A 102,317-nucleotide genomic window follows, 5' to 3' on the forward strand; every position below is an offset into this window, starting at 1 on the left:
ATAACTCTACAGTAGAGAATTTGTTCTAATAGATGGTTGTACCTTGCCTGTGGAGGTGGGAATCTGGCCTCAGCAGCTAGATCATAACCTCTTTTATCTTCAGCGTGAGTAACACTTCAACTCGCTGTCTTCCCCACTGGCGTCGTGTTTTATTTAGCAAGGGTTAGGCTCCTTGTACTGTAGATTCCCACATGAATAGATATGGAAATCTTCAGACACATGTTGGGCAAGTGAAAATTCAAAAAAGCCACTGAGATCAGAGGTCAAATGGCCCTCTAATCAAAGGGATGTGACATCCTTTTTGGGAATTAAGTAAACCTTTCTTCCTGTATTTTTTTTTTTTTTTAAGAACACCTCACCAGTCAAACCCAATCGGTGCTTTATATTAATTATATTAATTGATGGCTCAAAGGTGTTCCATCGGATTCAGATCTGGTGACTGGGGAGGCCTTTGAAGTAAACTGAACTCATAGTCATGTTCATGAAACCAGTCTGAGACGACTTTCTGCTCTATGACATGATGCATTATCTTGCTGGTAGTAGCCATTAGAAGATGGGTGAGTTGTGGCCATCAAGGGAAGCACATGGTCAGCAACAATACTCATATAGACTGCTGCAGTCAAATGACGATTCATTGGTATTAAGGGGCCAAGAGTGTGGCTGGAAAACATTCCTCACATCAGTACACCACTTCAGCCTGGACTGTTGACACAAGGCAGGTTGAGTCCTTGGATTCATCCTCTAGATGCCAAATTAGGAGCCCACCATTTGCATGCTTCAGTACAAATCCAGATTTATCAGACCAGGCTATGATTTTGTTCAACTGTCCAGTTTTGGTGAGCCGGTTCCGACTGCAGCCTCAGATTTCTGCTCTTGGCTGACAGGAGGAACCTGACGTGGTCTTCTGCTGTTGTAGCCCATCTGCCTCAAGGTTGGACCTGTTGTGCACCCAGAGATGTTTTTCTGCTCACCACAGTTATAAAGAGTGTTTATCTGAGTTACCATAGCCTTTCTGTAGCCTGGCCATTCTACTCTGACCTCTCTCATCAACAAGGCGCTTCTGTCTGAATGATCGGCTGATTGGATAAATGCACAAACATACAGAAGTCAAGGTGTTCCTAATAAAGTGCTCGGTGAGTGTAGACATGTCCGCAAAATGGTCAGGGTTTAAAAGAAAAATTAAGGTTTTCAGTCCTAATTCAAATCGGTGTACATTACAGTTGATGTAATTCTTTAACACACATCAAATGAGCAATTAATGATTGAACATAGGTACAATCAAACATTTACAAAATAAAGTTAGCACCGCGGGAAAGCATTCAAATTTGATTTCACTTTTAATTTTCTTTATTCTCCTTTTTTTTACTTTCACATTAAAAAACTACCAGAATAAAATCACTCAAGCCTTTCGGGCGTTTAAACACCAGAAGTCTGAGTCAGCACACAGCCATATATTGCAGGTTAGAATATGATCTGTGGACAATACAGAAATATGAGTTTTTGAGTAAATAAAAACATTAGAACCTTAGACCTTTCTTCAGTGACAAATGCCTCAAAATGTAAACTGCAGAAAACTATCTCAAAACCACTTCAGGGCCTAGTCACATCGACATTTACGAGAGTAAAAGTCAACACCAAATTTCATACAGTGGAACAGAACTGTCACAAACAGAGGATTCAGTTACGGCAGCAAAGAAAGCCCATGCAGAGGTGTCATGCTGACACAGTCTATAAGAGATGAAACCCATGTAACCTCCAAAAGAACGGGTATGTTGCACACAGAAAGGCCACAGAAAGCAGAATCGCACCGTGCATTTGCACCTGTGTTGTGAGGCCACGGTACATATCACTGAACCAAATGATTATGATTATGATTATCATTAAATTTCAATTGTTGTAAAATGTACAGCGGAGAGACCACAGCAGTAGATGGTAGATAGAAGTTAGAGGGTCAAATCAATTAATGATAGAGCAACTCAAGGGTCCAACAGGTCCATTTCTCTTGGGTGAGATGATTAATCTAATGTCCCAACGTCCTGACTGCCCTTTTGTGTGCATGAACAATGTCCTTGTTCCCAAAGGCCTGATGTGACCACTTCATTTCCACACTGTTTCAATTAGTATTTTTTCTTCTGGGACATATACGAAAAGAAAAATGAAAAAAGAAAAGGCTGAACAGTACAATTTAATATGTTAAACAGCTTCATTTATGGAGGTATTTCACATATTCATTAAAACTAGGAAAATCTTTTTATAAAACAATGTAGAAGAACGCAGGAAAAACGCTCACTTTCAGCAAAGACTGTCTTGTGTTACTTCAACTCAAACTGTGAACTTGATCTATCAATTTTTATTTTTTTTTACATAATAACACAATTGACTGAAGTTGAGGCATCAAATGTTTACAAGTTGTCACATGTCACATGCATCCTCACGGGTCACAGCCTCCCATGGGTGTTATTAAGCGACATTCTTCATAAACAAATAACAAGGAATCTCATTATCAACCAGAGATTTACTAATTGTCCAGGGATTAATTACATGGTGAGACAGTTACTAACACATCATTTAATCATGTCTCAATGGGGCTCATTAATAAATGACTTTCGACAAAGTATTTCCGCATCTAGCTGACGTAATTCTGCCAACTTGTAGTGTATCCATTGATACTGTTGCAGTAGAACCTTTAGCTGAAAAAAGTTCCCGGAAAAGACCATTTCCAATGTTCCTGCTATTGTGTAATATCGTTACAGCCTTAATGTAACGGAAACTAATGAAAAGTAGAGAAGTTTGGAGCCAGATCTCTAAATCCAGCCAGGTCTCAGCGGTACTCTAGGCCAGTGTGTGACAATATAAAAAGCCCCACTCCTTTGAATCAATGGAGGTCACGGAAATAGCTGAGGAACTGTTGTGATTGACAGTACTGGTTATCATAAAGTCTCAAATACACTGTGTGTATAATAACACGCATGTTGCAACAGAAAACTTGTTTCTCTTTTTCGTCTGGATTGAAGATATTTTTTTTTTCTTTAACAAGGCCTACCACTTGTCTACTGATTCTTTGACTCTCTTTGAATACAATAGGTCATCAAGTCGGCTACAGCTCTGAGGTCAGTCATTAACTAAGTCAGTCTCACATCAGATCCTGCTGGTGTACGTACAATAATACACTCTTTGGTGTCTTAACTGACCCACTGGCAGTCCAGTCCCTCTTTTTTCTCTTTTATCTATTTAATTTCTAAATTGTTCTTTATCAGTTTCTTCCGTCCTCAGCCTGTTCCTTGTGTTGCTGTCACTTGCAAACTGAGGGAATTTAATAAAAACAATGTACTTTCAATACCTGCCGAGCTCCATAGATTTGTTTTTCTTTGTAAAGGGATCTCAGCACTTTTTACTGGCAGTAATCCTGACATTATTCATCCTTTGCAAAGCCAGTTGACAATCCCAGAGGCAAAAGGTGACGTAAACAAGTTACGGTTATGGTTGTGGTGACATTAAATAAAGCCAGGTGGGCAGGGCGGTTCTCAGCACTTCACGTATCACTACTTTGAAAGTAACATATTGTCTAAACTGTGACTCTTTTAGGTCTTGACTCAGTTTCCAGCAATTGATTTTTGTGACTGTGTTTCTCCTTACTAGTCCAAGCGAAAATGGAAAACAAATCGTTTGGGCTCTTCTCTGAGTTAACCCTGGATCCCTTTGTTATTCCACCTGGAGGAAAGTACCCCATATTTTTCCTTGGCATTGCGCTTTATTTTTTCGCCATTTTTTGCAACCTGACCTTGTTGACTTTGATCATTCTAAAGAGGCACCTTCACAAACCCATGTATTTCATCCTGTTCAGTCTTCCTCTCAACGATCTGATAGGCATATCTTCCATGCTACCGAAAGTACTTTCAGACATTGTTACAGAGACAAATAAGGTATACTACCCTCTCTGTGTTTTACAAGCTTTCTTGCTCCACACGTATGGTGGTGGAATTTTGTTTATTCTTGCAGCCATGTCCTTCGATCGTTATGTTGCCATCTGCATGCCGTTACGCTACAGCTCTGTCATGACCCCCAGGGTAGTCATTTGTATCATCTCTCTAGTTTGGGGTCTTGACTTTGTTCTGATTGTATCACTGTTCTCATTGCAGACAAGGCTTCCACGGTGCAAATCTGTTATTATGAATGTGTTCTGTGATAACCCATCTCTCCTGAAGCTCGCATGCGGAAACACGACAGTCAATAATATCATAGGACTGTTTAACACAGCTATGATCCAAGCTGTAAGTGTGTCTGTTCAGGCATTTTCCTATGTGAAGATTCTCATCACATGTGTGTTTACAAGGAGGTCGGAAGCAAAGACGAAAGCTGTCAACACATGTGTTGCGCAGTTGGTTATATTAATCATATTTGAGATTGCGGGAACTTTCACAATTTTATCTCACAGATTCAAGAATGTCTCAGCTGACTTGCAAAAGATAATGGGCATGCTTATATTTCTTGTACCCCCACTTCTGAATCCAATTGTATACGGGCTGTACACAAGTGAAATAAGAAGCACGTACCTCAGACTCTTAAAAAGTAGGGTATCAGTCTAAAGCTTTACACAAGGCGGTTGTCAGCAATGGATTCGGTCTTTTTGAACTGTGATCGCCGTCATAACACTGTGCTGTTTCAGGAACACTCCGCTATGCATGCAACCCTCCCAACTGCATGAACTTGAGCATGAACTGAAATCACTTTCAACAGTTTTGTCTGTTGTAGAAATCCTAAATATGGAAATGATGTTTTTATCGTGTAGGACAGGAATTTTGACTCTGGATTTTTAGTGTTTCGACTGACATTTTTGTTGATATGGTTTTTCCTCAATACAACTTGTTGGAGAGTAAAATTTAGAAATGTTTTGTAAAATGAGTAGAACATATTTAGCCCAACGATACAGAGTTTTTAAGACTGTTGTGGTGCATCTCACTGCAGTCATAAAGATATGTCACTTAATTATGTCTGCTTGTTACTACTTAGGAAAAAAAAATCATTTTTATTGGGATGTCTTCATTTGTGTGTCTGTTGGTGTGTAAAATTATTTGTGTCGTTTAAGTACAATGGTGAATAATAATGAATTATATTAGATATTATTCTCAGACTGTATATAGTCTAATATGTAATCCTTCAAGTTATATCTTCATTTAAAGTCTTTTGAAAACTGTCTGACTTTAGCCTCTTTACTTGTTCTTATCCTCTTCACAGATGACTGCATGTTTAAATATTGTTTTCTATAAAGGAGAGTGAACCTTGTAGCCCGTCTTCCTTTATTGCTCACATCTGTATTTATTTTTCATGGACTCAATGCACCGTACTGCAGCTGCCTGGTGTGTGTAATGCAAATAACTGGCAATTTCAGAGCAACTATCGCTGAATCCAAAGCAAACAAAAGTAGGTACAATATACTCAAGATGTGGTCCACTGATAAAAGCTGAACTTCTGTAACATATTTCAAGTCGTTCAGTCATTTAATGAAAACAAATCAAAAAAAAGAAAACCCGCGCATTTAACATTTACATTTTCCTAGTAAATCACATATTACATTAAATTAAATTCAGTCACATGAAAATTGGATGCTCATAGCCACGTATAATTTTTAAATACAGATGAAGAAGCTGAGGGAAAAAGACAGGTAGCGCTGTGCAGCTTGCTGCTAATTTTGACATTAAATTGTGCTTTGCGGAGCACAGACTTAAAGATACTATATTAATGAATCATTATGCAATGATTTGTTCATAAATATCTGTGAATCGACATGATAAGCATCTTCTTCATGAGTCCCTCCTGATTAGCTCTGAATCAGCAGGACTAAACTAATGACATTTTATTAATTATCAATGACTTAACCGATAATTACTATTTTTCACCCCCATCAAGTAAAGTGGTGCATCACACTGAGTTGTTAGTGAGCAGTCCCTCAGTATTTCATGATTACCTTACCACTATGTTCTCTCTTTGTGCCCCAGCAAGAAAAGTATAACAAAACTAACATGTAGCTGTTGAGGTTTTACCGGGAAATTCACAATTGATTCCTTAGCAACAAAACCAAACACAGCAGGAATCACAAAAAAAAATCTTTCAATCATCACATTCAGAGCACACGTACATAAACATTCCCGTACGTATCTCATATTATGTAGCATTAGCAACGCTGTCGCCTTAAAATAAATAAAAATATGAAAAGAGTTTGTACCCAGTGTAACTGAAGTTTATGAATCTCACTATGTAGCCATGTGGAAAGGCAATAGCACCAAAGACAAACCACAGTACCACAGTATTTACATATTTATAAAACATTTTCAACATTCAGCATAAATAATAATAATAATAATTAGGACTCCAGTGATAGTGCACTTGTTAGGAATTGTTTTTGATACCAACCCCTTCAAATGAAAAATGCTCAGCCCTGGCAAAACATAAATGTAATTCAGGGAACGGCCTCTCAACCCCCATCACCAGACAGCCAGTTGATGGATAAGCCGGGGAAATCATAGATTAAGCTCAGCTGTGATCCCATGTTACAGAAATCTGTTTGTGATTTAATGTTACAAATCAACCCCCCCCCCCTCCCAATTCATTTGGCCTATGATACTCTAAACAAAAGGCGGCTATTTTCTGAGTCTGGATTACATCATACGTGGATTACCTACTGCCGTATGTCAGTCTCGGAACAAAAATCTGTCTGCACTGTACTCTTGGGTAACATTACCTTTTACCCTTGTGTTTAAATGCTAATAACAGGCTGAGTCATTCACAACACAGATCAGCTGCAGGTGAGGACGAGATAACATATTGCCAGAGGTAAGGTTTCAGAGGCGCAGCTGAATTACTCTATGGCACTTAATCTAAGATTGTTTGTTAACAGGGATATTATTAATAATGTTATACTCTTTTTTCTCGTTTTTTTTTCAGCTGAAAATTGTTCATGCATCAGTTGGCAAATATTTTCGACGGAAGAAGCAACAGTAAGAACATTATAGTGTGCAGTGGGATACAGCTATGTACACAAATGTGTCTTCTGCTGTTTTACTAAGGCTGGAAACACTGGGCTTGTCTGAAGCAAATATTTACCCAGCATTTTTGTTTGGGACCTTAACGTATCTGGTTATTATGTTTTGCAATCTGTTGGTATTAACAGCCATTGCGGTGAGTAAAAAGCTACACAAGCCCATGTTCATCCTGCTCTTCAACTTGCCCGTTAGCGACATGGTGGGCGCGACGGCTTTTTTCCCCCAGCTCGTTTCCAGCATCGTGACACAGAACAGACTGATTTCCTATCCTGCCTGTGTAACTCAGGCTTTTTGGATTCATGTTTATGGTACAGGAAACCTGCTGATCTTGAGTGCCATGGCATATGACAGATACATTGCTATATGTTGTCCTTTGCGGTATAATGCCATCATGAGTCCGCGCAATCTAAATAGAATTATTGTTTCAATATGGCTCCTAAATTTCTCAATTATTGTCACGTTGATTTTGTTGCTTGCGCGGTTTAAAAGGTGCAGGACGAATATAGTGGATTTGTACTGTAACAACCCATCATTACTGAAGCTGGTCTGCGAGGACACCAGTGTTAACAACTACTATGGACTAGCTACTATTTTCCTGGTTCAAGGCGGACCGCTGTTAATAATAATATACACATATGCACAGATTTTGCGTACATGCGTCATGACCAATCAGCCGGACGCCCGGAGGAAAGCCATCCAGACATGTGGTACACATCTAGTTGTTTTCTTAATCTTGCAAGTCAATACTGTGGTTTCACTCATTTCTCACCGCTTTGAGAGTGCATCCCCGTACGTGAGGAGGGTTCTTGGCGTGACAGTTGTCATATTTCCCCCTTTTCTGGACCCGATTATATATGGACTGAAAACCACAGAACTGAAGCGGAGCATTATCATGTTCCTAAAAAGAAATGTAAGCTCAACAAAGATGTGTCCAGCTTGATGTTTTAACTTTCCCATGAAATATTTTACATTCGAGTGGTGAATTAAACCTTTATTTTTTAAATCTATATATCAGTTCAGCCTAAACTACTGACAACTTCCGAATCAAGTGTAATTTAATCCTTTGAGCAAAAATAGTGTCCATACAAAAATACATGTCATGCATTTTTTCACACAGCAAATATTCCTTTGTCTGATGATTACATTGTTTTGGGAATCTGTAAATTATCTCATGTTCACATTTATCTTAAAATATGTTTATGGGCATTATCAACCTTTCAACAAAATGCTACTGATCACTTGAAACAGCTGAGGCCCTTTCTCGTCCAGAGGTTCCAACCGAAAGTCATTTTAATAAATGATAAGGAACATGATGACAGGAGCTAATGTGAGAGGAAAACTGTGGAAATTAATCACGATAGCGACAGATCCTCGCAGAACCTAAAGATTTCTGAAAGCTACGAACAAAAAATCGTTACCTAAATAAAAGAAAGTTACAACAGTTGAACATGCATCCATATTTGTACATTCTGTTTGGTGTGAAACTTCATAATAGAACATCATTGTGTCTGCAGATATTCAAAATTTTCCAATATGTGGACTACAATATGAGCTACGGACGTGGAAATGAAAAACAAAATATTTCTACATTTTTCTATATTTCTATACAAATTTCAATACACACACACACACACACACACACACACACACACACACACACACACACACACACACACACACACACTGGGATAAAATATGTACTGTAAATACAATAAAATAAAAGATTAAATCAAATCTTGTGAGTATGTACCTATGCTCTGTGTGAAACTCCTGTAATTTCCTTATGAATAAAATTAAATATGGTAAATGTGGAAAATGTTTGAAAGGACATGTGATATGTGCATCCCTTTTTCCATGTCCTTGACACTGATTTAAAGAGTGTACAAACATATTTACTAAACGTTGTACTCTACAATTATACAAACTATTCTTTATTCTAAATGTTCCTCTAATTCCTTTTGCAAAACCAAACCACGTTGTCAACAGCAAATACTTTAAGTGGATTTGTGAGGTGGAGTGCACAAATCAGAAATGTGAAGGGGTGGAAAAGGTATTCAACAGAGGAATAAAATTGTAAAGTGAGTAAACTTATATGCACTCAGACTTTTGTAAGCGCTCAGGCTCTCTTTAGCTGTGCACCGGGCTTCCCAAATAGGTGTGTAGCCTTATCTGGACGCAAAAACCAACTGTGAAAAGAGCACGAAAAACTCTCTCGGATCCCACTCGCTCTGTTGGAACTGCTACCGTGAGGGGAGTGCTATAAATCACAGGCTGCTGACTTTTGGGGGATTTTTACTTTTTTTTTTTTTTTTTGCCCTTTTAGTTGTCGTGTTTAAAAGCTCCTCTTAGTTTTGTGACCTGCCCACAACACCAGCTGCAGAGCTTTCTGTACAGTGGACCAACCTCTAGCCTAAGCTACACCTTCCAAAAGGCATGGAATAATTCCCCGTTAACTTTCCCGTCATAACTGGGAATTTTCACTGTGGAGGGAAGAAAGTTTCCCTGCGGCCTGACATGCTTGGTTATTTTGATATCCCTAGTTGCCTGGTGTGTCTGGCATGCTGACCACAAGCACTGGCAGTAGCAGACGGAACGGACTGCGGCACCCTTGCTTAACTGCCCTCTAGCTTTCTGCTGGTCTCTAAGGTTTGGCCACAGAGTAAGGCCCTCGCTTGTCAGTCCCCAGGCTTACCTGCCCCCCCCCCCCCACAGCATCTTTCACACCAAATGTGAGGGAAGAAGATCCCTGCTTATCCCTGCTGTCACACCGGAACTTAGTCTCGCCCTTAGACCCACCAATACAGAGTAAAGCCAATTTCACACAAAAACGCACAAGCGCACATACTTTGACTTACATTACAGCTAACAAGGATGATGTGGACTACCTCGAAATGCAAACCGTGATCATTTCATTTTCTGATCACGTATTCCTGTGTTAAGTAAGGTTACATGAGTCCTGGAACCCAGCGATGCAGATGTTTTGCCTCCATTCTTCTGGCCAGTGAAGCTGGTGCGGTCATTCTCGAACGTCGCTGGATGTGTGTCATGCAACTCGGCAGATATGCGGTCAAAATTCGCTTTGGTTGAATTTGGGAGGAAATGGAAAATGAAGGCAGTGTCGGCCACAATGGTTTTTTATATCAAGTTCCAAGAGAGAAGCTGTGGAACAAGGTTAAAAGGAGTGTTTAATCTTTTATAAAATGTTTTGGTAAATTATCCTTGTTGAATTAGTGGTAATTTTCGCACGGCATTCTTTGAAAGTTTACTATCCAGGTCTTAGTATATTTCTAAATTAATCTTTGAATTTTGCATGTGACTCAGTGGTAACAGTCAATAAACTTGACAGCGAACCTCTCTCTCTAGATCTGGTTAGAAGCGGTGCTTATCACTCACTGCTTTTTGAAATTGAGCTTTTTGCTTAAACATTTAAAGACGTTCTGATCATTCAGAGACAAATCTTCAAGATTCTTTCGGAGGTTTTAAAGAACTTCTGAAGAAGCAACAATGAAGTGGTACAGGACATGATGCCGGCTGGTTGAATACGCATAAAACACACATTTGAGCACATTCATATGAGCCTGTTGTCACAGTTTAATCCCTTGTTGTCACAGAGACAGCAGCTGTTCTTTTTAAACATCCCTCTGTCTCTCTTTCTCTCTATTTGGAACTTTTTTTTTTTTTTAAATTGTTGTTTATTTAATTTATTTATTTTGGCATTGGACAAACCTAAAAATAAAGAGCTGACATTCGATATAATGTAAAAACCTTTACTACTCAGTTTTCAAACTCTAATTCAAGTGTGGATTCAAAGTATGCATTAAATTTATTCATATTCTTACATATATAAATCCGGGGGATAGGCAGTTAAAATAGTGCTAAAATAAATTATGTTGCAGAGATATGTGTATTTTAACTTTTCATAACATTGTTAATATTCTGCACATGGGGCTAGAATATTTTTTGAAACCAAACTGCATCATAGATGTCAGTCTTGTTACTGACAAAGTTTCTGCACCAGAGAATGTGATGTGCTTTCTAATCTCACTGGTTGTTTTTGTGTTTAGGAAAGCGAACAGTTTTCTGGAACACATTTCTCACTTCATATAAAACTGTTAATATATCCTCACACTGTGCGGAAAGATCTATAGCCTCATCAGGATGCCTTTTCATTTGTGATTTGGTCCTCGGCATGCATCGCTGTCTGAAGGGCTGTCGTCTCTAACGCTACTACCGTTATTTTATTTCTAAAACCCGCAGTGAGACTGTGTTCAGCACCATATACCCAGACTGGTTTTGAAGACACTGAAAATATTTTAATTATTATTTTTTTCATACTCGACCACCACTCCTGGCCGCTAGACCCACGGCACTGCTTCAAAAAGCCACAGCCTCCTCATTCTTTTCAATGAGATCACTACTTCGACTCAGCGGGGGCAGATCCAGTGAGTTCTGAAAATTAATAATCGCGTACTGTGGTCCAAGTTAACCTGATCAAAGACTAGAAAGCATACGGAGAGTTAAAGCCGCCGCCAATTATGCACACTCTTCTAAATGTGTTATTTTAGTGACTGAAAAGGTGTAGAAATGCTTAATCGATATCTGGGTACCTATGGGGGCTGGGAGCAACCCTGTCTCCTTGAAATTACATTTATGTATTACCAAATTGTTTGTATTGCCAACACATTTGCACTGTAAAATGTAGTTGTTGCCTGGATTATGTCCGCAGACGAGGTATGTTTGAGTGACTGAAGCGCTGCATTTATCTACCACACCAGGCTGGAGGTGGATGGTAGGCTTCCAAAGAGCTGGACCTTCACTCTCCTCCGGGACCGGGGTTTTGAAAACAGGGCGGTCATTTTAGTCTTATGTTCAACCCACTTGTTACGATGTAGAAAAACAAAGAGCAGTTTAGAAATGTTTCATCATATTTTCAAGCTTTTTTGTTCATCCAGCTGTCTGGACACCCACAAGGGGCAACACTGGATGGAAACCAAGGCCACCGCTTGATGCCTCTACAATCCTAGGTTGGAAACCTGGAGATCAAACATATGACCTCCATAACTTCAACATAATCACACAGCGTATGTTCCACAATCCACCTAAAATTTGTTATTTTGACAACAGAAAGGATTTCTATTAATTTTTAAATCAATGTATTAATCTGTCTTCAAACATTTTGGCTATGTTTACGTTAATGGTGGCGAGGCAACTAAGTTTCCAATTCTTCCAAGGCCCCTTGTGAGCCACTGACTGCCATAACAATCTAAAGATATACTTTACGATAAGCCAGGAGACACCAGGGATCTGCCCGGTGTTCAGCGAAAATCATGTCTATATAATAGCGAGTCCTTCTGAAGATCTTACCAGTTGGTCATTGCCAGCATTGCCGGTACTGGGTAGCGATGATCCACTACATGTTTTCTTATTACAGTATTTATTTAGTTTAGACATGGATGAATGTACTGTTTTCTGATTGTCCTCTATAGTGTATTGGATTTTCCTCTATAGTTTATTGGATTTAAACCTCCAGGAACAGAATATACAGAAAGTGCTATTTATGTATATTATATATGATGTGTGATGTTTAACTGAAATGTATGTGGACTCAAGGTGAAGCGGTCTGGATGTAATCAGGCTTAATTTGGCTAGTTCTGTCCTTAGCAGGAACCATTTGCAATTTGCTTTTTTAACTTAAAACTAACTGTAATTTTATATCATTATCTCTCTACGTATTTCTTATCTTATCCTGTCCTCCTACGTTCTTGCTGGGGTGACAGTTATACAACTAATGAATAGTTATGCAGTTTAACGATGAAAATATTAATGATTTTTTCGATGTTCTAGGGAGGAAGAGCTTGAAGATGGAAAACCTGCACAACGCATCCTCTTCTCTAGTGCTGACTGGCTTTAATCTCTCTTCGGAAAGTGTCGCTCCTGCTTTTCTTTTTGCGTCTTTGACCTACATGGTCATACTTTTCTGCAACCTCATCCTAATCCTCACCATTCTCCTGAACCAATCCCTGCATCAGCCCATGTATCTAATTCTGCTCAACCTGCCTATCAACGACCTCATAGGCTCCTCCGCGCTCTTTCCACAGGTCATCAGAGAAATACTCACTGACAGCAGGACGATGCAATACTCAGCTTGCATTGCCCAAGCTTTTTTCATCCACATCTACGCAGGAGGCACAGTGTTTATTCTGACTGCCATGGCGTATGACAGATACATTGCCATATGTTGCCCTTTGAAATACAACACAGTTATGACAAACGCTCACATTATGAGAATAATCACAACCGTGTGGCTGAGTTGTTTAGTTTTAATAGGCGTGCTTTTTCTTCTGCTCTTGCGCTTACCCCGCTGTCGATCTGAAATGACGCACCCCTACTGCGATAATCCATCTTTGCTGTCTCTGGTCTGTGCCAACACAACCATCAACAACATTTATGGGCTTTTTACAGTCGCTCTTTCACAAGTGATAGCTAATGGGATGATTTTGTATACATATCTCCAGATCCTCGTTGCATGCTTCAGGTCCAGACGATCGGACACAAAAGCCAAAGCCCTGCAGACCTGTGCTACACATCTGTTAGTTTTTCTCCTCTTGGAGTGCCTGGGGCTTTTCACCATCATATCATACAGAGTGAAGAACATTTCACCACATTTGAGGAGATTCATGGGGGTGTCGACGTTAATTTTCCCCCCAACACTGAATCCAATCATCTACGGACTGAAAACAAAAGAAATTCGTGAAAAAGTAGTGCACTTTTTTAGGAATAAGATCCTTCCATGTTAGGGCACTGTCAGTGAGCTCGAACGTTTCACAATTGCGGCATGATTTTCTTCTCCCACTGACAACGTTTTGTTTGTCTTGCTACCTTATAAATACATTCTTGGCAACAAAATGCCCTTCTTTTCGCTAAAAATATAAGCTCAAAAATGTTTCTGACACAAGTTAATTTTCAAACAATGCATATGAAAACTACAGTACAGTATGTGTTTACCAGTAATTAACTTTCGGGTAAGGCTAAATAATTACTGCCACATTTTAAGCATAGAACTCATTATTGCTTTACCATTATACCACTATACTTGAAAAGCTATTGCAGAATTACCTCTGTGATGCTGATCAATTTTTCTCCTCCGGCAGCTGCACACAATACAAACATTTTTGCAAATAAATCACCAGTGTTTGTCACTGATGTACTTGGGGACTTGTATTCAGGGCTTTGTCATCTACTATTGCTTCAAAAACGAGGTATTTCTCCTATCAACTCTTGTGTATATTGCTACACACCACAACGTTTTTTGACTACATACAGTTTATATGCATTCACTGTATCTTTTTGCACACGCAAAACAGCTGCACAGCTGAACTGTTATATGTTTGCGGGTAAACCTGTGGATCCAGTGGCTCATCAAGTTTGCTGTGTCCATGTTAATATACATGAATAATTACTATTGTTTGCTTTAATGTGACTCTCTCAAAAGTTTGTCTAACTGAGGGCTGCCAGTCGTCCAGGTCACTGGCAGCTAGATGTGCTGTGCAGCGAGCATCTTCCGTCCACATATAAACAACAGGTAACAGTTAGCTCTTAAAGAATCTTCCTTAAAACACACGACAATCACCCCTTCAAATTACCCTGCGTATTCACAGTATAAATACAGCAGAGGGCGCCATCAGTACAAACTCCTTCCCGTCAACAAATTTACAGAAAGCACATGAATTTGCTCTCTGTTGGTTCAACACTCTATGGATCCATTGCATTTTGTGTGATTTGCTGCCCTCTCGTGTCTTCTGAGCTCGGTAGAAGACGGGGGGGAGGGGGGCGGTCTCGGGCCCATAGGTTGTAACGTGCCGGTTATTTGTTCAAAGCACATCGTAGTTACAGTGAACTAAAACCAGCAATCAAAGTCAATCATCACATTTGAGAAAGTTCTAAGAAAGCCAAAAAATTGGGTAAAAAAAATACTCCTCATAATATGTGGCTCCAAATCTAACCAGAACCACAGAGAACTAAACTGGCTTTACATTTCACTACTTTGACCCTCACCTTAGCCCTTACCTTTATGTTTTGTTATGAATAAGTCCAGATTATCTACCGGTCACCTCATCTAAATGTACACATCTATAGAAACTGATTACTTAATAATTATTAAGATTTATTACAAAATAACTGTACACAACAGCTATATGTCGATGTTTGCTTGTTCAGCCTCCTTGCCCTGGTTTTGGCTGTGTGTCTCTGTGTGATTTCCTCTCCAGGACATGTGTTCTGTATATGTTCTGTGTAAGTACAGTGAGAAACACTGGGAATCCAGTTCTTTGTATTTCAAACTTACTTGGCCAATACAGCTGATCCTGATTCTGATTAAGATTAAGATTACTAATATTTTCCATTAAACCGGTGCTCAGAGGCTGCTGAATCTTGTACAGTTAAGGTTATCAAATACAGTAAGTCTGTATAATTAAATGTTTTATATTACAACTCGACTGTTGGGCAATGTTCTCGTTCTTGGTGTTATATTAGACTTCAACATACAGCCTTAATTTCAGTGTTTAAAACTGTGACTAACTCCACTCAGGCACCACTGAAAACCTATCTTCGCATATCAACCCTTCAGCCATCGGTATGCTACACTATGTCCCAGCTGCATATCCGCTGACTGTCATTTGGAATTTCTGATTACTGTGGTGCCCTGAGACTAAAGGGTGACCACCGATAATAAAGCAAACTGCACCCACGCTGCAACGATTCCTGATGTGCAAAAATTGGCAAAATTAACGGACACTTACAGTGGCTTCAGAGAGTATTCAAACCCGTTCGCTTCTTGCACACTTTGGTTCGTTGCAGATTTAGAAAAATCATTTTTGGACATTTTTGCCCATCGATCTACATTCAGGAACCCAGGATGACAGAGTGAGTCTGTGTGTGTGTATGTGTGTGTGTGTTTGTGTGTGTGTGTGTGTGTGTGTGTGTGTGTGTGTGTGTGTAGCGGGAACTACCACAGAAGTTTTGAATACTCTGGCAGGTGTTTAAACGTCTGCCATGTCTGTGGACAGATTTTGTCACCACGATGGCGTCACAACCGTGCGACATGTACACACAAAACCTCACGGGTGTGTACCTGAGATCAGAATGAAGGCTGACTTCGAAGATGGGCGCGCTCTGACCCATGGGTACTGAGTGTTCATGTAGGAATGTAGTACTGACGACATGGGCCAGAACGTCAACATGTTGGCGGGCGACGTTGCTGGCGTGATCCCATCGCAAGATGGTCTCTATTTTCAGATAGAGACCATCCTATTTCCTTTTTGATAGGGCTTGCAGTCAGGGCCGGCTCAGGCTTGTCTTGAACCACCCCCTAGTTATGCTGCCATAGGCCTAGACTGCCGGGTGACTTCCCATGATGCACCGAGCTCCCCTCTCCTCTCCTCCCTCTCCATCTGTAGGCATGCATATCCCATCAGTGCATGGTACTAGCTCAGCTTCTTCTCTCTCCCGTGGTTTTGTGCTTGTTTCTCGTCTCCCTCCTCTCTCCTCCTGTCGCTTCCTGCAGGTACTTCTGACCCTGGTGCTGCAGAGTCTGGATCTGTGACTGCAAACCACCTGCTGCCCCCACGGTCCTGCTCAACCCCAATTGCTTCAATTATAATGATTGTCATTACTATCATTATGTTTCGTTTTATTAGTGTTATTATTCACCCTATTATTATGATTATTAGTTTTATTATTAGTCTCATTATTGTGACACATTTTTATGTTATACGGCAGACGGCCGCCCACCATGAGCCGGGTTCTGTTCAAGGTTTCTACCTGTTAAAAGGGATTTTTTTTTCCTCACCGCTGTCGCCAAGTGCTTGCTCATGGGGGAGCGTTGGGTCTCTCTAAATATAACTATAAAGAGTGCGGTCTAGACCTGCTCTACATGAAAAGTGCCCTGAGATAACCTGTGTTATGATTTTTCGCTATATAAATAAAATTGAATTGAATTGAATTATGGGTTATTGATGGAGAAAAATGGCAAACTTATCCATTTAAAATTAAATTTACAGCACAATAAAGTGAGCAAAAAGCGAGGGGGTCTGAAGACTTTCGGACGCCACTGTATATGAAGTCATGCAGGGGGACTTTATGCATGATGGCTTTATTATTTATGTATTTAGAGGACAAGTGAATGATGAAGCACACGATGATGATGATGAAGCTAAAGGGTAAACTGCCAGATAAGAGAGGTGAGAGCTTTTCAAATCACAAGTTCAAGAGTGGGAACATTCCTCCCACCAGCAGTTTAATACCATTGCATTAACAACATCGTTCGACTCACTACTGCTCATGTCTGTGTAGACAGGCGAAGTTTTTCATGGAAGGCACTGGGCCGGGTGGAGGGCGATCGGACCATCATCGGACAGGAGCAGACGCAGGAGAGAAGAGCCCTCGCAGGGCAGAGTGCTGGCTATGTTGCTGCCAGAGAGGGCGGCGTTGAAAGGAGGCAGTGCCGTACCGGGCCTTATGTTACATCGCCGAAGTTGACTGGAATCAAGCGGAAATTTGTTGACGTTGCATCAAACATTCACACTCTCTGGGAGAGCGTTTACGTGCCCCAAGAGAGTAGCGCACCTGCCCATCCCCTGCCAATGGAAGACATGATTGGAAATATGATGTATTGTATTCTTTAAGAACAATATAGGTTTGCAATTCACCACCTGAAAAACATCGGATCCCTCTTTTTATCATCATTCTAACAGAGCTATTTTTGAAAAAACGATCCTTTGTCTCCAATCTGTGGTGAAATTTGTGATTGCACACCTCGATTTTACGACCTCACAAGTTATCCACATAGCTCCTTTCCAGCTCGTGATAACATTTCATTGTCTCCATAAGGCTTTTACTGGCACAATACTGATATTTATCAATACAGGAGAAGATAATAATACAATCTGACCATTCATCACTAAATGTGGCTGATTTGAAAACACTAAGACACTTTGCAGTGACTATACAATGCAAAGTATAGGGTAACTGCAAATCATGTATTAATTATTTTATCAAAACATTTTTTTTTATTGCAAAACTTCAATAATAATAACTTATTATCATGATTTTACAGTTTTAATAATAACTTTCTTTTACTGTACATTCCTACACAGTGTTTTGTAATGCATCACAATCATGCAAAATTAGACAACAAACTACTAGAGTCAAGAAGGAGGAAGGACAAGGACTTCAAAAACATTATTAAAAATAAAAATAAAGATAAGAGCGGGTAGTGAGAAGCCTAAACTAAACTTCTGATGCTGTAATTCTCTGCAATTAAACATCAGGGGGGGAAAAAATGATATTTCTCATTTGCTGCTCATCACAGCTGAAGCTAACTTTACTAAACGTGCACCAAAAGGCCAACACAATACACACTTACCCTCACACACACACACACTGACAGTGTTTTTAACTTGTGCGATGGATACATATGAGTTTATATCACATCGTGAAATATCAATGTTGTCCAAATTTGTTGGACAAATCTGTCCAAGTTCACGTGAAGGGAAACACGAGACCCAAGAATAACTCAAAAGGTGGGTTTGAAGATGCTCTGTCTTGGCCCATTCTTTAACCGACAATACTTAGTTATAATAAAACTTTGCCCTTCGCTTTTACGTCTTGTTTGTATTGTTTCTTATGTCTAATTGTTATGTCTTATGCACTATGTTCTCCACATTGCATGTTGTTTCGTAGGATACGTTCGGAGACATTTCCTCGGTGGCATAATATCCTTTGGTGGTTTTTTGTGGGTCGTGTTTACCAGCGTCTGGTGGCACAGCTGTGGCCGTTGCGTTGTGGTTACCGGCACTTGGTTACTGTGTCTCTCCTCCTCGGCTTTCTTCCTCGTCAGGTTAATGAGGTCGGGAGGACGTGTCACGCGCGGCCCTCCAGAGTGATGTGATGTGTCCCCGGTGCTCAGCTCGGCTAATGAAGCCAACAGGTCCCGTTCGGGGGTTTCCTGCTTGGAGCAGTGAGCATCTTTTTTTTTTTTTCTCTTTAAGAAAAGCTTTCTCAAAGTTCGACATACAAAAGTGAAAACAGATTCAAAGCTCGCTTAACCGGAATGTCCTCACTGCGCCACAACACAAGAAAGAAAGTAAAATACACAGTCACCGATCACCTTAGAACAAAAGCACAGTTTGTGAAATCAAATTAAACTTGTAGAATATAAACTATACTACGAACTAACTTACTATAACTACAGTACTTTTACTTACTTTCTAGCTGTGCCTTTTATTAACACCTCAGTCTTGAATGCAGTTGCACAGTAGGATGATTTGTGCTGTGACACGATACCGTTTTAGCTACAGTTTGCTATTTGTTAACACTCATGTCAAGTAGTTATCCCTTTTAATGTCTCCGGCTGTGTCAGGGCACTGTTTGTGGATGTTTGTCGGTACTCTGATTTGTCAGATTTAAAGTATAACATTAGGCAAAACAAGCATGCAAAAATATCACGATATATATCGCTATGGCAAAGATAATACATAAATGTCTTGATAAAGATTTTGTCAACACCTCCCACACCTTGGTTGTAGTCTGGCCAGTGTAGGTTTAGGTGTGATGCCCATGCGATACTGCGCCTGAGGGGAAACTCGCAAAACTCCTCAAACTGTTCACGTAGTGGCTTTAATCATAGCCACAATAACGGAAATCTGTAATTCTGTTGCGTGTACGTCAACCCAAATGGAGGTAAAATTATAAACCCGAGCTCCAAACGAAGGTGTTGGACGTGTTGGAAAAGGGCCGTGCAGAATTTAACCTAAGGCTGCGTAGCAGGGTTGTCACTTTTTATTCCGAATTTGAACTTCCATTCAAACATGGGACACAGTTTAAATGAAATGAAACCGTAATTTACAGTAGATGAACACACCGGACCGTTTGAAGTGTTTTTGACCTTTGGCCCAGCAGAGGGGGATTTTTTTTTTTTAAAGTCACTATCTACTAAGCGAATAAATAAAAAGTGGAGGAGAAAAAAAGAAAAAATAAATAAACATGGTAACTGGATAATCACAGCACCGGATCATCTGAGAAGCAGTTTTGATTGAAGAACCTCGGGTTCCGATCGCCTGCCTTTTCTTTCTTTCCACGCTCATTCCCGGGACCCTCGCCAGAAGGCTGTGAGAACACGCAGCCCGGTTGCACGGGAATATATTTATATATCATATGCTTCTTGTTTTGATGCATACGAATGTGAGGATGGTATAAAGCTCGTCACTGATAGGACTGGCTCTATGGCGGACAGACCGGTACAGTCAGCCAGAGCCCGAACGATAAGTCGGTGGGTTGTTTGCAGCCAATGGCAGTCATATCGTTATCTGATTTTTTTTGTTTGTTTGTTTGTTTTTTAAAACCTCAAATGTCAAAATTGGCACCGGCCTTCCAAAGCCTGTGTTGGTTGGGCTCTACCTTCAAGTTCTGACTGGAAGGTGGAGATCAACTTTTTCTAGAGAACGGAGTACGGAGAGCATTTCAGCTCTGCCCGGTGGAGTAGGCGATGGCCTCCTGTAAAAAAAAAATAATAATTCACTGCATCTGTGTAAGTTCGCGTTTCCACCTTGTCCCTGTCCTGCCCGCACGCATGTGCTCCTCCCACGGCGTCTCGTCCCTGTCCTCCTCATCCCGTGGCTGTTTAATCAGCGCTGACTCGCTTCTGTCTCCCCTGCTTGCTCCCATATCAATATCAAGCTGTTAGTGTGTACTACACACAGCAGGCATGTTTACGATGAAGTGCGTATTAAATCATTTTGGAGTTTTGGGGCAGGAATGAGTCACGAAGAAGGACGTTGACGCCAACAAATTCAATGAAATTAGTTAAATCTATTGTGCCACAACTGCAAGAGTGAAAATTACTTTGGGATTTTGTCATTTTTGCTCATCACCCGAGCATTATTTTATTACCAGTCTAGTAACATCTGAGCATCAGGGTTTGCCTAATGTGTACTTTAATGCACACACCGTAAAAAAAAAAAACCAGGAAAACAAATTACGGTGACACTTGTAATGTTGTCACAGCAGCTGTGTCCCCCAGCATCTGTACCATTTTGCCCTCTGTTGGGTTTAACTGGCAGTGGTTTCCCAGTGATGTCGTTTTACTTAACATCGTCTGCACATGCCCGCCCAGTACAAACCGGCACAGCACACACACGTCTTGCGTACTAGCTGCACAAGTGAATACCGTTCAAGTTGGAATACATTTCTGTAGTTATGTAAGCTGGGATCAGCATTCCATGCAGTTTGACATTAAAGAAGTGTGTATTATGGAAGTGAGGCACGGTTCAGATTTTTATTATTTTGACACAAAACAGATGTGCTTTACAATACATCGTTATTATTAACATTAGTAGTAGTAGTATCAGTGGCGGTGGTGGTGGTGGTGGTGGTGGTATTAGTAGTACTGATAATAACAATGAACTTCTCTCCTCTCCCGTTAAAGGTCGGTAACGTGCACAGAAATGACCAACCGAGAGTTTCCCCCTTTCACCAGCCGGGGGCAGCACTGACATTTCTTAAAAAACATTTTATACAATGGGCCTTATTCACAAACAAAATCTTATCTTGCCACAAATAGTTGAATATCCTCACACTTGAGAAGCTGATGCCAGAAACTGATTGGAATTTTGTTTTAAAAACGACTAAAACAATTATTTGATTATCAAAATAGTTGCCGAATCGTTTTCTTTTGACTGACTAATCAATTAATCGACTACTTGTTGCAGCTCCAGTATGTTGAGATGTTTCTGAGACGTGCGTCTGTTGTACATATGAATATTCTGTCTAACACATCAGGATTAGGATCAGGATCATGTTTGTTGCTTTTAGTCCTATTTAGACTGGGTTAATGGTGAAATTCAGCATCTTGTGGCCGAAATGAGTACCACAAAAAAAGAAAAAAGGAAAAAAAATCAAGTTGTCTCTCAGGGCTTCCGTAAGAGTCTACTGAGATGTCACAACTTTTTTGAATACCCTAAAGATCTTACTTTTAATTTCTTTTGTCCTTAAACAGTACACAAAAGGATTGACAAGAGATGGGCCGAGGGCGGACCCGATCATTAAGCCATGGCGGGCCTCAAGAGTTAATACCACACCTAACCTGGTGAAGACAACGGCGATAAATAATTGTGAGTAATAACATGTTACCACAATCAAGTGGGTCAAACAAGTGCTGCCCATTTTCTTTTTATCATTAGTTGAGGAAAATTTTATAAAATATACGATTACAATATAGGTCAGGCAAATAAAAATGAAAGTGAAAAATAAAAGAAAAAATGATATGACGGTAGCCAGATTGAAATAGTAATTTGGGTCAACACAAGTGGTTCGTACTATGGCAGCATAGTCACAGAAAGTGTACTTCACTGTTGAGTAACAGTGAGGGAGAGGACTCACCGCTGCAAGAAAAACAGACATAACACTAAAGGCCACAATCCACAGGATAAATGTAAGGAAAAGAGTACGTGCATTTGTTAAGTAACTGTGGTACCGAAAAGGACAACTGATGGCAACCAGTCGATCAAACGCCATAATCGATAAAGAAAACATCTCCATCACCCCTCCCAGGTGGAAAGCAAGCATTTGAATAAAGCACGGCACATAGGATATGGTATTAACACCAGCAACTAGGATACCGATCATTGTTGGACTGACACTGGAGGTGTGCAGTATATCAACAGCAGCAAGGTTGCAAATCAGAAGATACATTGGTTTGTGTAATCTCTTGTCATAAATAATGAAGAGGATGTTTGTCATGTTGGCTAGAATAGTTAGAACATAGGTAATCAAAATAACCACGCCAACGACCATAGGCCTTTTGGTTTTGTCAAAACCAACTATGGTAAATTCTGTTACTGTGATTGAAGCATTCTGTAAATGCATATTCAACAAAATATCAAGATGTTAAAAAATGCGGGGAAAAACTCCGGAGAATGATGAAAAGCTGCTCTCAAAGCAAAAGATCATTCAACATGTTGTAAAATCATAACCAGTTGTTGTCATATTTTACAAAAAATATCTCTAACTGAGCTGGATAAAACAGATTTCTCTACAACCGACAGACTTTGCCAGACAGCTTCTAGGATTTAGGGTTTTAAGGCTCTGCCAGAGCAGTAACTTTTCATTGGACAGGCCCTTCATCCAATCACATTGGATGTCGACCTCAGCTAATTTGAGCTAGCACATAATTTGTTTACTCCAGTTAGCAAAATACTAAATCAGAAATCCCCGTATTTGCTGGACAGGTTGGTTATCGGCTGGGAATGTCAACAACAAATGATCCCATGAGTGCCAAAGTGGGAGAGACTTGAAATCTCCCCGTTAAAGTTTCATTGCTCAGGATTGATGAGTTCTCAGGTGGATATGGGCACACAGTGGCTGCCATCGGGTGAACGAGGGGGAAATTTAACTTTTCATTTAAGTGTAGTCCATTTACCATTTACTACTTTAGTACTGATACTTTGTCATTAGACACACTAGTTATCAATTAATGCAAAGAGATAAACAGTCATTCATCTGCAAAATGTTTTGAAATCCATCATCTCAATACCGTGTCATTAGTTCCAAACTCACTACTGTTCTCCAACAGTGCTGTAAGTAGGAAAAGGAGGCCTTGCGCTCCCTACCAATTATTATTGTGCCAATAATCGCACAAGCGTTGCAGCTCTATCCGTAATGGTCCTGTCATGTTTGAACAGACAGGCATCACAGAACATAATGACCTGTGGTATGTTTGAATGCCAGATTGTCAGATATGTTATATCACAAGATAAAACGTGTTACTGTAACTACTCAACATTAAGGGTGTTGGTAGGCAGTTGTTTTTTTTTTCCGCTTTGGAGAGAGACAAGCCAAAGTCCTTATGGGCAAGTCTTGCCGCTCGGCAGCCATCTTGACAACACCGCCGTGCAGCTATTGCGAGCTAACAAGGCCAGACCCCTATCTAAATGAATGGGGAGAGAGCCATAACTTCACTTTCAATGGTCACCGGGACATAAGAACTGCATGTATAGAATCCCCCGTCAAATCTGATAAATACCGCTTAAAAGGTTTGGTGACTTTGCTGCAAATTAAGGATTAAAATGCTTTTTTTTCCCCACAGGTTATACTTCTGCTATGCACGCGAAAGGTTTCGCTTGCGTCAGTGCAACAACACGATTGGCTTGATATCTTTTCCATTCGGCTGATACAAAGCAGATGATTGGCTTTTTGGGGGGAACGGGCAGGATATGTGTCATACAACCTCCATCTTTGGTATTATTGACTTTTCTATTAAAAATGTTTTAAGTGGTTTGTCTCTTCTCTCATAACTTCTCTGGGCTAGCTACTTCCCCCTCCTCATCTTTATGCTAAGCTAGGCTAAGCATGCCACAAGCCATAGTCTATCACAGGGATAACACAGACAACCACATTCACATCAATGGGAAATGTATGCAGTTGACCTAAACTGAATGTCTTTGGAAGCATCCAGAGCACTCGGAGGAACCCAAGCAGACACTGGGAGAAGGAGCAAACTACACAAAGAAAGGTCCGAGTGCTGACCACAGTGTCATCCAGTTTTTTATGGGAACACTGATCCGACATGTAGTTTAACTGCTTCAAAACTTGTAAACATCTTGTAAACCCCAATTTAATATCAGCAAAATTGTAAAAAAAAAAGTACAAAAAAAAAAATAAAAAAGGAAAAAAAATCAAGTTGTCTCTCAGGGCTTCCGTAAGAGTCTACTGAGATGTCACAACTTTTTTGAATACCCTAAAGATCTTACTTTTAATTTCTTTTGTCCTTAAACAGTACACAAAAGGATTGACAAGAGATGGGCCGAGGGCGGACCCGATCATTAAGCCATGGCGGGCCTCAAGAGTTAATACCACACCTAACCTGGTGAAGACAACGGCGATAAATAATTGTGAGTAATAACATGTTACCACAATCAAGTGGGTCAAACAAGTGCTGGCCATTTTCTTTTTATCATTAGTTGAGGAAAATTTTATAAAATATACGATTACAATATAGGTCAGGCAAATAAAAATGAAAGTGAAAAATAAAAGAAAAAATGATATGACGGTAGCCAGATTGAAATAGTAATTTGGGTCAACACAAGTGGTTCGTACTATGGCAGCATAGTCACAGAAAGTGTACTTCACTGTTGAGTAACAGTGAGGGAGAGGACTCACCGCTGCAAGAAAAACAGCCATAACACCACAGGCAACAATCCACAGGATAAATGTAAGGAAAAGAGTACGTGCATTTGTTAAGTAACTGTGGTACCGAAAAGGACAACTGATGGCAACCAGTCGATCAAACGCCATAATCGATAAAGAAAACATCTCCATCACCCCTCCCAGGTGGAAAGCAAACATTTGAATAAAGCACGGCACATTGACAGGGTATTAACACCAGCAACTAGGATAATGATTATTGTTGGACTGACACTGGAGGTGTGTGCAGTGTGTATCAACAGGCAAGGCTGCAAATCAGAAGATACATTGGTTTGTGTAATCTCTTGTCATAAATACGAAGAGGATGTTTGTCATGTTGCTTTTAGAATAGTTAGAACATATAGGTAATCAAAATAACTAATACGCCAACAATTATAGATAGCCTTTTGGCTTTTGTCAAAACCAATCTATGGTAAATTTGTTACTGTGATTGAAGCATTCTGTAAATGCATATTCAACAAAATATCAAGATGTTAAAAATGCGTAAAAACTCCGGAGAATGATGAAAGCTGCTCTCAAAGCAAAAAGATCATTCAACATGTTGTAAAATCATAACCAGTTGTTGTCATATTTACAAAAAATATCTCTAACTGAGTTGGATAAAACAGATTTACAACCGACAGACTTTGCCATGACATTGTAGCTTTAGTGAGATTTAGGGTTTTAAGGCTCTGCCAGAGCAGTAACTTTCATTGACAGGCCCTTCATCCAATCACATTGATGTCGACCTTTAGCTAATTTGAGCTAGCACATAATTTGTTTACATCCAGTTAGCAAAATACTTCAAATCAGAAATCCTCCTGCATAATGAATGGACAGGTTGGTTATCGGGGTTGGGAATGTCAACAACAAATGATCCCATGAGTGCCAAAAGTGGCAGGAGAGGACTATCTGGAAATCTCCTCAAGTAAAGTCGTCATTGCTCAGGATTGATGAGTTCCTCAGGTGTGATTATGGGCACACAGTGGCTGCCATCGGGTGAACGAGGGGAAATTTGAACTTTTCATTTAAGGTAGTCCATTTACCATTTAATACTTTAGTACTAGATACTTTTGTCATTAGAATATCAGCCATCTAGTTATCAATTAATGCAAAGGAAAGATAAAACAGTCATTCATCTGCAAAATGTTTTGAAATCCATCATCTCAATGTCGTGTCTATTAGTTCCCAAACTCACTACTGTTCTCCAACAGTGCGGTAAGTAGGAAAAAGGAGGCCTTGGCGCCCTTACCAATTATTATTGTGCCAATAATCGCACAAGCTGCAGCTCTATCCTGGTAATGGTCCTGGTTACATGTTTGAACAGTACAGGCATCACAGTGAAACATAATGGACCTGTGGTGCATGTTTGAATGCCAGATTGGTCAGATATGTTATATCTGCCAAGATAAAACGGTTAAGGACAAAGTAACTACTCAACATTAAGGGTGTTGCAGGCAGTTGTTTTTTTTTTTCCGCTTTGGAGAGACAAGCCAAAAGTCCTGGCAAGTCTTTGCCGCCGGGCAGCCATCTTTTGACAACACCGCCGCGCAGCTATTAAGTAGCTAACAAGGCCAGACCCCTTTTCTAAATGAATGGGGAGAGAGCCATAACTTCACTCTTTCAATGGTCAATGATAAGAACGTATGTATAGAATCCTCACAAATCTGATAACGCTTAAAAGGTTTGGTGACTTTTGCTGGTAAATTAAGGATTAAAAATGCTTTTTTTTTCCCCACAGGTTATATTTCGTTATGCATCACAGTCGCCATACAGTGCAACAACACCTATTGGTTTTGAGATTCTTCTATTCGCTGATACAAAGCAGATGATTGGCTTTTTGGGGAACGTAAGGTGATATAAAAATACATAACCCATCTTTGCATACGATTCTTCTATTAAAAATGTTTTTAAGTGGTTTGTCTTTCTCTCATAATCCTCTCTGGCCAGCTTACTTCCCCCTCCTCATCTTTACGCTAAGCTAGGCTAAGCATGCCACAAGCCATAGTCTATCACAGGGATAACACAGACAACCACATTCACATCAATGGGAAATGTATGCAGTTGACCTAAACTGAATGTCTTTGGAAGCATCCAGAGCACTCGGAGGAACCCAAGCAGACACTGGGAGAAGGAGCAAACTACACAAAGAAAGGTCCGAGTGCTGACCACAGTGTCATCCAGTTTTTTATGGGAACACTGATCCGACATGTAGTTTAACTGCTTCAAAACTTGTAAACATCTTGTAAACCCCAATTTAATATCAGCAAAATTGTTAAAAAAAAAAAAAAAAGGGAAAAAAAATCAACTTGTCTCTCAGGGCTTCCGTAAGAGTCTACTGAGATGTCACAACTTTTTTGAATACCCTAAAGATCTTACTTTTAATTTCTTTTGTCCTTAAACAGTACACAAAAGGATTGACAAGTGATGGGCCGAGGGCAGACCCGATCATTAAGCCATGGCGGGCCTCAAGAGTTAATACCACACCTAACCTGGTGAGGACAACGGCGATAAATAATTGTGAGTAATAACATGTTACCACAATCAAGTGGGTCAAACAAGTGCTGGCCATTTTCTTTTTATCATTAGTTGAGGAAAATTTTATAAAATATATGATTACAATATAGGTCAGGCAAATAAAAATGAAAGTGAAAAATAAAAGAAAAAATGATATGACGGTAGCCAGATTGAAATAGTAATTTGGGTCAACACAAGTGGTTCGTACTATGGCAGCATAGTCACAGAAAGTGTACTTCACTGTTGAGTAACAGTGAGGGAGAGGACTCACCGCTGCAAGAAAAACAGCCATAACACTAAAGGCCACAATCCACAGGATAAATGTAAGGAAAAGAGTACGTGCATTTGTTAAGTAACTGTGGTACCGAAAAGGACAACTGATGGCAACCAGTCGATCAAACGCCATAATCGATAAAGAAAAGCTCTCCATCGCCTCTCCCAGGTGGAAAGCAAACATTTGAATAAAGCACGGCACATAGGATATGGTATTAACACCAGCAACTAGGATACCGATCATTGTTGGACTGACACTGGAGGTGTGCAGTGTATCAACAGCAGCAAGGTTGCAAATCAGAAGATACATTGGTTTGTGTAATCTCTTGTCATAAATAATGAAGAGGATGTTTGTCATGTTGGCTAGAATAGTTAGAACATAGGTAATCAAAATAACCACGCCAACGACCATAGGCCTTTTGGTTTTGTCAAAACCAACTATGGTAAATTCTGTTACTGTGATTGAAGCATTCTGTAAATGCATATTCAACAAAATATCAAGATGTTAAAAAATGCGGGGAAAAACTCCGGAGAATGATGAAAAGCTGCTCTCAAAGCAAAAGATCATTCAACGTGTTGTAAAATCATAACCAGTTGTCATATTTTACAAAAAATATCTCTAACTGAGCTGGATAAAACAGATTTCTCTACAACCGACAGACTTTGCCAGACAGCTTCTAGGATTTAGGGTTTTAAGGCTCTGCCAGAGCAGTAACTTTTCATTGGACAGGCCCTTCATCCAATCACATTGGATGTTGACCTCAGCTAATTTGAGCTAGCACATAATTGGTTTACTCCAGTTAGCAAAATACTAAATCAGAAATCCCCGTATTTGCTGGAAGGGTTGGTCATCGGCTGGGAATGTCAACAACAAATGATCCCATGAGTGCCAAAGTGGGAGAGACTTGAAGTCCCCGTTAAAGTTTCATTGCTCAGGATTGATGAGTTCTCAGGTGGATATGGGCACACAGTGGCTGCCATCGGGTGAACGAGGGGGAAATTTAACTTTTCATTCAGGTGTAGTCCATTTACCATTTACTACTTTAGTACTGATACTTTGTCATTAGACACACTAGTTATCAATTAATGCAAAGAGATAAACAGTCATTCATCTGCAAAATGTTTTTGAAATCCATCATCTCAATACCGTGTCATTAGTTCCAAACTCACTACTGTTCTCCAACAGTGCTGTAAGTAGGAAAAGGAGGCCTTGCGCTCCCTACCAATTATTATTGTGCCAATAATCGCACAAGCGTTGCAGCTCTATCCGTAATGGTCCTGTCATGTTTGAACAGACAGGCATCACAGAACATAATGACCTGTGGTATGTTTGAATGCCAGATTGTCAGATATGTTATATCACAAGATAAAACGTGTTACTGTAACTACTCAACATTAAGGGTGTTGGTAGGCAGTTGTTTTTTTTTTCCGCTTTGGAGAGAGACAAGCCAAAGTCCTTATGGGCAAGTCTTGCCGCTCGGCAGCCATCTTGACAACACCGCCGTGCAGCTATTGCGAGCTAACAAGGCCAGACCCCTATCTAAATGAATGGGGAGAGAGCCATAACTTCACTTTCAATGGTCACCGGGACATAAAAACTGCATGTATAGAATCCCTCGTCAAATCTGATAAATACCGCTTAAAAGGTTTGGTGACTTTGCTGCAAATTAAGGTTTAAAATGCTTTTTTTTCCCCACAGGTTATACTTCTGCTATGCACGCGAAAGGTTTCGCTTGCGTCAGTGCAACAACACGATTGGCTTGATATCTTTTCCATTCGGCTGATAACAAAGCAGATGATTGGCTTTTTGGGGGGAACGGGCAGGATATGTGTCATACAACCTCCATCTTTGGTATTATGGACTTTTCTATTAAAAATGTTTTAAATGGTTTGTCTCTTCTCTCATAACTTCTCTGGGCTAGCTACTTCCCCCTCCTCATCTTTATGCTAAGCTAAACATGCCACAAGTCATAGTCTATCACAGGGATAACACAGACAACCACATTCACATCAATGGGAAATGTATCCAGTGGACCTAAACTGAATGTCTTTGGAAGCATCCAGAGCACTCGGAGGAACCCAAGCAGACACTGGGAGAAGGAGCAAACTACACAAGGAAAGGTCCGAGTGCTGACCACAGTGTCATCCAGTTTTTTATGGGAACACTGATCCGACATGTAGTTTAACTGCTTCAAAACTTGTAAACATCTTGTAAACCCCAATTTAATATCAGCAAAATTGTAAAAAAAAAAAAAAAAAAAAGCTGCGCTATGTGCAAGTAAACTACAGTCTTTCTACTGACATTGTCTTCCGCACAACAATTGAACCTCAAAAAATGTTTTCACGCAGGCAGAGTGACGTGTTTGTTTTAGACTGATTGTACTCAGTAGCAACAACACAAATGAATTCCAAGAGGACGCTAGTTAGTGTGTCATGTCAATAACGGTCTCAAGTGTGTGATTAAGTGTGCATGCGTGACTATAGGCCTCTGTGTCTTTCTACCCTAGTGAATTCTCATCTCAACAGAATAACTACTTGTGTTAAAATCAACTCTTAAACATGTTGACATGTTCAGCTGACATAGTTAAGTTCCACAGATTTGGAAAAGACTTGGAAAATACAAAAGCTTTGAAATCCCAGGAAGTCACTTTGGCCTGTAAGGCAGCGATTCAAGATGCCTAAATCCTAAATTACCACATTGTATATTTTGTCATTGAGACGAGCACTTGTATGTTTCTGAGCTGCCTGAGATAGTATCCTCCGTGTTAAAAAAATGGAGGACATAGGTCTACAGCCATTACTCTGATTATTAATTATTCTATAAAATATTTTTGTTCCATTAAACGAGTGCATATATGAAAAAGTCATGAAAAATGCCCATCACAAAGTCCATAACTCAAATTCATGTAGCTTATTTAAAAAAAAAAAAAAATCCAAAGCTAAGTTTTCAATGTTATGAAAAGTAGAAAAGCAACCAGTCCGCACACTTAAAAAGCTGTAACCATCAAATATCCGATATTTTTAACTGATATCTGACTGTTGTTACGGACTAATTGCATGCAATGAATCAATCCACCCTCCAAGTTTTTGGCTGGACTGCAACAGCGGGGCCAGCCCTATGAACGCAAATATCCGTACTGACTGACTGAGAGATAAAGTTACACCACTGGTCAGCCAAATGCCACATGACTGAGTGCTGACGTCACACTTTTGGTCGATGCTCTTTCAAAGTGAATTGGCGCAAACAGTCTCTGTTGTGCCATCAGGGGGGCGTTTGAGAGCCGAGTTGCCAGTTTAGGCCCTTTTCCGCTAGATTTACCGACTTTTATTCCAAAAGCACCTCGCAAGAAATCTAATCGGACTTTTTGAGAAAAACCCACAAGTGCAAAGTCAGGCTTTCCCTCCGCAGGCACACCTCTCTATGCGTCTCATTCAATTAACCGCACATCAGCTCCAAAGACGTGAAGTCAACTTCTAACCTTCTCTCTGAGTGATCTTTTTACAAGTAAATATAGTCGAAATCCCAGCACAGAGCTTGTCTTTAACATATTTGTATGGTGATTTTGTCAGACGACGTTGGGGTTATAGAATCAGGATTTTAGCAGTTGCAGAGCTGCAGCTTGGAAATGGCTTGGTAGTGACTGCTGGTTAACATGTAGTCTTAATGGGCCGCGTTTCAGTCTCTTTCATGTTTGTTCCGTTGTCTGACAACAGAAACAGAAAAACGTGTAAAAGAAAACAGCTTTATTAGAAATTCGACAGACATTGGAGAGAAGCAAACAGATAAAGGGCGGTCCGGCCACATACTAGGTTCTGACCTAGTCTTGTTTTCTCTTTTCTCTTTTGAAAGAAACAAATGGTCGTGAAGACGTTCGAGGTGACTTTCTATTGCGTCTCAAATTCGTCTAGCTTCAATCTCCACAGATCCTTGTTACAAAACAGACTACAAAAAGTGTAATCAAGTTCTTTCGGAGTAGGATTAACTTAATTTGGGTATATGAAGCTTCTCTTAATCACAATTTACACAAATCGATCTGCTAATACAATTATTTTTAGCACTACATCACCCATGCTAACAATACAATTACTACAAATAACTATAGTAATAATAGCAACCACAGGCAGTCATTGTCCAGCAACTTAAAACATTAAACTGAAAACCGAAACAAGCCTCACATTTCATGTTCATTGGCTTGTAACCTGGACCGTTACGCTACAAAGACATCCACTCAGATGAAAAACACATGCTATGTGCTGAGAGACCACTATTAAACACTGGGGATATAACTCCCCTCCCTCGGTATCAATTTAGGTACACATTGGGGTTTTGTTAAAGTGAAGTTGTTTACCCCTGTGGGATTTATAATCCATTAGCATTATTAAATTAATGTTTCTTCCAATTAGCCATCGTGAGGTGAGTGTTCCTTGTTATGTATAGGATATACAGTATTTCCCCACTGACTAATTTAATGTTAATTACCACATTGAATACAGTCCGAGTAGTAGGACATTAACACCCACTGAGAATATGTATCATCGTCATCGTCATCATATTTCATCACAAGGCGTGCTTTAACAAGTCTTCTTAAGAGGTGATTCAGCAGGTGAGTAAGTAGAGTGTGCTGCCATACTGTTTGAGAAAGGTAGGCATTGTCTGATCTACTGTAGCTGACTAAGGCCTTACTCACGTTTGCATTTTATTTTGATGTATATCCTTCAGGATTTAAGAATTCAAAGTTTTATTCTGTCACACACACCAAGTGTACATGTAGCGAAACGCAACGTAGTATCAAGGCTGTGCTAAATGACTAGCGTGAAAAATCTGAATTAGACTGAATTAGACAAAAGGAAATATAAAGCATATAATAGTTGACAGTGCATTGTTTAAATGTTTGTTGTTAAAGTGTTTAATGTGTTGTTAATGTGCTCCCGTATTTCCTTTTCAGTGGGTTTGGGAAATTTCTGCTCCATCATGCCAGAGGGAAATCACAGCAGCGTGACTGAATTTATCCTCACTGGATTCCCCGGACTTCATCTAAAGTACCACGGTCTCGCCTCAGCTGTATTGTTCTTGGTTTATTCCTTAACTTTGATAGGCAATGGTACAGTTCTTTTTTTATTTGCAACTGACCGCAGCCTTCACAAGCCCATGTATTATATCATTCTGAATCTGAGCGTATGTGACCTTCTCTTTAGCACAGCCACGTTACCTAAGATCATCAGTAATTACTGGTTTCAATCAGGGACCATCTCATTCACTGCTTGTTTTGTCCAAATGTACTTTGTTCACTACCTGGGCACAGTGAATTCTTATATTCTCTTTCTAATGGCTTTTGATAGGTATTTGGCTATCTGCCATCCTCTCAGATATTCACTTGTTCTTAAAAACTCTACTATCTGTATTCTCAGTGTTACTGCTTGGGTTGTTGCCAAGGCAGGACCTCTAATGATCGTTATAAGGGCGTACCCGCTCCCTTACTGTGCCTCCAACATAATCAATCACTGTTACTGTGATCATATTGGTATAACAATGCTGGCCTGCACTGACAGAGCTCCTTATGGCTTTTCTGCTTTTGTGTTTGCAATGGTAGCGCTAGTAGGTCCTCTGGCATTTATAATTTTCTCATACTGCTGCATAATTATAGCAGTACTTAAGATAGCAAATGTACAGGGTCGCCTAAAGTCTCTGTCCACTTGCAGCACTCAACTGATTATAATCTCACTCTATTATTTACCCAGATGTTTTGTATATTTAGCCAGCAATGTCGGCATTAGATTTAACACTGATATGCGAATAGTTATTATCGTGCTTTATAGCCTTTGCCCCCCCATGATAAATCCACTTATATATTGCTTAAGAGGTAAAGACATGAGAAAAAGCTTGCTGAAGCAGTTCAACAAAAGGACTGTTCCACAGAAAGCACAAGTTTCAGCTGTTTGTAACTAACAAACCAATGTATTGATCAATGTTTATCCTTTCTTCTAATTAGCCATCTCATTCTGTGAGGACTGAAAAGTTTCTTCAAAGATATTGATTGGGGACATATTGAAAGCCAAAGCTGTCACAATGTTGACTATGTCATTTTAAGACATACTTTGAGGCAGGGAAAAGATTTCTTCTATCTGGTATATCAAAATGTATTGACTGAAACAGCCCTGTGGTTTCTTTATGTAAAACAAATAATCCCAAGTAAGTCACTACAGCACTGTTCGATGATTTCTGTTGCAGGGTAAAGAGGAAAACGGTTCTCAAACGCTTTCTGGCCTGCGACACTATTGTCAATTTTATTGCTCTAACAGACCTCAGCAATTACTGTAGAGACCTGTCATGTTAACTGGAGCAATTCATGTATTTTACTTTCAAAATACAAAGGGAGTTCAAAATGGATTACATAGAATTAAAGTATATTTCAAGCCTGTATTTTTATAACAAAATGAACTGAATAAAATATAAACCTATTATTAATATATTGTATCAGTCTTGTTTATCAATCACCTTACTGCTTTTATTTTTTGAGGGGTTTTTGGAAATGTGCCTATGTTATAAGTTCAGTTCAGAAAAGAATTGACCGTAATCAAAGGATGAATTCATTGTAAAGGCTGTTCAAACTCTATGTCGTACTAAGTTATTGATGAGAACAGAAGTGGGACGGAGCAGACACTTGCTCCGGAACCAGTCCATCCGCAGACCTTGGGACCATAATGTTCACTCTAAATGCTGCATTTCAGCCATGGCACCATGACACCGCCCAGCTATTTACAAGTTAATGCTATTTTCCAGGGCACAATATTATTGATAAAATCATGTTGTTACACCACAACAACTAACATATAGTAACCAACAATGTGTTCTAACTGACCAACATAATGTACCAAACATATCAACTATTTAAGTACAGAAAGACAGACATAGTATTACATTGTTGGATAAATACTGACTTTTATGACAAAACATTAAGATATATTTCTCACGTCTAAAGCAGTGCAATTCAACAGCACCAAAAACTACAGTCTGCAAAATTACCATAACAAAAACTGAACATTATGACCTGCATGAAGGTAGGAGTAATTTCATTAGACTGAATTACTTAAGGTGCACCTAATAAACCGGCAACTGAGTGTACTTGGCTGGTAAAACTAAATCTCAATCTCACCCCCATTCCATTGCAAATCTAAGACAGCAGCATCAAAAAACTCCTGTTGGACTTCATGCTGCACAAAAAAATATTTTCTTTAATAGCGCGAGAACTCAAGACGACCTCAAGGTATTAAAAAAAACCAAAAAACAGCGTAAGTAAACCTGGCTGATAAAATGCTTCATGTTTCCTTAAGTCACCACATGTCACCTCTGTGCCTCATTGAAGAGAATTCAATCAAAAATTTTTGGAAACCATCGCAGAACCAGAAAGTGAACAAAGTGGCCCACCATTTTGTCATCACAGTGAATATGTTAAACAAGTCTCTTTACATGCTTAGACTACAAATTGAGAATCTGGTGTATAGAAAGAGGCAACCAGCAATGTTAAGTACTGATTCACACTAAAGTCAGCAGCCAAATGGGTTTTCCTACTTGAAGATGTAAATGGAAGGTGAAAAATAAACAAAAACCACATTTATTAGGGAAAATAAACTCTGTCTCTCTCACTGACTGTTTCTACAGCCAGTTCAACTTATCACCCGACCAGTGGCAACTGTTCCGGACATGGCGCAAAACCTGTGAGGGCGATAGAAAGCCAGTTACCAATGGAAAACTGTTGGCATCGTCTATCAGGGTCGTAATGCCAGGCTCGGTTTAGAAACTATTCCTCTACGAGGAGGAAAAGAGCAGATTTTTGGATCTGATTTTTGAAATGGACGCCACAAAGCAAACGTGGTCTATGGGTTTGGAAGAGAGCTGTATGGGCTGGTGGGAAAGTGTCCAACACTGCTAAGCCTAACCCGTGTCCAACTGTACAGACAAATGAGGGACAGCGAGAACTCCCAGGTGAGAGACAAGGCTGCAGGAGTGTCACTACAACAGTAGTCCACGATAAAGCTTGTATGCCTTAACCTTGTAGTTTGAATGTGATCAGGATTTGGGAGCAGATCATTCCTGAAAAATCTGGTTATATGTGGGAAAACTCATGTGTTAGTGTCCGGCTTAAGAGTCGCAAACAGAAACATTGTTTTGCTCGTTAAATTGAGCTGTTTTACAATTTGTTCATTGCAAGGTGTTACTAGATATCCCAAAACTATATTTAGTGTAATTAAGGCCGATTTAATCAACACAGTATCCATGAGGTAGCTTCCATTCATGTTTTGATCCTTTGAGGATATGTCAGCTGAACTTGATAAAAGGCTGGTATTACCTGGCATCCAGACATTGTATTGAGTTTTTGGATACTGAACTCCACTCTCGAAAGTAAGAGCGTTATTCAGACTGTGTCGAGCATCTGAGTCATTAGATATACTTTTCTGCATAAGTGATTTTCAGATATAGAGCATCATTTTGAATAGTTGGGTTTTGGTTATCTGACTTAAATTATATGGTGCATTGGTACTATATTCTCCAATTAATATTTCAAAGGTCTAAACAATGCTTTTACCTTGCAGGTCTTTATTTCACGTCCTGGTTCTGATAGATTCTTATTGAAAACTCAAATTATGATCGCCAATTTTACAAGGATGAGAAGTTTCTTCATCCTTGGATTCCCTGGACTTTCACCACAGTATTATGGACCTGCATCAGCTCTGCTTTCTTTCATCTACCTAGCTATTGCAATAGGGAATATTTTCATTTTAGCATTTGTTGTCTATGAGAAGTCCCTGCAAAAACCAACATATCTGGTCTTTTGTCACCTGGCACTGAATGACTTAACATTTGGCACTGTGACTCTCCCAAAGATCATATCAAAATACTGGTTTGGTGATAGCATTGTTTCATTTTATGGCTGTTTTACACAGATGTTCTTTGTTCACTATTTAGGCTCAGTAACGTCTTTCATCTTGTTGGTAATGTCTCTTGATCGGTTTATTGCAATTTGTATTCCGCTGCGTTACCCTGTCCTAATCACAAACAACATCATATCTGTGCTCTGTGGGTTTGCTTGGTTCATACCACTGCCCTTGATGGTAGCTGTTGTACTCCATGCCCTCACTTTAAAGTTCTGTAAATCAAATGTCATTGCTCAATGCTACTGTGACCACATCTCTATTACCAGTCAGGCATGTGGGGAGGATGTTGAAATTGTACAAATCACTACTCTCTGTATGGCCATGTTTTGTCTTTTGCTCCCTCTTGCTTTCATCTTGTGTTCTTATTCTACCATTATTGTGATCATTATGAAAATGTCCAATGGTGCCGGCCGCAAGAAAACCTTATCAACTTGTACCCCACAAATATTTATCACATGTCTTTTTTACCTTCCCAGATGTTTTGTTTATGTAGCTAATACTGTTGGATTTTCTTTCAGTTTAGATGTTCGCATTTTATTGATTTTGCTGTACAGTCTTTTTCCTGCTGCTGTTAATCCAATCGTATACTGTTTCAAGACTCAGGATATCAAGCAGACATTGATAAGGAAGCTGAAAAGGACTAAGATCGGAATAGAGATAAAACTTTCAGTGTAATAACAGGCCGATGAGATTGCCATCATACCTCAGCCATCTAATCTATCAGGTTGGCTTGATTTGCAAAAACTGTGACTGTACTTCAGAGAAAGATTTTCAAAAGAGGTTAGCACAATGTGTAAATTCTATTTTTATGCTTTTTTATGTCTTTGTTTTACCTTCCCAGATGTTTTGTTTATGTAGCTAATACTGTTGGATTTTCTTTAAGTTTTAGATGTTTGCATTTTATTGATATTGTTGTACAGTCTTTTCCCTGCTGCTGTTAATCCAATGATGCACTGTTTCAAGACTCAAGATATCATTCAGATGTTAATGAAGAGGCTGAGCCAAACCAGCATTGGAATAGGTATAAAACTTTCATATAAATGTAAAGCTGACAGGTGAGGCAGATTGCAAATGATAAACCAACTGGAGGATTTATTTGTTTGTGAAATTAAAGACAAGCTCCACCTTCAAAATTTGGGCTTTACACTTAACTATCAACTGTAATTGGTGCTTACCCTCGGGTAATTGGTTTTTTCCAAATTTAGTCTAGGTCTTCTTTTTCTTCTTATTCTATGTAGTGCACTGAAAAGCCTCACCTCTCAGGCGAGGCTTGATGGACAAAATGTGTGATTTAAAAATATAATCTTTAACCATTTCTGCAAAGTTATTGGTACACTACCTTAAAGTTGATACATGAAATAAATAAATTGAATTCATCACTGAAAACACAGTTTCCATGTGTGTACACATTTTAAAATTTGAACATGGTTTAGTCTGTTTTTTTTATATTATTACAACTTTAGTAATTAATGTCCAGTTCAATGTAAACCCTGTTTGGGACAATGACTACAATTACATGTACACCTTGTTGTAAACTTTAAACAACAAACTTTTTTTTATCACTTGACTTTTTGTCTTGACTTTTTTTTTGACATTATTATTGCAGTCTTCTAATGTTTAAAATATATTCTAAACCATTGTTTCAACCTTCCCTGACGGTAATAAAAGCATTTAAACTGATGTAATTTGCATTCTTTGTTCATTAAGAGTAGTTTAAATACTGTTTAATTAAAATTACACTGTTTTATCATATCAGATTGCCAGATGAGCTCATTGGTGTGCACTAGCAATGTTGTGATCAAACTAACCTTGTGGATTCATATGTTTGTGTATTTCTGTGTATGTAAATATGAGAAAGGGGGGAACAGACAAAGGGAATTATTAGTGTTTATGAGTTGGAAATCGGTGATATTCTATACAGCCTCTCTGTTCTTACTTTAAACATTCTACAGTAAACAAGTACAAGGCTTATCTGTTTAACTTATTATCTTTATGTGACTTATAGTCACTCACTATGATCACTGACTTAACCAGGCAGAGGATGCGGCTGCCCCCGGCAAACAGTCCTCAAGGGGCTACACCTTGGGTCCAATCTGCCTGACTGAACATGCGCTTTTGTTGTTTAGTGGGATATTTGGAATAAAGTTTGGTTGTCTGTCTTGATTGCAACAAAAAACATACTCAGACCATATCTGTGTCTTCTGCAGAGCACAGACGAGCCCCCACCACTGCTGAGGCAAGGGGTTCTCGTCCTATGCAGCGAACAGCACAAGAGGGGGGCCCTTCGGCCTTCTTGTGTTGTCACTGATCCCACCAGTAACCTCTTAATAGAGCCTCTCTGAGTCAGTTTGGCTGGTGGTGCCGTATTTCTTTTTTGCTCGCTGTTTTTCATAACAATGAAAGTGTAAAGAAAACCAAAAAAAAGTCCAGTTCAGAGCGTTTCTGAAATCAGTTTAAAATCAAGCGGTGATGTGACATCAACACTACCGATGTCAATCTCTCTCTCTCTCTCTGTCTCTGCATATATGCCATAGTTGGACAGGCCATCTGGACTACTTGGACAAATCCTGGTGGGCCACGGGATCGGTGATCGTCAAGTGGGCCGCTGCATCAGTGGACTTACCAGCCAGTCTTTACCAGCCCTCTCTGTGTTCCTGTCTTTGGGGGAACGCATGAAATTGTGCTGCATGTATGTAACTTAATTTGGGCATATAAAGCTTCTCTTAATCACGACTTACACTAATCGATCTGCTAATACAGTTATTTTTAGCACTACATCACCCATGCTAACAATTCAATTACTACAAATAACTGTAGTAATAATAGCAACCACAGGCAGTCATTGTCCAGCAACTTAAAACATTAAACTGAAAACCGAAACAAGCCTCACATTTCATGTTCATTGGCTTGTAACCTGGACCGTTACGCTACAAAGACATCCACTCAGATGAAAAACACATGCTATGTGCTGAGAGACCACTATTAAACACTGGGGATATAACTCCCCTCCCTCGGTATCAATTTAGGTACACATTGGGGTTTTGTTAAAGTGAAGTTGTTTACCCCTGTGGGATTTATAATCCATTAGCATTATTAAATTAATGTTTCTTCCAATTAGCCATCGTGAGGTGAGTGTTCCTTGCTATGTATAGCATATACAGTATTTCCCCACTGACTAATTTAATGTTAATTACCACATTAATTACAGTCCGAGTAGTAGGTCATTAACACCCACTGAGAATATGTATCATCGTCATCGTCATCATATTTCATCACAAGGCGTGCTTTAACAAGTCTTCTTAAGAGGTGATTCAGCAGGTGAGTAAGTAGAGTGTGCTGCCATACTGTTTGAGAAAGGTAGGCATTGTCTGATCTACTGTAGCTGACTAAGGCCTTACTCACGTTTGCATTTTATTTTGATGTATATCCTTCAGGATTTAGGAATTCAAAGTTTTATTCTGTCACACACACCAAGTGTACATGTAGCGAAACGCAACGTAGTATCAAGGCTGTGCTAAATGACTAGCGTGAAAAATCTGAATTAGACTGAATTAGACAAAAGGAAATATAAAGGATATAATAGTTGACAGTGCATTGTTTAATGTTTGTTGTTAAAGTGTTTAATGTGTTGTTAATGTGCTCCCGTATTTCCTTTTCAGTGGGTTTGGGAAATTTCTGCTCCATCATGCCAGAGGGAAATCACAGCAGCGTGACTGAATTTATCCTCACTGGATTCCCCGGACTTCATCTAAAGTACCACGGTCTCGCCTCAGCTGTATTGTTCTTGGTTTATTCCTTAACTTTGATAGGCAATGGTACAGTTCTTTTTTTATTTGCAAGTGACCGCAGCCTTCACAAGCCCATGTATTATATCATTCTGAATCTGAGCGCATGTGACCTTCTCTTTAGCACAGCCACGTTACCTAAGATCATCAGTAAGTACTGGTTTCAATCAGGGACCATCTCATTCACTGCTTGTTTTGTCCAAATGTACTTTGTTCACTACCTGGGCACAGTGAATTCTTATATTCTCTTTCTAATGGCTTTTGATAGGTATTTGGCTATCTGCCATCCTCTCAGATATTCACTTGTTCTTAAAAACTCCACTATCTGTATTCTCAGTGTTACTGCTTGGGTTGTTGCCAAGGCAGGACCTCTAATGATCGTTATAAGGGCGTACCCGCTCCCTTACTGTGCCTCCAACATAATCAATCACTGTTACTGTGATCATATTGGTATAACAATGCTGGCCTGCACTGACAGAGCTCCTTATGGCTTTCCTGCTTTTGTGTTTGCAATGGTCATGCTACTGGGTCCTCTGGCATTTATAACTTTCTCATACTGCTGCATAATTATAGCAGTACTTAAGATAGCAAATGTACAGGGACGCCTAAAGTCTCTGTCCACTTGCAGCACTCAGCTGATTATAATCTCACTCTATTATTTTCCCAGATGTTTTGTATATTTAGCCAGCAATGTCGGCATTACATTTAGCGCTGATATGCGCATAGTTATTATCATGTTTTATAGCCTTTGCCCCCCCATGATAAATCCACTTATATATTGCTTAAGAGGTAAAGACATGAGAAAAAGCTTGCTGAAGCAGTTCAACAAAAGGACTGTTCCACAGAAAGCACAAGTTTCAGCTGTTTGTAACTAACAAACCAATGTATTGATCAATGTTTATCCTTTCTTCTAATTAGCCATCTCATTCTGTGAGGACTGAAAAGTTTCTTCAAAGATATTGATTGGGGACATATTGAAAGCCAAAGCTGTCACAATGTCGACTATGTCATTTTAAAACATACTTTGAGGCAGGGAAAAGATTTCTTCTATCTGGTATATCAGAATTTATTGACTGAAACAGCCCTGTGGTTTCTTTATGTAAAACAAATAATCCCAAGTAAGTCACTACAGCACTGTTCGATGATTTCTGTTGCAGGGTAAAGAGGAAAACGGTTTTCGAACGCTTTCTGGACTGCAACACTATTGTCAATTTTATTGCTCTAACCGACCTCAGCAATTACTGTAGAGACCTGTCATGTTAACTGGAGCAATTCATGTATTTTACTTTCAAAATACAAAGGGAGTTCAAAATGGATTACATAGAATTAAAGCATATTTCAAGCCTGTATTTTTATAACAAAATGAACTGAATAAAATATACATCAATTATTCATATATTGTATCAGTTTTGTTTATCAATCATCTCCGAACATTGTTAAATTCTGACCTACATTTTATCTTAGATCTGACAACGTCTACACACAGGTGTCTAGTTTAGGTAGTTGTGACCAGACCAAAAACACAAAACCCACTAGGTACAAGAAATGTATACTTTCCCTCTGGTCAAATAAACACTGCTTATCAAGTGCCGATGAGGTAAGTTTCTGTTTCATTTACTGCTTTGATTTTTTGGAAATGTGCCTATGTTATAAGTTCAGTTCAGAAAAGAATGGACCGTAATCAGAGGATGAATTCATTGTACAGGCTGTTCAAACTCTATGTCGTACTAAGTTATTGATGAGAACAGAAGTGGGACGGAGCAGACACTTGCCTTGGAACCAGTCCATCCGCAGACTTTGGGACATTTTAAATGAACAGTACCCCAGAATGTTTTACTAAGACTGAACTCCCACTTGCCCAACAAACATGATATTTTTAAAATATTTTTTTATATTTTTACACATATAGAGATAGCTACTATTCAAGAATTTTATACAGACACACCAGTTAAGGAAATTATGTACATAAATTAATATAAGTTTACCACGTTTGATAGCTTTGATAACAAAAATCTAAATAGTCTCTACTGCCCAGACACCACAGATATTAAAAGAAAAAATAGAAAATACATACTTTTAAAACTGTTAAACTGATGAAAAGTGAAATTAAATAAGCCTAAAATGAAAGAAGTGAAAACCTTAAAGGGAAAACTTTCATGTCATTCTCTTCTAAGCTGATGTTTAAGCAATGTTAAATGATGCCTGGTTAGAGAATAAAAACTTTAAAAAATGTATTCAATACTGGCTGAAAAAATGCCATTTTTTTATTTACAGGCAGAGAGTTTTTCTCAAAGTACCATAATCTTCACTCCAAATGCTGCATGGCACAATAACACCGCCCGGCTTTTTACAAGTTAATGCTGTTTTCCAGAGCACAATATGCTTATTGATAAAATCGTATTGTTACACCACAACAACTAACATATAGTAACCAACAATTTGGTCCAAATAGCCGGTTGCATGTAACATCACAACATCTAATAAAACCTCTGGTCATACAGGGGCCGGAAGGAATCACTGTCTTCTATCTATTCTACCAGTACAAGTCAAGTCCATCAAATGACATCAGCTAATACACGCACATGCAATTTTGGATCCTGGCAGTTCAGCCACCTTCTGTTCAGAGCATCTCATGCAAAGGCATAATCAAAGAGCATTATCTCCGAAGAGGAAGCTGCGCTCATGGCCAAAAATCTAACTGCTCTCTGTCAGGACAGGTTGCAAACTCTTCCTGTGGAACACAGAGCTCAATATTTGAAACAAATGAATTTTGATAGAGACAACTTCCTGTAGAGAGAGCTCTTGGCTTGCAGTGGTGTGCTGAGACTGATTCATTTAAGTTCAAGATGGCCGGTCCACCAAAAGTCTTGCACCGGACGTCGAATGTTGTCAGCGTCTAGTTCTGTGTATGAACCTCTGGGTTTTCTTGCACCGGTTGCGCTGCCTGCCAAAATCATGCTGCAAGAGCTTTGCAAAAGAAACTTTGAATTGGATGAAACCATACCCCAGGACATCTTGCATGAGTGAACAAGGTGGGTGAAGGACCTGGATATGCTGTCTGAGATTAAGGTCAAAAGGTGCATTAAACATAAAGGCTTTGGACACCTTATATATGCTCAGCTTCATCACTGTTTGGATGCTAGAGAAGATGTACAGGGAGCGGTCCTTTTTCACAGAAATGACATCCATGTTGCGTTCCTGATGGGTAAGGCCAGAGTTACACCTTTAAAGACTGTAACTATTTCTTGCTTGGAGCTGACTGCTGCTGTCCTTGCTGTTCGTGTTAACCTGATGCTGAAGGCAGAGCTGAAGATCCAGCTGCAAGAGTCCGTCTTCTGTGCTGAAAAATATAAAGAACGAGAACAAGCATTTCCATACGTTTGTGGTCAACAGTGTCTAATCAGGGCTATTAGAGGAGCCACCAGAGCTTCACAATGGCGTTACGTCAGCTCCAGGGAAAACCCAGTGGATGCATCCGGAGAAGTGAGGGTTGGCGACTTTATGCATGACAACAGATGGATTGAAGGTCCAAAGTTTTTGTTTAATCAAGAAGGGGACTGGCCAGCAAATGTGGTAGAGACTGCGACAGAAGCAGAGGGCCTAGAGGTCAAGAAGGAAGCCATGGTGAATGTCATTAATGTGGAGGTCTCCCTTGATGCCACTAGTTGGCTAATGGCCTACTTCTCAAGTTGGATGAGGCTCGAGGTAAGCTGAAAAACATTCTTTTGGAAAGGAGTTGCAGAAGGAGTGAGTTGGAGGCTCCTGATGCCAGCAAGCAGAGACTTGACAATAGTGTCATGTGCCAAGAGAAGCAAGGGGTTAAAGGACAAGCTTTGTCGACAAATGATCTTGAGCCACTTACTCCCAACCATATCCTTCTTATGAAAGGAAGACCATCCTTGACAACCTGGATTGTTTGAGCCACATGACCTGTACATAAAATGAAGATGGTAACAAATTAAGTATATCTCTGACCTTTTCTAGAAACAATGGGTACGGGGATACCTACCTTTCCTGCAGGAGAAGAAAAAATTGAACCGGTAATGGAGAAATCTAAAGCCTGGATATGTTGTTGTCATAATGGATCCTACTGCCCGACAAGGCTCTTGATCACTCTGAAGAATTTTGGAGGCTTTCCATGATAAGAAAAGACTTCTGCATTCAGTGCATCTGCAGACAAAGTCGAATGTCATTGCACGTCCTGTGACTGAACATTTCCTGTTATATGAGACTGCAGGTTAGCAGGTCATCCCAATGTTTCTATGTATTTGGAGCATGTGAGACCAAAATGTGAGGGAAATTGTACTCATCAATGTATTATTTTGATTGTGGCTCCTTAAATTGTAATTGCTAGAATTGTTTTGTCTGTTAGTCATTACAAATAGGGACTGGACACAAAATTGGTCCAATAAGTGTCACCATTGTGTTTTGGATAATTTGTCACAGGTATTAGTAGAGGGAGGTACGCAAACAGTTTTTGACCACCACGCCACGCCATTTTAACACTGTGCTGGAATTGATGAAATGTTTGGCTGTATGGAGATTTTTTTTTTTTTTTTTTTTTTTACAGTGAGAAATAAATTTTGAATCGGAAGCTAGAAGCAGAAGTTGGAGGGTCAAACATAACATCTGTGGATTCTAGGCAAAACATTTGGGTTAGGCAGCCAACCACTAAATTTGATTGTGATATGTGTTCATGCCTAATGAAAATCTCAGTAATGAGTTCAGTGGTAGCAGAGAGTCAATGCCGTCAACTTTCTGAAATCACTTATATACTAGTAGGTGAGAGATAAACCTAAAGGAAAGTAATTATAAAGACTCACATTTGTCAAGGGACCTTATTTATGTCAGTTGGTTTAATCTTTTTGCAGGTTTTCAATGAATTTTTGATAATTATAAAGAAGAAGACACCATGATGCTATTTGGACAACGCCTACATTCATTTGAGAATAGGATCCTTTGTGGATATGCATGATCACATGTTGCGATGAGCAGATATTAGCCATCACCCTGGTATGGTTCTAGGCTTTTAGTTGCTAGCCTCCAATCTGAAAGGTAAGACTCTTACTTGCATTCTAAAGGGAAAACACTAAAACCTACAACTGTCTTTGTTACCTTTCATACGTTATATATTTGTAAGACATTCTACAGGTTGAAAGGTTTGACAAAAGGAATTCACATTCTTTTGTCAAAACTTGTGAGGAAAATTGCTAATGATTATTTTTGGAGTAATTACTTAAATCATTTAGATAATGGAAAATGCCAGTCACAATTTGTCAGAGGCCAAAGCAACGTCAAAAGTGCTAATTATGTCTGACCAAAAAACTAAACGGTTTTCAAAGTTATAATCCTATGAAAAAAGAGCAAAGCAGCCAAATCTTCACGTTAGAGAATCTTGAATCTTGACAATCTTGTTTTTTGCTTTGTGAGGCTAATCATTTTCATGCATGTTGGATCATGTTAAATATTAATTTTGATTTATACTCTACAGGGATTTTTTTGTCTTGGTGCTGATTGTGAAATAGTCATTAATGATCTACACCAATGCCACAAGGATGAGAAGTTTCTTCATCCTTGGATTCCCTGGACTTTCACCACAGTATTATGGACCTGCGTCAGCTCTGCTTTCTTTCATCTACCTAGCTATTGCAATAGGGAATATTTTCATTTTAGCATTTGTTGTCTATGAGAAGTCCCTGCAAAAACCAACATATCTGGTCTTTTGTCACCTGGCACTGAATGACTTAACATTTGGCACTGTGACTCTCCCAAAGATCATATCAAAATACTGGTTCGATGATAGCTTTGTTTCATTTTATGGTTGTTTTACACAGATGTTCTTTGTTCACTATTTAGGCTCAGTAACGTCTTTCATCTTGTTGGTAATGTCTCTTGATCGGTTTATTGCAATTTGTATTCCGCTGCGTTACCCTGTCCTAATCACAAACAACATCATATCTGTGCTCTGTGGGTTTGCTTGGTTCATACCACTGCCCTTGATGGTAGCTGTTGTACTCCATGCCCTCACTTTAAAGTTCTGTAAATCAAATGTCATTGCTCAATGCTACTGTGACCACATCTCTATTACCAGTCAGGCATGTGGGGAGGATGTTGAAATTGTACAAATCACTACTCTCTGTATGGCCATGTTTTGTCTTTTGCTCCCTCTTGCTTTCATCTTGTGTTCTTATTCTACCATTATTGTGATCATTATGAAAATGTCCAATGCTGCCGGCCGCAAGAAAACCTTATCAACTTGTACCCCACAAATATTTATCACATGTCTTTTTTACCTTCCCAGATGTTTTGTTTATGTAGCTAATACTGTTGGATTTTCTTTCAGTTTAGATGTTCGCATTTTATTGATTTTGCTGTACAGTCTTTTTCCCGCAGCCGTTAATCCAATCATATACTGTTTCAAGACTCAGGATATCAAGCAGACATTGATAAGGAAGCTGAAAAGGACTAAAATTGGAATAGAGATAAAACTTTCAGTGTAATAACAGGCCGATGAGATTGCCATCATACCTCAGCCATCTAATCTATCAGGTTGGCTTGATTTGCAAAAAATGTGACTGTACTTCAGAGAAAGATTTTCAAAATAGGTTAGCACAATGTGTAAATTCTATTTTTATGCTTTTTTATGTCTTTGTTTTACCTTCCCAGATGTTTTGTTTATGTAGCTAATACTGTTGGATTTTCTTTCAGTTTTAGATGTTTGCATTTTATTGATATTACTGTACATGCATCTCGCAGGAATTCAGATAACGCACTGTATGCCATACAATGGAAGTGATTAGCCAATAGTAAGAAATAATACTGGACATCTTTTGCATTATGATTGGACTACAGACACCACAACTAAAGTCTTGTTGTTACTCACACACGAGGATTTGATTTTCATTCATTTTGGGGGATTACATTTACTGGGCACTACACAAGCCACTACGATTATAGGTGTCACTAACAACAGCGTGTTTGTAATTGGATCACATCTTTACGCGTGCATCACCTAAAATTACACCCTGACTTGACATAGAAAGGGGCAAGAAATCCAATAAAAGAGTAAAGCAACTATTCTCCAGAACAAACTGCAGCAGCCAATGAGCTAAATTACCAAGCAACTTGCATTTTAGCATTGTCAAAAGCATGAGTAGTGTAGAAAAACACCCGTTCTTGTATCCATCAGAAATGGGCTGTTCAGCACCTGGTATGGATTTACTGTGCACAGGCGTGTGGTTACAGTAAGTGGAGATCCACACGTGGTGCTATTTAGCTAATTATTACCTCTTAGGCTTTTCACAAAGATGTCAGTGATAACAGCACATCCGCAACAATCTGCTTGCTCCTCTGCCTCAAAGTCCACTTATCTTTTCACGAGTCATGAGACGCACCACGAAAACAGCGCAACATTAAGTATCTCTCGAAAATCCAAACAGAGAAATTCTTAGTAGCGAAAAGTACTGCTTCACATTTGGATAATTGTTTTTCTTAGAAAAAAAACCTGCCAGAACAAAACACAATAAAACGGCCCAGGGTGGCATTACATTTCTCTTAGGATATATTTTCTATTATACAATAGTTATATATGATCTCAACTTCTAGGAGACAGCGTTGCACAGCCAGTATGGTAAGGAGGAATGATAAAGCGACCAATGACTGCTTGCTTGACAGTACATTGAAAAGAGACATATTTACATTAAAATAATCATAAAACTGAAATTGTAAAATTTAAACGAGTCAAATTAATAAGAAAGACCGTAGTAAAGGAAATAACAACAGTTAAAGTGTTGAAGCTTTTTCAGAAGGAATTTTACGATTCCATCATAAATTTTATGATTCCATCATAAAATTATGAATTTGTCATTTAAACACAGAAAAAGAAAACATAATTTTTAAGTGGCAAGTTGAATGATCTTTTATCTTTTTTTCCTTTTATGTTTTTTAATGCAACAGGTTTCTACTTTCGCCATCAGAGATTTTGTGTTGACTGCTGGAAAAAAACCTTAATGTAATCAAACCTTAATTTTAATTTTGTGTTGCAATCCTTAAAATGAAGTGATCTTGATGGACCTGTGTCAGCCCTGCTTTTTGTACTCTTCTTGGCTATAGCTGTGGGAAATATTTTGTTTTAGTGTTTGTCAAGTGTGAAAAGTCTCTTCACAAACCCACATATTTGATCTTTTGCCACCTTGCATTAACTGACTTATCGTTTGGGACTCTTCCAAATATTATAGTAAAATATTGGTTTGATGACAGCATTATTTCACTTTACGGTTGCTTTGCACAAATGTATTTTGTTCATTTTTTAGGGGCAACTCATTCTTTCATCCTGGCTCTTGATCGTTTTGTTGCAGTCTGCTCCGCTGCGATACACAGCTCTTTTCACAAACAACACAGTTTCTGTGCTTTGTGGAATATCATGGTTTATGCCAATATCATGGATGGTGGGTATAGTTTTAGATGCTCTCACATTGCCTTTTTGTAATTCAAACCTAATTTTACAGAGTTATTGTGACCATATGGCAATAACAAAACTCGGATGTGAGAATGTACGCGAAGTTCAGGTAGTTGCATTTGGTCTGGCCATGTTCAGTTTGTTGCTGCCTCTGGGTTTTATTATATTCTCTTATTTTGCCATCATTGTTGCTATTCTCCGTATGTCCACCTCTGAGGGCCGCATTAAAACTCCGCCTACCTGCACACCACAGCTCCTGATCACGTTTCTGTATTATATGCCAAGATGCTTCGCGTACCTGGCGAACAACGTAGGATTCACTTTCAGCGTTCCAGTCCGCGTTGTTATTGTAATGCTGTAGTCTTTCACCTGCTGCTGTCAACCCAATAATATACTGATTCAACACCAAGGATATCAAAGAAAACTTGAAAAATAAAAATTTTAATTCGAAAAATTAATATTAGCACAAAAACTTGATAAATATGATAATATTTTGCTGCTTCCCCATGAGTTTTAGAATCAGTTTTAAGATTTTTGCAGTTAACTTTTAAGATGCTACATGGTCAAGCTTCTAATTACAGTTTATAAAACCTGAACCACAAAGCACCCTGAGGCCCTCAAGCAGGGGTCTCCTGACACACACTATGCTGGCAGGGGTGACTGAGCCTTTTGTTTTTGGGTCTCTCAGCTCTGGATGGCCTCAGTGAGGAACCAAATCGGAGTAACTTAATGTCAGATTTTAAAACAAACTTGTACTTTCAGTACAATTGTGTTCAGGCCTTCGTTTTACAAGCCTATTGGAACAAAATTGTTCTTAATGTTTCTATTTCATTCTTTTATTCTATTTTATACTTTATTTCTTAAGTACATTTTTATCCTTTCTTGTGGAGTTGCTTTGATGTTTTACTGTAAAGTAGCCTACTCAGCAACATTGTGTAAAAAGTGCATAAGCAAAATTTATTAAAAAGTGGATAAATAAAATGTATTACTATTTATTATTATAAATACATGTTCTATTAGCATCCTGGCATCACAATTATCACATTCCAACTTTAAAGTAATTTTACAGGTCAAAAGAAGGGACTTTGTTCCCGTTGGACTGGGCCAGGCCAGCTGTTTCCCACTGCTTCCAGTCATAGTGCCAAGCTAAGATAACAGGCTGTGGCCTCATATTTACCAGACAGATGAGAGACTGGTATTAATCTTCTCATCTAACTCCTGGCTAAGCAAATAAGTGCATTTCCCAAAATGTCAAACTAAACTATTCCTTTAAGTTACATGCTCATTTCAATGGTTAGTGGGGGCCTGGCAAAGATATATCTTGTCTCTTGTCTGGCTTTTGACCAAAAAGGAGTGGTCCTTTTTGCTACATCTCATACCAAGGTGCAGTATAATCTGTGACTTTGTTAATGTGGCAATTTTAGACTAAGTTAGAAGATTTCAGACAATTTTCTCCTCATAGACCCGTCGCAAAGTAACTTCCAGTGATTATGCCTCTTAACTGCAGAAAATGTGCCAGAATATTTAAGTTATTCAAGTGAATCATCTCAGTTAAAGTCAATAGAAACTCATCGGGAGGTAAGATAAAAGAAAAAAAAAAAAGATAATACTTCAAAGCCAGTAGGACGGGAGGTACGTGTGTACAAATTCTGTACATTAAAGGCAAATGCAGCTCATTCTCTTTGCACATAAAATGTTTGATAACACTGAGAACAGCAGGCAACATACGACAGACATTCAGTAACAGAAGGCCAAATAAACTGGGCAGATGGGCTGTTTTGCACAAAGGAAATCCCTTTCTCACATTTCAAACAACCAGCTCTTCTTTACAGATCTCTACAGGTATGCATGAATGCATGTAGGCTTCTGTTGGATGCATTAAATGTGAAGATTTTCCCAAATATTTTCCCACACAGAGAAACCTGCACCCAGTCACTTCATATACCAGAGATCTTTCATCATGTTTTTCATAATACATAGCACATGGGAATTGGCTCCTCTGACAATACCTATGCACATCATAAGACCGCACTCTGTTGGAAGAATTTACGATACAGAAGCGCCTCGGATGTCAAGCGTGGTAGCGGAGCCATATGGGCCATAGCCTTTCAGAGCGAGAGTCTAGCAGGTAGATGCTAACGATGTGTGGCAAGCAGGGCAAGGTAATCAATGTAATAGATTGTGGAATATCCTTTGATTAACTACAAGTTCGTATCCTTTCTTTGATTTTGCTGTTTACAAAGTTTTTCCTCAGTCGCTCTTGTTTGTGTGTTTGTATGTAAAAAGCTGATTATTATAATAATGTTGTGATTATGAAATACACTAATATTACAAATATAAAAGACTTCATTATCACAGGATTCCCCGGACTTCTGCCTGAGTATTATGGACCCGTGTCTGTTCTTCTCCTGCTGCTTTTCCTAGCTATTGTGGTTGGAAATGTTTTCATTTTAATCGTTATTATGTATGAGCGGACTCTTCACAAACCAACATACTTGATCTTTTTTCACCTTGCAATGACAGACATTGCGTTCGGCGTTGTGACGCTTCCAAAAGTCATTGCCAGATATTGGTGGAATGACACGATGTCTTCATTTGGAGCCTGCTTCGCACAAATGTACTTTGTCCATTCTTTGGGAGCTATTCATTCTTTACTTTTGCTTATGATGTCTTTGGATCGTTTCGTTGCCATATGGCTTCCTTTCAGATACCCTGTTTTGATTACAAACAAAACAGTTAGTATTGCTTGTAGCCTGTGTTGGGTTCTAACATTCATACGTATATTGGGGATTGTGCTCCATGCCTTGACGCTGCCTTACTGCGACCTAAATATCATCATGCAGTGCTACTGTGATCATATATCGATAACTAGGCTGGGGTGTGGTGAAAATGTTGCATATGTTAAAAAAGTTGCACTTGCAAATGCCTTGTTCACTCTCTTGGTTCCTTTAACATTTATCATTTCTTCCTACTTTTCTATTATCATAGCTGCTCTGAAAATGTCTCAGACTGGGGGTTGCCAAAAAGTCCTGTCCACCTGTACTCCTCAGATCTTTATTACCTGTCTCTATTATGTGCCAAGGTGTTTCGTTTATCTCTCTCACAACTTGGGATTCAGTTTTAGTACTGATGCTCGTATTATTATTACAATGATCTACAGCCTTTTACCCGCTGCAGTTAATCCATTGATATACTGTTTCAAGACTAAGGACATTAAAAAGGCTTTGATGCAGAGATTTAAAAATAAAAAAATAAGGATTGCGCTCAAAAGTGACCATAAACACAATATTAAGTAATTCTGTATGTGTTGGTTGTCATAAAGGTGCAATTTAAGACAGTTGCTTCAATTTTTTAATTCACTTCATTACTTGATTACCCTGCTAATAGTTTCCACATTTTTTTCATCTATTTATTCATATTTTTATTAAACAGTGAGTTTGTTTAACCTGGGTGATCTGCCACTGACATATACAGTATCTCGGGACTGTAAGGACTGCAAGAATATTTGCAAAAATTTAAGAGAACATAATTGATTAAATTTAAAAAAGAACTAGATAACATTTTGCAAACTGACATTCCCACAGATCTGTGTAAATTGTTACAATCTATACTCATATGAATGTTTGATTAAGCTTGTTGCATTTACATGAGACAGAAAAACAGAAAAAGTGCTGAGTAAAATCCTCTTGCTTAATAATGATTGTATACTGAATCAGCTGAAGATCAAATCAACTCTTTTTCAGATATAAATCCATCTTGTATCTGTCTAAAACCCCACAGACTGAGGATGACCGTCCTCACATCATTACAACTACACCACAATTCCTCAAAAATCTCTCCCTGTGTTTTCGCAAGTATGCATCTGTTAGATATTCAGCATTTTCAGAATGTTATTATATGTTTTATTATTATTTTTATTCCACAGCCTTATATCTTGGACACTGCAAAATGTATAGTACCTGTTTGCTTAGGTTTCATGTACTGTATCTCCCCTAATTAAAAAAAAACAGCTCTTTAGACTATATCGATTTTTGAGAGCGCTTGTGAAACCTCCTAACTCTGCTTGCAAAACGCTGAACTCCACTACTGAACATGTGCTAAATACATCCTCTTTCCATAATCTGCACAGTTTCTCAGAGCACCTCCGAATGTAACCTCGACTTTGTCCACTAGACGGAACCAAACCATCAGCGCATGTTAAAATAAAGTGAAGCCTGAGATGCATGTCGTCTTGTACTTTTAATTTTAAATCAAGAGACAGAGACATCTGGGGATGTAGGATGTGGTGGTGATGGTTGCTGAAAGTGCTTTTGGATGTTATTGAGTCAGCCACGTCTCCTGTAGACATAAAAAAAAAAAAAAAAAAGAGTACAGATAGTCTTTTAAGGTATATGTCCCCTGCACAAGTCTTTTGTCCATGTTTGGTTTTAAATTGAATGTCCTTTATCATCATTTGAAGCACTTAGGAGCACAATGATCCAAGATAGGTGCCATACAGACTTCAAACCACTGTATTCAATAATCTGACGTTGTGAGTCTCTGGGAACCATTACAGTAGTTCATCCTCTCTCTTTACAACAAGTTCAACATGCTGTTTCATCACAGTAAACTCAGTTTCAACCACAGCTGGCATTGCATCTCACGGGTTGAAATCTGGGCCACACGTAATTCTCTACTCATACTCCACAAGGACACATCACCCTGAAACAGAACCTGAATTTTCACAGTTCTGCAATCCTGTAAATGTGAGCTGACAAAGATTGCAGTCCCTCTGTCGGTCTTGAAGAAAAAGTACCTTTTGACAATACTAAATTAACATGCACTGACAAGAACCATTTTGTAATGTGCAAGAAACTGATCTGAAAACAGCATCCCGGATTTTCATGTATCAAACAACGCACAGGTCGCAGATACAGATGAAGCAGGCAAAACAGGAAATATAGAGCAGTTAGGGACAAATGAGTAATTAGTGAGATATTTACATCAAACATTGTAATCTTTACATTGGATTTATACATTCGAGCACCATCACCAAATACATCCTCTGTGTTGCTCTGAAGATGATAAAATAAACTTTAATCGGATAGATCTTTAGAGAAGACCAGCAAAAAAGATCCAGACTTTGCGGTATATAATATAACATATATATTTAGTCACTAAAACCTAGGATTTCCTTGTCATTTATTTACATTATTAATGAGTTTTAATATATCATAGCTAGAAAGTTTTCTAATGACCGTCAAATAATTTCCTCTATGTCACTTTGCATATCGGAGCTATGACTGGGTTCCATGGGTAGACATGCAAAATCCTCAAATACGGGAACATAGCTGCTGTAAGGTAGATGCATATTTAAATTACTTTCCCATTGCTCAAACATGCTGGAGGGAGCACTTTCACCTTTATGCTGACCCGCAGCAGAGTGACAGTTGTGTTTGAATAACGTGCTCACGGGCAAAACGTCTTGTCCGAAGCGGCGCGCTGAGAGGCTTGACTGGTGGCGTCCATATTTCCTGGCGCTGGCGACCGAAACATGTCCGTGCTCTGACCCAGAGCAGGTTTCTGTTCCACTGTCAGATGAGACATTGATCATCGCGGTGGACTTGACGGGCCCAGACCTCAGGAATGCCCGACGTGATATTGCTTGCTCCGGAGGTTCATTTAGTTTACTGATTTCTTCAAACGTGAGGCATTGCACAGGTCCCAGGAGCTCTGGTTGTGGGATCCTCGGCGTGTAACAAGGCTGTGTATGCTGTGACTGCTCTGCATCAATCCTAGTCAACGACTGCCTGTTTAGGGAGGGCACATTTTGAGGACTTTTGGCCCTATCTTCGCTGGAGCGTTCCTTCTTAAATCCTGCTAGAAGCATCTTCAAATCTCCCCACCGTTTAAGATCAGCTTTCACACACTTGTTGCTGTACAAATGCTTGTGCCAGCTGAGCTTGAGTGAGGCAGCGTCTGAATGAAATGCACTAGAGATGCTGCCGACTTCATGATGCTCCAGCTCATTGTTTGGCTCTGGCTGAACACTCGACAGACTGGCGGGACAGTAAAGCTCCACACTTGACCTCCGCCGATCAGCACTGATTGGGTCATTTTGTTTCTCTTTTTCTGCTAGCGCAGCATCTTCGAGCGTTCTGTCTTCATCAAAACAAAAAGCTACGTTGTGTGTTCCTTGCTCCGTTTTCTGTGGCGAGCTATCACTCTGAAACTTTGCATTCTGCCGCCTCAGTCTATAAAAGGCAACAAACGTTCCTATAATAACCAGGATGGGGATTAGAGGAAGAAGCACAGCTATGAGCCACAGAGGCAGTCCGCCCTGTAGCTCAGAGCACTGATCACGTCTTCCTGCTTCAGAGACGCAGACATCACAGGCGTGCTCAGAGACATTATGTAAACAGATGCAGGACCCGTTCTGCACAGCACGTCCACAGCTCCACCGGTTTTGACACCGCCCAGAGAGACAACCTCTCCTGGCGGTGTTCTCCTCAGAGCAGGGCGAGGGGAGGCAGACACCTGGGGAGACGCAGCCGGACCGGATGAGAGTCAAGCTCGGCCAGGTGTCCACCGTCACACTGTGTCCGCTGACAGGCAGAGTGTAACCAGTTACATTGAAATACTGCACACATCCATTGAACCCTGTCAAAAAAGGCATTGAAGATTGTCAAGTGCTAAAAAAAAAAAATGCAAGTTGACCATTTACATTTTAATGTAAAAAAAAAGAAGATTGTATTTAGAGTGATCTACTTAAACAGTGAGGAACTTAAGTGTTTCCTCCTCATTTAAGCAATTTTGCTACAAGTTTATTATAGCTGTAAAAGCAAAGGATTGAATATAGCACAAACTCAATGATCTACTCCCACACCACAGCAGGCAAGACGCAACATGAAACTTAAGTATTTTGCCTCTCTAATGCCTCTTGCTAAGAATATTTAAAGCCCAAAAAACAATTATTGATGGAAATTTGGTTTTTATACACTCTCTTCATTCAGATTTTCTTTATCTTAACACATGCTCTGTAAGATGATGATTAACACTGCTTGTACAGGGGTTATGTGTCCAAGATTGATTCATTGTCAGTAGAAAAAGAATTTATTGTAATGATCATTATGACTTGGTAACTTAAAAAAAAAAAAAAATCAGTACGTATTCTGGACTTCTGGAAAATTCCAAAACAGATATAATTTGTCAGCAATAATTACTGTAAATCTCACCTGACTGTTGGATTTCTGAATCACCTGCTGCACCGAGGATGATCTCTTCCACACTAACAGGGGTGAGATCCATACTTGGGTCAGTGATGTTCAAGACCGGTTTCCCATCCAGAGCGAGAGAAGCGGTCTGTCCGTTGCTGAACAAGGAGAGGACATGCCAGACCCCATCGGCCACTGGAGAGTCCACAGTGAACTCTGACACGTGTCCCGACAGTGTGTCTTTAGATTGGTACACAGGCTTTCTGTCTGTTATCTGAATTAGGCAGAAAAAAAAACTGTTTTACGCTTCAAATATAAATACAAGATGGGTAAATATCAAAATGCACTTCATACCTACCTTCAGCATAATATATCCTGTTCGTCCAGTAACAAACATTAACACGCCATTGTCTTTCGTCTTAAACTTGATGTTAATCACTGTTTGGTATTTGCCGTTTCCCTCTTTTTCACCATCCCGCAAGTCTTTTAGCAGGTAATCTCTCTTGAATCTCTCCTTGATGACATACTCAATGTAGTCATTCCCATTAAATCGCAATACAACTTCTTCTGACATTTCTGTTCATAAACGGAAAAAACCTTAATCTTTAACTCATAATTAATAACAAAACTCAATTCTGTTAAGTAAATATATACAGTATACATTAATGTGCAAAAGTTTTAGATTAGACAATTTAGATTTTAGATTTTCATCCATCATGCAATGCTGTCAGGGAGGCTTATTGGTCCCAAACTCATTGTGCAAATGACAACGAACCAAAACATACAGCCAGAGTCATAAAAAACTATCTTTAGCAACAAGAAGAACGAGGAGTCTTGCAACAGATGGTGTGTCCTCATAAAGAGCCCTGATCTCAACACCACGGAGTCAGTCTGGGATCACATGAAGGGAGAGAAGACACCGAGACAGCCTCAATCCTCAGAAGAACTGAGGCAAGTTCTCCAATGCTTGAAACAACCTACCTGCCAAAAACCTGGAAAAACTGTGTGCAAGTGTACCAAAGAGAATTTGTACCGTTTTAAAGGCAAAGTGTGGTCAAACCAAATACTGATTTCATTTAGGTTTTTCTATTTACGGCACTTTGTATGAAGTTAACTGACAATTAAAACTGTTATAAACTGACATTATATTTGAAAAGATCCTCACTTTACAGCATTTTTTTTACAATTACACACACACACACACGCACACACACACACACACACACACACACACACACACACACACACACACACACACACACACACACACACTTTTTTTTTACCTTTGGCACATTTGCTTCCAATAAAAGGGCTTTTGCACTCACAAAGATAGTCAGACCAGATGTCATGGCACACACCACCATTCTTACATGGGTCGCTGTGACATGGTGACACTGTTGCTCGAGGACATCTTTATAAAACAAATAGAACATACAAGACATGAAATCTGCACATATACAAAAATAAGAGAGAGATATATTTTCTGTGTTAAATATGTATGCTGAGCTATTTATTTACCTAGAGCATCTACACGTCTTAAATTTTATAAGCTTACCTATCAAGGATGTTATATGTTGCAAGGGCCACTGAAGGTGTCAGCAGAATGCCATTAATATGAATGTTTCGAATACATCCAACAAAGTCATGGGTTTTTATATGAGCAGGATGCAGTAAAATAAATTCAATACTCCTCACTCCTCCAAATGTCGTATTATTGTCGCCAACGTCTAGGGTCCTGATTGAAGGTCAAGACATAAGAGAGGTCATTAATAAATATTAAACACAAGGCTAACAACAGAAATTATGAATTATGGAAAAGTAGTAATAATATTTCACCGCTACCTCTCTGAGCCACTGCCATCACTCTGTGAAAAACAAAATCCATTGTTCTCAACATCTGTGCAGTTGTCCACATGTAAAGAACCCATCTGTTCAATGCAAATAGCACTACATGACTTTTCTGCTTCACTTCTCTCATTTCCAACTAAAAAATACCATGTCATTAACCTTGTGCACGTGCTGACATATTTAAAACTCACACTGCCAATCCTCCTGGCAGTGACACTGTGAAAATATCCATCTGCCACTTGCTTGTTTGTCTGCAGCCTCACAGGTCCTGAGCCCAGGTCATAAGAGAGATGTATGGCCCCATCCAGTATTTCCAGTGCAAAGAACTCCCTGCTGGATGCTCCTCCAGCGTTGTAGAGGAGCATGGAATTCCTCTGCACTGTCGCAAACTCTAGAGAGATTAAATTAGTCCTGCGGTCTAATGGGGGACACTCCATAAAGGACAGCTCCTCAAAGCCATAACTGTGCTCCTCGCAGTGGACTCCACTGACTCCTAAAATAGAGATGAAACCATTTGTACAGTCTAATAAATAAGTTGTTTTCAGTTGTAGCATGCCAGAGTATATTTCATGGAGTAAATACACTTATTCGCTTTCTTGCGCAGAGATACATGAGAAGATCAATACCACACTCATATTATGTCAATTAAGTATAAGGCTAGAGTCGGCAGCCCAGCATAGCACAAAGACTGGAGCAGGGGGAAAACAGCTAGCCTGGCCGTCTCCAACGGTGACAAAATCCACCAGCAGCACCTCTAAAGCTCACAAGTTAACACATTACATCTCTTTTGTTTAAGCCATACAAAAATTGAAGTGTAAAAATGCATTTTGCCGTTTTTACAGGGGGTTATGTGCCAGACAGTTACTTGGCCTGGTGCAGATACTCCAACAAGTTCCAAGAAATAGTCTGGCACAGAACAGTAGCCTTATTTTTAATGCACAGTTACAAATGTGGTTTCCGTTTTCTCATCTAAATTTCTGCAAGTAAGCAAATAAATTCATTTCCCAAAATGTAAAACGTCTTTTTATGCATTATTCTTACCAAAGGGACAATGACAGGAGAATCCTCTGTGTGAATTGATGCAGCTACCCTGGACACAGGGAGCTGACCTACAGTGGTCTATGAACTGCTCACACATTTCTCCTGGGAAAAGCAAATAAAGTTCAGACTTTAAGGAGATTCTGGCCTCTAGTCATGCAGAATAATGTGACTTTTTTTTTAAAATTTACCAAAGTCTACCTTCAAATCCAGGCACACAGTGACAGTAATAGCCATCCTGTGTGGGAATACAAGTTCCTCCATTTCGGCACTTCAACTTTTGGCATTCATCTACATCAGTAGAGCACGTAGCCCCAGAAAAGCCGCTCTGACAATGACAGTAGAAACTTCCTGCAGTATTTACACATGGGCCTTTATTCTCACAGGGATTCACCTCACATTCATCAATGTCATCTTCACATAGTGTGCCGGTGAAGCCTCCTGGGCAGGTACAATTAAAAACCTCTGTCTGCGGGGACACAAAGATGACCACCAGGCTTTCCAGGACAGCAACATCCTGGCTGATGTAAATGTTTTTGTGGCACATTGCCCCGTTCTGACAAGGGCTGGTGAGACATGGATCACTGGTGATGTGAGATATCATCACATTGCTCTGAGACTCCAGTAATTTCTTATGTCCAGCAGAGATACCACTCGCTACCTCTCTGCTAAGATATTCACCATTGTAATTTTTGACCGCAGCCAACAGAAGGATTTCTCTGCCAATATGTTTAATTCCAAATACATGAGTCTTAGAAGCCTGTAGGTTAAACAGACTGTCCAGAGCTTTCACAAACCTCAAATACTTATTAGACAAAAACTCTTCTATTGAGGATGGTGACACGTAGAATAGTATACAACTGTCTATAGAAGCATTTGTGAAACCTTTGTAGTTTACATAGATGCTGTTGTTGACTGGTAAGTGAAGCTGGTCCGTAGCTTCAATAGTGATGTTAAATGTGGCCTCGCCTTGAAAAGGAGACGACCAAAGCTCACACGTGCCATTAGGTATCGTGAACATGTTCAGCGGCCCGTTTTTGATACCACAGTTAAATGTATCCAACTCATCCTGATCCTCAGGATGGACGTTTCCAATCATGCCTCCTTGGAAAGAACTGCCAAAATATTTTACCTCGATGAAGATATTTCTGGGCAGCGAAGGGTTATCGTTTTCGTCCACAATCCTGATGTGGAACATTGTTGTGGATGACAGCGCAGGGATCCCTGCATCCTTAACAACCAACAGGACTCGATATGCAGAGATTTGTTCCCGATCTGTGGGCCTTGTGGTGAATAAAACTCCATCAGGTGTCAGTGAAAAAGCACTACCTGTTGACGGATTTACCAGCCAGTAAGTAAAAGGTCCCTGGTTTGGCGGCAAATCAGAATCGGATGCATTTAACCTGGCTACTATGGTGCCTTGGGGCTGATTTTCCTTCACCTGAGCCTCTGTTAATGTGAGTTTGGGAGTGTTGTCATTAACGTCAACAATGGTCACAATGACATTAGTAGTCCCAGTAGCTGGTGGAGAGCCATTATCAGTGGCTGTAACAGTCAGATTATATACTGCCCACAGTTCTCTGTCAAGTGGAGAATTTACTGAGATAACGCCACTGGGTGGATCAATGGCAAAAGAGAAGTTTGTGTTTCCGCTTTCAATGCTGAAGAAGAAACGATGCCAGTCCAAGATGGAGTCCGGATCGAGAGCGCTCACAGTTACCACTGATGTCCCAATCGGGCTGTCTTCTGTCACATTCACCAAATAAAGTGCAGAGGTGAACATGGGTGCATCATTTGTGTCGATCACGCTGATGTGGACCAAGGCTTCATCTACATCCATGCCAGTAATGACACCAGAGTTCTTTGCCAGAACTTTTATAACTATGTGACTGTTGCCTTGTTTCCTCAAACTGCCAGCTGTGTATATTTCTCCAGAAAGTTTGTCGATTTCAAAGCCCATATATTTATTTTGGCCAAACATAAGGTAAAACACCTGACCTTCAGAGCCTTGGTCATAATCTGTAGCTGTTACCTTTCCAATCCCAGTTCCAACAGGCACATTTTTAAATACTGAAAAGTTAAAGTCTTTTTTCTTGAATGTAGGTCTGAACTCATTGACATCTGAGATTTGGATGATAACATGAGCCACAGTAAATAAATAATGACCATCAATGTTTGAAGCTTTGATTGTCACATCAAAGATCTGCTCTTGCTCATAATCAAACACAGCCAAACTGGTGATTGTGCCATTTCTTGAGTCAATAGCAAATTTATCCACATGGCCCGCAATAAGGGAGTAGGATATTTGTGCATTTGCACCTGAATCAGCATCAGTAGCTTTCACCACTATGACATTTGTTCCAATTTCAGAGTTTTCACTCACTGAAGTGAGATACTCTGAGGACGAAAAGACTGGAGGATTGTCATTCACATCCATAACCACCACTGTAACATTTAACACGCCTGTATTAGAGACCCAGCCACCGTCCATGGCTTTGATTTGAAGATGATAAATAACTTCTTCTTCAAAGTCAAGCTCTCTGATTAGTGTTAGCAGCCCAGACTCTTCTCCTACAGAGAATGGTAAATGTTGATTTTCTGGGGTAATGCAGTAAGTGATTGCACCATTGGGACCATAATCCCTATCTTCTGCTATAATACTCCCAATTACTGATCCTACCGGCAAGTCCTCTGGGATGGTGAAAGCGACATCTGGGTCTCTAAAGCTCGGGGAAAACTGATTGCTCCAAGTAATTTCAAAAATCATCTCAGTCTGTGATGATAAAGATGGGGTGCCCTGATCTTTTGCGACAACTATTAAAGTGAGAAACAGATTTACACTCTCTGTCAAACTTCGCTTTAACTTTAGTATTCCATTGTCAGCCTGGATCCAGAAGAAATCAGATGCATTACCTCCATTCAAAACATATTCAATATTAGCACTGCTATTATTGGAATCCAGATCAATTGCTGTAAACTGGACCACCTCAGTTCCCACAGCCATGTGATATGGGATTGCAATCAGAGACTGTGAAGGCAGAAACATTGGTGGGTGGTGGTTATAAGGTTCTAATCTCACAGTGACAGTGGCGTTACTGTACAGGGGGGCACTGCCACAATCAAAAGCAATGACTTTAAATTGGTAGACTTCAAAAGCAGAATTGTGTAAAATCAATGGCTGCTTCGTATAGATTCCACCAACGGAAGCATTCACCCAAAACTCCTCATTTGGAGGTTCAATAAGATATAAAATCTCACTGTTTTGCCCAATGTCTGCATCTGTAGCAAGAAGCTGCATAACAAAAACCTCTTTATCTTTTGTTTCAGGGAGGACAGTGTTGTAAAAATGATCCGAAAATACTGGTCTATTATCGTTAACATCTGTAACGATTATAGTGACATCCGTGCTTATGCTCCATGCTGAATCATTTGCGTTTACTTTCAGGACATAATGATCCTGCATCTCCCTGTCCAGAGGTCTTTCAACTGTAATGTAGCCAGTGGTAAAGTCAATATTAAATGGCATATCATCGCTTTGGTCAAGTATGGAGAAATGAATAACTGCATTGGCACCAGTATCATCATCAGTTGAAGTGACTTGTATAATTGTGTGTCCAAGAGGGGCATCCTCGGGTACCTCTGTGAGAAAAATCTGCGAAAAACGAGGCGTGTTGTCATTTATGTCTAAAACAACGACGATAACAGTCGCTCTGTCTTTATGAAGAGGATTACCTACCTCTGCAGCTTCAACTATCAAAATAAATTCAGGGATATTTTCTCTGTCTAAACTTGCAGTGGTGCTCAATAAACCATTTTCACGGTCAATTGTGAAAAAATGATCAGCGTTTCCTTCTGTTATGTTGTACTGTACTGTGCCATAACTGCCAGAGTCAGCATCGATGGCAAGAACGTCACAAACCCCGGATGGCAGGGAATTCTCAAAAACTTCACACCTGTACTCAGCTTGAGTGAACTGTGGGAAGTTATCATTAACATCACTGATGTTTATGTGAATTGCTGCAAATGATGAGAAAGGAGGCGAACCGGAGTCTCTGACTTCTACCAACAAAGTAAATTCCTTTTTGTTCTCATAATCCAAAGGGTTCTCCACTGTCAGCGCTCCACCTAATTGCTCCACATGAAACATATCTTCAAAGTTTCCAGAAGCTAGATAAAAAGAGATGGGTTCAGCTCTGAGGCTCACTGCAGAGACCACAGTCACTAATGTTCCCACTGGCTCGTCCTCAGAGAGGGAATAACTTTGAACATCCACGTTCATCTCTGGAAACTCAGACACATTCTGAAACCTTATACTCATGGTAGTAATGTCAAATTTAGGATTTTTTCCAGCATCTTCCACGTGTACGTTGACAATAATGTCTTCTGTTCTGTGTAGAGTGCTTGAAGTGAAAATGGTGCCACTATATGGATCGATGGAAAACCGATCTGAACTTTGTCCATATAACGAATAATGCAGTTGTGCGTTCATCGCAGCATCTTCGTCTGTTGCTCTTACTACACCAACAACTGAGCCTGCAGGAAAAAAAACACATGAACACATGAACAAAATAGAACTCTTCTCTCAGTCTTATCAAGACAATGTTACCAAGGGTGAAATATATAACTGCCAAGGGGATGTAAAATCTCTCACCTGGTGCCATTTTGGTGTGCACATAGGCCACATAGGGGCTGTTTGTAAACTGAGGCCAGTGGTCGTTAATATCTCCAATGACCACAGTGACAAGCACTGAGCTTGACAAAGGCTGAGTGGGATGCTTATCACTGCCAATCACTGTCAGCCTGTAAATGGCTACTTTCTCCCTGTCCAGGACATCGGTTGTGAACAGCTCTCCAGATGTTTCATCAATGGCAAAAGGTGCATCAGGGTTTTCCATGAAATACCTAAAGGAAAAGAAATACCACACTCTATTAACATATTGCAATAAAAATAAGTACACATACTTCGTACAGCATCCTAGAGGCTACTGTCCAAGAGAAACATGGCACAACAAGAACGGAAATGAAAGAAAACAGCCAAAAAAAAGTGTAACTTCAACAGCAATTTCTCAAGTTATAGACAGATTTTAATTCCCCAAAGCACCTGTCAATCATTGATCTCAAATTTTAAGGACTTTTTTACCTTATTTCCCCACTGATACCCTCATCAATGTCAGATGCCGTTATCATGGCAAACACAGTGCCTGTGGGACTGCCCTCGGACACTATGGTGTTGTAAACTTCCTCAGCAAACGCTGGGCGGTTATCATTGATGTCATCTACTATGACATGCACGGTAAGAGTACCTGTTAAAGGTGGCAATCCTTCAAATAAACAAAGTGACATTCATTATCAAACTGTTTGAAGTGACTGTTCTAACAGAAAAGGCAATGATCTCTGTAGGATATTAACATATTTAATAAAGTGTCCTGCAGTTTAACTTGGAACTAAATTACCTGAGTCAACAGCAATAATGGTGACGATATATAGTGATTCCTTCTCTCTGTCCAGGCTGTGTAAAATCCGAAAAGTGCCATTGGGAGTGATTGAGAACAAACCATCATTATTTCCATTCTTTATGAAATAAGTAAGATGGCTGTTGACCCCTAAATCTTCGTCCAAAGCTGAGATCTGGTCAAAAAAAAAACAAAAAAAACAAATAAACATCAACAGTCTAGTAATTAAAATCAAAAAATTCTGTATTAAATATTAACTGAACCCTTAAGTGGGTGCCAGTAGTACCTGTTGTGTCAGCTGAGACAGGTCCTCCTCATTCTCCATGACATGTATGATCCGTGTTTCTGGAGAAAACAGGGGTGCAAAGTCATTGATATCCAACACTGTGACACTGATAGCCGCAGTAGCAGACCTGGGTATGTACCCCTTATCTACAACTGTTATGATTAAGGTGTAGTTTGAGTCCTTCTCTCTGTCCAGTTTATCCATGACCGTGACGACACCTCGCACTGTATCCACCACGAACGGACTCGCCTGGGTCAGCGTGTATCGCAGTTGCCCGTTTGGCCCGATGTCTTGATCGTGAGCCTGTACCCGACACACGCTCGTTCCTCTTGGGATATCTTCTGTCATGGTCAGACTGTAGGTGCTTTGTGAGAACTCAGGGTCATGGTCATTTGCATCTTCAACGTGCACAGTGAGATTCATAGTGGTTGCCATCCTGGGTGAGCCTCTATCAGTGGCTATCATAGTAATAGTCAGAGTATCTACCTGTTCTCTATCCAGTGTCTCCTCCAGGTATATTTTTCCGCTTCTGTTATCGATGCTGAACCTGCCACCAGAAGTGCTGTTTAAATAATAGAAAACTTCCCCATTGGACCCAGTGTCTTCATCCTGAGCATGTACAGTCGTTACAACAGAATGAAGTGCGGTGTCCTCTGGTATACTGACACTTTGGGCTGACACAAACAATGGAGCATTGTCGTTGACATCATTAACCACCACAATAACATGTGCTGTGCTGGTGAGCTGTAAATACTCAGGCTGGACACAATCATTGGCTGTCACGGTCAGAATGTAGGAGGATTGTCTCTCTCTGTCTATCTCTTTGTTCAGACATAAACTACCAGATGAGTTTATGAAGAACACTGTCTCTTCATCTCCATCAACGACTTTCAGTTTCACCCCTCTATTGTCACCTGGCAGAGAGGAAAAAATAAAGGATGACATTACTACAAATGATGGAAAGCCCTTCTCAAAACGGCCTGTTGTATTATAGGTAAATCAAGGAACAAAATCTTGCACTTCACACTTGACGAACTGATACTAAGAACTGTTTGCTGTAAAGTGCACATGCTAATAATATACTTTAATCAAAGCACTCACTGCCAGTTAACAAATGATGCCAAGGATAAGGCTTCACTGGCAGCCAAAGTAGACATGCACGCTCGAGCTTCCAACTAAACATGAGATTTTCAGGCAACATTTTCAGCGAGACACAATCCAATAAGTAAATAAACACAAGGATAAACAAGATTCATGTGTCAGTTTGACTTGCCAAATGTTGAATACGTAGCCAAGAAATGTGTGAATATTAATTCTGCCTTTTTACACTCATATCTCAGAAGCTGGGCATGCAGAATGAGCTTGCCATGTACAGGTCAATCCAATTAAAGGGGCAGCATTTTTCCCACTATCATTTTTATTGCTATGATAAACTGAAAGATGTGGATGAGGCTGGTACTTAGTACAGAAAGTGTTGAGAACAAAAATTGAAACATGCTATCACACATGGCTTTTGCATCTTATTAGCTTTGGCTGAACTGTGAAATGCGTATGGTTGTTGATTTGACCCCCATTAACTGCATATACCCATAAATCCCTCTCTGGAGGAGCAGGTCAAATATGAAAAAATGGATACAGGACAAATCCTATATCTGTAGTACTTGAGCAGAAGGTATAATGTTTGAACAGACTTCTTAAAACTATCCGTGTACTGTAAAAAATAATAGATTTATTTCTTTTTACACACCTCTGTGAATGGTGAATGGTGAATTCTCTCGATACTTTACGTTTTGGTCAACAGTGCTCCTAAAACACACGCATGCTGCCAATATACGGAATTTCAGGAGCCTGTACCAGATGCAAGGCCTGTTCTTCCATCATGGCCATTGGAGGTTAATAGTTCCCAAACAGATTTGTTTTGTTTTTTCTTTTATTGTGGGAGAGAACTCAATATGAACACAAACCTGCAAACTAAATAGCTTAATGCCCGACAACTTTCCCCAGCGCACGTACCATCATCTTTGTCTGACACATTCAAGGACAGGAAGCAAGTGCCAGCCCTTGTGTCTTCCAGCAATGACGCAAAAAAGGTATCCTGGCTGAAAACGGGCGGGTTGTCGTTCACATTCAACACACTGAAGTACACCCTGACACTGGATAACTGCAAATCCCCCTGCTGCAGCGCCACCGTGAGAATGTAGAATCTTTGTGCCTCAAAATCCAGGCTGCGGGATAATAGGAACTCCCCCGAGATGTCGCTGAGGAGGAACAGGTTCTCTCCGTCATCCTCCTGCACTGAGTATGTGATAGGCGTGAGACTCTCAAACACTGTTTCCACCTTTCCCACAACCCTTCCTGTCAACACATTGGATAATGCACACTTACTGGGTGAGCTACTGACTGCGGAGTGACAAGAAAACATTGGGCAACATTATTAAACACAGAAGGACCTTCACTATCCTACAAATATTAGAAATGCTGATAGTGTTGACGCTAAATTGCAAGTCAATAAATAATATTTCAAAAAACTATCACGCAATACTCAAATTAACGGTATCAGCAAATATTACACCAGGAAGGCCTCACTGCACAGATGACTAACCTGGTACTGTGTCTTCTTTCACTTCAAATGAATAAACACTTTTGGAGAAAGCCATCTGTGTTCGCCATCTGTTATGAGAGTGTAGGCTGACTGAGCCGTGCTTGGGCACAGCACCAACAGACGTATAATACCAGGAGGGGAGCGTATGCTGCCCTAAGACAATATCTGCAAACTGCAGCTCACTGCTCACATTCACTGTATTTCCAAGTGAGGGTTCAAGAGAGGATGCAGTATTAAACACCTGAGAAACCACAGAAAAAAAAGAAATGAAAGACTCTCAGTTAGAGTGAAATATACATAAGTAGGCAGCGTTTGAAGCATTTGAAAGCACTGTAACCTTAACAATGTCATTAAACTAGACAGGGACTGATAAATTGTAATTCACTCGCTGTTGCAACACATGAACCAATAGGCCAACTTACCAAAATATGAAACATAAATAATGTGTATTTCCTCCATTGTCCAGTAGAGTCCATCATAAATTTTACTTCCGAAGTGCTTTGCTCAAAATTGCAAAATCACTTAAGAAAATAAGATCCTAAGCAGAACAAAAGAGACATGGCATTAAAAAGTGAAGTCCTGGAAACTGCACAGCATTACCCCCAAACAAGACCAACAAATGGAAAACTATAAAAGCTGTATCCATAGTGACTACTCAACCTTCTCAGCTTGTAATCCTGACTGGCACGCCTCTTTGACATCACTCCACACAAATCCAGCAGCAGGAAAAAAGTTCTTTTCAGACCCCAAAATGCAGCAGATTGGATGTTTTTTGTTGTTATACGTATTTCAAAAGAAAACATGCCCCATCATCTTTAAACTAATTAGTCCACATGTCCTTGCTCTCTTTATAAAATGAGCCCAATTTCTAGGAAGTAAAAAAGAGCAATAATAATGTACCCCACTATGCTTTGCTGAATCATTCTGTTTTATATTCCTACCATGGATTTTGCAATTGAGGTTCCTCGAAGTAGAGATGAAATGGACTCTTTGAACAGTCGCCGGCAGTAAGGTGGCCTGGAGGGAGCCTCCCTCGCTGCATGTCAGATGGAGGATTCATTCAGAGACTGCAAGGCATTCATTCAGTGGGTGAAAGGAGAGAAGAGAGAAAAAAAAACTGCCGCTCTCGAAAGAGAGCTGACATGTCACTGTAGCAGAGAATGTTACAACTGAGTTTACATGAACAGGATGTTAGTGTACCAGCATAGCTAAAATCTAACCTGCAACTGTATATAATTAATTAGAGTATATGACTAGCACTGACTCAAAATATTCTAATAAGTTTCTTTGTTATTCATTATTAAATTACTGCCTCTTATATGGTTACATCAACGGGTCACTGAAATACTGTTACTGGTAAATAGCCTGGTGGAAAACCTGTTTCTGTGTGAGACCCACTGAAAGGAGACCGCTGAGACCTCCTTCATATTTGCAAACACCTTGGAGAGGAGGACGGGCTCTTTGTGTGGCAAAGGGCAACGCTGCTGAGAACAGTCTGATAAATGGACATCTGAACCTTACTTTAAGCGACTCTGAGGCCACTGTCTCCAATTACAGGCAAAGGGAAATCTATCCAAGCAAAGGACCACAAAGGGTCTCAGCCTGGGCTCACCGCTGAAGCGCGCACACAAAACACAAAAAGGACTTTTCTCTGGCGTGACTAAAATAGATGCACCACACTTAATTTAATGTTTTTGAATGTGGTAAGCATAACACAGCCAACAGTTTACCTTTAGTCGCAAAAAAAGCGGTAGTATTGTTTAAGATATAGCCATTTGTCTTGCTGGTAAAGTGTTGTCAGTGGAACGGACTGAATTAGATCCTTTCAATAATATAATATGGTGACATTTTGGGACAAAGAATATATGCACTATGTAGTGTGTTTGGCACACACCTAATTTATGAACACACTGATGAAAACAACAACAATGTAGAGCCTTATGTAAAGCAGGATTTAGCCCAAAATCAGGCAGGTACATTACCATCCGGTTACATTTCCATTAGCTATAGAAACAGGCAGGTTTCCTGGTCCGCCTGAAGGGAAGAGACTTCATCTTGCTATGTGATTTAGGTGAGGCTGAAGACGAAGTCCACTTTTAAGAGCTGGTCTTTGGAGTAAAATGTGCTTAATTTCTGATAACTCCCTCTGGATGAATGATAAGAAAATGGAGCTTTGTTTTAGAAAGGGAACCTTTTGTGTGACTGACTTTATTTGTAAAGTACGGGACAGAAGACGAAGTTCTTTGTTTAGATTTAAATGTTTGCAAAGTTATCTTCATGTCTGACAAATGTCTCACCACTGTAACAGTCTTTTTTTTTTTTGGGTGTCTTGTAAGTCCATGTGGACTAGGCACTTGTATGTGCATGCTGCAATAAATAACTAACCGTTGTCTAAACATTTAACTGCACATACTTTTAGAATTGACTACATGATGGCACCACCTTCTGGATTTAGGTTACTCAAATTATAGGACAATGATCAACCTGAGAGTAGTCGTGCTGGTCAAGGCAATTTGGGGAAAAACAAAAAACAGAACTGTAGAAGCTTAGCACAAGATGGGATACTCATCGTACAATTAGATATCACAAAAACACACTCTAATTTCCAGATAAATGCAATAATCCTGCAGGGTACTGATTCATTAACCCTTTCCAAATCACAGCTCTCTGCTAAAACGTTTAGTTTCTAATAAAACAGACATATCTGATTGTGTTCAGATTATTTCCTGTTGCCAATTTCTTGTTCTGTTGGTCGAACATTTCCCTGAACCCAACCATATATGGTTTATTGAGAGGCAGTATCACCCAGTAAGTATTTACAACGCATCAGAGACTAAGTAAAAAATTAGTTGATACCATCAAGTTGTTTCAAGTTTAAAAAAGCCGTTTTCAGCTATTCTGGATAAATATAATTTGCCAGGAGAAATGAGAAGAGATATGTCATTTTATCTTGCACTGATTCACTTGCAAAGCCATTGGCTACAGCAGGTTTTAAATGAAAAGCCTAAAACCCCAGAGCGTCTGAATTATTTATGTGTGTACCGGATAAAATACATGTTCTCATGTTGGATCTTTGATAACTGGCTGGCAGCCGCAGAGATCTTGAGACAACTAAAATTAGAAAAAGAAAAACAAAAAACAAACAAACTGATTAAAAAAAAGAAAAAAAGAAAAAAGACCTTTATTGAAGACATTCTTGAATGTCGACAGCTGCATTTGATATTAGAGTGGTATTCAAAGAACAATAAAAAGACATTAGGACAGCACATAAAAAAATATTTTTCAAAATAAAGAAAAATACACTACCAACTCAGAAATCTCATTTTTGAGTTGTGACACCTATAGACTAGTTACTTTCATACTGATTTGTAGTCCTCCTAAACTGTTACGTAATATGGCAGGGATAAAGAACTACCACTAGAAAATCTCAAACTTAAGATATGTAGTGTTAACTTTACAAAAAAAAGGAGCATAACACTGTACATCTTAAAAACATTAAATATACACATGATCTTGTTCAGTCTGACTTCTGTTTCAAGATGGTAAATTGAGTATATTAGGGTTATATGGCATAAACAAAACTTCAGGTCCCATCCTTATGCAATCTACTCGTCGTCGTCATCCTCGTCTTCGTCCTCCTCCTCGTCTCCTTCCTCTTCCTCATCATCATCGTCCGCTGTAGCAGCCGATCCTGAATCCACCTTGCCCTTCGTGCGGTAAGCAACGATATCCTGTGGAGAGCATGTCAAAAGTTTTCAGTGCAACAGAGAAACTTACTCCTTATCATGCTTCAAAGTAAAGATACCTGGATCATTCAAAAATAAAACGTGATTGTCAAATTAACAAAAACAGGTTTAGCTTCAATTACACGACGGATATTCACCTTGTCGTATTTCTCCTTCAACTTGGCAGCCTTCTTCTCATACGGCTGCTTGTCCTCTGCAGATGAGCTGTTCCACATCTCTCCCAACTTCTTTGCCGTGTCCCCGATGGAGAGTCCGGGGCTTTCACCTTTTACCTTGGGGCGAAAGTCTGCACAGAATAGGAAGAATGCAGACCTGTTTGGAGAAAAATGTTTCAGTGTTTACGCTATCATAATCCACTGAACACATATCAGAAATGGAAAGAAAAACAAAACGTATTAGTGTGGAGTAAGTCGACTATGGTACATACGGTGGTCTCTTGGGGGCGTTGGGGTCCTTAAATCGCTTCTTCTTCTGGCCTTTGGGGGGAATATAATTCTTCATTTCCCTCTCATAACGCACCTTGTCTTGTTTGGCCATATCTTCAAACTTGCCTTTTTCTTTTGGTGACATTGTCTTTGGGAAAACACAAGGAGCTTTAAACAAACAATCTAGATGACATACACTGCTTCAAGGAAAACACTGGACTCAGAGATAAAAAAATAAAAATAAAAAAAAGGAGTCAGATATTGAGAGTGATTTATTTTACCTTCCATCGCTCAGAGCATTTCTTGGAGAACTCTGCAAAGTTGACAGAAGCATCAGGATGTTTCTTCTTATGTTCCTCTCGGCACGTTTGCACAAAATAGGCATATGAGGACATTTTGCCCCTTGGCTTCTTTGGATCCTTCACCATCTTAGCTCACTAAATAGAAAGAAAAACAAAAACAAAAAACATATATATGTTTTGAGCGAAATGTGTCACAAAATCCACTCAAGCAGTGGCAGTGGGAATATCCCAATATCCCTCAAGTCAACTGTCATCCTCTTGCTTTGTCAGTTCCATCTATTGTTTAAATTGGGTGGTGGGAGGAGGGTGTCTGGGGTGACTTGATGATCCATTGTATGCAGAGGCCAACATGATGCTCCTCTCAGTACTACACTCAACTACACATTAGTTTACTGGTGCTGTACTTTCAGCATCCGTGCACAGACAGAGACACAGTGCAAAGCTAGTGAAAAACAGCACAGGGCGTTACATGATCTTGCAGCATCTCATTAATAAACATGAAGATAACCGGCTTGGGGTTGCAAATGAATACATTAGCATTAGCTTCCACCGCCTTTAATTGTTCGCTAGCTGTTAGCCATTATGGCTCCCTCTCGCTTTGTGTCCCTTTGCTTTTAGCTAGGCTAGCTGGGCATGCCACAGAGCTCATTTCATGAGACGATTATTAAAATGGCTGATTGCACCGCTGACAATGGCCACCGTGACACCACTCCGTTCTTCTGGCCAATTAACCGGCTCCTTACTTTACCTCAGTGGCCTGTCTGGTGAATGCAGGTTCGTACGGATTCAAAAGTTTCAGCGAAAGTGGCTCTCGGATGCTCCGCCTGCATCCCCGGACCCGGGCTGCCTCAGCACCCGTCAGCGGCGTTAACCTAGTTAATCCAGCTCCTAGCTAGCGTTAGCTTTCGCGATAGCAACACCGCCGGACCAGCCTCCATTGTCAGGCTAACATAGCAGGCTGTATGAGTAAGCTGTTAGCTGGAAACGCATCAGCGGACGTTACGCTGACCGGAGCGTTGTAAACAGCTCGGTTATTGGGGGGGAAGCTATCCGGTGTTCGGGTTATTATTTATGACCGCAGCTAGTGTCGGTGTCCGGTAACTACGTAGCCAAGTTATCAAGACATTGTTAAACATCAGCGGGAGCTTGTCACTTCGCTAGCATCCTATCCAGCTCAGTCACGCAACTAAACATGCACGACACCGATGCATACTGTGCAAAACACGTCGCAGCCCACGGTTTCATTCATAATAGGTACACATTAGTGGCTTTGTTAGGAAGTTCGTACTTATGATGCTTACCCCTACAGCGCTATGTGAGGCCAGCTGTGCGTCGGCACGTCTCAAACAATGGGACGGAAAGCGCCGTCGGTGCTGCGGGGATCTCTCTCTGTGTGTTTATCCTGCGTGTTTGGGCTCCGGCCGTCGGACATTGGCTGCCGCCAACTCCTTGGTATGTCCTATTAGGCACACCGCTTCGGTCCTGCTTGTCGCACGGTTGGCTGTCCAAAAACACGAGGGGGCGGTGGCGCCAAACTTCGAATGGCGAACCTCTAATCGTGTCTGTATTCCGGTGAAGGGACGTAACGCGTGCCAAGTGGAGCGAATATGGGATGTGAAACGAGTGCGGAATTTTGCGTGGTGGAATAACTTACCCATATCCTGTACTCGAGTCAGTGTAATAAAGTGAAATTGCTCCGTCAGGAACACTCAAGTAAAAGTAGATAAGTATTATTATTTTTAAAAACTAGAAAAAATAAGTAACACTTACTTGTGTTATATGTTATGGCGTTATATTATTACATCGGCCAAGGGAGCTCACGTGGTCACTCATGTTGGTTGGTTGGTTGGTTGGTCGGTCGGTCGGTTGGTTGGTTGGTTGGTTGGTTGGTTGGTCGGTTTGATGGTTTATTTTTCAACAGGATTACGCAAAAACTAGCAAACCAATTTGCACCAAACGTGGTGGAGGGAACGGGGCATGGGCCAGGGACGAACCCATTGAATTTTTTGTGCGTATTTTTTTTTTTTTTTAATCACCTCCCTTAAAGTTGTGAGACAGGGCATTTTCGACATTTTCATCAACATTTGGCCCAGGCGGAGGCTTGCGCTCTGCTGATTGAAATTCTAGTTTTTACAATAACTTGTAGGCAGCCAGTAATGCTGTAGCTGGTCAAGGTGGAGCTAATTTTGTTATTTATTTATTTTTATTTTTTTAGTTTGTATTTATTATCACAGGTTAAAATCAATCCAATGGCACACTGGAAACAAAGCAAATAGTCTTATTAATTACCTCCATCTAAATAATATGCAACAAATTCACACTCTTAAAGATGCATCTGTGGCATATGAAAAATGGAACAAATATTAAAGTCTTTTTAAAAAATCTTTTATTATGCTCTGCTTTAAGAAGATTTAATTAACCAAATCAGAAGAAAACCTTGTGTCTTATTGAAAAATGACCCCTGCCCGTAAGATGTCGTAAATGTAAAAATTTGAGTTTCCTGAAATAAAGGAGCTGACTGGGTGAACTTACTTTATATGATCTCCTGGAGTATTTCCCGCTTGGATCAGCTGATCAGCGGCTCTGCGTAGACAAAGCCAGTACTTTAAAGCGAAACTTTCAAACTGTTATACACGCCGGCTAAAATTTAACATCCACAGCTGTCAATCAAGCTTTTCAGCAAGCCATCCAGGAAGTGAACTTTCGTCTGCCAGTAGAAATGGAAAGCTTTTCATTACACCGAAAACAACTGTAACACAAAACAGTGGTCACCGATGGCAACCAAAGGTAAAGTTAAACCAAGGAAGTGTACAAATAGCAAGAAACTACATTTGCTTTAACAGACATCATTATTTTCTTGCATTTGTATTACACCTTGGTTTACTTTTAATATGCTAAGTTTATCTCATTATGCCGTGTAATATGGCTATATGATGGACTGTGATACATTATACTGTATATTTTTAGTTGGAATAATTCCAAACTTTTAATTTGAGCTGTTGCAGAATCAATTTTTTATTATAATGGCTTTGTAGTAATACTTTAATTTTCACTTTCAGCATTGTAAATATTAATGTGGAAGTGTCACATGCAATTTTCTTTTCCATTGCCCCCGCCTCCTGGTAATTATGGAGCCTAGCTGCTGTTGTGAGTGTGAGTGTAAGCAAGGGCATATCTTCTACTCACGATGGGGGGGGTATACTGCCATTATTATGGAAAACACAATAACCAATTTTAGCAGTAATTTATTATTTACATGATTTATTATTATTATTTTAATGTTTTTTGTTTTTTTTTAATTATGCCCCCCTAACAAATTTGTGCATTGATTAAAAAAGATGATTCAAGAAGAAAGTGCACCCTGCTTCTAACCTGACCCAAGAGTGACTGGTGTATGCTGCATATATATATTTTTTGTAGAGGTGAAATAGTGGTGGGATCCATATTGTAGAATTTATGTGTTTTTTGTGTGTAATTGTATGTCTATGTTGATGCGTATGTAGGTGCCCAAAGTCAACATCATTTATAGACTCTTAGTCACAGTCTGGACCTTTTGGTTCAACTGTGTACAATAAGGACTTTTGCTGGAAGCCAGTCTGTAAACCTGAATTCATTCACACAGGAACAGCCTCAGGACAGAGGACAAACAACCTGCATTCAACCCCAGTCAGGTTGGTATTTAGGCTGTGTTAGCCTCAATTTTACATTTATAGTTGAATACCATGCATGACCTCTCACAGTGTATCGTGACCTTTAAATCAAGCAGGTCTTTCATGATGTGGAGGCTGCCTAAGGACACCACGCGTAGACCTGAGTATGTCAGGTTCCCTTGGAAATGTCCCCCATCTGAGGAGGAGATCCGTAAGGCCTTGACAGCACAGTACCGTTCCACCTACAGATGTGACTTCATGGGCATGCCTCAAGGTAGGACAAGTCTGTTCAGTCTTGGGAATATGAAAGCATGTCAGGACGGAAGAACTAAAGACATCCAATCACTCAGGCATGTCCAAATCAAACCATCCCTGTAATCATAATATTTCTGTCTACAGTTTATTTTCCAATTGCTGTGGAATTTGTTTGACGGGATATGATCACATTAATTAATACAGGAAGAAGACTTGCACCTCTGCACAGCAGGCATCATGAGCCGCTCTCTACTAACACAGAGACGAGGGACAATTATCGCCAGCCAAAGCAAAAACCTGAACTGATGGGCAATCACACTCGCCACAGCTGCAACACAGATCCTAACGTGGCCTGCCACGGTATAGGTACAATCAGCTCAAAAACCATTGATAATGCATGCAAACATGGTTCTAATGATTTCTATTAGTTGATCCTCTGTGTGTTGCGGTTCCAACTGTTGTGCAAAGGCATGTCCACACTCAGCAGGAAGGATCAGAGTTGACAACCTATGACAGGTTTTGTGGAAAGAGAGTCACCAATGTCACATCTGTAAGAAAGTTTCTGCTGCCTCGGGAGCTGCAGCAGTTACACAGAATTTTACCTCGGGAAGGTTAGCATCATCTTATGCCTTTGAACAACATTTTAACAGATGGCTTAATGATTTCGGCAGACAAACAGCTCATGATTTTACATCTTTTGACTTTTCATAGGTTGACCTTTCACATAACGACAAGACAAAACTTGTTGCATCGATTTAATGGACTTTGTACATGGAATATCATCAGCAGTAACACTTTTTTATTCATCATTCTTCTGTTTTGCATTGTGAAATACTCTTTTGCAAGTCTTTCCAAAAGGAATACCGATTAAATGTATTTCCTTGTATTTGCAATAAAATGTAAAAATGCATAAACATTATTGAGATGAATTAAATCATAATACCTGGAAAATTGCTACAATAGTTAACTGATTAAAGTGCAATGTAAACATTTGTTAGTTTTAAACAAGATTTAACGTGGTGACAAAACTGCTTCTCCCTTTGTAAGCACAGGGTTTTGTTTTCAGTTTTGTAGTCTCAGTTGTCACTCTTGGTTTCTTAGCTACCATGGAGCCACCTGCTCTGCTCAGGTGTAACGCTAGAGTGAGTGTCAGGTAGACTTGTGTTGGATCTGTCTGATTATCATCTATTTGGAGGTCCGACTAAGGACATGTGGTGTTCTAACGTCTGCTTTTTACAACACATCCACCTTAAAGACACGCCATCTAACAAGGATGCCACTGGGGAAAAAGGTTCGCTCTTCCTCAGCTTCTGGAAGATTAGAAACCCAACATGGGACCAGGTAATCTGCTATTTTGCTGCTCTCCTTAGTAAGTCACACTTGTGTGAAGTGCCATTTCAATTTAGTACCAAATTAATCTTAATCGTACATTTTTTACCCAAAAAGTTTCAATGTCTAGACAGGGGATAATGAGACCATAAGTTTAGGCCTTCCCCTTGTTTCTCTTGTCATGCATTCATCTCTGTCTTGTTCAGATAATGTTTACTGTTGTCATGGTGCTTGAGTTGCCATCTGTGGCCAGACTGAGTAGTTACCATGTAATACAGGGAGTCTGTTCATGTGGGTCTCATAATCACACTCATAAGATCAAACAGATATGTGTGTAGTTTCCACTGTCACTTCTTGTTTAAAGTTTGTAAAAAAAAAAAAAAAAAAATGTAGACTACCCTGAGTCAAGTAAAGATACAGTAAGTTCCTTCTCATACTTATTATTAGGGCCGATATATTTACCTATAGCAACAGTGTACCAAAGAACGGTGCGTACATTTAATCAAGAATAACACCTCAAATCCTCCAGTATCCTCTCTGAACTGGAGGGTGCAGGGGAGAGAACGAGAACCCCTTCAAGGCCTGGATGTCGGGGGGAGAGAGCTGCAGATGACCTCCCAGCGCCTGGACGAGTAAGCGAGGGCAGTAAAGAGCAGCCTGTATGGTTGACGCGAGAGCTGCTGACACAGAACCGGCGAAGACACTCTGTCACACTTGGAGACAAGGCACCAATCATGAGACGACAACACCACAATATGGATTCAGTCGGCGGACTCTGCAGCCTCAAGGTACAGTTTTCAAAACACTGATCTGAAAGGGAAATCAGAGAACTAAATGTGACCTGCTTAAACCTATCTCTGCCTCTCAAAAGTTGTCCTAAGTGTAAATTAGTGTGCGGCTATGGCTTTCCTAAAGTGGCTTCTTTCAGCCACAAGGTGTCACTAGAGTGTTACATCGCTACACTGGCCAGTTTAGAGACTCTTTCCAAAATGCTTAAACTCAGCTTAAGTTCATGTCTCACCAGCAGCAGAAAGAATGTGAGGTACTGCCAAAAGTGCCGTTTTAAATCAAGTTGATGATCAATTTGCTTGTGGGCTGACGGCGCATCGGGCAGGACAATCGATCCCAGAGCCTGTGGATGGCCATGTATCAGGCCAAAGTAAAAAAAAACAAAAAAAACATAGCTGCTGAGCCAGCTATTTAAGAAGGACCCCCCAGTAGATTCGAATTTGAGCTCTCAAACTGACAGGGGTGATAGAATGATGTAGGAGGCTGGTACAAATGCACTGGCTGTGGGTCTGTGGGTTTCGGTTGCAGATGTCAGTTACACAGTTCCTGCTTAATGTAATGAATACTGTGCCATGACAGATAAGGCGGAACAGACTCAGGAGTTCAAAGTTATGCAGCTCCAATAAAGGGATTTGGAAAGCAGCTGAGGTTATGTGAACACTTGCAGCACTGCCATCACTCTGACTGATTAAACAGTTATCTCAACAATTCAGGAGATACCGCAGGGGAAACCTCAACGCTAGTTACATCCTTGAGGAATACGGCTGTTTATCCCTGTAATTTATTAATGATAGATCAAAGAGTGTCATGGATCAAGGAACCGTTGCCGGGAAACTATGGCGAATTGAAGAAAGGGCCTCTAACAGGGAGAGCGTGGCCTGTCATCTGGCCTTGTGCAAGCACCTCAGAGACATGTCATGGCCGGTGGTGGCTTGTTTTGGCCACTACAGATCGTCATTAATTCTCAGAGGTGGAGCCCTAATTGTGTGTGTGGATGATTACACAGTCTTCAGTGTAAAAATGCACTGTTAAGGTCTCCTCTCCAACCTTGATTTGTATTTTTGGCACTCAGACTTTATGAACTGCCCTGGTGAGTGGATTTGAGTGGACTGGAAAAAATGGAAGGGCCAGCTTTGCCCATTAAGCCTAATTACTTGTTTGATTTTGCATTGTTCACTTCTCTTATTATATTCATAATCAACTTACATTTCAGTAATTGGCTTCATTTTTCCTCTCGCTCCAATAAGATTGATGAGACCATATCACTCGACGACCTCCAGAAACTAAAACTAGCATTTGAGGTACTGTATGAACTGCGTCTTTTAAAAACACACAGATGGTCTGGTTATTCATTCCTGTAAGATTTGACTGTATTTATCTTCATAAAGGACTTTGAAATGGGTGGCTTGAGATGCATCGATGCGAAGAATTTTGGACGTATAGTGAAGAAGTGTTTGGGTTTGCCTAACACAGTAAGACAGTGTGACATTTCCCTTTATATCTTACTGTCTCTCAGATTCTCTCATCTCTGTGCTCTCTGGGTCTCACCTCTTGGCAATTAAGGACTAGCATTTGCAGTTGCTTGTTTAATTTACAATTAGTGTCACCTTTCTTTATTCTTTTGTTCTCTGAATTTCACAGAGCAATGCGCAGATTCAAGGGTTATTTAAGAAGATTGATTATTCAGGCCAAGGAAGGATTTCATGGGTGAGATGAAATTCATATTTGTTTCTTATGGAGCATGCAGCCTTTTTATGCAGTGTGAGGGGAAATTGCCTCAGTTCTGAGACTTTTCCATGCATGCTATCACCAGGAATTTGCAATTTTAAAAAAAAAAAGCTAGACCACTATGAAAAAATAACAGGGTTATTTTGGCAAAAGTAATTCATTGTTGGATTTGTGGAGCAAGTTTAAGTGGAACTGACCTGAAGACAGTGATTTGGGCTATATCAGCTTTTCAAGTGCCAACTTGACTGTATGTTGCCTCAAAGGCAATGGTTTCCCAAGTTATAACCTACACTGGTATAAACTTGCTTGACTTCATTTTTAACATCTTTTCAGTGTGTGTTTGTTTTTTCTTGTGCTGGATTGTTTGTCAATTTTTATTGGCTGTATGAATTGTAGAGCTGAAAAAAAAATCTGTCCTGCCTTGCACGCTTGTAAAGAAAAGATTAGAAGATATTTCTACTGTAAATATCTGGTGTAACATTGGAGTATGATTTGAAGTATTTTTCCACAGTTGTACTCACTTTCACGACTGTGGACATGCAGGTTACACAACCTGAACATTAACAGTTCTAACACACAGTAATTCGATGCAGGGTCAGTTCTGCACACACATGCTGCAGGAGCACAAAGAGAGGGAGGAAAGTGCAAGGCGCGGTAAGCAGGTGGCTTTTACTCTGCCGGCCACTATGAAGGCGCTGGGTCCCGGCACTCCCGTCGTCAACATCCACTCCGCCCACGATGGCACCATCTTAACAGTGCAAGAGGACAGTGCTGTTTGCTTCTGGAGCCCTGAACTTAAACCCCTGAAGACCAAACACATATTTGTATGTAAGCTTACCTGAATTCTCTGGTCTCGTTCTGTATTTTTCTTACTGTCAAGACATCTCATGAGAAGACCAAAACCAACAATGTGTTGGTAAATCTGTCAATACTTTCTGACTTCCCTACCTTTTCCTGTGGCACTCAGCCCCGAGCCCTTTGGTTCCTACTGAAGACACAAATCTATCTTATTAAAAAAGGACCACTGTCTATTTTTAGCAGCTGACATTTGCTATCCTGGTGTGTATTTACAGCGGCAGGATGGTGTAGGCCGGATTGACTCAACATAAACTGCAGTGTGTGTGTTCAATGAGGGAACATGTCACATAGTGCAACGGTGTGGTTCACTGATGTGTTTTTAAAACGAGATACAGTATATCTGGCAATACTTGTTAATAGAATCAATTCATCGTTGGTTTGCTTCTTTTCATGGGATTTAATGATGGTAAGAAAAATTCAGAATATCACAATACTTAGCCTGTAGTCCATATGAACAGGTGGTATAAAATGTTTGTGTTATTTTGTCCTGTGTGTGTATAAAAAAAAACAAACAAACACCATGACCACCTTACACAATATTCAATATAGCTGAATCTAAGCTTCTCTCACGAACAGAAATGTACACAAATTAGGCCTTAGAAGTATTATTGCAGGTCTGTTCATTTGGATACCATCATATTATATAGGCGGTCACGTGAATGTGTTCACCTCCTGTACTTTTATATGCAGTTTCAAGAAAGTTTGAGTTTTCAACGCATGGCTTTTGTTATTTATAACAGAATGAAGGGCCCGACAACAGGAAATCAAAGTGGGCAAGTGATTTCACTCTGATGGCAGAGTACAACAAGCTGATAATCGCAACAGGGTAATAAGAAGCAATGTAACAAAATGATATAAAGACTGGACCATTTATTGAGTAGATTCATTATTCTTGGCGTCTGCAGGTCCCACATTATGCTAGGGGTTTGTTAATGGCACATGTCTTCATTATCTTGCAGGGACAGGGAGATCCAGTTTTATGAGCTTTCCACTCTGGAGCCTTATTGCCAGGTTAATGCACTAGACACAGTGCCTTTGACATTAGACTGCGGGTGAGCAACAAAGCTACACGTTGACGCATCTTCTAAATGTCCAAATGAGTCCCTCATTATGTTTGGTGTTTCTTCTCGTAGCTACGCTGGTCCTGATAAATGTTGTATTCTGTATGGAGACACTGAGGTAGGTCATGTTTTAAAACCTCGATCCAATTGTCAGACAAAAAACTATTATTACTTGATTTTAATACAGGGAAAGGTTAATTTTTCTCTTTGTGTTTCAGGGATGTGTGACCATTATTTTAATAACCTCTGTACGCGATACCCTCAGGTAATTGTGCTTTTCTAAAGACCTGCTGCACATATTCCTTGTGTAACTGTATTATTGGTATTCACAGTACACTCTACACAGTTTTTACAGTATAATCCTATTAGGAAATTTTGAGCGTGTTTTCCAGCAATATTCTGTCAGCTATTCAAAGTCAGTGATTAGACTCTTGATTTTCTACACAACCGGCTGACCAAAGACACCTGGGCTGAGCCTGTGGGAGCTGTCAACCATTGACAGCCAATCAGATTTGTTTACTTCTTGTTTCCCTCTCAGATTGTCTTCTCGGCTGATCAAAAGGAATTTGTTGGTGAAAAAAGAAACCTAAAAACATTTTTTTATGAGTGAGAAGTTTTGGACTCTCTACTGACTAACACGACCCGTAGCGGTCATTGCACAGTAAATACCACTTCTGACTCAGAATCCGAATGGCTTAATTTAAGTTATTTTTGAGTGTATACACAATGCAATTTTCATCTTTTCTTTATAATATAGGAATCTTTTGATCATATCACAGAAATATGAAATATTGAGCTTTTAAGGGCAGATATTGGGAGCAGTATAATCAAATGTGTCTTCTTTTTCAATAACATTTAGGATCAAAATGTCTGGCCTCTAATCATTTGTAAATGTATTTAATTTTTTTAAGTAGCAATCACTGAGCGAGGGGGATTCTTCTGGATATCAGATTTTTAGCAGTGAAATTCAGGAGTCATTATGACGTCTTTACAGCAGGTGCCAATGCACCTGATTGTACCAATGTGCCTTACAGCATATACTGTATAAGTTGTTCCAATGTGTCAGTAGATAGCGATTCACTTAATTGCAGCTGTACTGTGTCCAAAACCATTTTAAAGTTCTCAGAATTTTATTCAATCAAATTTGGCACTCTGCGATGTATTCAGCTTGAGAACAGGTAACACGTGAGCTGGATCGATGCCCTGTCTTTCACACGAGGGATCATGCAGTTATTTTGCTCCAGTTATACTGGAACAGAGTGCACGGACTCTATGAACTCCTGAAAAGATTTGCCAGGTTTGACAGTCGGCCACTTCAAAGATGTGTTGTAAAATTATACCTTTGCTTCCTATAGGTTCACTGCCAATCAAGGTAATTATACGTAGTGTACATGTCTGAGACTTTGTCTCAGAAAATGAGACCAGTTTCACAGTTGACTGTTCATCTTAACTTCTCTTTTTATAGACTATGGAATAAATTACCAAAGGTTGAAAACGTACCCAACATAGTGATTGACAACGCAGTGATCTCTCCGAACGTGACGTTTGTCAGATGGAAGGTTCACCGTGACTGGGTGACACAGGTGACATTTTAAAAATTCCATGCACATGTACACACCGTCATTACAAAGAAACATATTTAAGTTCAGCCAAGTGAGAACTTATAATATCTGCAGAAACTGTATAACATTCCATATTGTTCAGTGGGGTAACGTTACTTGTGTTATGAACAGATAATGCTTGAATAGACTGAGCAACTAATTTATCTCTCTGAATTTAGGCAAAATATTTTCAAAGTTTCCAAGCTGTTGTCTCTTCATCAAATGAAGAATCCTCTTCTCTGGTTATAGGTAATTTATGTTCAGCTAGTTTCTCTGGCTTTTTTTTCTTTTGTAGAACATGTTCAGCACGAGCAGAAAAATGAAAAAAACTGTCCAGGATTTTTATTATTGTTACCTGGTCTTAAAACACATCCTTACCCGTCTGCTCTTACACTCATGGTTTCTCTAATGAAAGAACGAAAAATTTAAAAGAATTCAAAAGATGCACGCTGAAACTGACGGTAAAAAAAATATCCTTTCAAGTGTCCTTTTTAGTCTACAATGTGCAGTAATTATAATCAGTGTTGAACATGAGGCAGCCTGGTTGGAGCGCCAACCAATGCCTGTGTGTGTGTGTGTGTGTGTGTGTGTGTGTGTGTGTGTGTGTGAGAGAGATCACCAATGTACATGGGCATGTCCACTGGCCAGCTTGGTCATTTATACTGGTAAATGCTCAAACTTGAACCACAAAGCATGTTTTGATTGATGCTCACACACATGGCCGTGTGATAAAACGCTTTTTGCTTTGTTTTTTTTCTTTTCCTTCTTGAGGCTGTGTGCTGCCTTTAACAGACGCTGAGCAGCGGTTGAATGAGATCAGAGAGGCCTGCTATGAAGGCAAGACCAAGAAGGTCCAACTGAGTTGGACTCCACAGGTCCGGGCATCATGTGACCGGACAGTTTTCAACATTTCCAAAGGTGTCAAGACCTTTGACCTCTGTGAGAAGCACAGCTTGTTGGTCACTGGAGGCATGGACAGACTCATACGAATGTGGAACCCGCATTTTTCTGGGTGAGGGACCAGGATTCAGTGGGCTTTCTTTAAGACAATTAACATCAACTTAAAAAACCACCTCGTCTCGGTTCTCTTCTTCTTCTTAGGAAACCAACTGGTATTTTGAAAGGCCACTCTGCTCCTGTTGTCTACCTCTGCATCTCCTCTGAGGACAGCCAGATCTTCTCTGTCTCCACTGACAGCGCTGTGAAGGTGATACAGGTCTCATTTTTTATGCGTCACCTGTGATTTTGTATCTTCCCAATGATCCAAATGAATACAACATTTGTATTACCATAAATGCATTAACCACAGTGGGCATTTCACCAGCAGTAGTGGAAAGAAACTCATTACGTTTCCACTGCATGCTATTTTTTTTTACTTCTACTCCACTTTACTTTACAGATGAAGATTTTACACATAAATTTATTACCAATGTATAAAATATGATGCATTCTTACAGATTAAACATCCAAGTATAAAAAGCAGTATGAATTAAGTTCAAGATCGACCAGCTACAGCGTTGAAGTACACAGTAACACTGATAAGAGCCATTCTGCATGATAATGATGTACTTTAACTTCCGTAAAATTTTAAATGCAGGACTTCTACTTTTAATGGAGCATTTTTATATTATGATATTGCCACTTGTACTTAAGCAAATGATGTGAATACTTCTTCCATCGCTGTTCACCCGTTCCCATTTCAGATCTGGGATGTTCAAGACCAGTGTTGCCTGTTTACAGCAGACCCCAAAGCCAGCGGGATTCACGGTGACATAACCGCGTGCTTGTATTCGTCTGCTATGAAATCCCTTTTCATTGCGGCAGACTGTGTGACTGTGTTCTCCCTGAAGATAAGGTGGGTTCTGATGCGTTTGTACATCATAGAATCCAATGTGCTCTGAAGATATTTTGAAAATATTCCTCAAATGTGCTCATTTTAGGATAATGGCGTGGGCTCTAACAATAAAAAAAATAAAGACAGCTGATGATTTTGAAGATTTCATGTTAGAGGATTAAATTCCCAGTTTCACCCAAAAGATACAGATTTTGAGTTATTTTGTTCTTCGGAGATGATTGCAGCTCCTTATTGTTCTTCACGCTGTTATCCAGTTTTGTATCTTTTTCCTCTGCAAGGCCACAGTTTTGCAGCCGTCTGACTGTTTCGCATAATGAGCCTGTAATGTGCTGCGGCTACAGTGAGGAGTTTCGTCAAGTCGTCAGCTGCACTGAAGGATCTGTGAGTAAATTAGTGCTTTGCAAAATCGCGGACACAGATGACCAGCTTGACATTTCCGCTGAAAAAGAGAATCCAGTTTGAGTTGAAACAGGAACACGCAGGGTCGGCTCTAGCCATTTGGTGCCCTGGGTGAGATTAGGATCTGGAGAAAGTAACTAGGTACATTTACTCAAGTACTGTACTTAATACAAATTTTAGGTACTTGAACTTTAGTTGAGTATTTCCATTTTATGCTACATTATACTTCCAGCCCACTACATTTCAGAGGGAAATGTTTGACTTTCTATGACACTACATTTATTTGACAGTTTATAATGACTTTTAAGATGAAAATTTTACACAATGGATAATATGACAAGCTTTTAAAACACAACACGTTGTTGAAGATTAAACCAGTGGTTTCCAGCCTTTTTGGCCTCTGACGTCTTACAGAAAGCAGCGTGTGTAGTCGGGGTCACATTTCAGATGTTTATGAGTTGTTAGCAGCTCCACCAAATAGTGATTTTTCCCTCTAAACTTCTCACATGGTTTCATTTCAATAAATGTTCGAGGGATACCTCATAACACAAACTGATTTGTGTATCAGAGCTTTGTTTTTATATCTTTCCTCTCCCATTAATCGTCTCACGACCCCTCAGATTTATCTGTATATAAAACTGTACATAAAGTAGTTCAAATTATCTCCACCTCCAGCAGCTACAACAGTAACAGGCTGCTTACACACTGATGCTTCAGTATTAATCATCTAATGGTGTCTTATATGATAATATTTCATTCATGAGGACCAGCCCAAGACTTTTACATCTAGATTTTAACTACATTTTGCAGCTAATACTTATGTACTTTTTCTTAAGTAGGATTTTTCATGCAGGACTTTTGCTTATGATGAAGTATTTTTACATTGCTGTATTGGTACTTTCACTTAAGTAAAGGATCTGAATACTTCTTTCACCAGTGCTTTTTCTTCTTTTCCTCGTCCTCCTCTTTTCTCTGTTTTTGTCCTTGCGCACCTGAAGGCGTGGACCTCTTCATAACGAAAAGGTTTAAGCTACTAATAACCGAGGCGTCCCTCTGACTGATCCATCCTAGCATCTGCCATCAGTCAGTCAGTCAGTGTTACGTCCTAGGCTTGGGCTTAGCGATGCACAATGACGCATCCCGGGGTACCCATCACCCCCCACTCTCAGTGTGCAGTGTAAGGCAGATGAAAAACTGTGAGGAGCAGCAGTGTCTATTCCATCATGTTGTCAACTTGTGACTGACAGTTCAGAGGGCGCAGTATGTTTATTATTGAAATTAAAAGGCTGTTATTGTTGATAATGTTGTTACTGTAACCATGATTGATAAAATTATTTGAGTGCCATACTCTGCTCTTGTGGCAGCCACCCGACAATCTGCAAACTAGGCAACCGCCTATGTAGCCTATGCCACAAACCTGACCATTATATTTAATGTGACATATGCCGACTGCACACTTAACCCAAATTTGACTGTTTTCAGGTGGTGAAAGTCTGGGATTTTGACACTGGGCATCAGGTCTTTGAGTTTGGTGGCACACATGATCTGTCTGCCATCACGTGTATGGCGTTTGACCTCAAAGGGCGGAGGTACGGTACATGAAGCAGTTTGTGAAGTGTTTCACTTTTCAGGAAGTATGTTTAGCCCCTACGTTTTCACACTACAGTACGTTCTTGTGTTTGCAGACTCATCACAGGTGGGAGAGATGGAAGCTTAAAGATCTGGAACTTCAACAATGGTCAGTGCCTAAAGACACTAAAGAAGGGTACGTATTGTCATTTTTTCATTACTCCCTGAAAATTAAAAGGTTCGAAATACAGTATTATCTAGTAATTGTGAAAAATCATGTTCAATCTTTCCTACAGACGGTAAATGTCATGAGGTGTGTGACTGCATTTTTCTGAAAGTTCACAGGAATTGGTAAGTAATGATGTGATAGTTGTCAAATGTTCTTTGCTCAGTGTAAATGTGATTCCATGCTGAGCTTGAGCAATTTATTTTTGAAGCTATGTGATGTCTGTCGGCCAGGACCGGAAGATTGACATTTACTCAGTGAGTATGAGAGAAAAGACAGAAATTGAGGTTTTATTTGTCAGTTGTATTTCAGAAATCCCAATCCCATTATTTCTCCAATTCCTCCAACCCTCCATTGTATTGCATACCATTTCCATTTGTTTACATTGTCATTACCAGCTGAACTCCATTCTGATACAGCAAAAAAAAAAAAAGATAAATAGTTCATGCCACATATAGCCTGTTTTGAAATTCATTATAAAACCAGAAAATTGAGAAATAAGTCTGCACATTTTTGTTGCATGTTGAATGACTCTTCTTGTCATAGTCAGGTTAATAAGCTCTAATAGGATGTTCTACGAGCCACTGTTGTAAAATGTAAAATGTCTCCTGTTATTTTGTCAGGACATACCTGAGGACCTTCGTCATGTCCAGAGGCCACAGCCTTCATGGCAGGATGATCTGGTGATCAATGAACAGAAAACTGTCTTGACAGTAACTATGAGAAAAGATGTTCAGGCAGGAAAAAAAAAAATTATTATTTCAATGGGTTCCAACTGAGAGTTTGTTTTCCCTCTGGGACATTTATTTCAGGCAGACTAGATGACAGCGGTAGAGACATTGGATGGATTCAATCGTTATTCTTCCATTGTTGTTGCTGAAAGCGACAAGAGGACAAATTGTGTCTTTTTGTTGTGAACTGAATGCGTGATCAAAAACACACCAGGCAAAGACACAGAATCAGCTAGCTCTATATTTATTCAATTACCACCTTATTTATCTATTTATGATGGTCATGGCAAAAGCAGATGTGGTTTTCCTTTTTTTTTTAAATAAAATTATTAAATGACAGTCTACCTTTTCCAGTAGTTGAAAGTAACTAGGTGTATTTACGCAGGTGTTGTACTTGTTCTTGAGGTACTTTGAGTATTAGCGTTTTATGCCACTTTATAATTGTAATCCACTACAGTGCAGAGGCAAATATTGTACTTTTTACTTCTCTACATTTATTTGTAAGCTACAGACGATTGACAAATCAAAGGAAAAATCTGAAAAATGAGTGCAGGAACGGGATGACGATGCCCCCATCCATCGGGCGCGAGGAAAATGATGTGAATCAGATGCAATGGCCTTCGCAGTCACCAGACCTAAACCAAATGGAGCACCTATGGGAGATTTTGGGCCGATGTGTTAGACAGCTCTCTCCACCACCATCATCAAAACACCAAATGAGGGGCTATCTTTTGGAAGTAGTGGTGTTCATCCTTCCAGTAGAGCTCCAGAGATTTGCAGAATCAATGCCAAGGTGCACTGAAGCCGTTCCGGAGGCAGGTGGTGGCCCAACACCTTATTAAGACTGGTTTTTCCTTTAATTTGTCACTTGTCTGTATGTTGTAGGTTATAAAACATTATAAAAACATAATGCATATAGAAAGCTTATAAAATGTGATCTATTGTTATAGTCTTAAGTACCCAGTAGTATAGAAAGTAGTTAGAATTGGCCCCACGTTGAGACATACAACATCAAAATGCTGTTTACAAGTTAATGCATCAGTAACAGTAATCAAATAATATACATATAATTTACAATATTATAATATAATATTATAAGACTCCATCTGTCCCCTCCTGCATACTGAGTACTTTTACTTTTGACACTTGAAGTATATTTTGCGGATACTCCTTCTATATGTTTACTTGGGAAAAACTTTGAGTGCAGGACTTTTACCTGTGATGAAGTATTTTCTGTATTATGTCGTCGGTACTTTTACTTAAGTAAAGGATCTGAATATTCTCACATCTAGTAAGATAAGATAAGTCAAGTTTCAGACGCGCTTTAACCTGTACACCTATTTATGTATCAACTTATGTCTGTCTGTGTGTACAGAGTCTTGCATATAATGCTGCATTTCCTTCTTGGTGTCACAAATTGATCTGCCTAAATCATAAAGTGGGGTTCCTTGGCCAGTTCTGTCCATACTTTAGTTCAGTCACTGTGGCACCATCGGGGCAGTGAAGATAAAGCTTCCTTGCTGGTTCTATGTTCATATTACGCAGGAAGGACGTTGTAGTCTTTGGTCCCAAAAATCGTTTTTGCTGACTGGCTGGAAAGCTCAGAGAGAGATGGATAACAAAGCTTCCTTGATCTCTGCCCTACTGCGCAGCATCGCCTGCAGAAAAATTTTAACTCAAGCAGTGAGTTACCCCCCATCTCCCTTTTATCCTTCCTCTTTCCTTGTTACATATCTCTCAGTTTTGAGATTTTCTATTACATTCTGTATTTTTGAATGTTTTAGTTTCTTTTCATAAATCTACCATCCTCATGTACCACTGCTGTATAGACACTAATACCATAATATATATACTATTCTATAATACTAATTGATCATACTTAGTCAAGTTTTCTCCCATACACATTACTGTTGATATCTTCACATCACTTTTCACAGTTTCACAGTGCCGCCAAGCTTCGACCTGTCAGTATACCTGTAGTTTATGACAGGCTCTGCTCCAGAGAGTCTGAGTTCTTGCTGAAATGTTTGGATGGTTTTATCACTGCCTCAGTTCAGAACACGAGGTGCACTAAAGGCCCTTTGTAATCCCACCATAGTGTCTCCAAGTGTTACCTCAGTATTTTATCCTGTCGTCTTTCTTGCACGTTTTTTGTTACCTCCGCCAAGTGTTGTTTTTTGGTTTGTCCCTTGGTTTGTTTTTTTATCAACAGGATTATGCAAAAAGTACTGAACCAATTTGCACCGAACTTGGTGGAGGGATGAGGCATAGGCCAGGGAAGAACCCATTACATTTTGGGGCAGATCCGGATCATTCACTATGAATTTGAATTTGTTTTCTCTTAAGTCTGGTGTATGTTGTTTGACATTGGCCTTGGTAGAGGAATGCACTCTACTGAGTGCATACCAGTTTGTAAATGAAATTGTATCAGGATTAAATTTGGAGCAAACATTTGGGAACGTGATTACTGTGTATTCTAAAAGATAAACATTAAACAGTATTGCATGGAAAAAAAATCATCATTAGAAATGTAGATCTTTCAACCCTCTGAAATTTCATAGTTTTATACTCTAAGGCATGACAGATAGCTGCTAAGCCCCCTGATATTCTTTGGGGAATTTTATTTCCCATCAGTGATCATTTTGTCAGAGTATGTTTTCCTTTTTTTGGTGGATGTCTCATTGCGAAAGAAAGTACTCAGGCTTCAGACTACAATATTTCCTACAAGCAAAAGCAGGCAAAATGTAATATTTTTCATTACAATTACTACTGAATCAATAAACAGGACTCTGGAGCAATGCTAGTGGCTCTATGATGTTGTGCTTTGGCGAGATTGTCCTCCTGTAAAAAAACAAAAACAACCACAGACCACAGACCAGGTCATCTGTGCAAGCAGCTCATTACGACCCATAGTTATGTTTTTCTTGCTAGGTGACCTTTGGCGATCGTAGTAATTACGGCGGCAGCAAAAGAGGAAGTCGGGTGATGTATCATTATAGAGTGACAAAGGCTGCATAAGCAGGAGGAGGTTGGGGTGGATGCATGGGTTGAGAAAACACAGGATTTTCACACAGGAGACCACTGTTTGTTTCCAGTGTGATCCAGCGATCATTGTTTCTTTCATCCATGACTGTTTCACAGCCTTAACTGCGTGTTTTCTTTAATGTAAACATGATGATAACGGTCCTCATACCCTAAGGAAGTGCTTACTTAACCCAAACCACAATCTTTTCCCAGACCTATCTAAGTATTTTTTGTGTCTAAACCTAACCAATCTGTGACCGTTCCGTAACATGCCCACAATGTCAATGCAAACATGCTGATGTTCAGCAGATATGATTTTTACTATGTGCACCATCCTAGTTTAATGTGTTAGCATGGTTAAATTTGCTAATTATATCTAAACACAAAGTACAGGTGAGGCTGATGGGAATGTCAGTAGTTTTGCAGGTTTTATTGGACACATTAACATTTTCACCTGGAGGCAAAGTCAGGGGATCACCAAAAATCATTAGGACTTATTGTCTGAGAACCATATCCTTTAAATAGTAATAACAATATTTCACTAAAAACTAAATTCCTTTTTCTCTTACATATATGATACAACATAACAGACATTGCACTTATTTAATTTAAACTTCAGGTAAAATCTCCAATGAGTGCAATATTTCCATCAGCCTTCTTCTTTGAAGGTGAATCATGCCCTCAAAGCCGTATAATCAATCCCCAGTAATATCACACCATGGATTACAGTTTCTCTATCTGATTTTACCTGTATAATGTGGTCAGATTACCTGTAACAGGTAAAAAACAAACTGAGGAAAACCTGATTCTCACTAACGCTGAATGATCCATTGGAAATCGTGATGCTGAGTACCCTGCCATCTCTTTCATTATGGCTGGTGGTTACGCTCACCCCCTAAGAGTCCCATTAACAGAGCAGAAAGATTGCATTAGAGTGGCCAGTAAAAAAAAGGGGGGCTTCTTTGATTATCTACAGAGCCCTCTCTTGAAATTGTTTTTCATTAATGGCCTGCAGGAGGAAGATCAATGGGTTGTGCCTCCTTCCCTTATCCGCTGAGCCTCGGGTTCACTCTGAATTTTTCTGTTGCTCCAGATGGCCAGTCTTGTGTTGCATCTCATTAAAATTTTAAAATGTGGCCCAGTTCAGCTAAATATTTCACTTTGGCATGGAGAATAATATAGGCTCAAAAATGCCATCTGCTTTTCCTGATTTGGTTCGTGTTGTGTACAGTTTCTTGTTGGCAGCATCCCTCCAAGCAGATATTCCCGTTGAGTTCAGTGAGAAATAAGCTCATGAAGAGCAAGATGAATCACTTTGTATTAGTGTGAGGTGCAGCAGCAGGAGTAATGTTTGGCTTGTCAGCTCGCTCAGGGGTTTGACATAAAGTCAGCTGCTGATCCAGAATGAGCGGCACACTTGGTCACATTATTGTAAGACCCAGGCTTCAGTTAAAGTTCTTTGACATTCATACGTTCCTTGAAACAAGTCATTTTGAAACATTTTCCCTCTCCCATGTTTAATGAGACTCCTTAGCTCTTCGGACAAACATTTCTTTGAAATTTTTGGTAAACAGTTTTGTGGCCTTTAAGACGTCCACTTATTCTGTGAGGTGCGCAAAATCCTCGATCATTTCCAGGTTAAAGAAATAATACGACATTTTGGGATAAACGATGATTCGCTTTCTTGCCAAGAGTTAAATGAAAAGATTGATACCACCTCTCAAGTCAGCAAAATGTCTCATAAATAAGCTGCCAACAGCAGCTGGAAACACAGAGAAACAGATAGCTAGTGCTAGATGGCTGGCTCTGTTAGTAGTAGTTAGTTTTTACACTTCAGTTTTAAAACGGATTTGAAAAACGAGTGAGCTTTAGAGGTGCTGGAAGGCGTAATTTGCTAGGTTTGGAAAGAACAACGCTAGCTATCTTTCTGCTAAGCTAAGCTAAAGAGCTGATGCTGAATCTTCACATTTACCATAGAGACAAGAGATTGGTATCAACCTTCTCATCTAACTCTTGGCAAGAAAGCCAGGGGGATGGAGGACATTTCTTTCCCCCAAAATTTTCACAAAAGCTATTACTTTAAAGTTTTTTTATGGCCTGTACCATTAAGACCATATCAGGCTTTTATCTGCTAAACCATGTTTGGCTTTAGAAAAGGAGACAGCAGAAACGTCTTTACTTGTCAGTTAGGGCACAAACTTTGAAGCTCAACCTATTTCAACAGACAGCTAAAAACACCCTCAAAAGAAGGAAAAAGTAATACACTATTGTTTTATGTGCAAAGAAAGGTAGGAATCCTATAATAACTCAGTCATGACTGAAATAATATCATCTGATCTGTTGACCTGCATGTTATATTTGACTTGGCAATAATAAAACTTCTTATGCTCTAGTTGTTAGGGAGACTCACAGTTTGTCTTTCTTCAGAAAAATGGCCATAATGAGGACATCCTTTGTGTGGCCCAGTGTCCCCCGTCTCTCCTGGCCACCAGCAGTTATGATGGCGAGATTATAGTGTGGAACGTGGTTTCTGGACGTATACAGTGTCGGTTTGTCAGCCCTCATTCAGCTGAACACCAAAATGTTGAAGGTGATTCTGGAGCTTCAAAGTGAATGATGAATATACTGTATTCAATGAAATCCTCTGTGACCAGAACATTGCATTTGTCTCTGGCATATAGGACTGGACACAAGTGTTCCCAGCATCATTTTCCTGAAGAACCTCAAGTTACAGCAGTTTTCCTCGGCTACAGCTCTCTTGTCTGCTGGGGCAATGGGTAAGTGTTATGAACAACGCTAATTACAGCGCAAGATTGCACCTTACAACCTTCCCCACTGTCTTTCAGTATCGTGTTAATTATGTATTTTCTCCTTTAAAGGCTGTATAAATATCTGGAACGTGCTCGGTGGAGGGGAGTTTGTGAGCAGCTTCAAAGCTGTAAGATATTTTACTTGACAGTGTTCCTCAGTTTGACTTTTGGACATCAAGAAGTAGAGCTCCAGTTGTACTTTTCTTACTCCTCTCTCCAGAATCGCTGATTAAAGAATAAGCTAATTCGTATTGTACAGCTTCTTTGCTCAGCTCTAGTTTTTAAACAGCTAGAAGGTATACCTTCCTTGCAGCCACATGATACAAAGCAGGGACCCTTAATTTTTGGAGGTGGATGAATATGCGGGCATCTGGGGCAGTCCTCCCCAAAGCTGAAATAAAATATGTGCCTATGAAATTCTTTTTAAAAAGCAGAAATTGTCTTTTTAGGCTTTACAGCTTCAAAATGTTAAACATTTCCACAAAAGACACACAAAAAGCCCTAAAAACATTTTTTGCTTTACTATCACATCCCATTTGTGTTACCTAGCGACAATGGCTCTGAACAATTTTAAGGTGCTCTTATTTTCTTCATGATTAGTTTCTACAATTTGTCGCCTGCCAGGCACATTCTGTATTATATTATATATCTAATTATCTGCAGAGGACTATTATCCAGGGCATTGTATTAAATCTGCCTGCAGGGAAAGAAACATTTAGTCACCACAGGGGAGAAAACTGTTTGGTATTAGTGTTTGATTTTGTCCCTTTTATTCTGTTAGTTTGAGCGGGAGAGAGCCATTGCCAAACCATGAAAATTAATAGCTGGTGATACTGTATGGCTGTGCAATGACAGAAAGGTACTCATATTGTAATTTTTTTTTTTTTCCCCCCCAATTTGCAGTCTAGATTCAAACAAAAGATTACAAAACTGGCTATAACAGACAAGGACGCATTGCTGTATGCTGCCGACCGAATTGGTTACATCTATGTTTACAACATGAATAAGTTTGCCCCTGAGCAAAAATCACCAAGAGGTTAGCTTCATTTATTTCCTGCCTTTGCCTTTGATTAGACATACAGTGAAAATATGAAGAGGCAGTGTCTATCGGAACATGCTAATTCACATTTTGAGAGTGTTTCTGTTTTCCCTTTATTCAGCTGAAAACTTCTGGCGTGCCCACACCAGCAGAGTCTCTGGGTATGTGAACTAAAGACAGTTAATGCACGGTGCATCTTTCCATGGTCAGTAATTCCTCGTCACTAGTGTATAATTATTGGGTGACTGCAGTCAAAGAGCAGTTCGACTTTGGGTTGTGTCCTTAACTCTTAGCTTGTTGTATACTTAAAACTCCCCGTGGGTACATCCTTAGTGGAACCAATCATTCTCAGTCTGGGGTGTCGGTGGCAGCAGGAAAAGCATAGATTCCCCCAGCTGCAGCAAACAAACTACGTGTCGTCTTAAACAGATGATCAGTAATGGTGAGCTGCTGCCCAGGATGTATTTGCCATCAGATGCACCAACAAAGTGGATGATTTAGAGTGTTTTGCCAGAAATGCCTTCTCCCATTTTGTCTCATGTCTCTTTATTCCGGTCAAGCCTGCAGGTTGTTGACAATGATCAAGTGGTGCTTACCTCATCCACAGACTACACTGTGCGCCTTTGGAGTACACATGGAGAATTCATAGGTGGGTGACATTTTGCATCCGTCAATCCCCTCATTCTGGACATTATTAATGTTCATGCAAGCAACATTAATCTTTAGCATGGTGCAGTGCTTAAGGTAGAACTGATATTTAAGGGCGTGTTCATTTCAATGTGACAGTACAGGCTGGATTAACCCACAAGGGGGTCCAGGGGTAAAAATGTGCTGCTGGGCCCCTGAGGTCCCCCCTTCCTCTCACTCTCTGTGCAATGTGTATGTGCCCTGTCATCTTCAAGTACCCATCAAGTACAGTGCAGACTGAAAACTACACAGCAGTTTAATTAGGTTTTTTCAGCACTCATAAGCTAGACCGTTACCTGTGCCATGTAATTACAATCGTACCAAAAAACATGTTGCTTACTCGGACTGTAGGAGATGCGCTGCACAGTAGGGCAATGCTGCAGAAAAAATATTTTCAAATAGATTCAGACATTGTAACATTTTAAGAAGTCACAGTTTTGACTTTGTCACACTCACTTGGCACTATGCCGTACAATTTGGCCAAACATTAAATGGACAATTTTGGTCTTCATCCACAGGCACCTTTGGGCAGTCTGAGAGCTGGAGCATCCACATCTCGTCTTCCTGGATGCATCCTGCAGTCCCCTATGAGGTTCTGATACATCCTCTGAGCATGCCAGATAATGAAATTTTGAGCGTAAAAAAGGTGAGCTGCATTATTTCACAAATGATTTTCTGAGCTTCTCTCTCTGTCTTTTCACCCTTCAAATGTTGAACCGAACTCAACTTCGCCTTCTCCTCTTGCGGCATAATTGCAGTCAGAGATGCATAGTAAGTTGAGACTTCCTCCGACATCCATCAGTGGCACAGACATTGAGGAAGATTAAAAGCCTGTTTTACCCAAAGGAACACTGGGAGACTGGGTGAGTTATAACCCTTACAACAGCAGAGACTACTGTACATGTGCAATGCAAGTCTTACACCAGACTCAGCTGAAAACGTGACAGATTTATATTTAGAGTGAGTGTATCTTCTTTTGCATTTCAGACTCTGTCATGAAACTGTCGGGCATACTAACAAGCTATCGAACCACTGAGCTCTGAGAAGCATTGATATTGTGGAGCCACCAAACACCAGTGTAAGACCTTACCTCTCCCTCCGTTCCACGTATTGATTCTCTCATAAGCAGCACTGAGGAACTGGAGTCAACTGAATAAGATGAAACTGTATTGATCACACGTAGGAAACTGGGTCATTGCAGCATCCAATACTATAAAGACAGAAAAAGGACAAATAAAATATATTGAAATAATAGTGACAAAATGGGGTATATGTAATCTTACACAACTGGCTTTCTCATAAGAGAACCATAAAAAGTTAAAAAAAAAAACAAAAACGGATGAATGAAAGTGTGAAAATGTGGGTTGCAACAATAAGATGCTTTGAACAAAGAAATAAAAGCTTTTTCAGAGTGTTTTTACGCAAACTTCAGGCTGTTGTCATTCGCATTTTGAAACACACAACTGTCCACATCTTAGTGAAGAGAAGCAAAATGGGCTGGGAACTCTATACTATTAGACTACAGCAGCAGGGATGACTTTGACATTTATGACTTCCTCAGTATTTTGATTGTCTACAGAAACACACCAATGTGTAAAGTAATAGAAAGAATGTGCTCATTGATATTCTTTAATATAACAAATATTTCAACTAAGCCTGTAATTATTTTTTTTACAGATACATCCAATATTTTTATAATGACAACAGATCACATTACTACTTGCATGTGAAAGGGGTCCCTCATAGTGATAGTCGCCGAAGCTTTATAGCATTTTCCAGTTTTCCGTTTTGGTTCATGTTCGCATATTTGGCCAAGAGGGCAGATGTTTTAAGAAAAAAAAAAAAAAGCTCTAAAAATCGACTTTACACTACCTGCTCAGCACTAAACAGAAGACGGACAAAGTTAGAAAACTAGCTGGTGAACCTAGTGGCGCACTTAGCAGCTAAAGAGCCAGATATTTCCCTCGTGAGTTGGTGGAGAGTAAAACAGAGTTAAAAGGAGAGTGAATATTGGACGTATCAGCTGGAGCCAGGGAGTTCATTATATCAGTTTTGAAGAATTACTGGCTGGGATACAGAGAATTTATTGTTACTGAGCCAGCTGCCCAGACCTGATTCTGAAAATATGATTAAATTATAAGAAAGAAAAAAAAAACATATCATACAGTTTCTGTGATAATGGCTCTAGTTTGCATAATACATTTCTTTATCTTGAAGATATGTTTCATCCATAATCTTGTGACAGTACTCTGGCATACATTGTATTATTAATAAAACCCAGGGCACTTTCAAATTTGTCAGACTTATATTTTAAAAATTAATCATGTTAGACATTACAGTTTAATGTAATGCCCTGGCTTTAGCTGTTCTCTACCCACCTTGTAACTTTCAAGGATTCGACAAAGTGAGAGATCTACAGTATCTGATGCTGGTGTTTACCACATTAAAAACCACTTGTTTAGGCTACAATGGAGAGGATGGAGACTTTCGTGATAGCTAATCAGAATTCATACTAAATTGTAGGGGCAGTAATATTTATGGACATGTGACAGTGAAGAATAGAGGTAATAAAGGCAGAGCATTTTAGGGGGAAAGTGCGACACGCTGCATGAGTGCAGACACGGTCATGTTTGTGCAAGCAAAATAAAGTGTGACTTACAAAAAAAAAAAATCCAAATAAGGGGAATGAGATGTATTGCACAGTGTGTGTGTACAATTGCATTTTGCCCAGTCCATCGAGTAAATTGTCACAATGGTATTTATATTTTGTGTAACCACCGATAATAGAAGTCATATCCACGTAGGTCTTGAAACCCTAAAATCCTCACACTGTAGCAGTGGAAAGGTGAAGTCAGAAATATGCTGGGTGGGAAAAAAATCTTAATTATAGGTCATCCACAAATCCACGTGTTTCAGTTACACCCAGACTAGAGCAAAACAGTGTGATGTTGAAGTGAAAATCCTCTTACTCTCTGATAAAATACAGTTAGGCTCATAAGTATTTGGACAGTGACACTATTTTCAAAAATATGCCTCTGTACACCACCACAATGGATTTGAAACGAAGCCATCAAGATGCGGTTGAGGTGAAGACTTTCAGCTTTAATTCAAGGAGTTTAAAAAAAATATCATATTAACCGTTTAGGAATTTACAGCCATTTTTATAAACAGTCTCTCATTTTCAGAGGCTCAAAGGTATTTGTACAAACCAACATAATGATAAATATAAGAATTATTTTTAAAACTCGGATGAAAATCCTTTGCAGTCAGTGACTGCCTGAAGCCTGGAACCCATGGACATCACCAAATGCTGGGTTTCCCCCCTTGAGATGCTTTGCCAGGCCTTTACTGCAGCTGCCTTCAGTTCATGCTTGTTTGTGGGTCTTTATGCCCTTTATGTTTTGTCTTCAGTAAGTGAATGGTATGCTCAGTTGGGTTGAAGTCAGGTGACTGACTTGGCCATTGAAGAATGTTCTATTTCATTGCTTTGAGAAGCCCTTGCTTCGCTTTCGCAGTATGTTTTGGGTCATTATCCATCTGTACTCTGAAGCACCGTCTTATCAGTATTGTAGCATCTGGCTGAATCTGAACAGACAGTAGAACCTTATACACTTCAGAATTCATCCTGCTACTTCTATCAGCAGCCACATCATCGATAAACACCAGTTACCCAGTTCCATTGGCAGCCATACATGCCTATGCCCTAACACTACCTCCACCATGCTTGACAGATGATGTGGTGGCTTCGGATCACGAGCTGTTCCTTTCCTTCTCCACACTCTTGTCTTCCCATCATTCTGGTAAAAGTAAATCTTGGTTTCATCTGTCTAAAGAATCTTGTCAAGAGCTGGGCAGGCTTTTGTTAGAGGGTGGCTGGCCTTAACTGGCCTTTCTGTTCTTGAGTGTTGCCAGTGGTTTTTTACCTTGTGGTAAACCCTCTGTATTTATATTCATGAAAGTGTCTCTTCATTATAGACTATGACAATGATGCATCTACCTCTTCGAGAGTGTTCTTGACCTGGCTACATGTTGTCAAGGGTTTTTCTTCACCAAGGAAAGAATTCTGCGATCATCCAATTTAGTTGTTTACCGTGGTCTTCAGGGCCTTTTGGTGCTGCTGAGCTCGCCGGTGGATTCCTTCTTTTTAAAAATGTACCAAATTGTTGATTTGGCCACTCCTATCGTTTCTGCCATCTGTCTGATAGGTTTGTTTTTGTAACCGTCACTTTGTACAAATTTGCTCTTTCGTTTAGTGTCACGGAAGAGAAAAAATTCAGGGTGATGATGTCTTGGTTTTCATGTTTGTAGCTCTTGGAGAGACTTGCTCATAGTCACAAATCTGCACGGATCAGTCAAAGTTCATCTGCTGCCTTCACAATGTGTTGGAAATACCGTTTCTACAGTTCTTTCAACTGCACATGAGAAGAAAAATAATTAAACAGCTGTGAAAGTGGAACACCCATTTTGCTAAAATTTTTTGGCTTAGAACACAGAGGAAATGTGAACAACTAAAGTTCAAACTTAATGATATTCTATTGAGTATATTTAAACAGAATTAGACCATGTATTAATTTTCAGTATTTTTTTAGAGTTAAATTGTTTGCATGTTGCACTGGTGTTTTCAATTAATTAGTGTTAGTAAAGCATCCAAACACACATACTGGTTTTTGATCATTTAAGGGCAAATTACAATACAAAATAAAGTGTTTATAGTGTATATGATAGACAATGTGCATGATTAAATGGCCCTTCTCTATCATTTAATGGCAAAATCTTGACAGTGATTGACAGCACTTAGACACTTTTCTCTTTTCTAAAGGACCATTAAGCTCTCAACTTCATTGGTCTTCAAAAAAAACCATCCCCTTCAAATTATGTATTTCATAACTGCGAAAGAAACACAATTTAACTAGACTCCTCAAGCTTTAGAAGAAATTTTTTTTTTTTTACGACTTCTGTAGCAAGAAAACACAGCTGTAACTAAAAACACCTATGATGTTTCAGTTAAATTTGGGAGTTCCAATAAGCCTGTATGCAAAATGCAACACATAAGTGCAAATGAACCATTATTAACCTCGATTACTATGGTCTGAAATGTAAAAATGCCCACTGTGCTCTCACATGAAATCACATGACATCACATTTCATGTTGCAACGGCACAGAGCCAAGTAAGTGTATAAAATATAAAATATAACACAAATAACCCAATACTACCATATTCTCCGGAGACAAGAGCAACACAATTATGCAACTGGTGACGAAGCCACTAAGCATATTTACAGGCCCAGCACACCTTATACGTAGGTGTTTTCAATTAGTGCGGCTGATTAGGCTCCCACTCAACTTGAAGCTACGCTGGAAATAAATGATGTAACGTACCTCTATGTACTAATAAGAACGTCCTACCAACAGGTTCAACTTAACTCACAGGAGAGTGAGACGGATGTCACAGAACCACAGTCTGTGGGTGCACCGTGGGTTTGTTGGCGTTTTGATAAATCACAAAAATCAACAAAACAGAGGGAGGGAAGAGAAAAAGCGAGAGGTTTTGATACTATTGTTCTCTGTTGCTTCTCCAAGCACAAGCATAGCAACCAACTGAGCATATGTCTGACTGGAAGACACTGAGGTTAAGTCATTAAGCATTCTACTATACCGTGGGTCCACACAACAGACATTTGAACCTGAGACAACACAGGTTTCATTTATAACATTATAGATGGCTGCATCCCATGTAGGTGTTCCAAATCCGGGGTTGTGCTGGAGGAACTGGCACTCCTGACCATAGATGCAACAATTATTGATTAGCAACTACTTAGAAAATCACTTATTTGATTGAATCATTTTTCAAAAAACGGCAAACATTTGCTGGTTCCACCTCCGCAGTTGTGAGGATTTGCTGCTTTGCTCTGGTTTATATCATTTGAATATACTGTACTTGAATTTTGGACTGTCGGCTGGATAAAACAAGACATTTGCAATTGGCATTTCTCACTTTTTTTTTTTTTTTTTTGGGATAATTTATGGACCAAACAATTAATCAATTAATCTAAAGAATAATTTGCAGCGTAATCAATAATAAATATAATCGTTATTTTAGGCCCCATCCCTGACCTCAGTACTTCTAAGATCCTGGCTACCACCCTGTTAAGCTCTCTTTGTATCAACTGCAGTTCTGAACAGACTATGCAGCTTCATTTTAAAAATAAAAATGCCAAAGGAAAATACTGTTTATACTCTACTTTCCGTCTTGTCATTATTTCTGCCAAAATGAGTGGTGCTCGGTTAGATCACATGTCCACAGATTGTGCCCAGAAGCGGGAGTTTCACAGGAGCTCTTGAAGGCGGGAACAGTAAGCCTGTTTGTGAGATTTCTTTCTTTTTGTTCACCATCTGGTGGTGCGGTGTTGTTTGAGAGCGATTCGTTCAAAAGGAACGAAAATTTTGTGTGAACGAATTAAACGGAGTCGCTTCCCGGAACGATCCGTTCATCGCTCGGCTCAGCTGAGCCCCGAGTCAGTTGCGAGCGCACGACCAGGGAGACGCTCGGTGAGCAAACGCCATTCGT

At 39.7% G+C, this 102,317-nt stretch overlaps 13 protein-coding genes and 1 pseudogene across 16 annotated transcripts; 11 read left to right on the forward strand and 3 right to left on the reverse strand.

Moving 5' to 3' along the window:
- Positions 1-3,650: 3,650 nt before the first annotated feature.
- Positions 3,651-4,586, forward strand: LOC120792216 (olfactory receptor 52L1-like). The gene has a single exon (XM_040131289.1). It carries the CDS (start codon positions 3,651-3,653, stop codon positions 4,584-4,586), a length of 936 nt encoding a protein of 311 aa, XP_039987223.1.
- Positions 4,587-7,029: 2,443 nt separating this feature from the next.
- Positions 7,030-7,980, forward strand: LOC120792217 (olfactory receptor 52B2-like). The gene has a single exon (XM_040131290.1). The coding sequence runs from the start codon at positions 7,030-7,032 to the stop codon at positions 7,978-7,980; it is 951 nt and encodes a 316-aa protein (XP_039987224.1).
- Positions 7,981-12,901: 4,921 nt separating this feature from the next.
- Positions 12,902-15,445, forward strand: LOC120792218 (olfactory receptor 52D1-like). The gene is made up of 2 exons (XM_040131292.1): positions 12,902-13,798; positions 15,398-15,445. Exons 1-2 carry the CDS (start codon positions 12,902-12,904, stop codon positions 15,443-15,445), a joined length of 945 nt encoding a protein of 314 aa, XP_039987226.1.
- Positions 15,446-22,022: 6,577 nt separating this feature from the next.
- LOC120792219 (olfactory receptor 4D11-like) lies at positions 22,023-22,961 on the reverse strand. The gene is made up of 3 exons (XM_040131293.1): positions 22,562-22,961; positions 22,365-22,477; positions 22,023-22,262 (listed from the first exon to the last, which is right to left on the reverse strand). Exons 1-3 carry the CDS (start codon positions 22,959-22,961, stop codon positions 22,023-22,025), a joined length of 753 nt encoding a protein of 250 aa, XP_039987227.1.
- A 4,651-nt stretch (positions 22,962-27,612) lies between these two features.
- On the reverse strand, positions 27,613-28,224 carry LOC120792220 (olfactory receptor 6S1-like). Its single transcript, XM_040131294.1, has 3 exons — positions 28,152-28,224; positions 28,003-28,067; positions 27,613-27,852 (listed from the first exon to the last, which is right to left on the reverse strand). The coding sequence occupies exons 1-3, from the start codon at positions 28,222-28,224 to the stop codon at positions 27,613-27,615; spliced, it is 378 nt and encodes a 125-aa protein (XP_039987228.1).
- A 4,815-nt stretch (positions 28,225-33,039) lies between these two features.
- On the forward strand, positions 33,040-34,014 carry LOC120792119 (olfactory receptor 2AT4-like). Its single transcript, XM_040131171.1, has one exon. The coding sequence runs from the start codon at positions 33,040-33,042 to the stop codon at positions 34,012-34,014; it is 975 nt and encodes a 324-aa protein (XP_039987105.1).
- Positions 34,015-36,710: 2,696 nt separating this feature from the next.
- On the forward strand, positions 36,711-37,676 carry LOC120792221 (olfactory receptor 51E2-like). Its single transcript, XM_040131295.1, has one exon. It carries the CDS (start codon positions 36,711-36,713, stop codon positions 37,674-37,676), a length of 966 nt encoding a protein of 321 aa, XP_039987229.1.
- Positions 37,677-40,686: 3,010 nt separating this feature from the next.
- Positions 40,687-41,661, forward strand: LOC120792276 (olfactory receptor 2AT4-like). Its single transcript, XM_040131352.1, has one exon. It carries the CDS (start codon positions 40,687-40,689, stop codon positions 41,659-41,661), a length of 975 nt encoding a protein of 324 aa, XP_039987286.1.
- A 4,656-nt stretch (positions 41,662-46,317) lies between these two features.
- Positions 46,318-47,286, forward strand: LOC120792223 (olfactory receptor 51E2-like). Its single transcript, XM_040131297.1, has one exon. It carries the CDS (start codon positions 46,318-46,320, stop codon positions 47,284-47,286), a length of 969 nt encoding a protein of 322 aa, XP_039987231.1.
- A 691-nt stretch (positions 47,287-47,977) lies between these two features.
- LOC120792224 lies at positions 47,978-49,642 on the forward strand (annotated as a pseudogene).
- A 1,914-nt stretch (positions 49,643-51,556) lies between these two features.
- On the forward strand, positions 51,557-52,540 carry LOC120792226 (olfactory receptor 52N5-like). Its single transcript, XM_040131299.1, has one exon. It carries the CDS (start codon positions 51,557-51,559, stop codon positions 52,538-52,540), a length of 984 nt encoding a protein of 327 aa, XP_039987233.1.
- Positions 52,541-70,593: 18,053 nt separating this feature from the next.
- hmgb1b (high mobility group box 1b) lies at positions 70,594-73,745 on the reverse strand. Of its 2 annotated transcripts, none has more exons than XM_040131571.1 (5): positions 73,439-73,745; positions 72,117-72,272; positions 71,838-71,983; positions 71,548-71,722; positions 70,594-71,395 (listed from the first exon to the last, which is right to left on the reverse strand). In XM_040131571.1, the coding sequence occupies exons 2-5, from the start codon at positions 72,261-72,263 to the stop codon at positions 71,270-71,272; spliced, it is 594 nt and encodes a 197-aa protein (XP_039987505.1). In that variant the 5' UTR covers positions 72,264-72,272; positions 73,439-73,745; the 3' UTR covers positions 70,594-71,269. The 2 variants fall into 2 exon arrangements, with proteins under 2 accessions (XP_039987505.1, XP_039987506.1); XM_040131572.1 differs by lacking the exon at positions 73,439-73,745 and adding an exon at positions 72,886-73,141.
- LOC120792407 (testis-expressed protein 26-like) lies at positions 72,781-76,888 on the forward strand. Of its 3 annotated transcripts, XM_040131575.1 has the most exons (6): positions 72,781-72,911; positions 74,810-74,924; positions 75,760-75,808; positions 75,901-76,061; positions 76,247-76,408; positions 76,511-76,888. In XM_040131575.1, the coding sequence occupies exons 2-6, from the start codon at positions 74,912-74,914 to the stop codon at positions 76,543-76,545; spliced, it is 420 nt and encodes a 139-aa protein (XP_039987509.1). In that variant the 5' UTR covers positions 72,781-72,911; positions 74,810-74,911; the 3' UTR covers positions 76,546-76,888. The 3 variants fall into 3 exon arrangements, with proteins under 3 accessions (XP_039987509.1, XP_039987507.1, XP_039987508.1); XM_040131573.1 differs by lacking the exon at positions 76,511-76,888 and having other exon boundaries at positions 76,247-76,492; XM_040131574.1 differs by lacking the exon at positions 76,511-76,888 and having other exon boundaries at positions 75,904-76,061; positions 76,247-76,492.
- A 328-nt stretch (positions 76,889-77,216) lies between these two features.
- Positions 77,217-96,826, forward strand: wdr95 (WD40 repeat domain 95). Its single transcript, XM_040131074.1, has 30 exons — positions 77,217-77,383; positions 77,901-78,159; positions 79,408-79,461; positions 79,549-79,632; positions 79,802-79,867; positions 80,482-80,712; positions 81,487-81,572; positions 81,706-81,798; positions 81,880-81,925; positions 82,026-82,072; positions 83,273-83,390; positions 83,588-83,657; positions 84,180-84,420; positions 84,510-84,615; positions 85,112-85,263; positions 85,542-85,644; positions 87,145-87,251; positions 87,348-87,427; positions 87,528-87,582; positions 87,669-87,714; positions 88,081-88,140; positions 93,640-93,802; positions 93,894-93,989; positions 94,092-94,150; positions 94,926-95,058; positions 95,183-95,222; positions 95,622-95,710; positions 96,267-96,394; positions 96,507-96,611; positions 96,736-96,826. The coding sequence occupies exons 1-29, from the start codon at positions 77,316-77,318 to the stop codon at positions 96,573-96,575; spliced, it is 2,949 nt and encodes a 982-aa protein (XP_039987008.1). The 5' UTR covers positions 77,217-77,315; the 3' UTR covers positions 96,576-96,611; positions 96,736-96,826.
- Positions 96,827-102,317: the final 5,491 nt, after the last annotated feature.

Source organism: Xiphias gladius, chromosome 7, assembly GCF_016859285.1.
Source record: "Xiphias gladius isolate SHS-SW01 ecotype Sanya breed wild chromosome 7, ASM1685928v1, whole genome shotgun sequence".
Lineage (NCBI taxonomy): Eukaryota > Metazoa > Chordata > Actinopteri > Istiophoriformes > Xiphiidae > Xiphias > Xiphias gladius.

Bases quoted from the DNA above. Each gene is read 5' to 3' on its own strand.
- LOC120792226 (XM_040131299.1), top strand. From the start codon at position 51,557: ATGAAATACACTAATATTACAAATATAAAAGACTTCATTATCACAGGA.
- LOC120792221 (XM_040131295.1), top strand. From the start codon at position 36,711: ATGATCGCCAATTTTACAAGGATGAGAAGTTTCTTCATCCTTGGATTC.
- LOC120792216 (XM_040131289.1), top strand. From the start codon at position 3,651: ATGGAAAACAAATCGTTTGGGCTCTTCTCTGAGTTAACCCTGGATCCC.
- LOC120792219 (XM_040131293.1), bottom strand. From the start codon at position 22,961: ATGCATTTACAGAATGCTTCAATCACAGTAACAGAATTTACCATAGTT. The intron at 22,478-22,561 runs GTTACTTAACAA...TTTTTCTTGCAG, and splicing joins TTGTCCTTTTCGGTACCACA to CGGTGAGTCCTCTCCCTCAC. The intron at 22,263-22,364 runs GTCATATCATTT...AATGATAAAAAG, and splicing joins ACTATTTCAATCTGGCTACC to AAAATGGGCAGCACTTGTTT.
- hmgb1b (XM_040131571.1), bottom strand. From the start codon at position 72,263: ATGGTGAAGGATCCAAAGAAGCCAAGGGGCAAAATGTCCTCATATGCC. The intron at 71,723-71,837 runs GTATGTACCATA...TTCTCCAAACAG, and splicing joins AACGCCCCCAAGAGACCACC to GTCTGCATTCTTCCTATTCT. The intron at 71,396-71,547 runs GTGAATATCCGT...TGCTCTCCACAG, and splicing joins TGAAGGAGAAATACGACAAG to GATATCGTTGCTTACCGCAC.
- LOC120792223 (XM_040131297.1), top strand. From the start codon at position 46,318: ATGATCTACACCAATGCCACAAGGATGAGAAGTTTCTTCATCCTTGGA.
- LOC120792218 (XM_040131292.1), top strand. From the start codon at position 12,902: ATGGAAAACCTGCACAACGCATCCTCTTCTCTAGTGCTGACTGGCTTT. The intron at 13,799-15,397 runs GTAGTGCACTTT...TGGCCAATACAG, and splicing joins CAAAAGAAATTCGTGAAAAA to CTGATCCTGATTCTGATTAA.
- LOC120792276 (XM_040131352.1), top strand. From the start codon at position 40,687: ATGCCAGAGGGAAATCACAGCAGCGTGACTGAATTTATCCTCACTGGA.
- LOC120792407 (XM_040131573.1), top strand. The intron at 75,809-75,900 runs GTTGGTATTTAG...CTTTAAATCAAG, and splicing joins CTGCATTCAACCCCAGTCAG to CAGGTCTTTCATGATGTGGA. The intron at 76,062-76,246 runs GTAGGACAAGTC...TAATTAATACAG, and splicing joins CTTCATGGGCATGCCTCAAG to GAAGAAGACTTGCACCTCTG.
- LOC120792119 (XM_040131171.1), top strand. From the start codon at position 33,040: ATGCCAGAGGGAAATCACAGCAGCGTGACTGAATTTATCCTCACTGGA.
- wdr95 (XM_040131074.1), top strand. From the start codon at position 77,316: ATGCCACTGGGGAAAAAGGTTCGCTCTTCCTCAGCTTCTGGAAGATTA. The intron at 95,059-95,182 runs GTTAGCTTCATT...CCCTTTATTCAG, and splicing joins TGAGCAAAAATCACCAAGAG to CTGAAAACTTCTGGCGTGCC. The intron at 96,395-96,506 runs GTGAGCTGCATT...GCATAATTGCAG, and splicing joins AAATTTTGAGCGTAAAAAAG to TCAGAGATGCATAGTAAGTT.
- LOC120792217 (XM_040131290.1), top strand. From the start codon at position 7,030: ATGTACACAAATGTGTCTTCTGCTGTTTTACTAAGGCTGGAAACACTG.
- LOC120792220 (XM_040131294.1), bottom strand. From the start codon at position 28,224: ATGGAGAGCTTTTCTTTATCGATTATGGCGTTTGATCGACTGGTTGCC. The intron at 28,068-28,151 runs GTTACTTAACAA...TTTTTCTTGCAG, and splicing joins TTGTCCTTTTCGGTACCACA to CGGTGAGTCCTCTCCCTCAC. The intron at 27,853-28,002 runs GTACGAACCACT...AATGATAAAAAG, and splicing joins TCTGTGACTATGCTGCCATA to AAAATGGCCAGCACTTGTTT.